The following is a 144179-nucleotide window of genomic DNA, read 5'->3' on the forward strand; positions in this document are numbered from 1 at the left end:
ATGGCAAAAATAAATGTACCATGTAAAAATAATTTTCTACAGCTTCCAAGCACTGGTACATTTAAGGTAATTTGATGAAATATGAACTAAAACTGAGATGGCTTTTTTTCTTATTTGACCTATCATTAAGTAATTCAGCTCATATATTTTAAACTGGGAAATGGATCGAGAAGAGTGGGTAAATTATAATATCAGTAACCATAAGAAAAGAATATTACTGTGTTCTGAGTAAGGTGTTGAAGAGGAATTATAGGTCAATAAATAATAAAGTGCAGGGTCCTCTAAGTTCATTAAAAAGGTACAGATTAATTTATTTTGTTTTATTTTATTGTATTCATTTTTTTTTGATTCCTTAGGACGTGCCTGTCTATTTTCTAAGAAGAAACAGAAAGGATACGGATCTGGATGTAAGTGGAAAGTTGCAGGATAAAGGAGAGACAAAACCATAATGAGAATATAATTTATGAGAAAAATCTATTTTCAAAAAATAAAAATTTAAAACTATAGATTGAGGATTTAATATCCTTAAATTTTTAAATTTAAGGTTTGTCGTTCATTTATTTATTTTGTATTGGAGGAACACACATGCCATGATACATGTGTGAAGGTCAGAGGGCAACTTTATGGAGTTGGTGATCTCCTTACACTATGAAAGTCCTGAGGATCAAATTTAGTTCTTCAGTCTTACAGTGAAAACCTTTATCCTTTGAGGTATCTGACAAGTTTGACTATTTCTAGCTATCCTGTAGGGAATTTCTATAATTTTCACATCTAGTTGACTAGAATCAACTAGATCTAGTTGACTTCACCTTCCCAGTATTTGCTTTTTTCCCCATGTAAAGTTTTAGTAGATGCAGGAGGTTCTCTGTGAGTTTGAGGCCAGCCTGGTCTTCAGAGCTTGCTCCAGGACAGCTGTGGCTACACAAAGAACCCTATTGCAAACTCCTGGCTCCTCCCACAATCAAGGAAATAAAAATAGTGATACACACCCTCCCTCATTGTAAGTGTATAACTGAAAAATTTGAAGTGGGAAGATTGATGTGAATTTTGGATTAGCCTAAACTGCATAGTACAGGTGTATTTCAAAATGTTGTCTGTGTATATGTTTTGGGAGGGAGTTCCCCAACTGTGTTTGTAAGTTAGCTAGAATTTTCTAGAAATACATAACTTCATTGAATGAATGGTTTTTCTTTAGTCTTTAGATTTATTTCTATAGTTTTGAGAATTTTATACATAAATTCTCTGTATTTGCATGATTTCTTCACATCTCTTTCCCATCTCAACTCCTCTTAGATCTTTGTGAGTTATTTCTTAAAACACATGGACACACACACACACACACACACACACACACACACACACACCCTACTGTGCTCAATTATTGCTTCCTATTTGTGCATGTGTTTAAGGCTGGCCACTTAGGAGTGAGTGACCCAAAATGAAACTGTATCATCCTTCCTCAGCTGCCATTCACTCATTCACTGCCTTTAGCTTTTTATCTAGGGAAAGCACCTTGAGAAATGTTCTTCCATTCATGTTTGGGATATTGGTTGGTATGGATTATGTAGTTTTATGCAGGGAACCATACTGAAAGTTCATGGGTACAGCATTCTAGTCATGTCCAGAAGACATGATCTTGCAGCAGTTCTTCAGGTCCTCAGGCTCAAACAATCTCTCCACCCTTTCTTCCATGATATTCCCTGAGCGTTGGGTATAAAGGTTGTGTTATAGACATCTAAGTGTTTTCTTTGTTTGTTTTGGTTTAGGTTTTTGTTTTTGTTTTTAGATAAAAAGGTTTCTATGGATGGTGTCTTCTTTTCTTGTTGCATATGACAGTCACTGACGTTTTACCAAATTGATGTTGTGGATGAATAAACAATAATCACTCTTTTCCAAGACGATAATTTAGCAAGATAGAGTGATCACGCCTTATGTCCTTATTTTATTTCCTGCACCCTTTTCCTTTCAATGGACCACCAATCAGTGATTCTAGATAAAATTTCACAACTCTAGACTTTGGGAGAATTTTCTTTCATTTTGTGGTTCTGCTATTATTCATGACTTAGAATTTTTCATCAAATGCACATTTCAACCATGGAACTATTCATTAGCAATTTGTAAATTACATGTTCATATTTCTTCTCCTTAAAGCACATTGTTTGGCTGATCTCAGATATGTTAATACATGGGGAGCATATAGAAGGTGAAAATATTGTTCTGTAGCATTTTCTATGTATGGTGGAAGTTCTTGGCCTACCTTCATAAAACATAAAGGGCCACCTGACAAGGAAGGTATTTTAACATCCTTACATTTGCTAAGAATACTGCAAAAAGTAGCATGCAAATGTATGTACATACATACATTAAATGTGCACACATATGTATAGTCATGTATACTTAAAGACTTGCTTTAGGTGTTTTATACACATACATGTACTTCTGTGTAATATAGGCTCATATATATATATACATATATATATACATATATATATATATGTCTGTATATGTCTGTGTGTGTGTGCGTGTGTGTGTGTGTGTGTGTGTGTGTGTGTGTGTGTATAATGCCTAACTGTGTGTATGTGGAGCAGAGCCAAAGAGTTATTGCCAGTTTTGCCTAGTCATCCATAGTTTTTGGAGGCATCATGGAAGCATCATGGCAATTGATTTGGTGACTCTGGTACAGCAGGCAAAAATAATTTAATAAAATTACATTAATTAAAAGAGTATTTGAAAAAGTGAGGCAAATGCATGTCAGCAGAAAATAATACTAGGACATTGTTTTGTCAAAGAAAATGTTATGAGTTTTTCTTAGGAGTGAGCCTGGAATAGACTTGGAATAGTCAGCCAATTCAGTTTGTGATAGCACTCTTAGACAAAGTTGTTTCTAGATCCCAACAACTATATAGCCCTTGGGCTTCATATTAGATGCTACAAAGTGGAACTAGTATTCCTTCACCTTAGAAGACTTACCTTACAATGGCTTGGCAAAGAGTGTTATAAGTGACAGAGATGGTTTTTTGGTGATTTATGTTCAAAGAAGGTGAACCTCTAATTCTCTCAACCTTACCTTAGGTAAACACAGAAGGGTTCCATATGATTAACATTTATGCTAAAGTAAGTACAACCATCAGGTGCTTCCTCAGTCAAACTATACAATGTCTAGCTTCTGCTTAGTAGTCAAGAGAATTAGACTTTTATTTGCTTATGTATGCAAGGACACTGTCTCTGAATGTCCTCGTCTGTCCATGGTAATAATTTATTTTCCATCATCATTGTTATCAAGATGATCAAGATTCTTTTTCCCATTATTGTTGTCAGGTCAGCCACCACAAGTATGTACAAAAGAGCTTGGTGTACACAGTTTGAGATAGGGATCACTTGGAAGCAGGATATTCCAGAGATGTAATATGTTGTTGCCAAGGAGTATGTAACCAAATAACCTGGAAATATGGTGTTCTTTTTCTAGTTATTTGACAGGGTACATTTCTTCCTGTAGGCTTTATCAGTTTCCTAGTCTGCGTATATCAATGGATTATGTTTTTTATAATTTTGAGGCTACATAGACAAGTGGTTCTCAACTTGTGGGTTGCAATTCTTGTGGCTATCTAACCACACTTCTACAAGGAAGGGGTTGCCTAGGTCTATCAGAAAACACAGATTTGTACATTACAATTCATAATGATAGCAAAACTGCTGTTATGAATAGCACCAAAAATAATTTTTTTTTTGGTTCTTTTTTTCGGAGCTGGGGACCGAACCCAGGGCCTTGTGCTTCCTAGGTAAGCGCTCTACCACTGAGCTAAATCCCCAGCCCAAATAATTTTATGGTTAGGGATCACCAGGACATGAGGAACTTTATTAAAGGGTCACAGCATTAGCAAGGTTGAGACCCGCTTATATAGACTTTGGCATAGCAGTGAAAGTATTCTAGTACCTTGGTGTTCCTTTTGGCAACAAGGGCACAATGTAGAGAAATTCTCTCTTGGTCCTTCATCATGAGCTATGTTTTTACATAAATTAACAGTGGAAATGTTTACAGGATAAAAAATAAATGAAAAAGTGAATGAAGAATAAATGAATAGAAGTAGGTACTAGGCTTGACATTAAGACACCAATATTTGGAAGCATCATGAACTCCTTTGAGAAAAATGAGAAGTCCTTGACTGGCCAGTAGCCAAAATAAGGACACCAGAATAACTCTCCCACTGAGGTCTTTATTACTTTAGGACAGTGCAGTAGGTCATAGAGAACTCTTTTAGAATCTGATGACAATTATGAATCCTTTCTTAAGTAAAATGTACATTCTGAACATACACATGTTTTTCTGCTTGTAATTTAATATTAGGGAAGTCGAGAGTTCTTCTCTTCCCCAGTTCATTCATGGTCCCTGTGTTGAGAACCCATAAGTTAGATACCTGGTATTTGGCAGTAAAGTGGCAGAATGAAAAATAAATTGACGCTAGAAACTATATTTCAATTATAGTCCTGTGTCAGCTTCCAACTATTCCAAATCTGTGAATACCTTCGCTAAGTCTCAGGTTTTTTTTTTCCCATGTATACAGGCTTTCTTTGTAGTCTGAAAAGAAACCCCTGTTCTCTATTAAGTAGGCTTCTTGGAAGCCGTGTGGTACTAATTTTATTCTAACTCAAAACTCTATGTGGAGGCTACAGCTTTCTGGCTTCTCATTTCCTTTTTCTTGCATGGCATACTCATAAGATATCAAAGAGGATTTCAAATAGATCACCTGGGCAACGGGACAGGGCACATGAGAGGCAGGCTGGGGAGAACATATTGATGCTGCCTGTTCAGGTGAGCTGATTCTAGTTCATATGGTTCCCTTTTTGTTTTCTCCCAGACTGGCATGGAACAAAAATAAACAGTTGTAGTCTCCACAGGGAGGGACTCGGCCATGTGTTGACTCTATCATTCACAGGTTTTTTTTTTTTTGCCATTGTAGTACCAATATAATATTTTCCTTTACCTTCCACATGCTTGTAAAAGAAGAGGAACTTGATTTTCTAACACCTGGTGCTTTTTATTTAGCACAAACTTAAAAGCAAATCTCCCCAAAGGAATGTTCAAATGTCACCAGACAAACCAGAAATAACCAGTAAGAAGTGATGCTCTCCAGATACTCATCAGATATCTATATCCCATTTTAAGGTTTGTAGTCCAACCCTAACATCCAGGTTTGCACCTTCTTTACACTCATTCCCACCACATGGTGATCCAGATTACTTTTAATGTGAGCTCATAAAATCAAGAATCAACAGCCTTCTGTGGTGACCCATTGTATTTTACATAGATATAGTCTGAGGACTAGATATAGTTTTTAAGTTTGTATCCTGAGCCCTACTGCTATTGGGGAAAGTCGGCAAATTAAAGATAATAACTTCTTGAATTCTCTCTTTTTTTTGACCCAAATGCTTCCCAAACACCATCTAACTCCCCATAGCCAACCCTTCATCACTCAAACTTAAGTCTCCAAGACAAAATAATGCTGTATCTCATTTTTTTTTCTTGTGTGTTCCCAGTCTTTAGAACAATGTATAGGTAATATTAGGCACTCAAAATTGGCTGAATTTAAAGATATTTACTGATTTTTTTATCCCCAATGTACAGATGAAGAAACAGAGATTCACAGAGGTCAAACACTGGTACAAGCTGCAGGGAAACTTTAATAGGATCCAAAGGAATAAAGCCATTATGAAGAGGGTACCATTTGTGTTCAAGAGGCTTTGCCTCATAGCGTACAACACCCCGAAGATGGCTCTCCATTCGACCTTTTCTCATGAGGGACACAGCCAAGGTCTGTTGCTGGGGTTGGAGGAAGGTAGTGTCATAGTCTTAGAATGCCACAGACAATTGGGCAGTGGTTATTCAAAATAAACAGTTTCTCAAGGGTCTTTTTAGAGCAATAGATGGCATTAGTAGCTGCATCCATGGAGGAGACCTCTAATTATTTCACTTCTAACTGAAAATATAGAGGTGAGAGTGGGAACAGAAGCAGAAGCTACATGAACAAAAATCACGAACTAAATAAAAGCAAATTGAAGACAACCCCTTCCCCAATAAAAATTAAACCCAGCCAATCCATTAAACAAACAAGCAAAATGAACCTGACCCAAAACAAACAAACACACCACACACACACACACACACACACACACACACACACACACACACACACACACACACCTCATAGTTATTAGCAGGAACAATGGACAGATATTTTCATGAAGGTTTGTTTTCCATTTTCTCTGGAACGAAATGTACTTTTAGCCTGTGTATCCCTCATGGTACTTGTTGGAACATTACTGCATGTCAGAATAACAACATTCAATTTCAATTATCATTTTCTTTCTTGTAAACACCAATTCCCTTGTGAATTTACATCGTCTGCTGAATTCCACCAAAGGACAGAATATCATTCCTCTTATGAGAGAATATTGTTCCTCTTACCTTGGCTTTTCTTACTTTCCTCCGGAAGGCCCAAGCATCACAGTATTTTAATTGACCAGGAAAAATCATTTTGATGATGGAACATTTTCTTTGGTAAATGGACACCAAACACTAACTTGAAACCAACCAAATAAGTTTCTTTGGTAAAGTGGACATTAATGTCTTGGTTGGAATTAATTAAAAGAAAATAATTAATTTTGCTGAGATCATTCATTCCCTTTCAGCAATTTAAAAAGCAAAATTTTATGAAGACTTAAAATTTTTTGAGATATTTCTACAGTGTCATCTCCATGGTGAAGTTAGACTGATGCTGTCAGATCACAATCAATAATCAATAATAAATATGAACAAATACATAATAATTGCTCAACAATAAATAACTTTTGGCATGCAGTCTTCCAATAGAAAAATTCATTTCACAGTCAGAATTTCATAAACCTTAATTTCAAGTGCTGAAAAGAGAAGGTGACAAGTTTGGAGAAGGTGACAAGTTTGAAAATACCCTCCATTTAAAAATACAACATCTTAAGATACACAGAGACAATCAAGTTGGAAAACTACTATTTGTCATAAAACAAAGTTCCACAGTAAGTCATTCCGGTTGATCAAATTGATGATTAAATTCTCAACAAAATCCATTTAATTGGTGCATGTGTTGCATCAGTTTTGTGAATTCACTAAGCCGAGGTGTTTCACGTGGCTGACACTAAATCAATAGCAGATTTAGAACAGACTATTAGAAAAATGGTTTAGCAGCATATAATTTAAGAATAAAACCAATCCCTTCTTCACCTGTCTTTTATAAATAATAGCCTGGTTGCAGGCCCAAAAGAGAGAGAGAGAACTGATTGAACATCTAGTATGCAAACTTGCCCTTTTGTGAAGAATATACTTGTCTTTAGATTCAAAACTCCTCCTCTTCTTGTTCAGTGAACAACACAGGATGACTGCTTAGTGTGTCTGCAGGGGAAACTGAGCAAGTAGCATATTTGTTAGAACTTTTTGGACAAAAGCACATGAGAGCAAAAGCACAGATTATCACTTGCTGTGATTACATCACAATCATTTGGGCATTTTTGCTGTTTAAAAGGATAGTAGCCAGCCTAAATCCAAAGTGTTTTCATTCCAGACATTAAAAACATATTTGTTCCATGGCCAATGAAGCCTTATGTTCCCAGCTTATGTATGAATTTTAAGTGGTAGTAGCTACCCACAGGAAAATATGCGATCGTCCTGCTGTGTCTTTGCCATGTTGAAATGATGGAACGCCTCTAGAAGTGTAAACCGTGTCAGTTATTTCATTCTTCAAGGTTTGTTTTTCCCTTTGTAGCGAATGAGGAAGTAGTACAATATGTCTGCTAAAGTCCTGAAAGGTAATATACCTTTTGGAAATGCTTACCACTATAGGTGACTAAAGAAGCTACATCTTTAAAATGGAAAGACATTATAGTTGTTTGTCTCAAATGTAACTCAGGGTTTGGCTTCACTTTTATGGATTTAAAGAAATATAGGGGTCTGAGGGCAGCATACATATCCCCTCCAGATCAAACTGTCCTTGTTTAGATTGATGAATCATTGCCCTTGTAGGTACAACTGTTCAACTGCATAAATATCTGTGCATGTTAATGTACAGAGGGCCTTATAATGAAGTAGAGATATAGCAAAAAGGCATTTTAGGGGAGGGGAGGTACAGCCAGTTTAGCAGGGAAGTTTGGCTGCTGTTATGGATTGGTTTGTACTGGTAATTACTCTTGTCCAGGAAATGCCATCAATTTTCCTTTGAGCCCTTTATCTCCAAGCACTTTTATAAAGTTGTTCATTGCCAAATCTTAGTCTTATCAAAGGTCTTCCTTTTCTCCACTAAGTCAAGAAGAACTCATCACGTAGCCAAACATTCTGGCACTTGTTGGCCAATAACCATTTTTGTTTTTATTTTCTTTTCATCATATATGTGGGCAGATGTTGTTTGTGGACATATGTTGTTTCTGGGCATCCATGCAAAAGTGCATATAGGGCCAAACCACAAACATCTATACCAGCTGGCTTTTCTTTTTTCGTTAATGCAAAAATATTCTTTAGGTTCAAATAGACACCTGCTTTTCTTCCAACATGCCAGATATTTAGGCTTGACTCTGTGGCTTTGCACCCTCAGAGGTTTCTGCCAAAAAAGCTGTAACTAATAAAAGTAGACCCTTTTCATGACAGGTGACAAGATATTCTGAAATAGAATTGCCCCAATTCTGTAATGCTGGAGCTGTCATGGATTTCTGGGTGCATTAACTAAACCATACAGGTGTTAAAAGGTGCATCATTGGAGGAATATGACAAGTTCATTCAAGAAAAAAATAAACTTGGCTCACCTAAGAGAATTTGGGTGACAATTTCAATTTGTGGATGGTATTCAGTCTACCATATCTACTTCAAAGGTTCTGGCTTCCTCTTGCTTATAAGAATTTCCACAGAATCTCCTTGAGTGCTGAGGTGCTAAATCAAACAATGAAGACCTCAGATGACAGAACCTAATTAGTGATACTTCTCTGTGGAAGTTTAGGAAACCTTGTTTGAACAATGCTTAAACCTATTTTTGTAATCACAGCTGACCTTGCAATCAGTTGTGTTTCATTACAATACCAGTAACTTGTGCAGTGTAGGCAAAATAGGATCCTGCTTATTAATAAGCATTCCTTTGTTTGATCTTACTTAAAATACTACAAGTCATGTGTGCATTTGTGTGTATGTGTGTAAGTAAATTATCACAGAAACCCTTTGCTTTAATAATTTTAAAGATGCCACACCTATTATCCTCACCTTTTACTTTTTCTTGTGTCTGTTTCTTATGTTTTTTTTTAAACAGAGCAACTTTGACTTTATTTGTTTCAGCAACATAAGCTTTTAGTTCTTGGTAAGACCTAGGGTGAAAATATATGAAGCAGATACTATCACACTGTGGTAATTTGGTCAACCACTCGAGTACTGTCAATATCCAACATTTCTACACACTCAATTTCCTCCCGGTTTTCAGGATTTTTCTTCTCTTTCCTTTTTTTCTTAGAGGGTGGCAGGAAAGTCAGTATCACAGGTAAAATGGCAAAGCAGTGAAAGAAGGTGACAAATGCTATTAAAAACAAGCACCTGAACAGTGTACAGGTCAGATTTGAAGGCACAGCTGCGAGAGGAAATAGACCAACAATATAACAGAGGTAACTCTGTAAAATAGCTACCCCATGCACTTCCAGGGCATTTTTTACCCATTTAGTTCTTGTAAAATCCTTGCCTAGGACAAATGTGGATAACAGTGGAGCACAGTTATCAATTGTGTAGTTAATTCCATAAATTAAGCATAGCACAGAAATACAATCCAGTTCGACCTTCCATAATGTCATGAAGCCTATCACTCCGAACTCCACAGACACAACCGTTAGAGTGATCCAGACATTAATCAGCGAATCTGCTACCAGGAATGCCGAGAAGAAGAGCAGGAACAAAGCACTGATGCAGGAGTTGTGCAGGGGGGCTCCCAGAGAGGAGGCATATCGATCCATGTACACAAAAGACGGATTAAAGACAATGAACTTCACCTTGGAGGTGACTGAAAGCCTCCTCAGGGTCTCCAAGAGATCATAAAGTTCTTCTCTGTTTGTTTCCATAGTCTTGGCCACCAAAAACATTCTAGAGGCCACTACGTCAACCTCATCATTGTACTTTTTAGAGAAGATGATGTCCTCTTGAAAATGTGAAAATTGAGGAGCTTTCAGGAAGGAATTTCTCAACATGTCTGTGAAATTTTTCTTAGGCAAGTCAGTGGACACATTGAGTTTCCGAAGATAATTTAAATAGCTTTCGAACCAGGATATCCGCACAAAACCCTTAGTGTACTCTAGAACATCTTCTTGGACACTAGAGTTCCAATATTCTATGGACTCATATATGTAAAACCCAATAACAGGACTGTAGTTGTTAAAGTACTTTTGGTGGGCAGTAGTGTACTCAATGGTTTGTGTTGCAGTTGCTACGATGTTACTAAGGTCTGACCCTTCACTGACCTGCAGATAGCCCATTAAGGCAAAGGAAATATAAATAAGGTAAAAGAGGACTACAAAAGGCTTGACATAGGTGTTGGTTATCCAGTCACAGTAATAACGTTTGAGGAAACATACCAATAAATGACTCTCATAAGTGTTTGCTTCCTCACCTTCAGCTGTGTCCTCACTGAATCTAGCTGTCAGAAGAAACCTATACCATGCTGGCTTCTCCTGTAATACCTCAGGCTTTGGAACTTTTCTACAGAATATACTATGCTGGTAATTGTTTTCTATGTAGCCAGTGAACACAAGGCTGGAACCGTAAAATGAGAGTACATAGAGGTAGTTGAAGAGGATTGCAATACAGGAATTGCAGCAGAAAATCCTGGCTGCCTCAATGTTCGTGAAAGGGCTGGCCCCTATGCCAAAGGTGACCAAGTACATGGCAGTGGTGAGAGAGAAGGAGAGCATGGAGTCTGCATAGACTTCTGCAGTTCGCTCTTTAACATGTTGGTCCTCTCTAGTTTTTCTCCACGAGGATAACATTTCAAAAGTCCCGTATAATCCATGACCTGAAAAGGCAGAAAAAAAAGATGAGAGCAAAAGTTTTAAGGAACTAATCTTTATAAAGAGGGGTATTGATTTGATCATGGAGACTTAATGGATCTTGGTAAATATAACCAGCTTTAGTGGTAGCAAGTTTAGAAATGCCAGGGATTTTTCCTGTTGGAAAGTAGACCTGTGTTTTGGAGAATCATAAATGCCCATCGATAGTATCTTCTAGGATAGATAGAGGAGCATAAGTCTTCACAGTCCCTACTAGCCTGAGAAAGCTAAGTGAACTTTTGTGAGCAGAAATCTGCGTAGATCTGGACCTATACTCTTTAGGAGTTATAAACATCAATAGCTTAGGAATGTTAATACACTTTGGCTCCAGAGAATATTGCAGATACTGATCATTTTGTTTTATATTTCACAGGTATGATGGAAGGGGTCAGCATAGAGGAGAGCAGAGTATTCTCATTCAATGTGGACACTTTCTGTTAAAATTGGTCAGGTAGACCTATAACATTTATTGAAGATGCTTTCTTTTTTCCATTGTATGATTTTGGCTTCATTGTCAAAAATCAAGTGTCAGCATCCTTCCCCTGGGCTGTCTTATCTCGTTTCAGTGGGAGGACGCTCTTTGTTCTGCAGTGACTTGATGTGTGCCAGGGTATGTTGGTACCCATGGGGAGCTTATGGAGAAGGGGAGAGGGTGAGGAGAAGGATATGTGAGGTGGGACTGGGAGGAGAGGAGGAAGGGGGTTGCTAATAGGGTATAAAGTAAATAAATAAATCCTATATACAACAACGACAACAAAATTGGTCATGTAGTGTGGGTTTCAGTGGTAAAGAGACACTTTAGTTTGAGTATTAATAGAAAATTAAATCAAAGCCTCTCTTTTCTTCACTAAGCATAAGGGCCTGAAGCAATAAATCTGAGAAACAGGAAATCAAAATAACTAGGAACAACTTTGAGTGTAGAATAAAACAAGGAGTAAAATATAGAACAAACAAAGAAGATTGATGTGAACCTGCATTGCTATTATTGAAAATGACAATCAGATATTCAAGGTTTATGACTTGTACTTGTCTTGAGGAATTTATTTCACCAGTCCTAGTTGTTCAAAGATAACATGTCAAGTATACAGTGACTCTGCCAACTCCTTGATTCTATTTGTCAGTGGCCTTTCTGAGAGAAGACCAAGTTAGGAACATTTTTTTAACTGCTTAGGGCTCTTGGCTCTCTGTTTAGGATTCCAGCAAAATTGGGGTGACACAGATACGGTGGCTACCCAAGCTGTAACTGCAATCCACTTCTTGGAAATTTGAGCATGCCTTCTGTACCACTCATGGTTGGAATAAGGCACTTCCTTGCAGCACATTCCTGAATGTCCAAGCTATTCTGTCATTGAAAACCCCATCAAAATGACCCATCATTGTTTCTGATAACCCCTGTCGTGGCACTGTGATTAGAAAATCTGTCTGAAATGCTCCACTATGTTCATTGCAGCCTCATTTATAATAGCCAGAGGCTGGAAAGAACCCAGATGCCCTTCAACAGAGGAATGGATAAAGAAAATGTGGTACATCTACACAATGGAATATTACTCAGCTATCAAAAACAATGACTTTATGAAATTCGTAGGCAAATGGATGGAACTGGAAAATATCATCCTGAGTGTGGTACCCAATCACAGAAGAACACACATGGTATGCACTCATTGATAAGTGGCTATTAGCCCAAATGCTTGAATTACCCTAGATGCACAGAACACATGAAACTCAAGAAGGATGACCACAATGCGAATGGTTCACTCCTTCTTTAAAAGGGGAACAAGAATACTCTTGGGAGGGAATAGAAGGCAAAGTTTAGAACAGAAGCTGAAGGAACACCCATTCAGAGCCTGGCCCACATGTGGCCCATACATATACAGTCACCAAACTAGATAAGATGAATGAAGCAAAGAAGTGCAGGTTGACAGGAACCGGATGTAGATCTCTCCTGAGAGACACAGCCAGAATATGGCAAATACATGTGCGAATGCCAGCAGCAAACCGCTGAACTGAGAACGGGACCCCAGTTGAAGGAATCTTAGAAAGGACTGAAAGAGCTTGAAGGGGCTTGAGACCCCATATGAACAACAATGCCAAACCAACCAGAGCTTCCAGGGACTAAGCCACTACCCAAAGACTATACATGGACTGACCCTGGACTCCAACTCATAGGTAGCAATGAATAGCCTAGTAAGAGCACCAGTGGAAGGGGAAGCCCTGGGTCCTGCTAAGACTGAACCCCCAGTGAATGTGATTGTTGGGGGGAGGGTGGTAATGGGGGGAGGATGGGGAGGGGAACACACATAAAGAAGGGGAGGGGGAGGGGTTAGGGGGATGTTGGCCCAGAAACTGGGGAAGGGAATAACAACTGAAATGTAAATAAGAAATACTCAAGTTAATAAAAATGAAAAAAAAAAAAGAAGATCTGTCTGCTTCTACACCTTTGCAAATTCAGTTCTATTATTAAAGATAATTCTGTACTCCGGTATGATAGTCTTGTTTTGAAAAAAAGTAATTTAATATATTCAGCCACATATAATGTGAGTGGAGTGAGTGACAATTATCTTCTATGCAAAATAACTGAGCATATGTCTGACCTTACACCCTGGCTGGTATTTGTATCCTTATTTGTAAAGTACTGAGCTCAAACCTGAGTATCCATTTACAAAGTAATAATAACACAGTCCTGTTTCCTCAGAGGGATTCATCATTCATCTTAATTTATTAAACATCATTTTACAGCTACTTTTAGAGGTCAGGCCAAGACTGTAGATTTGATTACTAGTACCATGGCCTCTATTAAATTGGAGCACCTAAATTCCCCAGCTATGAAGTAAAAAGTGTATTTGTTGACTGGTATTCTGCAATTATGTTTTAGGTACTTAAGAATGCCCAGTTTCAAAAGGAAAAACTAGTTATTAAATTTGTTTCCAGTTTTCTCTGAATGGATAGAATAACCTTTGATTAAAAGAAAAACCAATCTTTGTCAATGAGTAAGAAAACTAATACCTCTAAAACAGCAGTGCCCTTGGGAAATAATACTGACCATTTAATCTGGGAACATGAGTAACAATAAAACTTTGGAAGGTAAATACACTTGAAGAAGTCACTAAAAAGTCCAAATAGCTTTCAGAGTATTTACTTGTTAGAAAAAAAAATACTTCAAACCGAGGCACTGATACTGAGTATTTAAATATGGTAAGAAAATAAAGATCATATAGCAGAATTAGTTAATCCTATGGTAGAATTTTAGATAAAATTAAATATAAATTAAAAAGAAAATTAATGTGATAATTTATAGTGGTATTATCTGACACTGATACTTTCTGGACAATATAATAGGACTCCATTTCTTAATGTACTGTTGATAATCTTAGGAGCTGAATGAGAAAAACATTTGATTTAACAGAACAAAAGAGTAATAAGGTTCCAGGATAAAAATAATTACAGTCAAGGAAAGATAAAATAAACATTGTTAGCTTGTCTCTATTTCTGTTGCTATCATTTAAATGCCAATTGTATATAGCTTGATCATTTTCATTGAGTCCTGAGTCTTTTTGCATGTTTTTGGTTCAAAGGGTACTTCCAAAGAAACTTTGAATTTTATTTTCGGGGGCTCTTGGAAACAACCCCTCATCTTTCCTCCCCTGCCCTCCTCTTTCCTCCCTTCTACACCTCAGTCAGTCAAGGGGGAAATGAATGCCAAGACAGTTTCAGATGCCTCTTAGGGATTTGTTAGCAGCCTGGAGTGCCTGCCTGGCACTAGTTTCAGGTTACAGTTGCATGTTTATGCTTAAGAGGTTGGCCTCCTATTATCTTAAAGGAAAGATAAATTGTGGAAACCCTGTTTCCTGGCTTGGACTCAAGAGTAAAAACACTCTAAGAACCCATAAATGTCCCTGCCCCCATCAAATTCCTTCTCTGTCCAGAATTACTGTCAAATTTCCTTTAGTTTTGGCCTATAAAGGTATAGTTTTAATTGAAAACTGCTTTGGGAGAATGGTGTACCAAAGCAGCTTTCCTTATTGGGGGGAAACTGGGACAGAAAATGGGGCTGCCTGAAGAGTAATTAGGAACATTTCAGCACACAGTAACATCTTTTCTTTCCCTCGCCAGCCAGCCCTGACTTATCTTCTCCTGCTACTCTAGAAACTGGGCAAGTTAGAGTCACACAGGGGACTCCTAGAACCACCTCATGCACATGGGTGTGTGTCACTTCTTTAGCTCTCAATTTACAATTGGAATACAGCAGGCAGGATTTGGAGGCCAAATCTTACAGGGTGTAATCTAATGTACTGCCTGTAGACTGAAGACATTTTTCTGAGGTTTGAATATTATTTTCTTCATTAAAAAAGAGGTACTTTAAATGTATTGTTGTTTGCTTTGTGTTTAATTTAAATCATTATTTGGAGCTGGCAAGATAGCTAGTTGGAAAAGGTGTCTGATAACCCAATTTCAAAACTCATGTGGTAGAGAGAACTGACTGGCACAAGTCATTTTCAGACTTCAACACGCTTGCTATAGCTGCCTAGGTAGACTATAAACAACACTGAAGGCTTTGGCTATATCTCAGAAAAGAGCTTTGGTAGAAGTGAGATTTAATTTGTGAGTATGCCTCAAAGTCACCTGGGAGGGTGTGTGTGTGTGTGTGTGTGTGTGTGTGTGTGTGTGTGTGTGTGTGACAAATACATGTGGTTTTAAAGGTCTCTGAAGTAGGAGCTTTATAGCGAAGACTCTGGTAGAAAAATTCACTTGGATAACCACTAGAATGCTATCTAAACATGAGGTTCATAGTGCATCATGACTTGGGTGACCAGGGGTTTATAGAGGTAATGGGAGTCATGGCTTATAACTAAAGTGACAGGTCATAATCTCAGACTTTTACTGTATCTTTTACTGAAAGAATGTCAAGGATCCATTTCATATAGTCCTAGCAGAAATCAAAAGACTCACCAAGGGGAACTATTAAATGGTCCAACTTATTCTATCAAATTTTTGAAAAACAAAGGTTTTGAAGCATTTTCTTTTCAAAGCATATTCAAGGTACATTTCTGTTACATTGCATGTCTACTGTTACACACACAAACACACACACACACTCTTCCAAACTGTAATTATTCATAAGCAATTACTTTGAGGTGGCATAGGATTTTAGTTAAGCCCTGGGCTAAGGAAAGTAACACTCTTGAGCACTCACACATACAATTTGTGCCAGGTGTGTGAATCTGAAAGGGAATCTGCTTTTATTAATTGTATTAGCAACGGACTATGGGACTATCTGTTCTCTAGTAAAGTAAAATACTAAAGGATTTAAACTAATAATTTTCCATCTTTTCCAAACATTATTTTTGGGATATGTATATGTAGTGAACTTCTACTGTTTAGAACTAATGAAGAGAAAAAGCAGTGGAGATGATAAATAACACTAATGGTAGAAGAAACTCAGCTGCCTAATCCTACAGTCACTTAGGATGACTTTCAGGCATACTCAACAGATTAAATCTCACTTTCACCCAAGCTCTTTTCTGGGGTATAGCCAAAGCTTTCAGGTTGTTTATAATCTACCAAGGCAGGAATTCACTAGCAAATAGCTGAGAGTTAACTCTAACCAGTAGATATGCTTCTAGAAATCTGCTCATAAAGTGACTCATGTTTTAAATTTATTTAATGGTTTTTTTATGAGAACTTCTAGGAGATTTGTTTTTGTTTGCTTGTCCCTGTCAATGGCTAATTTTAAGAATTAACCTAGTCTGTACTTCTGGAATTTTGTGCTTAGGTTTTCCTTGGTTGCAGATTTCCTTATCTTCCCCAAAGTTCACAGACACAGCATGGAAACTGACTTCTGCCTTTAGCTGCTCCCCAGGTTTTCTTCAGGTTTTAATGCCTTCCCTCTTAGCAGGATTTCTTCAGCTTGGGTTTTGTGAGAAATTGTTGAGGAAAGTTATAGTAAGATGGCTTATTGGTGGATCATCTTTGTTTTACTATGAAAATGTGTAATATGAAGAGAAATTTAAGTCACCTATAGCACACCTATAACAAGTTTTATATGTGGAAACAAATAAGTATATTCATTTAAGAAACTCTATAGATTAGATTACAAACTCTACTTATAAAATAATTTACTCTGATATGAGTTTCATGATGTAGCCTCTGTTTATAAAATGCTTTTCCTCAATAACATCTGCATAAATTCATGATGTTTGTTGTACAAGGAAAGAGATGACAAGAAGAGATATTTCTGGATTGAGTAACATCTATTATTAGGAAGAAGTTCATTAATGGGGTTACATTTAAACTTTGTCAGTTATAAACATTTACTTTGAAATATGAATTGTTTGGCTTATCCCAGACTCTTGTGTCTTACAGTTAAGAATAAAAATATATTCTACTTGAGTAAAGACAGATGCTTATATCTGGGAAGGATATACACATCTTAGTCTTTCTACTATAGACTTTACATATACTAAATACACATACACATTCTACTATAGACTTTACATACGCTAAATACACACACATATTCTAATAACATAGGGTTTGAAACTGAGAAATGGTTTTTCTTTGCTAGACAATTGCATTTAAAAATCCAATGATTTACTTTGCTAATAAAGTTTTATTGAAAGATATCTAAGTTTTACATGTAAGTATATTAGAATGTTTAAGGGGTTGGGGATTTAGCTCAGTGGTAGAGCGCTTGCCTAGCAAGCACAAGGCCCTGAGTTCGGTCCCCAGCTCCGAAAAAAAAGAAAAAAAAAAAGAATGTTTAGATAGTATATATAAATTCATTTCATAAAACTAGTATATATACATAGGGTTCAAAATATATCGTATGGCCATTGTGTAATATCTTTTCACATGAATATATATATATATTAACAGGATATCATATTCAGGCATATTCTATATAATTATATGTAAAATATTTTAATATAAAGAGCTAGATCTTCATTTCACATTCAAAAATATGCACTTTTAAATAATATGAATTAATGTTAGTTCTAATATATATAAAATGAAATAATTTTATACTATATATGATATCTGTTATAGCTAATGCTGTCTATAATATATTATGCACACAAATTAAACATTCATACATATGTAGGTAAACAGGAGGCTGATGAGGAATTTATTTACCAATGATACAGAGAAATGTTAGTGCTACTGCATTGGTCACAGAAAAGATCCTAAAAAGCTAGCTACAGTTTGATGTTCATTAATAATGTCATAAACGGTAAGTAAACCACAAGATTTCTTTCACAAGGACTGTGAAACTACAAGGTCTGATTAGATGAGTCATATAAGAGTTGCGTGCTCCACTGGTTAGATTGTTCAGAAGAGGGCACCATGGACTTGACATTTGATCTCTTCAAAATTGAAGAGTATTTTTCATCTCATTTTATCCCCAGTGCTGTGGAATATCAACAAAGGCAAAGTGATTCTTGTAAGTTAAAACGCCACACAGAACCTGATATCCAAACTATCTTTCACAATGACTTCAAGTGTCCCTTTTATGTGTATGAAATATATATGGGAATCAAGCTTCCCACATACACAAGGAATAAAACATTCCTTCTGCTCTTTCTATGTTTTACAATGTTCTATTGCTTTTTTGACTTATGTGTGATAAGCAGAGCTATATAAATAAATAAAACAGCTGTAAGGAGACTTTCCACATAAAAAACAGATGCTAATTTCTTAAATCATACTCAACTAGACAAAAATGATATGAGCCCTCATTCTTTAGATGACATGCTATAATAAATAAAAAAGATGCTTATAAACATCAATACGTCACTACCCGACATTAATATAGGCAAGTAAATTCTTCTTTAAATTCTGGCAACTAAAAATGACAATAAACATTTATAATACTGTAGACCTTTGAGGATTTCAGCTCTAGATAAACTACTCTGACTCATCTGGATAGAGGTTTTGGCAGAATTGAAAGTGTCTAATATGCAAGCACTGATGAAAAACATTCTAAATCATGAGGTATTTATGCTTACATCATTGCCAAGCTGATTCATCTGTGTACGATATATTCTTTTTGCCAGAGATATCATGTATCATCTTAGCTAGAAACACAAAATCAAATTCCATTATGATGACTTCTCAGGGTTTATTCAAATACTTTCCTCCTGTGGAATTCCATCAAGTTAATAGTGCTTACCACATGCAGTCTTAAAATTTTTTCATTGTAATCAATTCTCATTTTGGCATCTTGCTGTATCTGGACTTAAGTGACTAGGGTCACACTAAGAATGTTGAATTTGAGGTTTAAAGTACTTGTCACATTATGAATATGATTATTATTGATAACCAAAGAGATTTATTATATATATATATATATATCTCAATTTGATATAGTTTTACATGGCAAACTAAATCATGAAGCACATTTTCCACTGTGTTCATAGTGGCCTTATTTATGATAGCCAGAAGCTGGAAACAACCCAGATGTCCCACAACAGAAAATGGATACAAAAAATGTGATTCATTTACACAATGGAATACTACTCAACTACTAAGAACAAGGACATCTTGAGTTTTGCAGGCCAATGGATGGAACTAGAAAATATCATCCTGAGGGAGGTAACTCAGACCCTTAAAGACATACATGGTATGTTCTCACTAATAAGTGGATATAGCCAAAAAAAAGGGGGGGGACAGAATACCCAAGATACAGTCCACAGAACTCAAAAAGGTCAACAAACTGAGCACACCTCAGTCACAATAGGGAAGGAGAAGAAAGCAACCACAAGGGGGTAGGGAGGGATAGGGAAGGGAAAGGGGATGGATGTGTGGGGAGAGGAGCATGATCTGGTATTGGCTAGGGGAAAAGGACTGAAGCCCCGAGGGTCAGCAGAAAGAATGGAAACAGGTGACCTCAGGAGGAAGGAGGTTGAGAGGACCCTCTAGAATGTTCCAGAGACCTGGGAAGTGAAATAGTCTCAGGACTCAAAGGAGTGGGGTGGTAGATGAAATACCCAATAGTGGGGAGAGGGAGCTTGTAGAGCCCACCTCCAACAGAAAGACAGGGCATCAAGTGAGGGATGGGGTTGCTATCCTTCAATCAAAGCTCTGACCCAGAATTGTTCTGGACTGAAAGAACTGTAGGGATGGAAATGGAGAAGAGCATGAGAATGTCCAGTGTCAGGCCCAAAGTGGGATCCAGTTCAAGGGGAGACCCCAAGACCTGACACCATTACTGAGGCTCTGGGGCATTCACAAAAAGGGACCCACCATGATTGCTCTCTAAAAACCCAACAAGCAGCCGAGTCAGATGCAGATATCTGCACATAATCAATGAACAGAAGCTGCTGACCTCTCTGGTTGAATTAGGGAAAAGCTGGAGGAAGCTGAGGAGGAGGGCAACCCTGTAGAAGGACCAGCAGTCTCAATTAACCTGGAACCCTGAGATTTCTCAGACACTGGATCACCAACCAGGCAGCATACACCAGCTGAGATGAGACCCCCAACACATAAACAGCAGAGAACTTCCAGGTCTGGGTTCAATCAGAGAAGATGCACCTAACCCTCAAGAGACTGGAGGCCCCAGGAAGTTTAGAGGTCTGGTGGGGTGGGTATGGTGAAGACATCCTTGTGGAGACCCGGGTTGGGGTGGGGGTGGGGGCGGGGAGGCAGTCTAGGATGTAGAACTGTCAGGGGAGGGGGTGTTATGGACCAGGAAGGGAATAAAATTTGGAGTGTAAAAATAAATAAAAATATATAAAAAAATAAAATAAAATAACCTGATTAGGTTAAGCTTAAATGAGCATTTAATATTATGGACAACAAGTTATCAGACACCTAATGGATATGTAGCATAAACCCTCAGCACTGCATTTCCTATTGGTCTTTTGAAATATTTACTCGTAACAGAACTAAACGTTGATTTTGAATACATTCATGAATCTACTCTTGCTTATATTTCTTTTTACAGTCCTACTCTAAGTATTTTCTGAGAAATCCAGAAGGACAAGCATCCTAAATCCAAGCATTGTTAGTTTTATGAGCATGTTAAACACCAATTACATCATGCAAAGTCTTTATTGCAAATGAACCTTAGCCACTAAAATATTTAGCTTCTGGTCATGTTGTGATTAAGTAATGTGAGAACCGTAGAGGCTGATGATGTATATAGAAAGATCGCATGCTGACTGTAAGCAGGAAAAGCCTCCACCAAACCAATGCGTGATAATATGCCTTTACAAATCCCAAAGAAGTCTGAGAGTACCTGCCTGGTGTGCTTATTCTCTTGGACTGCAAGTACCTGCTTGTTTACTTGTGTGGTTATTGTTTTGTTTTCTGAATTAAATACTGAGGTAAATTTCAGTGACGTTTAGTCTCTGGTGAGTTCTGGAGCTACATAATAATTTCTGGACTCACTTTTTAAACACAGTCCTCTTGAATGGCACTGTCCTACCGTAACATCAGTCACATCCATCCTGTTCCAATACTGTCTGACATATTACTTTTTGGTGTTTTTAAATATATATATATATTTATATTTATATATATTTATATATATATTCATTATATATATATTCATTATATATATATATTCATTATATTTACTTAGAATGCACATTTAAACTACATTTAAACTACCTTTAAAATACAAGGTAGGTTTGATGAAACAATTAAAGATTTTAATTAATTTTATTTGGTACAATCAGTTTCAAGACGTTTTGAATATTTTCAGTTCATTGTACTTAGTAAAATCAGGTTTGCATATTGTTCCCTGAAGATTAATTCTAAGCAGCTTTAAATCTCTAATTTTATGTTCCTTATTTATCATTAATTTTAAGAAGCTTTGAGTATTGTGTGTGATCTCTTTGTGATCATTGGTATTAAGCTGCAGTACCGGAAAGCCATACTTTTCAGTTGTTTTTTCCAAGCTCTCACATCTCTTTTATCCTCACCTTAAGAATCTTTCTATCTCAATTCAGTTCCCAAACAATTTATTATTCTTGTTTATCTTCTTCTTGCAAAAACAACAACAGAGACACTATTTTAAAATGAAAAGTTAAAAAAAAAAAGAATCCAAGTAGTCCAGCATGTGACTAATCATGAGCAACACATCTTAATTTAAACTTTGACTCAACTCTCCGAGGAAGTTACTAATACTCAGCTGTCCCCACTCTTTGAGGAACTGCCTTGGATTCCACAATCGACCTACAGTATCTTGGAGTCAGCTTAAAGGGAGAGATCGTGTTGCCTTCTCATCAGACTGGATGCAAAAGGTTAGTACAGCAGCTTCCTTCTCTACTGTTTCCAACACTGACAACTAAATTGATCCAGCAGATTCTCAGACTTCTTAGTGCCCTGCTTTGCATAAAAGCTACTGGCATATGTTTATTGACTGGGTCTCAAGTCCCACAAGTCACAAAGCATTGAAGGCAGAATGTAGCTCCACCAGCCCTGCTTAGCATTTAACTGTGTAATTCAGCTGAGATATCCTAAGAAAATTCTGGCTTTCTTTAACTGATAATCTAAAACATGGCACACAGCATACTAATAAAATAAACCATGATGATGTCCCAGTCAACAGCAACAACAACCACCTCACAACTGTCTTGTAACATTGGTATCTGGTTCCAAGTGACCTTTTAATTTCCCTAGAGAAATTGATGAGAAGTTGTGGCAGAAAGTAGGTGGATGGAAAACTACCTAACTTCATTGGAATGGTTGGCCACAGAACATTTACCACCTAGTGGCCTCAGACATGTTATCTTCAATAGCAGGCAGGGAGAGCAGCTAATGCTATGAATATTGTGACTTTTTTTTTAAGCATCATCTCTCTTGAGGAATCACTGCTGTTCTTCCCTAGTTAAAAACTTGGGAAAAACCCCATGGCCACTGAGATTAACATAAAATACTTTCCTACTGATATTTCATGGGAGACTCTCCAAGTTTTTGTTTACTTATCACACCCTTTTGTGTGGAGCTCACATCTACTTTAGTCATTAATAGTGAAACCAAGTAAGGTAGCCTAACCCACTTGCCCTTCCATTTGCAATTCCAAAACTCCCCAGGTTTTTCCAACTGCAGAAGGAAAGTGCTGAGGAGTTAGCTACACAGGGGAGCAGCCCTCAGTGAATTTACACAGGTCTTGAGTGTAAATATCACAGTTTCCTCACCCTTCACACTGGACCCTTCTGAGTGATCTATCCAGTCTTCTAAAAGTCTCCAGGGGAAGTGGAGAACCAACTAGCAATACCCTAACATACTCTGAGCTGTCTGCTTTCCTGTTTCTCCTCTACAATCCCATACTGGTACTACTAGAGTTCTCCTAAATAAACTACTTGGATATACATCCCCTACTTAGGTCTACTTTTGAGGGAATATATCCTAAGACAGTGGGAGACAGACAAAATTAATATCTGCCAATATCACTACAGAGCTACTAAATGTGGAAATACAACTGGAGCCAAAGGCTTTGGCTTTCTGACTTATGTACTAGGTTAGGTTGATCCTTGGTTGAACCAGTACTGGATAGAACTGGTTCCACACTTTCTTACTACAGTGAAACAAAATTCTCAAATGGCTGTCTGAGAAAAATAGTTGCTATCATCAACAAAAACCAAACAAATAATCAAACCAAGGAAAATGGAAGGCAGTACTTACCTAGCATGACGAAAGGGACTCCCAGGAAGGTGGAATTGTATTTTCCACCAGTAAGATTGATGATTCCAGCTGCAGTGAGAGTGGCTAGGCTTATGGTCACCAACCCAAGTAGGCCTAACCAGGGTTTGCTGCGGACACAGTCCTGCATAGAGCAACACAGAATGGCCATGGTGACTACAAGGATCAGACTGGTGACCAGGTAACGTTCTGACACACGGCTGGTCTTCTGGAAATCTTCCCCAGTGATGAGGATGTGTAAAATGGGTATATTTTGACTTTTGTTGTTGGATTTCTGAATAATTTGACAGTGTCGCAGAAGCTGGACTCCCATCTCTCAGCTACCATGTCATTGAGACTGTTGATTGATTGCAGATAGTAGGTGAGCTGAATGGCCTCCGCAGATTTCACCCGATCCTTGCTGTGCACAGTGACACCTCCAAGTTGGTGCCCATTATAGACAGCCCTTCCATCCTTTAAGTGAGTGATCGGATATGTGATAGCAAAATTGGTCCGATTGGTGGCCCGAGCATTCTTTAGCTCTTCCAGGACGTGTACTATGTCATCCACAATGCAAGTCTTATCATTATTCAGGACACATATGTGGGCAAATGTATAGTTAAAGCCAGGCCTTGGAACCTGGATCTTGGTTACAGCAGTGTGCAACTATGGGGAAGAAAAACAACAGTTAATTTTTTTTTAAAAAACTGGACAAGTAGATATTAATAAGTAATATTTTTGCTTGAAATGAAAAAATAATTCTTTTTGGGGAAAGGGAAAGTCACTGATTCCATTTTTAAGGCAAAGAGTTTAAATAAAATGTTTTGCCCATAGTCCACAAATGAGTAGGAGGGATGTAAGACATACATTGGATCAGTTATTTCACAGTGTGTGGCACCTAGGTTAAGCATCAAAGCAAATAGCTAGGAGAAATGAAACACTTAGGCCCATTTCAATCTGGAGAAATCAGACCTCTGTAGTACAACCTATAGACCTTCTTGGTGGGGGTTCAACAGTGCTAACAGCTTATCAATCTTATCTAATTACTCTCTACTGTAAAAGCCAAGGAGTTTACCCTGATAGCTGTGCTGGATAGTTTTATGTCAACTTGACATAAATAAGGGTTACCAGTGAGGGAAGAGTCCTCAACTGAGAGACTGACTCCATAAGATGGTACTGTAGGCAAGTCTGTAGGGCATTTTCTTAATTAGTGACTGATGTTGGGGCTCCCAGCACAATGTAGGTGGTACCATGCCTGGGTTGGTGGCCCAGGGTTCTATAAGAAAGCAGGCTGAGCAGGCCATAAGGAGCAAGCTAGTAAGCAGTATCTCTCCAAAGTCTGCATCAGCTCCAGCTCAAGATTCCAGGCCTACTTGAGTTACTATCCTTTTCTCTTGATGAACAGTGAAATTGAAGTATAAACTAAATAAACCTTCGTTACACCAAGTTGCTTTAGTCATGACGTTTCATCCCTGCAATAGTGAATCCTAACCTTTGTCTTCTCTGCTGTTCTTTGCATAGATGGGAAGTTCACTAAATGGTTAAGACTCTAGCTGATAGAAATTGAAATTGTACTAAGGGATAACAGTGGAACTCCTATACACTTTAAGGACTAGAGAGTTCTCAGTGGTAGAGTACTTTCCTACTTTGTGCAAGATGCTCTGTCTCTAACCCCAGTACTACAAGAATTATTCTACACACCTTGGCTATCGTCAGACTGTAATTGGGTCAGCAAAATTTACACTTGCCATCAAAGTGCACATGAGAAGATAATACCTACTTCTCCATACCAAGTAGAGTTCTAGGCATTGGCATAGATTAGCTGATCTAGAACTTACAACAGATCCCAAAGTCCATATGAACACTACCTTTATCTAGGTGTGACAGCTGAGACACTGAGAACTTAAAACATTTGTCCAAGATCACATGCATCGTAAAAGGAGGAATTGTGTTATGCCTAGCAATCTGAACAGGCCCTGTATGTTTAGGCTTTTATCATATATTCCTCTAGGTGCCAGAACTCCAATGAGGGTTCCTGCCAAGTGATTTCTGATTTGCTGCTTTTATTACCCTGCTGCTAAAACTCACATGTGTTTATAGAATCCAGTATCTGAAATGAGAAAATAGGTAATATGTTTGTAAAGGGGGGTAAGAGGTTTAAAAGAACTACTACCATGTACCAGGGGATCACACTTTACCTCCTCCCAACAATTCCATTTATAATGAGAATACCAAAGCTCATTAAAGGCTTGAAAATAGGGCTAATCGGTATCTTAGAAGGGTATCATCTTATTGTTTTAACTATAGCTATATAGGCCTCTAGTTAACTGTTTCAAATCTACAGCCAGTTATTATCATGGTAGCTTTGTCTTACCTCTATAAATGTGGCTGGTCTGCAAAATGAGGCCAGTGGGAGACATGTGTTGGGGTGTTAAATAAACAAGTGTATCTATGGCTGTGCCTAACAAAGAGTGAACTCTCCCACGAGTGTTGGTATGATCCTGCTATATCTTCTCTCAATCTGTTCTAATTGGGTTATTGGTTAAGACGTTTTGCTGTGCATGCGTGTGTCTAAGTGAGTGGGATAGTAGGCTTTTCTGAAAATGTCTGAGAAGCACCAGCTGTTAAAGTACTTTACTTAGCCCAGAGATGGAGTTGTTCATCCTAACTTCCAGTGTCCTCTTCCCCTACATCTCTTCATGAACACCAGCCTTTAGGTTCAGAAAATATGTTGCTGTATTATGTCTAGCTAAAATATTTTCATTATTTTCACATACACATACAGTCTTTCAGATATACCTAGGAGGCTATTTTTATAATTTAAACCATATGGTAAATTTTCATCTTAGCATTTTGAAATTAGTTGCCAGAAGAAAATGTCTTTCAGTGGTTTTTTTTTTTTTTCATCTTTTATTAACTTGGTATTCTTTTTAGCATTTCGATTGTTATTTCCTCAGTTTCCGCCAACATCCCCTAACCCCCTCCCCTTCCTTTTATGGGTGTTCCTCCCCATCCTCCCCATTACTGCCCTCTCGCCAACAATCACATTCACTAGGGGTTCAGTCTTGGCAGGACCAAGGGCTTCCCCTTCCACTGGTGCTCTTACGAGGCTACGTGTTTCAGTGGTTTTAAGTTTGCTAGTATCTCTCTCTCTCCACTCTTGTCTAAGCACAAGCTAGCAAGTCTTGATTAGTATCATTCCTAGACACCAAAAGTTTCCAAATTTAAAAGGTCATTTTGGAAGAAGAAAAAATAAAGAATGTAACGATGAGAGAATTTTGATAAGAGGTAAAGACTTTAGGGGAAAGAGTCAGAATAGACTAGGGGAGTGATATTGAAAGCATTTATATATGTAATATTTCATGCATTGTTTCTTCCCATATGCAGTGTAAAAAGCCTCTCTCAGAATGATTAGTAAAAATGTCAGGAGTAAAAGATTTCCAAAAAGATGGTATTAAGCCACATGATTGAACCCAATTACAGTAGGGGATGTTTTTCCATCCATTTTTTACAATGACCAGCCTTGCTTGTTAAGGAGGTATAAACCATTTAGCAATCTGCCAACTTTGCAGTTCTATTGCTAAGACATTTTGGACTACATATGGAAGGAGTCAGACAATATATTAACCATTGTTCTATCGGACAATTGCTGAAAGTCTTAGAAAATGGAAAGGAACCTTACTGAAGTTTGAAATGTAAGATTTCTTAATTTAGCAGTAGAGATGCTGTAAGACATAGTTGCCTTGAATTTCTGATGAGGTGGTGGATAGCACATGTGTCACTCTTGTTTCTTAGTAGTAGGGTGATACAGAGGTGATAAGAGTAGTAGGGTGCCAGGCCACCCACCTGGTATGGAGAATTGTAACTTGGAATAAAAGATGAGAAGACAGAATGGAAACTGAAAGTTAAAACTCCTCTTTGTGACTTTTAAAACAACTCGGGTCTTATCATTGTTTCTAATAAGTACATACCAATTATAAACACATCTCACCCTTGGACACTCACAGAGTCATGATCAGATATCTTGTAAATAATACTGAGATATATACATATATATGTGGCCTTAGGACGTTTTGATTTACTTTCCTGAAGGAGCCTCAATGAGAGAAGTAGAACCCTGACCTTCTAAGTTGTGGTAGAATGTATATTTGCAGGGTTTTGTGAAAGAGAAAAAGTCAAAGAAAAAGCTAAAGAATGGAAGCCATGGCTCAGCTCTTCTATAATACAAACAGCTGTGGGATCATGACAGGTAGCCTGGTTCCTGTTTGAGCTAAGGCTAGAAGCCTCAGAGACCCTGAAGGGATGGTAGGCGCTTCACCTGTTCCTGGGCACCAGGCCCCTGCCTAGCTGCAGCCTCCCATAGATTTGTGGCTATCAATCTCATAAAGTCAACACCCCAATCCCCTCCACAGTTAGGGAGGATAGGGACCCAGGTCACTTAGGCCCAAGACAGATTCCATTTTATCGAGGTGGCTAAAGGCCTGAGGGCTTAGCTATTAGTAAGCTTCCCTTCCCGGACACTCCTCCCTGAAAAGGTATTTAATCTTAGGCCTACCATGAGAAGTGGGGTATGGTTCTACACATCCATTTTCTGCCATGGCAATAAATGTCTTAAAACCATGTCTTTTCATAGGGATCTGCCGTGGGAAGCCATAGAGAAGGATTTCGCCTACAAAGCCTCCACCTAATCTCCAGTAGAAGGCCTCTCTCCGCTCCCAGCCATGACTGCAGCCAAACCAATCATCAAGCCTATAGCAGTCAAACCAAAGACTCTCCCTGAAGGACCAGCTAGAGATCCTCTTTTTCACCATAGGCCTGGGCTAGATCCTGCCCACAGGCCCCAGTACGTTCTCAGCTCTTCTGCAGCTTCCAGAGGCTCCTGGATGTCCAAGAGACTAAGAACCAGCCGACTCTGGCCTTGTCACAGGCCTGGGGATCCCCAAGCCATTTCCAGCTGTCCCGAGCCTCGTACTGTGCTTCTCCACCCCTGGAGCAGTGTCCTGGTGCTTCTCTTCAGCCCAACACCTATTTGCTGACTACATGGGGCAAGTGCAGTCAACTCCAGAGTCCTGTCTCCCTGAGCAACCCACACGAGTGTGGTAATAAATTAGTTTAGATGCTTTCAAAGAAGAAAAGGGAGAGAAAAATCAAGACAAATTAGTAGCCTTGACCCTTAACATAGTCTGAATCTGTCACATAGGTTAGTGGAAAATCTGTGTTTGTATGACCATTATACACCTAAGTATAGATGCCATTAAGCCAACAGATACTCAATAAGTATTCATAAAAAGTACTCATCAAATATACTGTGTTATTAGTAGTATAATTGTCATGGATTTAGTGCATATGCAAAATCACATGGAATACAGCACACAAAGCAATGAGAAGATTTTAACAATAAACATACCATGTGCTTTGTACTAGCAAAGCCCAAGCCTCTATAAATCTTAACAGGAAGTTGAACTTCATATTTAGACTTCAATATCACATGAAATTATGAACAAATAATAAAGAGGTGGGTTCAGAGTTCATACCTTTTCTAGTCTTCCTATAGTGTCTGAAGTGGCCAGATAAAGGTTTGCAGGCTTACTTACAATTTCTGTTTATCTAGTTAGAAGATGTATGGGCTTTCAGCATGGCTTCACTGCTTACCATAGGTATGCTGGAGAGCCTAGAAATGTCATTCTACTTCTTTAAATACAAGACTTCAGATAGCACAGTTTCAGTAATAAAAAGGGTGTTGACCTAGAGGATTCTATTTTTGTTGTTATAATTATTGTTATTGAACATAAATTCTTCTCTCATACAATACATACCGACCACAGTTTTCCTCTCTCACTGCTTCAAGCTCCCACCCTTGTATCCTCTCCTCAGACCCACTCCCTCTCTGCCTGGCTCCCGGAGACAGTAACCGAGCACAACAAAACAATGTCCAATAAGACAAGGCAAAAGCCTTCTTGCCTGGACAAGGACAAATCAACCCAATAAGAGGAAAGAGTCCCAAGAGCAAGCAAAAGAGTCAGAGATACACCTGTTCCCACTGTTAGGAGTCTCACAAAACATGAAGCCAATAGTCATAACACATGCAGAGGATCTGGTGTAGAACCCACCATTGTATTTATAATGTTATATTATTCTAAGATAAATGGTATCTGTAAACTGTACAATCAGATGTTAGGTGAGAGGAGGTTATCATTATAAATGACAATTTTAGATTTATTAGAGCTTCTTGAGGCACTATTTCCAACACTTTGTTGTTCCTTTTAAGGTAATGACAGATCTGAAACTAGATGAAATGCAGAAAGAAAACAGGGAAAGAAAATGGATATACTTAAAGGTTCTCTTCTCTGAGTGATTTTTCATTCCAAGGAAGCAGTGGCCTTTCTAATCCCCTTCTGCCAGAGCCTGGGACAAAGCCAGGATGGACTGCCGGTCACCACAGGCCAGTGTCTAATTTCCTTTCCGCTTTTCCTTGGCACACTTGCATTTTCCTCAGAAGACAGCAGGGACACCTTGTAGAGGAGGGTAGAGAAGGGATGTGGAAGGAACGGACTGTCTTCTCCTAACTGCTGGTTACCATAGGAAAAATACCTGTGCAATACAATATCTGATGCAATATATTTTATCTCTTTAGTTTATTTGGGGGGGGGGTGACGGTGTAAACGGGGTTAGGGAAGAGGACAGGATGTTGACACTGACCACACAGAGCCTTTATGTGCTTTGGGAACACCTTCAAACACAGCATCTCAACTATGAGGAAAGACCTGGAGGATATGTGTATTCTCTGGTCTCTGGCAGGATGTGGTTCAAGTTACCTCTTCATTGGGACTTTGCACAGCATCCCTTTCTTAGCTTCCTTCTTTTCCTTGTCCCCACCCCATTTTTTGCTGCTATAGAAGAGTAAGCTACACAGTCTTAAAAAAAGATGAAGAGGGATATTTGGGGTTTTTTTCCCCCTTGCCCTCAAATATTGCCTTCCACATTACACTAAATCACATTTGCTTAGAAATACTTTCAAGGGATAGGTTGCTTTTTACCCCCTATATGGCTTCTGCACTGAATCCCTCTAAATTTCAGATCTCATATTTCTACAAGTATTGTTCCTGTTACAGCTATTAAACAATAATCATTACCAAATCCCCACCCCATGTCCTCTGTACTGAAACCTTCAAAATTTAGGTCCTAATTAGGTTCGATATTATGCTTCTGTAGGTGAACAGATGGTAACTGGTAAGATATCCTTATCTAGGTCCCATAAAAACACCTTTAAGTGGATAGATAAGGTCTCAGCAGTTCATAAATTACACTAACTTACTTTGTGTTACGTTCTGTCTTTGCATGATCTCACTCTCACCCACTCTCTTTCCTCTTCTTTTAATAGCCACACATTACATCAGAACACCAGAAGTCCAAAGTTGGGGACTGTTACCGTGATTCATTTGTAGAGCAGCCAAAAGCAAGTTAGTCATCCCTTAATAAGTGAACAGAAATAATCATCTGCCTTTGAAACATTACATTTTTCAGAGGACACCAAATTTAAGCTGTGGATGAAGCCAAACAAGTAACTATCTAGTCACACATTTCCCTTTGCACATGCATGCCTGGAATCATGCATATCAAACTGTTTATTGCCTCTATCTACTGCCATGGCTATATAGATCTGGAAGAGTGCATCATTCCTCTTTTGATCCTTACTTACATGGGTAAATTACCAGACCTTGGGTGTTGTACTGAAAACCCGAACAACCCCGTTTTGTAGTTTCCCAAATAAGCTAAGTTTGTCTTCCATGACTTAGCTGGAAAAACAGATCTGCTTTCAATGTGAAGTTACTGAAGCTGCGATTTGAGAAACAAAGCAAACAAAAGTTGTCTTGTTGAAGGGGAAAAACAATTGCAGTATACTGTTGCAGCTTTTGCCTGATTTCACATTGATCTGGATAAGAAAGATAACATAACGTAATTATTTCCATAATCTGGGGGAAATTTTCACTTAGTTAATTAAAAAAGAATCCTGATATCTGAAAATTCCTAGAAATATGTGAAGTTAAACTTTCTAATCAGAGCTATTCGTTCCCTGATGACCTCACTTCACTTTCACGGCCAAGCTTATACGCTTGCTGAGCAAGTTCGTGGGTAATGAATCTTGTTTAATAGCTTAAACAGGAGCAATACTCATAGAAATAGGAGAATGCTGAACCTGGTTGGTCAAATGGCAAAGAAGTCAAATGTACAGTACTGGCGATGATTGTTTTAAGATTTAGGAAGAAGATCACAGCCAATCATGCAAGAGAAATAAAATCAAGAAGCCAAGGACATTTAGGTCTAGAGAATGTTGATCCGAGTAAGAAGAACAGTGCATTAGCAGTCAGATGTCTTCTGTTCCTGCTTTTCTGGCTATTTAAAATGAAGAAAATTGGACCCTGTTCCTGATTTTTCTGGCTATTTAAAATAAAGAAAATTGAACCTATAAAATATGCCAACTTCTGTAGGGTTTTCTGTCATTTTCAGAACAAAACCCCAAGTTCTAACTGGGAAGAACTCCATGGAGCTTTACCCTTGCTGACTTTCCTAGATTTGTATTTTGCTCTTCTCCTACTGCTTATTCTTGGGTCTCACTGGGATGAACTTCTGGGACTTACTAGGCGTGTGGGCTCCTTTCCTTCACTTCCCTTTAATCATAAGCCCTGATAACACATTCAGTTAAAAAAAATCACCATCAACACCTTATTTTAACTTCATTCTGGCACCAATTACACTATGCCATTGTCTCTTTCTTTCAAAATTCTGCTATCCCCAAGGGAATACAAATTCTGCCATGCTAGAGTACCTGTATGTTGGGTTTACTACTACACTGTCTTTTCTCAGAATGGTGCCTGGAACATGTACTGCATAGATTTGAAAAAATATATGTGCGTGCATGTGTGTGTGCATGTGTTATGTGTATGTGTGTGTTTGTGTGTGTGTGTGTGTTTGTGTGTGTGTGTGTGTGTGTGTGGGCATGCACGCGCATATATAATGGCTTGTGTGGAAGCCAGAGGTTAAGCTCAGGTGTTATTCCTCAGCAGTCTTCTGCCTATTTTTTGAGATAGGGTCTCACTGTATACCTTTGACTGGCCTGGAACTCAAAGATCTGCCTGACTCTTCCTCTTAAGTACTAGGATTAAAGGTCATCTTTTCTTTTCAAACAAAATCTATTGCTCGATGTCCTGTGGTATACCTTTAATTCTAGCACTCACTCAGGAGGCAGAGTCAGGCAGATCTCTGTTAATTAGTATGAGGCCAGTCTCCTCTACACAGTAAGTTCCAATATACCCAGAGGTATATAGAAATACTATGTCCTAAAACAAAACAAAACTCCCACAAACAAACAAAAGAATATGTCTCTCATTGATCTGTAGCACACTGAGTAATCTAGACTGGCTCAAAGAATTGAACCTGAGTCCATAGGAAAACTGTCTCTGCTCTTAACCATCTCTCCAGCACAGAAAATACAATTTCTAAGAAGGATATTAGTACTATATTCTAGGCCAAGCACCTTTTATTTATTATTACAATGACCCTTTAAGGGAAGGATTATCTCTGTTTCAAATAATGAAGCTGAATTAAATTAGATGCCTAACATTATTGTCTTTGGGTTCCCAGTGAAGCTTGTTTGGAGGTCAGAGCACTATGCCTGTAAGACATTTGGAAGATGATCCTGGATGGCACTAGGGAAAGGATTTAAACGTGAAGCTGGGCTTACAGCAATGAATACTTGTGATTCCTCTCTCCTGTCTTTCCCTCTCTATCTATCAAGTTTATGATAATTTGTTTGTAGGAAACAGTATAGTGGTACTAAGTCAGGATTTTAGGGAAAAGGCAGATATATTAGGAATGATTTTACACACCCATTCATGTAATTGTTCCTTTTCTTCCCCAAACAAAAGCAAAGATGAATACATTCTGAGCATGAGCCTCTGCATTGCAGCAACATTCATACTTTTGGTAGTTTTGGCTTATGGAAAAAGATCACACCACTATATAACCCACAACCATAAACTATTTAAAATTGCGAGTAACAAACTAAAATTAAAGTTTATGGAAAAAAAGTGCCTATATCAGATAAGTTCTTTGTCATGTTCCATTTATCCTTAAATGGGCATTAAGGATGAGAACAAGGAAAATATGGCTGATGACTTAACCAACTCTGACAACAGAATGCTCTACTACCAGATGACATGCAAACCCCTCTCCAGGGTCATGGACCTTGAGACTTAGGATGAATATCTGATGCAAAGCATAACAGATAATTATATGAGATAATACATTTTCTTCTAGAAATAATTTTTCTCTCAAGGTCCTCACATAAAGCTAATATTCTTAAAACTTAAAAGATTATCTTAGCTGTTGCTTTCATTTTTTGACCTGGCAGCAAATGGCCAAGGCTAAGATTATTTCTTGTGACTCAGCCTGCAAAAAGATTTAGCTTCTGAGATGTGTTGATATTGGCAGTATAGTGTCTTGTGGAAAAACATGCTACCTGGCTTCAAATTTCATTATTGGCATTGGTGCATATATGCTCGCTTCTTCATCTGTAAATGGGATGATGATGGTGATAAACCTGTTTCATTAGTATTTTAGAGAATAAATTAAAAATTAAATGTCATTTTCAACAGTTGCTGAAACACGAGAGTGATTCAGAAAATGTCTGAGAGCAAAAACAAAATGAACAAGCAGAATACTCCATCTGTATCTTGTATTTTACCTTGCTGCTACCGTTTTTCCCTTTAAATGAAAGGGAAAAACCTTCAGTTGCTCTTGATAAGAATATTCAATGAGATGAAATTTCTGTCAGTAGATTCTGGGGCAAGCAGAATTATTGACATGTATCAATATAAAAAGAGAATAATTGGACAGCATATGTTTGAAAGCTGGCACTTGGGGCTGGTGAGGTGGCTTAGCAATTCAGATCACTGGCTACTCTTTTAGAGGTTCCAGTCACAGCACCCTTATGGAAGCTTGTAATACTGGTCCCAGGGAATCTGATATCTTCTTTTGGCCTCTGTGGGCTCTGAGTATGTACATAGTGCACAGATGTCTATGTGTGCAAATTACTCATATGCATAAAGCATTAAAGAAAAATGAAGTTGATACTTGCTAATTGCAGCACAGGCTTACAGCCTAAAATGACCCATATACTTTATAATAGCTCTTTACTGAGATAACTGGGCACATAAACTAAAGAAATATAGATCAGCCATGAGAAAGTAGTCGATGTAAAGGAGGCAATGCAAAGGATACCAATTTCCTATTGTGAGAGTATAAAGAATGTTACATTTATTACCTCATTTAATTACCATACTGAAGAAGTAGAGACTATAATCTCCATTTGCAGGCAAGGAAACTATGTTTCAAGGAATGTAAGCAGCTTGCTCCATATCACAAATTTAGTAAGTAGACCAGCCCAGATTTAAATCTTAGGCTCAGAAGATTGACCCCTAACAGGAGTTTCTTTGGTCAAGTAGACTATCTCTGTCTCAGCTTTGAACATTTGGATATTGATTAATTTTGCTTCTGCATTGGACTGAATTATAGTTCAGCAGAGAATAGAGGGCACAGGCATAGCAAAGTCAAAGGGTCAAATATGACAAAACAGCCCATGAAATCCAGTCCCGTTTTGTCCTGCTTTGAATCCCAAAGCCTGTAAACCCTAAATATCCCAATATAGAGAAGATATAACTCCATTACCAGTGACAAGCATGTTCAACCAACCAGACAGAAGAAAATGTGTGGGAAAAGTGCATACTTCCAATATTCTAAGAAGCATCCTTTGCATCATGCTTGTTTTTTACTGATAAATCAGCTTGCCTCCATCTTAGGCATGAATGCCATCTAATAGTAAAGACAAAGTAGGTTTACTCTTATTTAAGATTAAGCTCTCCTCACATATAACATTAATTGCAAATGGTTCTACGTTGCCTGTTCCTGGAAACAGCAGCCATGCCTTTGTTTCAAAAAGTTATGATCACCTTGTTATAAGCACCTTGCAATCATGCCTTTGTTTGGGAAGGATATTATGACCAATTTGTTTTATATTTGTTCTGCTTTTTTGACCCCTACTTATTTGCCTGCCATATCCCCCTCCCCCACTGGAAGCCCACTACTCATGAAATGTAAAAATCCTATCCTTTTTATGTTCAGTGCAGACCTTTTGAACTCTAACTTCGGGTAAGTACATAAATAAAGCTACTCTAATCCTCACATCTATGTGATTAACACTGTACACAACATCTGGTCGGGGGTAAGAGGGCAGATAAAACAAACAAAGAAGAAAATTTTATTGGTAACAAAAGATAGCAGCTTTAGATTTTCTGCAAAACATGAGATGGAAGACATTTGGGAACTCAATTATCATACCACTAGTATATATGTGCTCTCTGAGGCAGGGATTTTGGTTTATTTAGTCCTGTATATCCTAGGCACTGAGAATAGTGCTGTACATACAAGAGCCCAGCAAAGATGCATTTATTCAACCTTCAGAGTTTGTTCTTTTTGGCCGACTGAAATTTCCTTCGGTGACAGTGTATAACACCTCATTTGTGCCCATAGGCTCTTACTGTGCCATATCATTTACATCTTCAATAAACAGATGAAATTAAAATTGATCCTATTGTTTACATTCTGGAGACAAAGGTTGGTCTCCTTAGATGTTCATTTGTTTGCTTTACCACTTTAGTTGTTTATAGCCACAGCATTGTCAGAAACCTAAAATAATGCATGTGATGCTATGCTACATGCAACAAAGGCCTTAAGGAAGGCAATTAGGAGAAAAAAATCCTTCCATCTCTAACCATATTCATCCTTTTTTCTATTGGTACTCCCTTTCAGCATAAGGCTGTGATGTGGGAGATTCAGCAGGTCTGTTTTCCTTGCTACTTCAGAGGTGGTGGGCATCCATAGAATATTAAGCTCCTTTCCTTGAGCATACCAGCAACTGTTGTAATTGACAAGTGACTATCATTGAGCTATCTCACTGATGGAAGGCCTTTTGAGGTTGTTTACCTAGCCAGGAAAGAAAAGTTGCTTTAATAGCCATAGACATCACTTTAAATTATTCTATCTTTGATGCTGACAATGTTTGCTGATTTTCAGGCTCACAGATGTGCCTTCTGTGATGGGTTACTGATACTAGACAGGTGGTCAGGAAGGATCTTTTTGCTTTCTTGAGAAGTAGAGGTCATGCAGATAATGTATCTCATACTTTGTCAGTTATTTCTAAGAGTCATTTATTCAACAGGTATTATGTGACTCTACTATGTTGGGCTCTAGATAAACCCTGGGGAGATAAAGGACATTATAGCTTAACTTATTCTTGAACTTGTTGACATGGGTAAACCACAAAGTGAAGTGCCATGTTGCTATGGCAGGAGAATCTAAAACGGTAAAGTGGAATACAAAGAATAGATTACTGCATTGGTATGTAGGGAAGGGTGAAGGACATATAAGTGTGCATGTGTACAAACAAGCATATGGTAGTGTGTTGCCTGTGTTGCCATACAATACAGAATTGGACAAGAAATAGGACAGATGAGGGAAGATATTTCCATTTATGAAGTAAAAAAAACAGTCTTAGCAACTTTGAGTAAATCTTAACTTCGATAATGTGAGCATAGTGTACAGTTCTACCTTTCCAGAACATTCAGGAAAAAAAAGATGCATGACATACTCACAAGATATGTGTGGATTTCTAAGAAAACAGAGGTCTGAGGTATTAAGGTAAGAATTCTTGGAGGAAGTAAAATGCAAATTACAGTACAGTATGTGATAGAGTTCATCAGAGGCTTGGCCAGAGATTTAGAACTTTTGAGAGGAGCATAGCAGGTGGGAATTGTGATAATAAAGTTTGCATAAAAATGGTTTCTTGTTTTTTTACTTTGTTCTTCCTATTTTGTATTAAAGAGTAGCAGGGGATTAAAGAAAATCAAACTATTGGTTAAACCATAGTGGAAAATTAAAAAGCCAAGAAATGACCATGGGATCTTATCTGTTGAAGTTGAAAGATAAACTTTTACTGAAGACAACTGGATGTCAAGGAAAGGTCCTAAATAGGGACTAGCTGATCAGAAAAGTTTCCTGGCAGATTACTATGCCCAAAACATGGTATTTGGATTGTGAAAAGCTGGAGCCTTGAGACAAAGTATGAAACACTAGTGCAGGATCTACTGCACTACCGAAAGGTTGGAACCCTAATGATCATACCGGCTTGAAGATGGTGGAGGAATGTCCGTGTGATTTTACAACCTAGATAGCTTATGCCAGGAAGTAATCTAGGTAATAAAAATGGAAAATACCTTTCAGGCCCAACGTATTGATGAACTATTTTGGCTCCATTTCTTCAGTTTATGTCTTAACAGGGCCACCAATCAGAGATTTACAACTGTGCACATTTATTTGGTGTGGTCCTTAAATTTTCTGTATGCACACTCCCAAAAGGCAGACAGACATAGATCACACAAGCACAGAAATCCCTGGCCAATTGTTTAAATTTATTTGGTATCAGATGTATTTGGCACCATGTTTAAATCTTCTAGTCCTTATCACTTGAGAGCACACCTGCCCAACTTCAGATGCCAGCACATACACTCTTCTTTGTAAAAGAGCCAACATTGCCATCTGCTTGGCAAGCCAGAAGTGCTGGGAAATTAACATTCTTTGGGAGCAGTCTTCAACCAATGGCAGATGGGAGTTGATGTTGTAAAATCTAGCTCCCTTTCCATGGGTAGGATCATGCTGTGGTAGGCTTTAAATTTGCTTCCCAGAGCTTTCCTAGTGTTATGATCCAGATGCCTGCAGCACTTCACTCACCTGCTGAATTACCCACCCTTTTAGGCTTTGCCTCTTTTCTGGCTTACTTCTTTGTTCCACATCTAGTTATCCTTCAAATAAAGTGTCTATCTGATTTCTTGTTTTAGGATTGGTTTGTAGGGAAACATAAACTCAAACAATGTTCACTAATGCATAATGCCTTTGGAATGTGCTTTTCAGTGTCCTGAATACACTAAACTATTTCAAAACCACCGCCCCCATGTCTTGGATATTCAAATATGGTTATGTAGTAAAGATACTCATCACTGAGAATAAAGTTAGAATCACATGAGAGTCTCTTCATGCCCAATCTTTCCACATTTCCCCATGATGATACACATAGTAAGTATGCAATTCATATTTCTTCAAGTAGTCTTGAGAAGTTTATATATATATATATATGTATATATATATATATATATATGTGTGTGTGTGTGTGTGTGTGTGTGTGTGTGTGTATCACAATGCTACTAATTACATGTCTTATTCCTCTTTAGGGGAATAGCTCTACTATATTTCTTGAAAGATCAAAGTTAAGAATATGGTAGTTCTAGTATAGATGGCAAGGCTGTATTGTAACTTCTCAAGAAGGACTTAGGTCTGCATCCTACCAGGAAGTGAAAACTATAGAATGATATGATCACACATCTTTCTCTTGCTGATGATAATTGCAGCTATATCTTTATCTTTTACTTATTAAAAACAGAAATGAAAAGCAACAATCCCCTCCCCCCAAGCTTAGCAATATACTTAGAAGTTTCTTTGACTCCTTCTGGAACATCTCAGTAGGTCTCAGGCTTCAGTGTTCTCCGTTGACAGCAAGTGCTGGAGGGTTGCCTAAGTTGGATAAGAGTCCCTATCTTTACATTTCTGTATTTCTGCTGTTATGGCAGTAGGTGTGTGGGAGAGACAGCTATGTGTTCACTGGATTCTTTCCCAGGCAGTGATGAGTCTGGGGAGTATATGCTGGTGGAGACAAATTCTCCATGCATCATTTGTGCTGCCAGTACAGGTGTTGAAAGTCTCTATGGTGGCAGTGTGTTGGAGTTCAGTAAAACTGAGTGGATTTGTCTGCCAAAATTTGAGCTACCTTTCTTCTTGTTGGTATTCACCATTGTTGGATGCTTTGTACTCTTCCACCCAATTGACAGAGTCACTGAGTGAAGGCATGTACATGCTTATACTCTTTATTACTGAGGTATAGCTTGTATATGGTAAGGTATACATGTCTTGAAAGTACAGCTTATGTATTATCTACACAGATACCCATAAAAGTATCTTTCAGATCAAGATATAAAATATCTGTAGCACCAAAATGACTTTATGTACCTTTCCACTTAATACTGCTACCAATTCTAGAGAAAAATTGCTCTGAAATCTATTAGTATTGATTAGCTTTGTTTGTCTTGAGCTTTCCATAAATAAAATTGTGTAGTATTTACATGCCTGTGTAGTGTGTCTAACTCATTAAATAGCCTTCACATTCCATTTATCTTATGCTTTTAGGTAGTTTTTGTTTATATTAACATGTTAGTAGTCCATTGAATGAACATACTGCATTTTATTGTACCACTTTATGTTGGTGTAGCTTTTAGGTAATTTCTTTTTTTTTTTTTTGGTGTTTTTTCTAAATAAAATTCCATGCTCATAGCCTCTGAAGAACTTACATAAGTATTACTTTCAGGAATATGGTGATGTATTGGTAATTCCCTAATAAAAATAGCTCTGCCATAGATTTGTAAACATCTCTACAATCACCAGTTTCAAGTTTTCATAGCATGGAAAGTAGAAAAAGATATTTCCAACGAGAATTCAGGGACCAATGTCTGCATAGTACTGGGTATATAAATTTCGGGTAAAATATTAAAATCAGAGAGTGAACAAATATTTAGATTAAGTTTTCTAAAATGTTAGACCCTTTCATGCCAGCACCAGCAATATGTTAGAGTTACTTAATATTCTGTGCAATATTTATCATTTTAACTTTTACCATTCTAGTGGATGTCCACTCATATTTCATTTTTGGTTTGAACTTGCATCACCATGGTGTCGAAAGCTGACTTGACACCTCTCCACATGCTCACTCTCTATGCAGCTATTTTATAGTACAAAGTTCCTATTCTATTCAACACTTTTGCTCTTTGAGTTGTTGGGTTGTTCAGTTTTTTCTTTTACTCATTTGTAGGAGAAGAAGTTAAAGAGTGGTGAGTATTATCAGATACACTGAAAGAAAGGAAAGCTCCAGAGGCAGCATGACCTTCTGGAAACAATGACCCTACATAGGATTCACACAGACTTCTGTTCATAGCCAACTAAATAACTTCCTGATGACCTTGAGCAAATGATCATCCTCAGCCCTCAGCTTCCTTACTGTCAAAACAGGATTACTATAATACAGTGTTGTTGGTTCCCATCAGAAGTATCCATTAGGGGTGGCCAGTTATTCTTTTGTGTAGAGAAACCTTCCTTGATCTCAATCAGAAAATGAGCGCTGGCACCTCTGCCCAGGAGTGCTATGCATGAGGCAGATGATGGCCTAATCGAATGCCCAGAAATCTCATATTTTTGGCTGTCTAGTGATGTTATTGTCATAGAGCTACTACTGCGTTCTCATGGTGGGAGGGTTATATTATTTGTAAGGAAAAGAAATGTTCTTTTGTGGCAGAGTTTGAAACATGAGATTCTACAGGAACATCTTTGATATGGTTCAGAAAGTGTCCATATAGAATTTTTTAAAAGAGTTCCACATCTTCCACTTAGGGGAAGATGCTTCCATGAGTCAGCATTATTAAGAATCTGGGAATATTCTAGAAGGATGGCTCTGTAAATAGAAAAGCTGTAGTCTTCTCCTTGTCTTTCTTGTCTGGATTTGTGAGAAGGAATAGCCTCTGCTTAGATACCATCTCCTCCAGGAAGGTTGCATTGAAAATTAAGATTAGGACCTTCTTGAATACCTTGCATGTAGGAATGTCTATTAAATCAGTTGCCGTATTTTAATGGCAACACTCTCTTATCTGTCCAAGAAAGCCCTGAGTTTCAGTCTATTTCATTCATGCCCTCACCACACTGTGTACAAGAGAAAGCATATGATATTTAAGACTAGTATTCCAGGTAAATAGACAGTCTTATATGGTCTCCTTGGCATCATCAGCATCCATTAAGCAGCCTCTATTAAAATCTACTCAAATACTGAGAGGTTACTAAATAAAAAGTTCTGCCTCATTCTCATAGACCAAGGCAAAAAACAAAAGAAAACAAAAACAAAACCAAGCAAACAAGAACTAAAACATGAATAAAATTGAGTATATGTTCTTGTATGTATGTACAAGATACTATGGCAGTTTAAAAATAAATAAACAGGGTACTAATACTTTTCTAGCACAGTGCTCAAGAGTATATACAAGAAGATATTAATATATGCATTTGTAGAAGTAATAGCACACTGGAACAAAGAATAAAGGAGTTTAAACATTGTCATTTTTTCCTTTTATTGTAGAAATAATTTTCTCGGAATCTATATAAAGCAGCCTATAGACCCCGAACAAGCTTTCAGCTCATTTAAGAAGTGCATGAGCTTAGGTGTTACTCTGGTTAGTGCTGAGACATTGTGTAATAAAAGAACTGAGAATATAGCAAAATATCCCTAAAAATTGTTTTCCATGTCAAGTTAACCATTTAAAACAATAGTGAAGCTCTGAAATGTGTTTAGTACATGTTACAGAGTGCTTCTGTATTGTTACTGTAAGTAGTAGAAGACGTTGCAGATTTCTTTTTAAATAACAAGCTAGGAAACCTGACATGCTAAAGGGCAGACCATTCTGAAATGTAAACATTTTCACATGTTTTGATTATTACTTTAGAAAGGAAGACTTCCAATGAGAAGCAAGTAACTCAATGTGGGAAGCTCACGGTATCGTCTGGTAGCTTTGACAGATCACCCTGCAAAAGAATCCACTAGCCATCCACTATGCTTCATCTCTGTATTTGTCTACATAGAGTTTCAAAAAGTGATGAGAATAAGTTGCAAGGATTTTGACTATTCATTTTAAATTTTGATTTTTTGTGTGTATTTGTTGCATGGTGTTGGAATTTTTGTACATATGTGTGTATGTATGCATGTGAGGCTAAAGGAGAATGTCAGGGGTCCTGCTCTATCATTTCTCTGCCTTATTCCTTTGAGACAGGGTTTCTTACTGAACCTGGAACTAGAATGGCATGCAGAAGACCCAGTGATCCTCCTGTCCCTTCCCCTTACAGTACTGCAGTTTTAGGTGTGTGTATGTGGCCATAGTAAACATTTTACAAGGGTGCTGGGGACTTAACCTCAGGTATTCATGCTTATACAGCAAGTCCTGTTTGCTACCCATTGAGCCACCTTCTCAGACTAGTTCAAAGTTTAATTTTTTTCTGGGACTGGTTGTGCAGAACTGCAATAAAAACTAGTAGGGAAACTTATGCAGGAGGATCAGAAATTCAAGGACAACCTGGGCTACAAAGCAGTTTCAAGGCCAACCTGGGACAACATAATGAGACCATATCTCAAAATAAAAACTGAAAATAAAGCTGGAGTTCACTGAATAATCACTACAAAAAAGTTTTACTTATTTGATAAAAAAATGCAAGGGCAGTCTTCCTAACTTTTCTTGTTTGTACCTTATCGGGTAGGTTCTTGGAAGTGCTGAGAGCTTGGAGTCCTCCAATGGCTCCCTCTCAATGAATGATAGGGACTGTTCAGTTCTTAGATAATGATGAACAACAGTTTTTCTCATGCTAGACATGATCTCTCATCACTTAAAATGCTTTTATTTTTACTTTCAAACAACTGACAAGGATTCACAAACAAGAGTTCAGGGTTCTCACATATTCCCCATCCAGTTTCCTGTAAGGATAATATTTTGTATAACTAAGGTATAATACCAAAACCATCAAGGTCACTTTGGTATGATCGTATTAACTTCAAAAAATAAGTTATTCAGCCTTATTTTGATGCTAACAGTTTTTACATGTACTATTTATTTTTGATACACACACACACACACACACACACACACACACACACACACACATGGAATGATATGAACTTTAATCATGAGTTTAAGGAAATTTTAAAATGACCTTTTCTCTTTTTCAGGGATGGTTTCAACACTGATTGCACATTATAACGTCATAGTATGCATCAAAATAGTAGTCATGTGACTATGCTTCAGTCCAGCACTTTTCAGGCTTTAGTGTATGCACAAATCAATGTGTATTGAGCTTGTTAAAATGCCCCTCTGATTTAATAGTGGAAGTTGGGCCCAAATGCTGTCATTACTAATAAGGTCCCACTGGATGGACATGCTGCCAGTCTGTGAATCACATTTGGAGTAGGCCACCATACCTTTAGGTCACTGAGATGAAAATAAGGGAGTGTGGGTCTTGCACAATATATTTGAATTACTCTTATGATTCTAACATACATCCACACTTAGCAGCTAGTTAGACATTTGAAAGAATTGGAAGGTCACCATTCAACCTATTATTTACATCATTCTGTGTCATTGCAGTCTCTTCTGATAAGCAATTCAACTACAAAATAAATCTTGAAGAAATCCTTCTCTATTGTGTATATTGTATTTTCTTGACAACTAAACATATCTTGTGTGAAGTTTCTTAAGTTGCCCAGCTCCCACTTCAATTTCTTCTCTACATGTAAAAGCCCATCTTGAAACTAAACAAAGAGACACTGTACTATTGTTTTCATGCATAAACTCTATGAAAGAGATTGCTTCTGCTCTACTATTTAGTCTCTTCTCAGTCCTTTGTAATTAGGTTGCCAAGACCGCAAATACTAGAATGTTTTATCTTTAACATTTGACAAGGTTCACTTCAGCTCCTGTTCCTTTTTATCTTAAAAAGACAAAAACAAAAACAAAATAAAACGCAAACCATCAAATTACCTTCAATTTGCTGCTATCAAATACATAATGATATCTATATTTGCACCCATAATGTTCATTTGTGAAAATTAAAGCCATGACCTTCCCTCACTATAAGGACAATTTTGTTCACTAGTTTATACCATTGCTTCTTTTCTTTCCTTTTTTTAGTGTAATTTAGTCTCTATTCTAGTAAATTCTCAAACTCTATAAATTCCTTCTTGTGATCTTTGAAATGGGTTAATATTTTTCCCATGTAGAGAAACAGTCCTCAGTTACCCAATCTTCTTTCCTACTTCTGCCATTTATAAATAGCCCTTTATATTTCTTGTCCTAAAGTAACAGTTGGAAAAGTACCCCATGTTGGACCTGGTAGCACAAGTTTGTAATACTAGCCGTGAGGAAGTTGAGGCAGGAGGACTATGAGTTTGAAGCCAGTCTGCACTACAAAGAAAGTGGGATCCTATTTACTGTTAATGCATGCTACCTTCCCTTCTGCCTTGTTCCACTTTACAGGAGCCACTCCAAGGTAGACTCCTACACATGTACTTTAGATCAACCTCAACAATGACACCCAAAGGACACAATTCATAGCTAATGTTCAGTCTTCTCTTATTCTTAAGCTTGGCAGGTATCCATAGTTGAATATTATTAATTCAAAGTGAACAGAGGACTTCAATCATCTGAAATGGTTTAGCATATAGAGATTTATATGGAGTTTCAATAAGTTGTGCCAATGTCTCAGTTTGATTTATTCATTGTATATATCCTCCTATGACCTTGGCCAACAAATATAACCAGCAGACTGTCTGTGACGTCACTGAAACCATCCCTTACTTCTATAATGAATTTTGAGTCAATACTTTTCTCTCCTCTTACCTATCTACCTAGGGTTTTTGTTTGCTTGTTTCCCTCTAAGTAAATTTTCTAATTTTTTTATTTACAAATTTGATTTTATTTAAAATCAATGTTTCTATAACTTCTGATCTTATTATGACCCACTAAATCCTTCATGATAATAAATTTGATTTCCTTATTTTGACTTCTCACTTCAGGCTGACCAACCTCCAGTTAGCTTCACTTGTCTGCCAAATCCAGACCTAAATTAGTATCAATCTTCTGAAGATTTGTAGAGACAGGTTATGGGGTTACTTTAACTGGAACTTACCCAACAGCTGGAGATTTCCTACCAATCAATTGTGGCAACTCTTCCGTTGCTGTTAGTAATACAACCCTATTTCCCACTTTCGATTCACCCAAGCAGGATATTTGTAAACCCAAGTCAACCCTTTTCTCTTGATGTATTCCAAGGTTCAGTGGTCTGCAAGCCTCAAAGATTCTATATGAATATTATGGGCCTAGTATATTTAGTGTGTGTCTTGAAGTTTGTCAGTTCCCAGTGATGTCAATGGGGGTCACAAAAATAAGAAAATAAAACAAAACACAAAAACCAAAAACCCAAACCAAACCAAAACAACAATAGAGAGTGTCTACATTAAACAATTTTTAGGAATGTTCAACCAGGCAGATTTAAATGGCTTTGTTGCTGTTGTGGTTGAATTTTTTATTAAATCATGGCAACTTTAATATATCTATTGTTATAAATCAGAACTTATAAGGTGTAGAAATAGATGAAAAATTTAAAATTTTATTTTGTGATTATTAAAACAAATTTAGTACATTATAAAAATCATTTTTTAAAACTGTTGTTTTTATTTTTTTAACAGAAGAACTTTCTAGAGTCTTTGATATGGCACTGTGTATTCATTATGGGGGTTCCTCTTGTTATTTTCCAAAGTGACTGAGTTGGAACTTGATTTTATTACAATAGCAAAGAAAATTTTCCTAGACGACACTTTACAAAATGCTGGTTTAAGCTTATTCTTTCCTTCAACAGCTCTCTTAATCTAAGCCTCTTGGTTTATAGATTTACAATGGTTCTCTGGGTGGAGAATGGATCTCACCTTATTTCCAATATCTTTATTATCCAGTATAACCTGTATCCCTATATAAAGGCTGTCTCTATAAAAGTCTGATGATTTTTCTTCCCACAGCTGTAGGCATGCTGTCCCTTACTTTTGCTCAGGTCATTTATATCCATATTTTCTACTTGGTTATTTTATCTATCACTGAGAGAACAAAGTTGTGGTTTTTAAGTATAACAGTGAAATTTTCTACTTTACTCCCAAATCTACCAGTTTTTGCTTTATATATTTTTCTGCCCTGCTGTTAGGTGTGCAGGATTTTTGTATCCTTCTTGTATCTTTCTTGAAGAACTGATTCCATGATCATTATGTTACATATCTCTTTATTCTTGAAAATTTTTCTAGTTCTGAAGTTAATTTTGTTTGAAATTCGTATATCTACTTGAGCTGCCTTTAGTTTAGTACAAAAATGAAAAATGTTTTTCCATCTCTTTCTTTTTACCCTCTATGAGCCTTTATGTTTAAGGCAGGTATACTGTATGTAGACAACAAAGAACTGGTTCTTTTTTTTTGTAATTCACTGATAATTACTCTCTTCTGCTTGATTGATTTATATTTATATAAATTATATATATTATATATTTATATTATACATATATGTTTGTGCTTATTATTGATACAGTTGTATTAATATCTACTGTAATTTCAATTTTTCTATTACATTTCACTTTCCTTTTTTCTACCTTATTTGGATTTAACTGAGCATATTATCTTTTCTCTTGGTTTGTAAACTATACTTCCTTTTAAAAATTAGTGGTTGCTCTAAAAATTGCAATACACATTTACACCTGACTTATGCTCACCTTTAAGTACTATACTTACATGTCTTGCAGTTAAAATAGAGTGTTCCTCTTTCCTCTAACTGTCTTGTGGCACAGTTGCCATTCATTGCACTTCTCTGTTATAATCACTCAAACCTTGTTATTGCTTTAAATGAAGAGTTTTTAAACAATTCATAATAGCAAAGACTGAAATATTTTGATTAATCTCACTTACTCCTTAATATTTTTCTATACGTAGATCTGAGTTTCTGAACTACATTATTTTCTTTCAATATGAGTAACCTTTAACTTCTTGTAGGTCAGATCTTCAGAAAATGAAATATCTCATGTTTTCTCTGAGAAAGTTTCTATATTTCTTTCACCTTGAAGCATGATTTTGATAGACATATAATTTTAAGTAGGCAGAATGAATTTTAAATGTCAGGCTTTTTATTTTTCCTTCAGTACTTACATGTTTCATTCTGTTTTCCCATTGTTGTTTTTTTTTTTCTGATAATTAGTGACATTATTTTTGTTTCTTTGTTTAAGCCACCTCTACCCAAAGTATCTTTAAGGTTCTTCTTTTCTTTTGTTTTTCTGTAATTTGAATATGTTTTATGCGTAAGTGCATTTTGATGGCTTATTCCTTTTGGTATTCTCTGATTTATATGGATCATGGTTTGCTGTGTATGACTCTAAATTTTGGAGGGGTTTTTGGTCATGGCTACTTCATTATGGTTACTGCTTCATTTTGCTACTGTTCTGCAATAGATATTCTGCATGGGATATTTAACTCTTTATGTTTCTGTTTGTGATATTTCTACTGAGCTACATTATAGCTAATTGATTCTTTGCTGTTATATCTATTGAGGATTTCATGTCTGCGATTCTGCTCTCATTCATATATATATATATATATATATATATATATATATATATATATATATATATATAACTTCTCTAGCATTTCTTTTTTATTGATTGAGAGTCCAAACTAGCATTTTTTGATTCACTCGCGCATTTTTGATTTTCTGATAATATTACCTATATGTTCTTGAGTTTGCCTACTTTTCCTATTAGAGTCCTTAAATATTAATTGTAGTTATTTTAAACTTTTTGTCTGATAAATCTAACATATGTCATTATCAGTTCAGTTTTGATGTTTCCTTTCTTTCCTCAGAGTAAAAAAAATTTACACTGCTGGACATTGTCAATTACTATGATTTGATATAAAGGCCTATATAGTGAGACTATATTAAACTAGTTGCTGGGATTTGTTTTTACTGTTCTCTGTTGTTTGGGTCCCCAACATTTCAAATTCCCTGATTGTTTCTGTCTTGTTGTTGACTACTATCTCCCTTACATACATGTCCCAATTCCATTTGTATCTTGTTGATATTTTAATTACAATATATTGCTATTATCCTGGGGCCCTGTTATACTGGTAAAACATGAGAAGGGGAAACAATTTATATTCTTCTAAGGACATCTCAGTTTTTGAGTGTACTGTGCCTGTGGCCATAACAAGTATCTGTTCAGTGGTATACTCTACTGTATGAATCCTTGACTCATGTTGATTTTCGCCACTCTGTTAAGCAGGCTAGCAGAAGACTTTGAGGGGGCTCTAAGAACCTAGGATAAAGTTTCAGATATGTGCATTCTCAATATTCACTATGGACAGGAGGTTTTTGCTAAGGCCAAGAATAAATGTTTGTCTCTATCCAATTTTATAGGAAACAAAATGGAAACTCCTAGAAAGATTGACCATGAACCCTTAAACAGGTCACAGTCTTACAACACAGAACTGTTGGGTTCTGAAGCATTTCCTATTTCATTAGACCCAATTTGGAGCTTACTAAACTCCATGTTTTAAGCACTAAACTCCTATGTATTACACTAGGCACATGACCAAAATTTTTACTTTTCTGAATCCCCAGGTAATATCTAATTACTCTGGTCTGCCTCCATGTAGAATCATGTCAAGTTGATGTAGCCAAAATCTCCCTCTTCATCCCTAATGTTTCTTAATAATGTTCCAACCAATCCCCACACTGCTTCTTTCTTTTATTTTTTTTTAATTTTTTCCCATACTGCTTCTTGACTGTAAATTACCACACTTCCTTGAATTAATAATGGATCATGATCTCTCTCCCCTCTCATAGAATATATCTAATCCTATACCTATTTCAATGGTTCTGACTGAGTAAGTTCTTTCTTATCATTCATTTAAATTTGCAAATGTCTTCTTTTGGTTTGCATAAAATGACTAGTTTCATTATGACATTTTCATATATATATATATGATATACAAATGAATTTTAGTCATATTCTGCATAACCCTCATGTTACTCCCATCTTCTCACTATCTCCTTTCTTTCCATCAAATGATAGTCACCAGTCTAGGTTCAAGTCATTTATATATAAAGCCTAGATTCAGTATATGAATGAAAATATGGAATGTTATCTTTTCAAGTTTGTTTTATTTTATTTAACATGATTATTTCCACTTCTATCCACTTTCCTGCAAGTGATATAATTTCCTTTGTATTTATCTGCATTAATATTCTTTAACATAACTATTATAGCTTTAACACAGCTACAGAGCTGGGGTCCCATCTCAGAAATATAGCATGCAGGTATTATTATTTGTGATCTGATTTGCTCTGATTGAACTTTCTATAAAGTCAAAGAAAGGTCTAGCAAGCTTTTATTAATTGTAAATCTGATGCAGGTAGTAATATTTCTCTCTCTCTCTCTCTCTCTCTCTCTCTCTCTCTGTGTGTGTGAGTGTGTGTGTGTGTGTGTGTGTGTGTGTGTGTGTGTGTAATTTCTTGCTATCTTGGTCTTTTCTTTATGTAGTTCAGAATCTTGAGTCAACTACACCACATGGAGCTGGGAAAATGTATTACTTTATGCTGAAAATATCAAATGTTTAGATTTAGGCAGTATTTTGTACAATAGTTAAAATTTCATTCAGAATTCACCACTGAACATTCTCTCTCTCTTTCTCTCTCTCTCTCTTTCTCTCTCTCTCTCTCTCTCTCACACACACACACACACACACACGCACACACACACACACACACAAAAGAAGACACAGCAGTAAGGTGCCTCTGAGCCACATATCCACTATTCTCCTCTAAGTGTACTCAACACATCAGGACCAGCATCTAGTGGAGTTTACAAAAGTACAGATTCCCAAGGACTTTAGAAGCACATTGAAATGTGAAGAGTACCATTAACCTACACTGTGAAGATGGTTTTGTTTGAGGACAATAGACAGAAAAAAAGGTAAACAGAGGAATCTTCCCTGGTGAATTTGTTTGAACCTAATTATTACTTTTTAAAAAATGCCAAAAACAAAATTTTAAAAAGGACTGACCTAAATGATAAAAAATCCAGTCAGCAAAAACAACATTTTCAATTTCAAAAGAATTTTCCAATTATCTTTGTGACTTTTTGGATCTAGGCGATTCTGACAACATTCTTTGAAGTGTTTGCAGACCCTACTTTTTTTGTGGACAGGATTTTAGGAAATTAATTATAGTCATGTAAATTAAGTAAGAGAGAAGAGTTTACTAAAAAGTACTGGGGAATCCCTTTTCCTGGCAGGCTACTCAGAATTGGAAAGAGCAGCACGTAAACAGATCCACTGCCCCTGGTGGCACCTCCTTGGGTAGGAACTGAATGCTTCTTTTGTATGCAAATCTCCTTCCAAGCATGAAGAGGAGGAGTTCCAGGTCCAGAGAAAATATCTTGATGAACTGGAATTCCAAGCACTTAACCCCATCTACCTCTCTGTCTGCTTAAAAGCTTTGTGCAAAAGTTGCGGCCTCCTCAGAAATAGGATGAATTCAACCATCTATAGTGACCTAAGTGAAGTCATCAAAAACCAACACACTGCCAGTCTGAGTATTGAGGATGTAGATGGAGCACCGATTGCTGCCTGTTGTATCCAAGATAAACTATGCAACGTGTATTTAGTCAACAGACAATAATCATGTGTCAATGAACTGGCACATATGCCTAAATACCGCTTATTTTCAAAGCAAATAGTAATAAAATCACACAACCTACGGAAACATGGGTCACAATGCTTTCACATATGTATCTCAGTATAGCTTTACTTCAAATGGGCAAAAACTGATGATGTCATTGCACCCAGTGCAATCCAGAGAGAGTTCAGTGGCTCCTTGGAAGAATGGGAGCTCGAAGTTGGCCTTCTTGACTCAAAATCATTCTATTTACAATGGAATCTAAGCCTTTTTTCTCAAAATGCCATCTGCTGACAAACAGTACCAGCATTTCCTGAGAACTTGATGGAGATGCAGACCAAGCTGGATACAGTGTCTCAGACTTCTAATAGCAGTATTTGTGAGCCTAAGGTAGAATCACTGCATAGGGTTTAAAGTAACCTGGGCTAAAATGAGAGCCTAGAAAATGTCTAAAGAATCCCCCAGAAGAAAGAAAATAACCTACAGATTAGTAGGTCCTACTCTGGAAGTCACTGACTCAGAATCTATAGTTTAGACTGATAGTTAAGCGATAGTTTTATATGATGTGTATAGGCCAGTTAAAAAGTCTAAGTGTGATCAAGTAAACACTACTCAGTGGATTACTTACTTTTATACAATAAAATCACAATAACAAAACCAAAGCCAACAGCTAAAACCTTGCAAAATTAAGGTATTAAATGTCAGTGTGTTTGAGCACTTAAATTGATAATTGTAGACTAGTAAAGGACCTTATTTCCTGAGACATTCAGAAAGATTTCACAAAGTTCGGCAGTAGTGATGGCAAGAAAACATCATGGGACAGGCAAAATGTATTAACTTTCAAAGCTGAAAAATTGAAAGTTCTACAGATTTTATTAAATCCACAGAAATATGATTTTGTACTGGTATCATTTCTTTCACATTCATTTCTGTGATTAGCATTTTTAGTTATGATTTCTCTCTTATAAGGTGTAGGAAAAAATAACATAGGAATAGAGATCTCTATAAAATGATGTTATAACTTGTCCCAGATTTTGAAAAACAAAAAAGTAGTTCATCTTTGCATTTAAGTATGGGTGTGGTCAATATTTTGAGGCTTACTCCAAGCAAAAAGAGGACATGTGTAGAGGCAAGAGTTACTTCCAGGATACTTGCTGAGAATTGCAGAGCATTCTATCTTCTCCATAGAAATGAACTCTTCACCGTGAAAGTTTATATATTCCCAAACTGTACACAAACTGGGGTGGGGATGGTGGGAAGGAGTTGGTTAATTGTTTGGTTTTCTAAGGATTTCCCTTATGGATGCTTATCAAGGAATTATGTCAAAGATAAAAAACAAAGAGACACCTAAAGAAATCATGTGAAAAAAATTATTTGACCTGACTAAATCAAAAGGGAAGAAGAGTACATTTTCCAACCTCTAAATCAACAACTGCCAATAATTTAATTATTAAGTGTCTGCTTCACATTGCATATTTTTGCTAGGATCTAGAGATATTTAACAGCATCCAGCATTGTTCCTATTCTAGAGAAAGTATCAGGAATATATAGAAAATTAACTAATGCTCTTTACTTAGCATTGATGAAATGTGGATGCTGGTCTAAGTCATTTGGATTTAAGGACAAGAAAGAGCCATGATCTGAGAAAGCCTACAATGAGAAGTCATGAGAATTGGATCTTAAAGGAAAAGGGACCTTTCTAGTGAGAACAATAGTAAATATGTTAAGATGATGGATATGACATGGGGACCTCAGATTTTGAGTTCATAATGAGTGGCTAGACATGAGCCATTTAGATGTGGAGTTTCATCAACTAACACATTATCTTGTTTTGTCTAAGACCTGTTTGGAATAATCTATTCAGAATCTGGTGGTTCTTGAAAAACAGAAGAATAAACAGATATGCTGTATCACAATTTTAAGCTTCTCGAGGATGAGGTCATTATCATCTAGTTGAATGAAAGGATGAGTATCATCTAGAAACTGGACCCTAAGCCTAGAAATGCATAACTCTGGTTAAGTCTAAAACCTCAGGAAAGATGCTCTTAGGACCCCACCCATAGTCTCTCAAATTACATGTGCCTCTACAAGTCAAAGGTACTTAGTAAAATCACCTGTGTTACTTTCATTTCCCAAATAACTTTAAATTAAAATAATCCTCATCTTGACTGTTCTTAGAGTCCATGGTTTCAACCTAAAATGGAAGACCAAACAATTAGAATTTTATTTTGTTTTGTTTTGAGACAGGTTCTCTTTATATAGGCCTGACTGGCCTTGAAATCTCAGAGATGCACTTGCTTCTGCCTCCAAGTGTTGGGGTTAAAGGTTTAGGTCACCATGTCCAGATGAACAATTAGATCTTCTAAAATACCAGAAACAACCTTCTCTGGAAGATTTCTTGGAGAACACATATACACAAATTAGTTTCTCTAGTCCCTCATTGCCCCCTTTTGTTCAAAATATGAATTGTGAACTCAAAGGTACAATATATTATGATATATTATTTAGTGCATCCAATATGAAATAACAACTGGTGTTGATTTCCATTTTTCCCCACTGTTTAAAGGTTAGAGATTACTCACCTCCCCTGCTGGTCATTAAATCAGTCTGGCAGGATACCTCATGATTCTGTGGCCTTTTCCGTATGTGGCAGAGACACAGAGTGCGCTACAGACAGGCCTGTTTGCTGTGATACACTTCCAAGCAGGTGACTTAAAGGTCTGCTTTAAGCCTATCTCAGGTATCAGTTGGGGCTCATATATAGCCCCTAAATCAGGTACCAGATGGCACATCCCACCAAGTCAAAGTTATCAGCTCAGACTTTCCTAGCTTCCATTCTAAGGGATGCTGCAACCTCAAGAGGAGAATATTGCTTCTTTTGACTCCCTTATTATTCTAAAAGCTTACCAGTTAAATGCTTAATAGTTCTATGAAGTTTCTAATTCTGTCTGGTGAATCCTTAGAGCTTCAGTTTGGGGTTTATTAAAAAATATATTTACCTTTCCTTATGGAATATACTAAGACCTAGAATTAATCAAAAACTAGGTTTCTCTTACGGATTTATATCAAAATATCAATTTAGGTTCGTATAATAAATGAAGTTTGTTCAAAATTCTTACCTGCATGAAGAGAGTAAATGATTGTTCTCTTGTTTTCTTGAAACAGAATATCATGTACAATGAACTGGCCTCAGACTAACTCACTGTGAGGCTAAGAATGAACTTGACTTCCTTAACCTCCAGTCCGCACCTCAAAAGTATTAGAATAAAAGGCATGCAGTTCCATGTCTTCTAATGTTCCTCAAATTTAAATGAGAAAAGTTGGGTGGGTACTTGAGATACTAACTATTCAAATGCTGTATACTAAAAAATCAGTTAACACAGAAAGAGATTTTACTGAAATTATTTGAGTTTACCTCCATGATATGAGAGTCAAGTGTCTTCAGTCTCTTAATTTTCCCTAGTACAATTTAACACGTAGAAGGCCATTTACTGACTTGGCAAATGCAAAAATGCTACTCTTTCGGGCTTGGGATCAATCTTTTCTTAGAGTATGTGCCATCTGGATAAATCACAAAAGCAACTGCACTGCTCAGGGTGTCATAGCACCTGTCACCAAACAAGACACCCAGAGATGTTTAAGAGCAGATCCCTGCATCAGAGTCTATTGAGATGACCTTTACAGTGCTTTCCAAACTCAAGGTCTTTGATTCTATGTTCTTTAGCTGAAGCTCTGCTTTTGTAGTTTTTTGCAGAACAGCTGGAATAGGCAGCAAAGCGCTGCCTGCTTCTTCTTGACAGATTAACACTCACAGTGGGGTCTTATACACAGTCAGAAAAATCCTGTTCTAAGTGGGCAAGTGCTATAGATTGAAGCTTCAGGCACACCGATAATGGGCACTTTAATGTCTGCCGAGTCTCAAAGGCTAGTATAGGGTTAGCAGCTTTGTCATTCAAGAAGTTAGACTACATTCAGTTTCTCAGGTTCCTCTTCAGCAGATACCTTTAGACTATAATGGATAAAGTTATGGAGAGGGCAGGATAACCACGTCTTAGGAAGATTAGACTGAGAAATCTGGTGTGAGCTCAATTGCCAAAGCTAGCACCATCTCACAGTTTAGAACATTTGCCCCTGAAGTTCAATCAGACGTTTGGGTGTGAACTTTTCTTTCACATTTTTCCCCATTAATTAGTAGAGCTGAAAAAAAAATCCCAATAAATACAATCCCAATAAACACAAAAGAGAGAGTTTCTCTAAGTTGACATAATTGTCATCTGGAGCCAAATAATGCCTTGTTTAGAGGCCTATTACATGATATATGGTAGAATTCTCAACAGTGTCTCTGTTCTCTACTCACTAAATATCATTAGTACAATTTCTTCACCATCATTATGAGAAGAATAAGAAGAAAAAGAACAACAGCGACAGCAGCAGCAGCAACAACAATAACAACAACAAAAATGGTGATGATATCACTAGATTTTGCTATTCTCTGGGTACAGGCACAGTCATTCTCAATTCAGATTTATTGCTTTATGGGTAAACTTTATTTTAGTAGCACTGGCATCCTGAAATGACCTCAGTACTAGACTTTTAGAATACAGTGTAGGAACTTTAGGTGTATAGTAACAGTAAAATAAAAATATTTTAGGCATAATGTGCTCCACACAGTTCCTGGCATACACACATTTTCTGGCATATGTTTTTGTTTGTTTTATTTAAAACATTTTAAATATAAAACTATTTGGCTAAAAATAGATTATACTTTCTTATGGCAATTTCCATAAGCTAGAATTTTCATCTAGTGATCAGGGTCTCTATTACCCTAAGCTAGCAGATGTTCAGCTAGTTGTTTAGCTGTCTTCTTGGAATGTCTGAATCAAATAATTCTAAATTAAATTCTATTAATCTTTTTCACAATTTATTTCTATCAAAAGTAGTTAGACATAAACAATTTAAATAAAATAGAAACTCAATATTTGAACCAAGTGAATCTCCCTAGTAAATGAAAAAAAAATCTTTAGTGAAACTATGTCCTTTCTCTGGGATGGAACTAAATATTCTGTGGGAGTTTCTTTGAAGATGCAGACATACTACATAATACAAAGGAACTTGTCATAATCAATTTAAAAGCCAAAACACATTTTGATTTGACTCCAGAGGTTATCAAGGAAGGAAGCATGCTGTTTGCTTGAGAACTGCCAGTAAAGTTATAAAAAATGAAACGTAATTTAGAAGATACCTTTCAACGTAGCTTCTATGGATTTTTCTTTACCTATTGCATGAATACTTTAGAAGGTGAGAAAAATATCTATTCAAGTGTTTATTGAATATCAAATATTTGCCAAGCACTGTAGGTGACCTAGGCTAGACTATACCTGGACCCTGCCAGAGAACAAGAACTTCACCAGGAAAACAGCCATGTTCAGTTAACCAGTAAATTTCAGTTTAGAGTTTTGTCTTCAGTTTTTTATATATTCATAATTAAAAATAATGTTTTGCTTTGGGTATTTGGACTATATCCATATGTACATATATCTATATATGCACATATATACATGGTTAAGTTAATAAATATATGTGTATAAATATAAATATATAAATTATGTAATGTATGTATATGTTCATTGATATGAGAGAAAATTGGCCATGAAAATAACCTTATTATCCAATTAAACCAACAGTATAAGAGGGCATATAAATAAGACTTTGATCAAATATACCTCATTTCAATATTTTAAAAGGCCCATTTAAAATCATTCAAGTAATTTATAATATGAAAGACAGTTGAAGGTAAAGCAATATTGTGAAAAATCACACTAGGATATGAATCCAAATCTATGTTCTAGTTCTACCTCTGTACTTTTTCATGGAATATGTCAGTTAACTTCTAAAGAGTATCATGTGCGGTTGGGGGATTTAGCTCAGTGGTAGAGCGCTTGGGCTAGGAAAGTGCAAGGCCCTGGCTTGGTCCCTCAGTGAAAAAAAAAAAAAGAAAAAAAAAAGAGTATCATGTGCACCTGTAAGGATGGGGTAACAGTACTTTTTTCAATAAACAGGACATAGGATGTACTTTTAACTTGTAAGTAGCCCAAAGAGGATCAGAATACCCTGAGGTCTCTCCAATGCCAATTGTTCTCTCCACATGGATGGTTGCATGATAAATCCAGTATTTTCTTGGCCATAGCCTAGAATAATTAACAGTGGGAATTTCTTAAATGTCTTCTTATATAATCATGAAAATATTTATCAATATAGACCCTTCTTTGAAAGTTGCCATGATGAACATCTATGTTTTTATATTGTCAATATATGAAACTAAGTTTAATTTTGTAGTGAAATAAAAACTTGGAGATCAGTATTTACTTAAAGGGGTTCAAACTGTTGAGGTCTTCTAGCATCATTAAAGTCCATCTACTTCTGCCTAAAATCACAACCTTTCTTTTGCATTTCTTCAGAGGAAACTTATTGCTGGAGAATGTCACCTCCCACACAGTATGAGGTCAAATTATTTACTACAGGGTCAGAGTGAAAGAACCACATCACTTTCACAAATTTGAGAAAGCACCTTTGAACCAGGATCAATTATTTTCAAGCAGACATTTCCCTGTTATTCTTTTAACTACATTTTAAAAAGTCAATCTTTTTGTCATAACTACCTTTAGTCTGTATTTTTTGTCAGCAAGTAGCTGTCCTAATATATGAAGAACAGTATCCTTCATTGAATAGTATTATATGAAGAAAAGCATTACACTTAAAGTGCCTTATGCTGTCCTACAAGTTGCATCCTCCAGTTTGGCAGCACCCAGAAAACTCAAGCCCTGCTTAAGCTCTGCCCACTCATTTAGCGTCAAATGAGATGCTATAAAATACCCAGGGGTTGTTAGGTAGTGTGTGCAATGTTAAATATCTGTGGTGTTGTCCTTGATGCTAATAACAAAAGTATTGGAATCACACTAGTAGTGGCAGTGACCATAACACTTTTATTCCCAATATCTTTTGCGAAGGACAAGTCATATGTCTCTAAATGGAAAAAAAGGGGGGAATGCTCACTCCCACACTTTGCATTGCCATGACTACAGAAGAACCATTTTTTTCTATCCCCCTGCTCCTTATCTAACAAAACTAGGGGGTGAGTTGAGTGTATAAATAATAAAATGGATATTCAATCTAAAGACCAAAAGCATTCCCTTTGTTTCATAAGTATTTGTTGCTATAAACTATACACACTGATTGACTAGAGAGCTGTCATCTGGAAATGAGTTTCTGACCACTATTTGACTTTGCTTTGTTTTTACCCATATACCTAAACCATGAAAAATCATCCCATTTTTATTTGAAACAGTCCACTGACTTCAAGACTGTCCTTTGACATGTAGGCAAAGCCAGCTTCTTTCTCTCCAGTCCCAGTCCTTTTATAATATGCCTTTTTTTTTTGGTCTTGAACTGATTAAAACCAAGCAGAAAGAACATAATTGCAAAAATATCTGATTTGCCTGTTGATGTCTCATTAACCTTGACAGTGAATGTAACTAGTGACTGCCTGTCACAATGGCATGATGGTTTGTTAGAGAGGGAGAAAAAAAGCCAATGGAAACATATCAGAGGGAAAAAAAAATCCAAGGAGAAACAACTTAGTAGATCATCTACAAAGCATGAAGCATTTCCAAATGCCCAGATTTTTTCCTGAAGCCTGTGACAGTTCAATTACCCACATCCTTGATAAAGCATCCCTAACAATATCTGTTTCTCAATAGATGCTCTAAAATATTGTGGGGAATACCCACCTTGATGTTGAAAAACAATCTGTGGCGGGGGGGGGGTGCGGCATCTTGAGACTAATGTTGATAAGGTTCTACAATAAGTGAATATGTCTAGTGATTTGTGTGCCGTTAAAAAATACCACAAGTCACTCAATGTGAGAATGTTTTAATTCCAGTCAGTGCCCAGCCAGATTCCCTCTTTACTAATTGCTGGTGGATAGCATGTCAACAAACAGAGAGGGAAACAATAGAGGAAAATGAGCTTCTGTCTAGGGACACGGGGTTACCTGGAGAGGAAGAGACAGAGTTCCCTAGATTCACTAGTATACTCCCTTTGGGAAAAGGAGGAATCTAACCTTCCACTAGACCCAGAGACCCCACAGGAAATCAGCACTTTCCATTTCTTCAGCATCTCAGCTGGGACTGGGTCCTGCCCCGCCTCCCCCCTCACAGGCAGAAGCTGAAGTAAACAAACCCCATAGTCTCCATCTAGATTCAGACAGAACACTCTCGCTTTTAATTTATTTTTTTCAATCTCCTATGATCTCTACTTTTCCATTTCTAGTCCTCACTCCTTGGCTTTTCTTAGGAACTTCTTGAAAGTTATCACCGTTAACCTCACTTTTCACAGCAAATTCCCACCTCAAGCTGATGGCGCAAGCGGTTTCTGTTCTGTGTTCCTGTGATCTTCTCGGGGTCACATCCTGGCTCCCAATCTCCGGGCTTTGTATCTGCCCCTCACCCACGCGTTCAAATAAACCAAATGAAAGTATATCAACCTGTTCTGTCTTTCCCCCAAAGAAGTTGCATTTACGTGGATTAAAAGTATTGTGAAAGATGAAATAACTGTGACTTACAAGCACCATTTCCTACTCTCGAATACAGACATGGCCACCTTGCTCCGGGAAGAGTAGGCTGGTGGCTGCCCTGGTCCTCACCAGGAACCGCACCTTGGTTGGGTGTGGGTGGGTGTTAATTTCTTCACCATGCCAACTCACACTCCTCTGTCCCTTACCTACTACCCACAGCAACCTATCCAAAAACAGTTCGGGTGCAGCGACTAGAGGAAGAGAGAAGAAAAACGAGGACAGAGAATGGTTTCTTTGAACCTCACCTCCCTCCTCCTGAACACTATTTTATTCTTAAGTAGCGGGACTTTCTTAAATGTATTCTCTTGTTCCGCTTCTTCTTGGCCCAGTTAACCCAAAGCCTCCCTGCCCCCAAGCCCACTGCGACCAAAACAAGCGCACTAAAGCACCGTGGCCGCCGCCGCCGCCCCAACTGTTGCAGCAGCTGCGGGGGTACAGCAGAGGTGGGGAGGGCAGGGCTGAGCCAGGACCCGGACCCGAACATTTCCTGCCTCGGAGCCTCTGAGACTCCAGGCTGCTGCCCAGGGGGCGCGCAGTACAGAGGAGCCCCGCGGGAGCCACTGCCTGGGACAGCAGAGGTGGCTTTCTGAGCCGGGACCCCGCGCGGAACCAGCCCAGCCACAGCAGCCGAGCCTCCAGGGGCTGCCAGAACCCGCCCTGGTCTCACCTTTAAGATCAGGTCCGTGTGATGCTGGTCTAGCATGTTGGCTTTCTGGTAGGAGGTGACAATGACCCGGCCGTAGCGCCCAGGGGTCTGCAGGTCCGAGTAGAGCCGGTGCTTGGAGCGGTTGACCGGGAATAGGCTGTTGACTAGGTTGCGCTCGATCTTGGCTAGCTGTGCTGGGGCGCCAGCAGGCCCACGCTCTCTTCCACCTGGTAGCGGCTGAAGCTGGCGCCGAGCAGGATGGAGATGAGCACCGGCGCCGAAGCGAAGAAGACCGGGTGACTGGCAATGAAGTGGCCAAGCCGGGAGAAACACGTCCTCAAGCCCCTGTGCAGAACCTGCCGCAGCATCCTAGAGCAGAGTGGGCGCGGGAGGAGGGCGAGGCGCACGCTCGGCGCGGGCTCGGGCGACGGCGGCGGCGGCGGCGGCGGTGGTGGTGGTGGCGCCTGCAGCGAAAGCGGCGACGGCGGCGGCGGCGGAGGTGAGACTGAGCTCTCCTGGGCCGCGGCACACCATCGGGAGTCCTGCGCCGCGCCTCGAGGGACCCCTCCGGCTGGAGACACGCCTCTGCCGGCTGCCGCGCCTGCCGGAGAGCCCCCTCAGCTGGCGGCCTCGCCCCACCCCCGCCCTACCCGGGACGACCTCTCCCACCCCCCTGCCGCCTCCGGGCCCAGGGGGGCGACACGCGACACTGCCGCGTTCCCGCTCAGCGCAGGCGGGGCTGGGAGCGGCCCCCGCGGCGCGTCATGACCCCACTCACCGGATCCCCGAAGCCAACGACGGGATGGCGCGGGGAGCGGTGGTGGTGGTGGCGCTAGCGCCAGGAGACTCTGCGCGCCAGCCTGGAACACGAGGACGGATAATTCCAGGCTACACCCAGTCCCCTCCTCTCAGTGTACTCCCCCTTCCTCAGCTTGGCGGGCCAAGCGGGCTCTCCCCCTTACCCTACCCCTGGCCTCCTCTGGGGAGACTCAGAGATAAATAAAGAGATGGCCCGGATTTTCAAACAAAATAAAGTATAGGAGTTCTCCCGTTAAGGGGTAGGGTGGGGGCGTCCGGAGACCCGCTTTGGGCCAAGTCTCTTCAGACGCGGAAAGAAGCAGGCTGAGGACTGCGTGCGCCCCAGCTCTTGCCAGGCTCAGGTGGTGGCGCGCACTGGCTGTTGCCGAGAGGGGGTGGGGAACCGAGACGCTCGAGCGTGGAAATCACGCCTCCTCCCAAGTAAGAGCCATTTAAGATCTCCCCAACACTGCAGCTCAAGGGGCACCCCAGGGGACCTGTGTGCATCTGGAGCCCGTCTACCCCAAATGTGTCCTAGGACAATCTTTCTCTTGAGTCCCAATTTTAGGGTCGCTCCAGAGTGGATTGAACTGGGCAGTTGTGCAATCCTTCTATCACTCTAGCCACCCTGTTCCCCAATAATAAAAGTGCTGATAATGACACTCGGTCAGTCCATGGAACTGTCTGTCTCCAGGCTTCTCTTTCTCCACCCTGCCTTTTTTCCATCCTCCTTCTCCTCCTCCTCTCTCTGTCGTCATTGGCAGGTCTGGGGGATCTGGTGCGGCCGAGCTGGTGCGGGCACCCCTGCGGGTGTAAACTGGGAAAGGCTGGCTCGGGATTCAGTACTTAACCCCCTTCTCTCACTCCACCTGGTTCTCCTCCACGCGCGACAGTGTGCGGGTAGGGGGACCCTTATATCAGAACAAGAGATGTACTGGTCTCTGAGTATGTTGAGCCGCAGGGGGCGCGGGGGAGCCAGAGGGGCTCTGAAGGCTTGACAAAGTTGGGCTTGTGCGTGTGTGCGCCAGCCATAGCTAGCAGGCAGCCACTGTGGTTCCCTTCGCACTTCCCCTCGGGAGATTTCCCGAGAAGGCGGACGCTGGCTTCGGCCTGGGACAGACCTGCGGCGGCGGCGGGAACGGCCACGCACAGGTACAATTTAGCGCGTTTCTTTGCGCGCTCTGAGCCCCCGGGTCGGTCCATTGGAATGCAGACAGAGTGGGATCCACGGAGTCTGGGTCACTGACGCTCCCTGTCCTTCCAGGCTTGGGTGGGAACCAGAGCACAAAGAAGGGTCCTCAGGTTCCCAGCCCCAACAGCTTAGTTAGTCCACTCCACACCTCTGGCCGGTCTGCTCGACCTCTAAGTACCCAGGGTCAAATGGGAAGTGGCTGTGACAGGAGGAGCTGTCCCTCGAGTGGCCCACACAACTGAGCATGGACATGCATAATAATCAAAGCAGAAAGAAGAGGGAATAGTGGAGGGGGAGGGGGAGGGGGAGGAGGAGGAGGGGAGGAGGAGGAGGAGGAGGGAGGAGGAGGGAGGAGGGGGAGGAGGAGGAGGGGGGAAGGAGGAGGGGGAGGAGGGGAGGAGGAGGAGGAGGAGGAGGAGGAGGAGGAGGAGGAGGAGGAGGAGAGATTCAGACTGAGCCAAAGCCAGAGAGAGCCTGAGCCAGAGACAGAACCTTAGAGAGCTCAGCAGGGTGGGAAAGGCGACTGAAAGAGGCATTTTCCTAAAATTCCCGTCCTCCTAGACTCCCCAACACCCTCTACTTCTCAAACTGAACTTGAGAACTTGCGCATTGGAGATAAAAAGTCGTGGACCTTGAAATCCCTTTTCTCTCTTGCTCCTTTTCCTATGTCACATCTACGTTCCTTCAGCAATTCCTACAACTGCTGATCTGTCCACCTTGGGAACACACTTGTCCAGTTCATCCCGAGATTGCTTCCTAGGTCCTTCCACCTGTCTCTTGCTGATTTTCTTTCTGCTCATCCCCGCTTTTTGCCACTCAGTTCTCTTTCCCAAGGCTCCTCGGAACACCCAAGCCCCAAAGCTTCCAGCCTACATCCCCTTTCACTCTATATTGCCCTTCTTAGGAAGGATTTACGGAGCTGGCTAGAAATTCCCCTGCCACATTCTATTTGTGCCCTTCCCCCAGCATCTTAATTTCAGCTCCCTGAAATGCTGCTGCTCTGCAGCGCTTTGCTGATTCACGATGATCGCGGAGGGAAAAGCCTCATTGACTTGTGCCCCTGCAAGCGCTGAGGTAGCACAAGTTGCTGCAAGGGCATGGGTGTTGGGAAACCCCCCAACCCCCTCACACTGCTGAGGTGCTAAAAGGTCGGATGGCTGACTTGAGTAGCTCTTAGTCCTTCGAAAATGAGAGAAGGGTGCACTAGGTGGGGGTGGCAGCAGGAATATTAGGAACCCAGCTCATCTCCACTACGCTAATCCCAGTTGGTGGGTGGGCACCTGTCAAGAGACCTAACATCTGTTTCATATACCCTGCTGCCATACAGCACTGGGACAAAAGTAAGAGAACAGAAATCAACACACAGTTCTACTTGGGAACCTTTAACATTTGGGAGAAGCTCTTCTCCTTTGAAATCTTTTTTTCTTTCTAAATAGTTCCCTCACAACCTTGCTTAGCTCTCATGTCATTGGTCTTTGTTATTTTTTTTTAATGTCAGCCTTTATGCAGAGTAAAGAATGGATGCTCTCTTTCCGGTGCCTAGGCTGAATATTAGAGCAGGAGACACTACATTGCCCAGCTGTCCTGGGTGGGATAGATCAGTTTCTTTGAGACCAAAGCATCGCCTTCTCATTCTTCCAACTCTTATCCTTGTCTATCTCAAGGAGAATTTCTACCTTACCTGCTTTGATGCAGAGACAAAACCTTCTGATACTAAATCTTCAGCAATATTTTATTATATACAATACAGTCAGTATTGACTAAATCAAGCTAAAAGAGATGCATGAGGGAAAGAGGAAGGGAGAGAAGGAGAGGAGAAAAGTGTGCCTCTCCGTGTATGTGTGTGTGTGTGTCTGTGTGTGTGTGTGTGTGTGTGTGTGTGTCTGTGCGCGCGCGCGCATGCGCTCATGTGTTGCCCACTATTTATCTACATTTAGACTTCTAGGGAAGCATTGCCATTCTAACGATTTTGATTTGCATTTTGGACAGTAACACTGGGAACAGAGCTTCCATCAGTCTATTCATAGGTGATTTCTTTATCTGATTAAGTATTAATGCATATTAATGTTGTACAATTTAGAAAATAAGAAAAGAAGGAAGACACCTTTTTCCCCACTGCCTTTGAAATGTAACCTCTGTTAGAAATTACTTGCACACATAAACACAACAGTGAAGTATGTCTGTAGCATTTTTAGCTATGGAGCTGAACCCTGCTCCACTCCTTACTACTGACCATTTATTGTGTGACTAAACTAATCTTTTTATTTCAGTTCTCTTTTCTGGGAAATGGGAATAATAGAATATACTCCATGGAGTTGCTGCAATGATTTTACTAGTTTAGAAGGATAGAAAACATTTAAAATAGTACTTAAAATCTCACAAACACCCACAAAATGACAACAATTATAATTATTCTCTCTCTCTCTCTCTCTCTCTCTCTCTCTCTCTCTCTGTGTGTGTGTGTGTGTGTGTGTGTGTGTGTGTTTGCGTGCGCGTGCGCGTCTGGCTATGTGGCTATGCATGTACATATGTGCATGAAAAGAAAATCAGTCTCTGATTCCAAGAACTGTCCTAGTGCTGTGATCTGGCCTTGACATTGCTAGGAGATGGCCTGGCCTGGTACTATCATTTAAACTTTTGTGTTCTCTTTGTGAACATAAACCATTTCCCAAAACACTAATGTCAAATAAGAGCATTGTGTAACTGTAATAGAGTAAGACCAAATGAGGACAGCTCCATAATCATGTCTGAACACAGACAAAACACAAATCTTGTTCAGCCCACAATAAGTGACCAGAAAGGACATTATTCTAGCTAATCAAATGGACTATTGTGGTTTTTTAAAAACAAATCAGTTAAACTATTATCCTAAACCCCCTCCAAATAAAGGCTAATTAAAACACCCACTCAAAAAACTATTACTGTGTGCTGACTGACCCAAACTGTCAAACCATAGAATACACATTTATTTTCTATGCAAAAATTTCTTATTGAAATGTCCCCTTAGATCTCCATAATAAAATGCAGCTTGTTGTAGTGTAGTTTTGGTAGTGTTTGGCATTGAAATATATGCATATTGTTTATGTGTTCCTTTCAAAGATTGAGGCTAGCAAGTATGAGTCACTATTTTTTTTCACTAAAAGCATGAACATTTTCTCATGTCAATTAATATTGCTAAAGAAGATCTGAATAATGCTATAGAATTCCTTCATGTGACTAAACTTTATCAGATAAGTTTAAAACAATTCTATTATAAGTAACACTGAACTGAAGATCTGAAGATCATGCACATAATTTATAATCTATGACTGTTCCTTTATTTTTTCCAAGTCTTGATTTTTATTACTTAAATAAGCTGCATATTTATTTTGCTTTCTGACTCTGTGCTTGTGCCTTCAACACTTTCACAATGATTTGATTTTCTGCTCCTCAATAAGGAAAGCTCATTTGATCCTGTCAAGGACACACTTGGCACACATGGAGCCACCAAAGGCCCTGCTGGCCTGCTTCTTTGTCTTAGACAATCTCATAAGGACTTTGGGTTTCACAGCATGAACCCCTCACAGTCTGCCTGGGCACATGGCACATGCAGATTTAGGTGCTTTCCCAACCTTCTTGGTATAAAGGTAGACAATTCTTTTGTCAGGGGTTCGAGATAGCCTAGTTTTGTCAGAGGCTGTATTGTAGGAAAGCCTATGGTATGTTAAATGCTGGACCATCCTGAGAATCTCTGAGCACCATCCCAGGAAGAGCTTTTCTATTTATTTTTAAGATCAAATATCCACCACTACATTTTAAGTAGAATGTTTCTAAGAAATATCTGTCTTTCTGTTTGTCTGTCCTGTCCTGTCCTGTCCTGTCTGTCCTTTCCTTTCCTTTCCTTTCCTTTCCTTTCCTTTCCTTTCCTTTCCTTTCCTTTCCTTTCCTTTCCTTTCCTTTCCTTTCCTTTCCTTTCCTTTCCTTTCCTTTAATTTGGCTGGCTTACAGGTACAGAGGTTCAGTCCATTATCATCATGGCAGCATCCAGGCAGGCATGGTGCAGGCAAAGCTGAGAGTTCTACATCTTCATCTGAAGGCTGTTAGCAGAAGACTGGCTCCCAAGCAGCTAGGACAAGGGTATTAAAGCCCAAACCCACAAGCCCACACCTACTCCAACAAGGCCATACCTCCCAACAGTGCCACTCCCTGAGCCAAGCATATACGAAATATCAAAATCATCAAATGAAATTAGGGGGGCAACTCAACAGGTCAGAGACCTGGAGGCAGGGCCAGACATAGAAGCCATGGATGTGTGCTGCTTGTTGACTTACTCCTTATGGCTTATACAGCTTGCTTTTTATAGCACCCAGAACAATAAGCCCAAAGGTGGCACCACCCATAGTAAGCTAGGTCCTCCCACATTAGGCATCAGTCAAGAAAATGAACTGTAGACACATGCTTGCCAATAGTCCAATCTATTTGGGGGACGTTTTCTCAATTGATGTTCTTCTCTTTACACAAGTTTACAGAAAACTAAAGAGCATAACTTCTAAGGACAATTTAAACTTGTAAATGAAAGGAGAGCATGGAAACTCTGTCTATTTAAGATGAAAACACATATAATTTTTTAGCCATATTTATGTACATTTTATTATAGAATATTGTTCTTATTGTTTTAATTCATCATTCATTATTTTCACATTTTTTATTGATCCTAACTTGTAATTTAAACTCTACCATGGTTATCTATGCATAGGAAAAAGAAAGGTTTGGTAGTATCCATGATTCATATTTCCTTAGGGGATTCTTAGATCTCATCTTCCATTAGTGAGACAGAACTTCAGGACTTCCATTTTTGTTTTTACTGTTTATTAAATATATAATATATTAAATATATAACAAAATATATATTTTAGTTGGGAATAATTTTTCATGAATATCTTCTGATGATTTCCCTTCCCCCATCTTCTCCTAGATCTACTTCTATTCCCCACACCTGTCTTTCTCTTCCCTTCCCTCTCTCTTTGGAAAACAGAACAGGCAAACAGCAGCAAAAACAATGAAACAAAAACAAAGAAAAAGCACAAGAAACACACACAAAGATGCACACAAATGTAAAACCTATAAAAATCCAAAATGAGAGACCATAATACATAAGCAGAAGACAAATAAGAAAAAAATAATGACCAAAAGAATCAGTAAGAGACAAAGAATCTCCAAGAACATCATAGACTTCACTTGGTCTTGCTGGGCATGGGGTCTGCCCTTAAGTGTGGTTAATGAACCCAGCGAGACAACTTTGGAGAAAACATATTTCCTTTGCAAGAGGTTGTCAATTTGAGTTAACTACTTATTTAGGAAAGGTAGCTTATGCCTACTTCCATCTCAGTGTTGGGTCTTTGTTGGGCTTGAACCTATACAGGTCATGTACATGCTGCAGCAATTTCTGTGAATTGATATCACATGAGGCCTGTTGTGTCTGGAAGATACTGTTTCCTTGACATCACCTCTGTTTCTTATAATCTTACTGCCTCCCATTTCACATACATCTCTGACCCCTCAGAGAAGGAATTTGATGGAGACATCCTATTTAGGGCTGAGAACTTCAAAATCTCTCGCTTTGCCCACTGTCCAGTTATGGGTGTACTGTAAAAGGAAGTTTTTTAATGATGGCTGAGTGGAGCATTGATGTAAGGGTATAGCAGAAGTGACACATTCTTATATGTATATGATCTTTGTGCAAATGTTTGCTGATTAAACATCTAGGTTTTTAAAGATGTTCTGACTGCTTAGCAGGATCTCAGTGTCATCATGAGTCCTTTAGAGTGATCCATTATGACATAAGAAAAAAATTTATACAATATAATTTTCCTTGATAAACACAGGACTCTGAGTTAAGAGGGAGCTCCTTCCAGTATCAGTTTATTGATAAGAATATTTTGATGCACATCATTTGTGTATCTGTGCTTAAAATGTGATTAGTGGTTTCAGATGACTAGGCTAAAACCTTTTAGCTTTTATCTCCTAATAGAATGCGTAGCTTTACATGATCCCCACATTTCAAACTCCTTTATTTCTTCAAGGTTCTCCTAATATCAAGGCTCATATCTCTAATAAGCCTTCTCAGAGCACCACACCAAGATCAAATAGTTTAACTCTTGAATAATTTTATGTAAATTATGTCTGTAAGAAAGGCAGTGCTATGGTTGGCAATTAGAAGAACAGACAGAACTTTTCTCTTGGCAAATTTGTAGTCTAATTAGGTTAAATGAATATAAATAATTAAAATATAAATTAATATAAAATAATGACAGAGAATAAGTTCCATGCCACTAGTGTGCATGGACTCAAAACAGGCATAGATGGGACTGAAGATATAGCCCAGAACAATTGCACACACAGAGGCATATATAATATTTGGGTTGTTTCTGGCATTAGAGTACCCTTAACACAGAGTTAGCATCTTCTTCATTATTTTGTGCTTCTTGCATACCTAATGTGACATAATATTTTAACATAATATTTCTATTCTCTTAACATAGTTTTAATTTCCTTATAGCCTAGGACCTTGCCTTGAAATTTAAAATTCTACATTCATATCCTCAGTGGCAGGACTTGTAACAGAGAAGTCTTAAGTAAATACATGTTGATGGTATATTAAAGTAAACTATATGAATTGGCCATGTTATTTGTGCATATTGATACATTTAGACAAAAGATCTCTGAAGTTTCTTCACTTGATTCAGTAATAGATGAGTTTTAAAAGGGAGAATTTAACAATTCTAACTTTACATGTTTAAAACATGTGTTAATCTGCATGAGAAGCTTGGGCTACAACATGAATAGGGTGCTCATTCTAACAAACCCCCTTAAATCGGGTGAGCATACTTTAATATGCAAATAAATGGGGTAAGTAATCATTGAGCATCTTTCCATTAAACTAGGGGTGAGTGAGACAATGATGTAGACATATTTTACAAAGAAAAGTTTGAAGCAATGAGTATATTGAAAGCAGAAAAGTGTACATGCATTTCAAAACTCTTCTTGAAGTCATGTGAGTGGGCAGAAAATTGAATTTTAGTGCACATCTGCTTTTGATAGCCTTTTGGTCATAAGATTGAGCTATTTGAGGTCTACTCTGTTCTCATTTTTACAATAATTCTAGAATTTTGAGCCTGGTCAAAGGAAGACCATTTCTTATTTTGGGGGTACCTGAATAACATCGATTTTTAAATTAAATTTATTTATTTATTCCCTTTACAACCTAATATCTGCCCTTTCTCTCTTCTCAGTACCACCTCATATAAGTTCTCCCTGATTCCACCTTCCCTTTTGAGGAGGTGAAGCCTTCCCTCTGGGTATATTTCACCCCACATTGCATCTCATTCCCCACCCACATCACTTTCTTAGTAGCAGACAAAATTGAATTCAGGCTTTTTATTAAGTCAACCTTGTTTCCTTTCATTAAACCTAAGTGAGGAACATCTCACTTTCAGAAACAGGGACTGATCTGACTACCCTCTACCTCTGTCAGCTTTCATCATTTCCAGGTTTTAGCTTTGAAGGTATCTTGTAAACTACTGGAATTCAGGAGTTGGTAATCTTTTGTAAGCTAGGTCAATTAAATTGAAAATGAATTTAAATTAATACACCACAAATCTTATACCTGATTTCAAATTATGCCTTATACTTTATGCTTTGGGGATGCATTTGGCTTAGAAAGAAAATATTTAAAGAGGAACTTTTGAACCAACTAATCTCCTTTTGTGTTTTGTGAATAATTGTGCTGAAAATTTATGAGAGCAATAGAAATGGGCCAAAGGGATATTTTATGAACTAAGTTTAGCCTACATGCTTTCAAGCATCTTCTTAGCCCATATAATTTTCAAAAACATTCTATGGATTATTAATAATTTTAAAATGCATTTTAAGGAGGAAATTGGGGGTTAAAAAGATTAACTATTTTGTCCAGGGTTATGCAATAATTTAACAGAACCGAGGACTATATAGATATTAAAGTTCATATATCTTTCTCTGTTCAGTAGTTTTGTGTTTAAAAGGGTAATTTTTGACTTCTTTTCTAAAATGCTTTAATTGGCTATCATAATGTGTCAAAAATATCTTAGTTAGATAACATAATGTGCTATAAATATCATAAAGAATTTAATGTTATTTCTGTATTTAGTAATCAGTTTAGCCATTGTAAAGTGGCCGTATTGTGACCTTTCCATTAATTTTTCAGTATTTGGATTCATTTATGATGTTGCTATTTCATAGAGGAGATTTGTGGGCCAACAAAAATATTGTTGTGGATCTTAAACTGTTGCAGATGGCCAAACTTCTGTAGTTCTTGTCTGTCTTTTACCAAGAAAAATCCAGTAAAATGGCAAAATGGAAAACTGTTAAGTAGTTCTAAAATGCATAACAGAAAAGCAACCAAATCGACTTTGACCTTATGCATATCGAAGTGCTTCCTTTTTCTTGCAGATTCACTATATTGTTTCTTTAATTCTTTTCCTTTGCTTTATTGCACAAAGTAAACAGAGATCATTCCAATCACCAAATCCATTTTTTTTAGGTTTCAACATAAGGGGCATAAAAGAGCATGGGGTTTTCTAATACAACTCTTAGCTTCAGGGCAGTCTTTCTTTGATGTTTATATATTTAATCCTTTCAAAAATTGTACTCTAGAGCATAACCTAAGAACAAAGCACTTCATCCCTTCTGTTACAGAATTGTGTTATGTTATTTCTTGCTTTAACTTAAAAAAATGAAAAAGTTACCATGCATCCTGTTACCAGTGGCTGTTCACGTCCTTATAGTGAGTAGCCTTGTAGCAGTGAATTAATTAATGGTAAATTCTTATTTGCATATTACAAATATAATTGTAGAAAAGTTAAATCAGGAAGCAGCCACAAGGAGTGGTGAAGTTAGGGAAGAAAAAAAATAGATGAAAAGTTCCTATTTCTGACAAAGAACAAGACTCTCGGCACTCTGATTCTACTTTGCTTCTATCTTCAGGCATCCTCTGAACATTGTGAAGGGGATTATTCTAGATGTGGAAAATTTTGACCTTCTATAAATTGAAAGGTTTATCCTCAGGTGAATGCCATTATATTCACACCCTATAGTGTACCAATCTGCAGTAAATATATTAGACTGAGTACTGGCCTACCCTTATATTTGGTTCTTCTAGTAGTCTCATGACAATATTTTAGACTTGTGATATTAAATTGATAATTGTATTTGTAGGTCTTATACGTACAAGTTAGTATGTTACATATGAAAAATGAAAGAGATGCAAGGACTTTGCCCTTCAGTTGTCCATTCACTACTGAAGTGAAGCCAAGTGAAACAAGAAAAATTTTGGGCATAGAAAGCTTTGACTTCGGTGTGCTTTGGTGCTCATGAGAGCATTCTTTTAATCCTACCTGGAAAACAAGAAATGGGCCTTGAGAAAACTTTAAAGAGGGTGTACACAGATGCTTTCTAGTTTCCTATATTATTTTCTTTGACTACCATTGGAAGTTCACTTAAGGTAACCCATATACGTTAATGGATTCCTGCCTCTCTCACAGGCAGAAAATGCCAGACACCTATCATCCCTAGGGCTAATTCTCAATGAAAGATGGGAAAAGTCAGATAAACATTCAGGATTCATCGCCTCTCTGTGCAACAACCTAAAGGTGCATTTCATGTATGTCTTCAAAGAATTCTCAGTTGCGTGAATCTCTCTCTAGTTTCCCACATCATTCAGACACTAATGTTTATCACACCATCCCTTTATTGACTTTTCTGTTTTCTTTATCATTCTTTTTTCTGGGAACTACACTATATCTCAAAGAAAAAAAGAAAAAAAAGGAGAAAAACACACCTGCATCCTCATCTCTGTTCTGTGACCTGTTTTGGGGATACACAGCTAAAAATAGGAGATGACATCAAAATAGAATTTCAAATGTTAGTGGTTAGTCAACACTAGTGAAGTTAATAAAATGTAAGTTATACCTAAGTAAACTAGTTTATAAAACAAATTAATTCCAGGGACTAAGCCACTACCCAAAGACTATACATGGACTGACCCTGGGCTCCAACCTCATAGGTAGCAATGAATATCCTAGTAAGGGCACCAGTGGAAGGGAAAGCCCTTGGTCCTGCCAAGACTGAACCCCCAGTGAACGTGATTGTTGGGAGGAGGGGTCATGGGGGAGGATGGGAGGAAACATATATAGAAGGGAGGGGAAGGTGTAGGGGGATGTTGGCCGGAAACCAGGAAGGGGAAAAACAATCAAAATGTAAATGAGAAATACTCAAGTTAATAAAGATAAAAAAATGGTGTACATAGTTAAACAGTGTTTTTCAAACGAAGAAATAAAAATGTCTGAAAAACACTAAAAAATGTTCAATATATGTAGCCATCATGTAAATGCAAATTAAAAAAAAACCTTGAGATTCCATTGTATACTTATGAGAATAATTATGATAAAAAATAAACCAAATTAATTATGACAGGAAGAGATCTTAATTATATCAAGGTAGTAGGATGGGGAGAAAGGTTAAATACATATGTTTTTTAGGAACATGGACTTAGATGGTAGGACTTCGATGATTGCAAAATGAAAGCAAAGAAATACATTGCACTTTTCGAAGACACATTACTATTTCAGACATGTATGTCACACGATACCCAACCTCAGAGGTAATAGTTTATTCTTACAATGTTTCTCTAGAGTTTCTTGTCAAGATGAGGATGCAAGACTTCTGTCAACCTATATGACACATGGGATTTCAATGAAATGATATGGGCATGAGAACTAGTCATAAGGGCTAGTGGCTTGATGGATCACACACAGAGGTGCTGCTACCATTCATCAGGTCAAATCAATAATGTGGAGATTTGTATGGATTAATACATGTCTTTTCTCTGAAAAGAATTTCATTAGATTTTATGTCTAGTTGCCTGGGTGAGTCAACTTCATTTAAATACATAATGTAAACAGATGAAGAAGACAAAGCAAAAAAAGTGGGAGAATGGGGATTTGCGTATGATTTTAGTGGGCAAGATTTTCTGGAAAACATCTTTTTGATTAATTTCATCTTCCTTTGTATCTGGTAATATTCATTCGTTGACTTAAAAGGATCTAGTCCTAAAATGAATAAAGACTGTATACTCTATTCAAAACCCACAAAACTACATACCTCAGTGGAAGCTCTTATTTCTGTTGGGACACACACACACACACACACACACACACACACACACACACACTCTTCAATTTACCCATCAATGAAATTGATGAAAATAAAAGCAACAATTTACAGTGTGAGCAGTTTCATTGACACCTGTATGAGGACTTGTAAAATTAAGGCATATTAATGAAGTACTTTTATTCCTGTTAGAAAGTCCCACTGTTACTCTTTTCATACTGGTTTTGTAGCCTAGGACATCCTGTAACTAATGATACAATCTAGGATGTCACAGAATGTATGATCATCTCCCCTTAACTTCCTAAGTACTGGGATTACAGGAACATGGTACCAGGCCTGGCTGTTGTTTGATCCTTTAGTTTTTCCCCAAGATGAAGTATTTCTATGTAGTTCAGGCTGAGCCGGAAATCATAAGAGAAATCTGCATCTCTCAGCCTTCCAAGTACTGAGATTTTGGGCATGAGCACCATGCCTAGCTAACAGTCTGATTCTTGATTTGTCCTTTTTTTAAAAAAAATTCTCTTTAGTGATGAAAAGGTGTTTTTTAGTATCTTAAAATATTACCTGAAAATCTCACAATATAAATGAGATGATGGCATTAATTTTTTTTTACCAATCTATTACCTATATAGATATATGAAGACCATTGTCTAGGAATCCTGAATTTCAATTGCTGTGTCCATATCAGACTGTGGCAGCACAAACCTTCTACAAAACCTCCAATTTGGAAAGATTCTTTTAGGCCACAGGGCATCAATGATGGAATGTAGAGACCGTGATGATAATCTCTCATTTTACACCAAAAAGGGAAAAATGGCCAGAAGAAAATGAAAGAATCAGAGAAATCTGTGAGAAGGCTGAAACCATTACTTACAAAGTTTGATGGAATCCCCAAATCCTGTGCTTTAGTAACAGCAGTAAGTTTTATTTGTACTCAGTTTGAAGCCTGCCCAATGCTGTATTTTGGATGATGATTGCCCTTAAAAATCTATGCATTAAAGATTTGGTCCTGGGACTGGAGAGATGGCTTAGCAGTTAGGAGCACTGGCTGGTTTTCCATAGGACCTGAGTTTGATCCCCAGCACTTACACCCTGACTCACAACCATCTCTAACTTTAGTTCCAGAAGGATCAGATACTCTTTGTTAGTCACTGGTCTATTGCTATGAAGAGGCACCATGACTAAGGCAACTCTCATGAAAGAAAACATTTAATTGGGAGTTGGCTTACAGTTTTAGAGGCTTAGTCCATTATCAACATGGCAGAGATGCTGGTGCTGGAGCAGGAGCTGAGAGCTACATCCTAATTGGCTGGTGGCAGGAAAAGAGAAAACTGAGCCTAGTATGAGTTTTGGAAAGCTCAAAGCCCACTGCTGGTAACACAGTTCCTCAAACAAGGCCATATCACCTAATACTTCTGAAAGAGTGCAATTTCTTGATGACTAAAATGTTTAAATATGTGAACCTATGGGGGACATTCTTATTCAAATCACCACAGCCTTTTCTGGCTTCCTTGGGAAGCCAGGCACAAAAGCAGTCAAAACACCCATGAACACAAAATAAAATTAAAATTACAAAGAAAAATATTTGGTCTTCAACATGGATCTCTAGAAGATGGTGTACCTGTAAGAGGTCTGACCTAAGGCACCCTATCCTCTTTATTACTATCTTTTGCTATCTTTTCATGAGGTGGGCAGGATGGTCTTCTCTAAATTCCATGTTGTTACTATCTAGCACACATACTAGAGGCTCCAAAGCAGTAGATTTAAGAAAAGTTGTAATGCAACCTCCTAAGTGGTGAGCCCAGATAAGCTTTTTCTCTTGTAACTTAATCACTTCACATATTTCATTATAAAGACAGCTAATAAACAGACCAAATTCACATCCTCCTTTTTCTCCAGTTCAAACTATCCTCTTCATTTTCTTTCATCTATTTCTACCCTAAGTCTCTACATTTAGTCACCACCATTATTGAGCGGTATCTGTAAACAAAATTAGGAAATGGGAAAAAGTGGAAAGTAAGATTATACACATATGTTCATTCCCCTTCCCCTATTTTTTGCTTGTTCCCCCCTACTTCTTTTCAGTCCCATAGGCTTATTTTTAGTGTGATTCACCTAAAATAGTAACACTTTGATCTCTTTAAAACAGCATCACCTAAGCCACAGTAATGACCTTCCCAATAGAACAATAAAGATAAAATAAGGTGGTGCCAAAATCCCACAGGAAGGACTATTAACTAATATTATTAAGTGATACTTCCTAAATGGAACATTTCCGGCACTATAATATTTTATTATTAATAAGCCATGAGAGCTTAAAGAAAAGAAATACCTTTTTATTTCTCTGGCTTGCTCTCCTGATAATCGTAAAGGAATCTAAGCTATGCTTTATGACACCAAAATTCAGTGGTCAATCTAGTCAGTCAGCAAATAGAACAATAATAAACCACACTAATTATTATCACATCAACAAAACAGAGAGTTGTTAGAAACATTCACATCCAAATCAGTTATTTTGACATTATATGGTCATCATCCAAGTCAACATGTAAACAGTAATTTAAGAAGTCATTAATTGGAACCATGTTTGCTGATTATCTCATATATGCGGGAATATTTTTCATTGAACAGATGGCTTTACATCAATACCATCTTAGAAATTAGTAAACACAGATTTTTCTAACTGTGGGAAGGAAGTAAATACATAAGAAGTAACCAATGGCAAAAGGCAACCTATATAAGAAACGCTGAAAACTGAGACAGTGGTAATTCATTTGTGGTGTTAAAACTATCCAGGGAAGAGAATGCACTTGAAAATATATGGATCAGAGGTTTTGCTTATTCATCTAGTGTGCTAAAAATCTAGGGCTTATATAACAAAGCTCAAAACCAGGCAGCTTAAAAATCCCCAGCTTGACAGGTCTGAAATGTGAGGGGGACCATGGGAAGGGTCAGTAGCTTCTTGTACAGGCTCTCAAAGGGTATCTCTTTCTGGGCTTTGAACTACAATCTTTGACTTTCTTTGACTTATAGGTATGTCATGCTGAACTCAGCTTTGATGTTTACATTATGTTTTGTTTCCAAATGTGCACATATGTGTGTATATCAATGTTCAAATTTTCCCTTTAAAGACAACAGTCATACTGTTTTAGGGCCTGCAGAACAACTCTATGACCTTAGCTAGTTGTTTCAAAGATGAGCCTATTTCCAAATTCTGAAATATAGATTAAGTCTTTAACATACGAATGTTATGGGGATACAATTCAACCTATGAAATCTATTAAGAGACCTCTATGACCTAGATAGAAGCCAAACAGTCTGGAAGCTGTGACAAAAAGCATTTTAGACTGGGTGTTTGTGGGTGGAGGTACATCAAAGGGAAAGAGTAATCCAGTTTTCATAAATTTGCTGCCAACTGGATGCTCGGAACATATAATCCTATTTTTTTAAAGTTAATACTTTTTGATTCATGCTTCTTTTGCATTAACATTTTGGAGGACAGATGTTAAAAATTGCTTTACAATTAGGAACTTGAAGAGTCAAAGAGGAACTCGAGTTGTTGCAAAATCTCTCTCAGGTATGGGGTCTTAATATGAAGCCCAAGTAGGCATCTTTCAGTCACTGTTGTCATATTTGCAGCCTCCAGAGTGCTTGAGTTACAAGTGTGCACCTGCATCCCCATTCCTGGATGAACACACACACACACACACACACACACACACACACACACACACACACACACACGATGCTTGGGTCTGTTCTAGGCTTAAAAGATTGTAATGTCCTTCTTTAGATGTTTCATATGATTCCTAGTCCAACTTGGTCTTTTTGGTAGAATATCCACTTGTTTGTTCTCTCTCTCTTCTTTTTTCTTGTCCTCCTCCTCTACCTCCTGTCCTCTTCCTCTTCCCTCTCCTCCTTGGCCCCCTCTCCTTCTACTACTACCATCACTTCTGCTGCCGCTGCCACCACCTCCACCACCATCACCACCACCAACACCACAATGCTTTTCTACATGCAGTATGCCAATCATTTCTAGAACTTTACAGAAGCCCTTTCAGGATCATTGTAGATGATATGTCATATCTAGTTCCTCCTCCCAACCCTGTGCGTCCAGAAATAAGATACAGATTAAAATTTATTTACAAATATGTTGGCCATATAGCTAGGCTCTTCTTTGACTGGGAATCATAACTTAAGATAACACATCTATTTCAATCTACATTTTGCCACATGGCTGTCTACCTCTACTCAGGTACTGTACATGTACTGTCTCCTTACAGCTTCCCAGGCAGAACTTCCTGAGCCTGGCTCCATCCCAGAAATCTCTTTTCCTCCAGAATTCCAACCTCCTATTTTCTGCTTAACCATAGGCCATAATTTTTTTTAATTGACAGGTGATGCATCCATATAATACACAAAGCTATTCTCTACGGATCATCCTTTCTGATTTGCTTGAAGTACATGCTTTAGTTGTCTGGCTTATTTTCTGTATAGCTACAGTCATCTGGGCGCCACAGCTTTAACAGTACATGACTTCCTGCTTGGAATTTACAGTTTTATGTGGCTACCATATTTTACCTGAATGAAAGAAAACTGATGTCCTCATTTTAATGATATTTTCAATACTTGGATTAAAACCATCCTCTTGTTGTAAATAATGAACTGTTCTTTAGAAACTTATTCCGTCTCTTTTAAAAATATTTTTACTTGATGTATATGGATATTTTGACTGCATGTATGTATGTATGTATGTATGTATGTATGTATGTATGTATGTATATTCATTCATGCAGTACCCATAAGGGCCAGAAGAGGGAAACAGATTTTCCACACATGGAGATACAAATAGTTGTGAGCTACCTTATGGATGCCGAGAACTGGAGTTAAGTCCTCTGCAGGAGTAGCCAGTGCTCCTAATCACTGAGCGATCTCTTTAGTCCCCTTACACCTGTCTTGAGCATCAGTGCTAGCAATGTCTTGCTGGCCATAAGCTTTTTGTGCACAATGCTGTAAGATCTGTTTGTCTGAATGTACCCGGCCTAAGAGGTCTTGCCATTTTTTCTGTGATTTAACTGATAGTTTCTTTAGAAGTGGCTTCTTTCAAAAATATTCCCCCACCACGCACGCGCGCGCGCGTGCGTGCGTGTGTGTGTGTGTGTGTGTGTGTGTGTGTGTGTGTGCATGTGCGCTCACATGTGCATGCACATGCACTAACCTTGGCAAATGAATGGAAGTCACAGGACAACTTTACGAAGTTGGTTATCTCTTTTTGCTTTTATTAGGGTTCGGGAAGTAAACTCAGGTCACCTATCTTGCAGGGAAAATGACCTTACATGCTGAGCCATCTTGCCAGCCTGACTTCTTTTCTTAGTTTATTTCTTAAGTTGATTAATTTTAATTCTGTGTGTATGGGTATTTTATCTGTATGTACGTCTGTGCACCATGTCTATGCAGTATCTGTGGAAGCTAGAAGAGGGAATTAGATACTCTGGTACTGAAGATAAGGATCATTGTGAACTGCCATGTGGATGCTGGAAAAGAACCCAGGTCCTCTATTAGAGCAGACAGTTTTTTAACTGCTGAGTCATCTCTTCTGACCCACTTTTAATTGCCAATAATCTCTTTCTAGAGAATGCTAGTTGAAAAATAATTAAAAGTATATCTGCATGATTCAGGAACAATCAGAGGTCTGAATTTCTACCTGGCAGTTTGATGAGAAAATTTTGTCAGGGTAAGCTGTTATTTAACGTCACTTGGTTTAATATTGTATGTATTTATACATGGGTATTCCATCTTATGATTTGGTATATATATATATATATATATATATATGAAAATCATTTTCTTGAACTTGAGAGAGAGAGAGAGAGAGAGAGAGAGACAGAGACAGAGACAGAGACAGAGACAGAGACAGAGAGAGAGTTAGTTTGGAGTTTGTTCAATCAACAGATATTCAAGCAACTAATATGTATTTGACCCAGTTTGATACCTGAATAAGTGACACATAAGCCATCTTTGCTATCCCAAGAAGGTTCATCAAAAAGAACAGCAATTGCCAGCACATGATTAAAATATGATGAAGTCTTCACTGGCATTTTAACAACTGATATTAAATGTATCAAGCCAAGACTGAGAGTCAGAGAGTCATCCTGGTGATAGAAGACTACTAATGGCAATGAATGTCAATGCCATAAGTGTTCAACACTAACACAGAAGTACAGCAGAAGTGAAATTCATGGATGGAGGGAAGAGCCACTTAGTGTTGGTTAAAAGAAGGAGATTGTAATTTGGAAAGTTTATGTTCAAAGCTGTGCAGATCAGATGATTTGCATCATGCAAGCTTTTTGTAATGAGTAAGAGTGAGGAAACAAACCTATGATCCAGTATTAGCAGAACTAGATACTGTTAATCAGAAGAGAATGAAGGCCAGAGGTTGATATCAAGTGTCTTCAACTCTGTGCTCTAACTTGCTTTTTGATACAGGGTCTCTTATTGACCTAATAGCTTATCAATTCAGCTAGAGAGGCTGGCCATGGAGCTCCAGACATCTGTTCTTGCAAGGATTACTAGAACACATTACCACATATTACTTTTTTATGTTGGTACTGGGGATCAGAATTCACATCCTGGTACTTGCACTGCTAGCATTTTACTGACATAGCCATCTCCCCAGCTCTCCTTTCATTATTTTTTTGAGGGGTGAATGCAAGAAGAGCTCGGAGGAGGGTAGAAGTAAGAGTAGGGAGGGCCAGGAAGGAGCTAGGTTGTCTATCTGTTGGAAATGTTGGGATTAGTTGTGGTCAAGTTTTAGGGATAGATGCAGTACCAAATATAGCCTCAAGGGGGAAGCAAAGAGAAGGCCACTCAGCTGGGAGATACACAAATACTCATTTTCTGACTGTTGGAACAATTCCTTTCCACCATTTCTTTTCTGTCCACTACTGCCCACTCTATATTCTTTTCCTGCATCTCGAAATCAATGCCTTCTCTGGGATTCTGCCATCGGCCTCTCCTCATTTTGCTCACACCTGGAAGAAACTCAGCAAGCTGACATTGATAGAACCTTAAACGCCTACCAGATCCCACCTCTGCGGTAACCATTAGCTTTTTTCTGGGTAGGGTTAAGAGTTACCAGTCTCATGCCCTTGCCAGACAAAGAGGAGAAATGCAACAATAGTATCAGGTGATCAGTCCCAGACCAGCCAGTGCAAAACCAGACAGGAGTAGTTCTAGGATAAAAACTGTATTTTTTGGCAAAGAGCTTGAGGAGGGAGCAACAGGAGGAGCCATGGGAGGAATTGAAAGGAGGACAGGGAAGGGGAGGACGATGTAATTACATTTTAATTAAAAATATTAAAAATATATCTTTGAAGGCAAATAATGCTGGACTTCTGCATTTCTACATATTTTCTGCCTTTCCCTTTAGTGCCCTGGTGAAACTTGTTTTCCAGAAACCTCAGAGCTAAAGTAGAAAAAAAGATCTTGTCTATACCATATCAATGAGACCTTCTTCCTTACCTCTAACACAAGGAGAAGCCAATATGACTAAGTTTGAGATTCTCCTAGGAACAGGAGATTAGTAAGTGAAATGGTGAAATATATGGTGAGGATGTGGAGTGGAAGAAGAGCCAAGATCAAGGGCAATTTCTAGTTTCTTCTGCTAGGGCATGTATTCTTTGCCTCAGCTGCTGGTGAAACTGAAGAGAGGGGCACAAAAAGCTGACAAGTGGATACTATAACTTAAAGAATTATTTTGTCCCAAGGAGCAGTTTTATACCAGTATTTATTTTGCATATGAGAAAGTATTAAAGGTGTGTATGAGTGCTTATTAGAGAGATGGTAGCGTTGACTCCTAAAAGATGACAAACACTGGTAGCTATGATAACAAAGGTCAGATGGGCTATTTTGGGAAGATGGTCAAGTATCATCTGTTTGTAAAGTTACGTAGGCTAGAAACTTCTCTGATTTTCCAGTAAGTTTTTCTATTTTAATGTATGATCTCCTGCCATGGACAGTTTTGCCAGGCCATTAAAGTCTGTAAATTCTTTCCCAGAAATGTTTTAAATATACAAAATAAAATACATAGGAGAACATATGAAATACATTACACTGAAATACAACTATCAACATATATTTGTAAAAGCTATGCTTGGGGTAGAGTAATATGAATACTTCTTTATTAATGTACTATGGAACAAGATCTAGCGATGAGTCTAATAAATGTTATAACTTGGAAGGAGTGATGACTTTTAACAGGATTTCATTTTGTGATCTCTAATAGCTGAAGTGTGATAGGGAAATAACGGGATTTTGTTGGTTACAAAGTCACAGACATTGCTGTATAGCCTGACACCCATGCTGAATCAAAGCAAACACCAAATTGTTGGTAGAGACTGAACAAATAGAAACCTAAAAATTTCCCATTCAAGTTATACAGTCCTTGAATTCTACCCATAAATCTTTTTGATAGAGGGTTAAATAGAGCCATACTATGGTGCAATCAAGGAAGATGAGCAAAACACTAAACATCAAACATGGGGTCAGCTCTGTCCTTGGTCCCAGGAAATATCTGCCATTTCATAGAGAATATGACATAAGCAGCTAGACTTACATCACATTTTCTAGGTCTAAGTTTCATTGCTTGGATAATGGCAATTTCAGAATGATGTTGACATCTCTTTGCATATTCATGGTATTGCATTGTGTATGTGTAGGATCTGAGATTGACATAGGTTTTCTTTCCTTCTAACTGAAGTTCATTGATATATGTTGGCTAGCTGTCCAATGAATTCCAGGGACCTGCTTGTCTCTATTTCCTCCCTCTACACTCCCAATGCTGGGGCTACAGGTAAATGTCAGCACATCAAGATTTTTGCATGTGTTTTTGATCCTATTCTTAGCTCCTTATGCTTGCAAAGCAGACAATTTACTGACTGAGGCATCTCCCAAAGCCCCCAGTGTTAGCAACTTTTTATTGCAATAGACGTTACTATCTTGCAGGAGATGACATGACTTATAGTCTAGTCTGAACCTGTGACACTTAATCATGCTAATTTGCTTCAACAATTCTTGACTTGATCAACATCTAGTGACTATTTACAGAATGTCAGGAAGTGTAATATGTATTTGTTTCTTACCTCAATGTGCTAAATGCAAATGAAAAGCCAGCATCAAATATAAAGGAAAAGGTACAAGGGAAGATCTTGGCTCTGAGTCCTCTGTCTTTCTGAAAATGGCACCTGGTATCCAATTACTGGTCTATTTTGAATCATTATTCTTGTTTTGAGAACCAAGGAATGAGAACTGGTGGAGAGTTTATGGCTGAAGAGCATGTCAAGCAATATGGTGAATAAAATTTCCAATTGAAGAATCACAATCTTTCTGGCTTTAGGCTTAGTTTGACTTCCTGAAAGCATATCTACTTGTCACCAAATAATTACTGAATGTGTAGCCAATGATCAGCAAGGTGGGGACAAGGGCATTCCTTAGTTGTGACAGTTAGGTAAAGTCTTTCTGTGGAAGGGAAGTTAGACTTGAGAGCTAAATAAGAAACAGGTTGCTGGGCAAAGATCTGGGTAAATGCACTCCAGAAAGAAGGACTGAAAAATAAAGATGCCCGGAACTGGCAGCGAATAATGAGGAAGAAGGCAAGATCAGCATGGAACAGAGCAGGAAATAGGACTGGAAGAATAGGTGGATTCAAATCTCAGGAGTTTGGGAGCTGTAGTAAGGAGTGAAATATTTAGTCTGGATGAAGTTGAAAGTTACTTCAGAGTTTAATAAAGGGGCAAGCTACCTCATCAACAGTGACTGCCCTCCCGACCTACTGTTCCCTCTGGATGCTGTGTGAAGAAAGTCTGTAGAGTATGAAAAGCTTGAAGTAGGTTGCTTTGGGTGGGCTGTGGAGACTTGGACTACTGTAGTCTTGATTTCCATAATGGAATACCAAAACATGGATGGGTTAAAGAACACACACTTTGCATAGGTCTAAAGACCATAAATCCAAGAGCAAGGTAATGGCAAGTTCAGTTCAAGGTGTCCTTGCTGTGCCCTCACCTGGAAGAAAGAAGATGAACTTCTGGAGCCTCTTTACTTTTTATAAGGACACTATTCTAACACTGTGATTTCTACTTTCATGAGCTCATAAAAACCTAATCAATTCCAAAAGGTCCTGTCTCCAAATACTATCACATGGGAAGTCAGAGCTTCCACATAGGAATTTTTGAGGGAAGCATGAATAAGCTTTAATCCATGAGACGGGATATAATTTTTCAGGTACATGTTGTGGATAGAGCCTAGAGATAATTTGCATGCACATCCAATAATATGTTTAAATGAATTAGATGTGGGATATGAGAAGGAAAAAAACATAAACATTTCTTTACAAAATGGGCAGGCAGAAGGTTTTAAGTGAAGGATGGCTACTGGAGTCTGCTGTGTTTGGTAGCACTGATCTTGGAAAGATGGTGAGTTATGTGGACCTGTCTATGAACTCTAATACTTTCTCTGTATGACATTTCTCTATTCCATTGTCTAAGAACTAAATCTCTTCCTTAGAAAGCAGTCCGAGAGTATGATGAAGGTAGACTTTGGCACACACAGAACTGGTGCTTGAGTCCTGATTCTATTTGTATGATTTGTGAAACGCGCTACTCTACATAGGGATTGCTTTTTAACTTTGAGATGAGATGGGAGGATTTATCTCGAGATATTACAGATCAAAGAACAAAATGAAGTAGAAATGACTACACAGAGCTCTTGCTGAACCCACCCTCATGTCAGGTTCACTTCACCTCTTATAGTTCATGTTACAGCCTGGCTTGGTGACAGACTGACCTGTTGTTTAGTAATGAACTAAATCATGTGAGTTGAGTGCCAACAACTATTTTACCAAAGGTCTCTCTCCCTGCTACCTCTTTCCCTCTCTCCCTCCTTCCTTCCCCCCCTTCGTCCCTCTCTCTGTCTCTGTTTCTCTATAACTGTTTCTCTCTGTGGTTGTGTACACGTGCACGTGTGTGTCTGTGGTCTCTGTCTCTGTCTTTGTAGGTGTGTACATGTTTGTGTGTGTGTGTGTGTGTGTGTGTTTGTGTGTGTGAGGTGTGTTTGTGTGTGTGTGAAAAGAGAGAGAGAGAGAAAGAGAGAGAGAGAGAGAGAGAGAGAGAGAGAGAGAGAGAGAACTTTGTGAACAACCTCTAATGGTTGAAGATTATAATTTTAGGATAATTAAGACAGATCTACCAGAACTTATATAATAAACTTCCAGGATATGCCTATATTCAAGTACAAACAAGTAGATAAAGGAATTCACTCTCTATGCAAATTGTTAGGTTATATAGATCAACACTAGTCCCTTTTCTAGTCTACTTTAAAACCTTCAGTATGTATGGGGCAGGTATAACACATGTTAAAGATGTCACCACACAACCATTGACAACACAAATATGAAAATATTTAAATTAAAAGTTTTGACTGGCTTCCCGGTTGCTGCCACCGCAGAGAGCCCGTGGGCAGCACCCCGCGAGCGAACTTGAGCCTCGGGACCACTGGTAAGACCAACTTTCCTGCTGCAAGAAAGCGGCCTGGTGATCTCAGGACACATGGAGGCAGAATTCCTCTAGGACCGGGCACGTCCCGTGTTTACCGGAAGTCCCACAGCCGTGGATCCCGGCCCGCAGCAGCTCTCTGCTCCCAAAACCCGTGGGAGAGAGACCTCACCGCCTGGTCAGGTGGGCACTCCTGAGGCTGCAGAGCGGAAGAGACCACCAACACTGCCCACCCCTGCCCACATCCCTGGCCCAAGAGGAAACTGTATAAGGCCTCTGGGCTCCTGTGGGAGAGGGCCCAGGAGAGGCAGGAGCCCTGCCTGAGACACCGCTGGAACCTGAAGGAAACAGACCGGATAAACAGTTCTCTGCACCCAAATCCCGTGGGAGGGAGAGCTAAACCTTCAGAGAGGCAGACACGCCTGCGAAACCAGAAGAGACTGCTCTCTGCACACATTACTGATTCCAGAGGAAAACACCGGAGGCCATCTGGAACCCTGGTGCACGGAGGCTCCCGGAAGAGGCGGCGCAGATCTTCCCGGTTGCTGCCACCGCAGAGAACCCGTGGGCAGCACCCCACGAGGGAACTTGAGCCTCGGGACCACAGGTAAGACCAACCTTTCTGCTGCGAGTGACCTGCCTGGTGAACTCAAGACACAGGCCCACAGGAACAGCTGAAGACCTGTAGAGGGGCAAAACTACACACACGAAAGCAGAACACTCTGTCCCCCATAACTGGCTGAAAGAAAACAGGAAAACAGGTCTACAGCACTCCTGACACACAGGCTTATAGGACAGTCTAGCCACTGTCAGAAATAGCAGAACAAAGTAACACTAGAGATAATCTGATGGCGAGAGGCAAGCGCAGGAACACAAGCAACAGAAACCAAGACTACATGGCATCATCGGAGCCCAATTCTCCCACCAAAACAAGCATGGAATATCCAAACACACCAGAAAAGCAAGATCTAGTTTCAAAATCATATTTGATCATGATGCTGGAGGACTTCAAGAAAAGGCGTGAAAGAAGAACTCCCTTAGAGAACAAGTAGAAGCCTACAGAGAGGAATGCAAAAAATCCCTGAAAAATTCCAGGAAAACACAATCAAACAGTTGAAGGAATTAAAATGGAAATAGAAGCAATCAAGAAAAAGAACACATGGAAATAACCCTGGATATAGAAAACCAAAAGAAGAGACAAGGAGCTGTAGATACAAGCTTCACCAACAGAATACAAGAGATGGAAGAGAGAATCTCAGGAGCAGAAGATTCCATAGAAATCATTGACTCAACTGTCAAAGATAATGTAAAGCGGAAAAAGCTACTGGTCCAAAACATACAGGAAATCCAGGACTCAATGAGAAGATCAAACCTAAGGATAATAGGTATAGAAGAGAGTGAAGACTCCCAGCTCAAAGGACCAGTAAATATCTTCAACAAAATCATAGAAGAAAACTTCCCTAACCTAAAAAAAGAGATACCCATAGGCATACAAGAAGCCTACAGAACTCCAAATAGATTGGACCAGAAAAGAAACACCTCCCGTCACATAATAGTCAAAACACTAAACGCACAAAATAAAGAAAGAATATTAAAAGCAGTAAGGGAAAAAGGTCAAGTAACATATAAAGGCAGACCTATCAGAATCACACCAGACTTCTCGCCAGAAACTATGAAGGCCAGAAGATCCTGGACTGATGTCATACAGACCCTAAGAGAACACAAATGCCAGCCCAGGCTACTGTATCCTGCAAACTCTCAATTAACATAGATGGAGGAAACCAAGATATTCCATGACAAAACCAAATTTACAATATCTTTCTACAAGCCCAGCACTACAAAGGATAATAAATGGTCAAAAGCCCAACATAAGGGAGCAAGCTATACCCAAGAAGAGGGAAAAGAAACTAATCCCTTGGCAACAAAACAAATAGAGAAGAAAAGCACACAAACACAACCTCACATCCAAATATGAATATAACAGGAAGCAATAATCACTATTCCTTAATATCTCTCAACATCAATGGCCTCAACTCCCCAATAAAAAGACATAGATTAACAAACTGGATACGCAACGAGGACCCTGCATTCTGCTGCCTACAGGAAACACACCTCAGAGACAAAGACAGACACTACCTAAGAGTGAAAGGCTGGGAAACAACTTTCCAAGCAAATGGTCGGAAGAAGCAAGCAGGAGTAGCCATTCTAATATCAAATAAAAATCAATTTTCAACTAAAGTCATCAAAAGATAAGGAAGGACATATATTCATCAAGGAAAAATCCTAACCAAGATGAGATAGGCCGCCTCAGCCCCTCAAGCCCCCAGAGCTCAAATCAGCCTCCGGGACCAGCCTGGCGCCATGGATCCCACATAATAAGTCCACCCGCCCAACCCCTGGGAAAAGGCCATTAAAAGCTGTCAGCCTCAGCCAAGTAACGCCCTAAGGCGACCTATCGCTGAGGAGCCGCCCTCCGCCCTACAGAAATTAGGGCGGGAGGAGACGGTCTGATTCAACCTGAACCCGTGAGAACTTTTTTATGCTGCAGCCAGGCTACTATATCCCAAAAGGTCCATTGATCTCAACAAGCCCATCGACAAGAGGATCTACAAAACCAACCTGCCACGACTCTACAAGTTCCAGCTGCCACAGGACCATTTAAGCCCTGCTGGGAGGCTTCTCTGCCTAGCCAGGTGCAGTATCTGGACCTCATCAAGAAAGACACCAGCAAGCTATTCAATGAAGAGGTGATTGAGGACTTGAACTGTTTCCTTTCTCATTATCTATCCTGCAACTAAACTGCCTGGAAAAAAGTAGGCTTGAGAGGGGCAGGATGAAGGGAAAGGAATGAATGACTGACAGCCATGACAGCCATTGATGTCACCATTGTGTACAATCTCCCAGTTTTCTGCTGAGCCAGCCCTATGTCTGAAAGAATGCTTTAGCCACTGCTTGGGTTCTTATCTTCTGATGCATGAAAAATATGGTGCCCATCTCAAGATTAGAAGACTGAGGCTCATCAAAAAAAAAAAAAAAAAAGAACTCTCAATCCTAAATATCTATGCCCCAAATACAAGGGCACCTACATACGTAAAAGAAACCTTACTAAAGCTCAACACACATTGCACCTCACACAATAATAGTAGGAGATTTCAACACCCCACTCTCATCAATGGACAGATCATGGAAACAGAAATTAAACAGAGACGTAGACAGACTAAGAGAAGTCATGAGCCAAATGGACTTAACGGTTATTTATAGAACGTTCTACCCTAAAGCAAAAGCATATACCTTCTTCTCAGCTCCTCATGGTACTTTCTCCAAAATTGACCATATAATTGGTCAAAAAACAGGCCTCAACAGATACAGAAAGATAGAAATAATCCCATGCGTGCTGTCAGACCACCACGGCCTAAAGCTGGTCTTCAATAACAATAAAGGAAGAATGCCCACATATACGTGGAAATTGAACAATGCTCTACTCAATGATAACCTGGTCAAGGAAGAAATAAAGAAAGAAATTAAAAACTTTTTAGAATTTAATGAAAATGAAGATACAACATACCCAAACTTATGAGACACAATGAAAGCTGTGCTAAGAGGAAAACTCATAGCGCTGAGTGCCTGCAGAAAGAAACAGGAAAGAGCATATGTCAGCAGCTTGACAGCACACCTAAAAGCTCTAGAACAAAAGAAGCAAATACACCCAGGAGGAGTAGAAGGCAGGAAATAATCAAACTCAGAGCTGAAATCAACCAAGTAGAAACAAAAAGGACCATAGAAAGAATCAACAGAACCAAAAGTTGGTTCTTTGAGAAAATCAACAAGATAGATAAACCCTTAGCCAGACTAACGAGAGGACACAGAGAGTGTGTCCAAATTAACAAAATCAGAAATGAAAAGGGAGACATAACTACAGATTCAGAGGAAATTCAAAAAATCATCAGATCTTACTATAAAAGCCTATATTCAACAAAACTTGAAAATCTGCAGGAAATGGATAACTTCCTAGACAGATACCAAGTACCGAAGTTAAATCAGGAACAGATAAACCAGTTAAACAACCCCATAACTCCTAAGGAAATAGAAGCAGTCATTAAAGGTCTCCCAACCAAAAAGAGCCCAGGTCAAGACGGGTTTAGTGCAGAATTCTATCAGACCTTCATAGAAGACCTCATACCAATATTATCAAACTATTCCACAAAATTGAAACAGATGGAGCACTACCAAATTCCTTCTATGAAGCCACAATTACTCTTATACCTAAACCACACAAAGACCCAACAAGAAAGAGAACTTCAGACCAATTTCCTTATGAACATCGGCCTTAAAAATACTCAACAAAAATTCTGGCAAACCAATCCAAGAGCACATCAAAACAATCATCCACCATGATCAAGTAGGCTTCATCCCAGGCATGCAGGGATGGTTTAATATCTGGAAAACCATCAACGTGATCCATTATATAAACAAACTGAAAGAACAAAACCACATGATCATTTCATTAGATGCTGAGAAAGCATTTGACAAAATTCAACACCCCTTCATGATAAAAGTCCTGGAAAGAATAGGAATTCAAGGCCCATACCTAAACATAGTAAAAGCCATATACAGCAAACCAGTGGCTAACATTAAACTAAATGGAGAGAAACTTGAAGCAATCCCACTAAAATCAGGGACTAGACAAGGCTGCCCACTCTCTCCCTACTTATTCAATATAGTTCTTGAAGTTCTAGCCAGAGCAATCAGACAACAAAAGGAGGTCAAGGGATACAGATGGAAAAGAAAAAGTCAAAATATCACTATTTGCAGATGATATGATAGTATATTTAAGTGATCCCAAAAAAGTTCCACCAGAGAACTACTAAAGCTGATAAACAACTTCAGCAAAGTGGCTGGGTATAAAATTAACTCAAATAAATCAGTAGCCTTCCTCTACAAAGAAACAAGCGAGAAAGAAATTAGGGAAATGACACCCTTCATAATAGACCCAAATAATATAAAGTACCTCGGTGTGACTTTAACCAAGCAAGTAAAAGATCTGTACAATAAGAACTTCAAGACACTGAAGAAAGAAATTGAAGAAGACCTCAGAAGGTGGAAAAGATCTCCCATGCTCATGGATTGGCAGGATTAATATAGTAAAAATGGCCATTTTACCAAAAAGCGATCTACAGATTCAATGCAATCCCCATCAAAATACCAATCCAATTCTTCAAAAGAGTTAGACAGAACAATTTGCAAATTCATCTGGAATAACAAAAAACCCAGGATAGCTAAAACTATCCTCAACAATAAAAAAAAAGGACTTCAGGGAATCACTATCCCTGAACTCAAGCAGTATTACAGAGCAATAGTGATAAAAACTGCATGGTATTAGTACAGAGACAGACAGATAGACCAATGGAATAGAATTGAAGACCCAGAAATGAACCCACACACCTATGGTCACTTGATTTTTGACAAAGGAGCCAAATCCATCCAATGGAAAAAAGATAGCATTTTCAGCAAATGGTGCTGGTTCAACTGGAGGTCAACATGTAGAAGAATGCAGATCGATCCATGCTTATCACCCTGTACAAAGCTTAAGTCCAAGTGGATCAAGGACCTCCACATCAAACCAGACACACTCAAACTAATAGAAGAAAAACTAGGGAAGCATTTGGAACACATGGGCACTGGAAAAAATTTCCTGAACAAAACACCAATGGCTTATGCTCTAAGATCAAGAATCGACAAATGGGATCTCATAAAACTACAAAGCTTCTGTAAAGGCAAAGGACACTGTGGTTAGGACAAAGCGGCAACCAACAGATTGGGAAAAAGATCTTTACCAATCCTACAACAGATAGAGGCCTTATATCCAAAATATAGAAAGAACTCAAAAAGTTAGACCGCAGGGAGACAAATAACCCTATTAAAAAATGGGGTTCAAAGCTAAACAAAGAATTCACAGCTGAGGAATGCCAAATGGCTGAGAAACACCTAAAGAAATGTTCAACATCTTTAGTCATCAGGGAAATGCAAATCAAAACAACCCTGAGATTTCACCTACACCAGTGAGAATGGCTAAGATCAAAAACTCAGGTGACAGCAAATGCTGGCGAGGATGTGGAGAAAAAGGAACACTCCTCCATTGTTGGTGGGATTGCAGACTGGTACAACCATTCTGGAAATCAGTCTGGAGGTTCCTCAGAAAATTGGACATTGAACTGCCTGAGGATCCAGCTATATACCTCTCTTGGGCATATACCCAAAAGATGCCCCAACATATAAAAAAAGACCGTGCTCCACTATGTTCATAGCAGCCTTATTTATAATAGCCAGAAGCTGGAAAGAACCCAGATGCCCTTCAACAGAGGAATGGATACAGAAAATGTGGTACATCTACACAATGGAATATTACTCAGCTATCAAAAAACAACGACTTTATGAAATTAAAGCCCAGGCAAATGGTTGGAACTGGAAAATATCATCCTGAGTGAGCTAACCCAATCACAGAAAAGACATACATGGTATGCACTCATTGATAAGTGGCTATTAGCCCAAATGCCTGAATTACCCTAGATGCCTAGAACAAATGAAACTCAAGACGGATGATCAAAATGTGAATGCTTCACTCCTTCTTTAAAAGGGGAACAAGAATACCCTTGGCAGGGAATAGAGAGGCAAAGATTAAAACAGAGACTGAAGGAACACCCATTCAGAGCCTGCCCCACATGTGGCCCATACATATACAGCCACCCAATTAGACAAGATGGATGAAGCAAAGAAGTGCAGAAGTGTAGATCGCTCCTGAGAGACACAGCCAGAATACAGCAAATACAGAGGCGAATGTCAGCAGCAAACCACTGAACTGAGAATAGGACCCCCGTTGAAGGAATCAGAGAAAGAACTGGAAGAGCTTGAAGGGGCTCGAGACCCCCATATGTACAACAATGCCAAGCAACCAGAGCTTCCAGGGACTAAGCCACTACCTAAAAGACTATACATGGACTGACCCTGGACTCTGACCTCATAGAGTAACAATGAATATCCTAGTAGAGCACCAGTGGAAGGAAGCCCTGGGTCCTGCTAAGACTGAACCCCCAGTGAACTAGACAGTTGGGGGAGGGCGGCAATAGGGAGGATGGGGAGGGAACACCCATAAGGAAGGGGAGGGGGGAGGGGATGTTTGCCCAGAAACCAGGAAAGGGAATAACACTCGAAATGTATATAAGAAATATTCAAGTTAATAATAAAAACAAAAGTTTTGACTGTGTAGCAGTAGAGTGTTTGCCTAGCACATATGAAGCCCTGAGTTCAATTACCAGTAATCCCCCCATACATGCACTCACATTCACACCCAATAATATATTCCCCAATTTCTAATTTTTTTAGATATAATTGAAGAGTGGCTATAATAAATGTAAGTTGCCCTATAAATTAGGGGTTATGGGGTCAAACCTAGTTAAAAGTCTTATGACAAATTAGAGTTTAAAATAGTGGTAACTAATGGAACAAGTACAAAAGTGCAGAGTTGTAGATGTGGGCAGGTTGTGCACTGTGTGCAGTAGAGCCAGGCTGGGTGGGGAGGCAGCATTTAAAATAAGCCAACAGCCTGCTTGTAGAATTGGTAAATAAAAGAGATCCACTGTGAAACATTTGTCTTATGCTCCATTTCCTTTATATGATTTCATGCTTTTTTCCCCCCACTAAAAGGTAAACTAATGCAGGGGCTGTTAACTTAAAAATATTATTTATCATGGTAGGCCTTATCCTGCCACACAAATGTCAACTGGAAGCATAAGAAAGGAAATATTTGCTTTGGCTGGCTTGTATTTTGCTTTGGTTTTGACTGAACACCATTATTAGCATTTATTCCCAACTTTCCTTACTGCCCGGAAATCACTGAACTAAAAACTGCCTTCATTTTCTCGAGGTCATATTAGCTCTGGGCATGAGGGGCTTAGAGATGCTCAGAAAAGGGAGCTAAAGCTACACTCCATACCTGCCCAAGCTTAGTTTTCCAGTGCTCACCTTGATTCATTACATTAATAATTTTATAAGGTAACTTAAAAAAAAACTAAAAATATTTACTTAGGGGATCATCTGCGTACATTTCTTGAAATATTCATTGGTTAATATTTAATCAAAATAGAGTATAACCAACACACTAGAGAAATAAAGATACCCTACAGATATAACAACATAATTATGGAATTCCTGTGTAAAAGCCAATATGAATGTGTTTTCCAGCTTTCTAAATGACTTTTAAAAGACACTTGAATTAATTTCTGGACAATGATCTATGTTGGAATGAGTTGTGTCTAGAATTGCTTTCTTATTATTTTTAAACGTCTTTTTTCATATGTGTTATATGCATGCACGTGTGTGTGTGTGTGTGTGTGTGTGCGCGCGCGCGTGCGCGTGAGCACACACGTGCACACATGGAGAACCTAAAGGTAGCTTGCTTGACCAAATTACAATGAACTTGCAGCTTTCTGATGGGCTAGATTGAAGAGCTGATGATCTATTTAGACAAGCCTTTCTTAGTTACCCAGTGCTGAGGTTATTAGTAGGTATGTTGCCATGTACACTCTTTTTACTTGGAAGTTGGAGCTCTCAACTCATGCATAGGAGCCATCTCCTTAGCCTTGTAGTTGAAATTTAAGGGTTCTTTGGAAACTCAGTTGTGTTGGATGGAGTTTTGCTGGGGCAAAAGTATGAAGGAGTGTTTCCCTGAAGTGGAAACAGGTAAAAGACTAAAGTAGTCTTGTGAAGGAATATTTCACTGAAGCAGACACAGGAGAAAGGATGTTCTCCTCAAGAAAGCACATGAAAGGAGAGATGATGAGGGGTTCTTTGCTAATGACATGCATGTATTGGTCTGCCTTACATTGCATAGTTGAGCTACATTTGTCATTTGTCAGGACTCCATAAAGAAAAATACACCAATAAACTTCTGGTGGTATGTCAAAATTTCTTGTTGCTTCAGTGTACTTGAGGTGATTGGCAGAGTAATGTCAGTACATACAGATGTATGTACTGTACAAGACCTGTTGAGGACATGTGATGTTTGGAGGGATATAAATAGAACTATACAGACAGTAATGGAGGTTGAGATAGGCTTGCTTATAGAGCTAGCTGTGCAAGTTTGTTGGTCTCAAGGCTTAATAGATTTTCACTTCACTGAGGGAGATACAGCCAAGAACTTTACAAGGCTTTTCTGTTCTCCATGGTCCCTCCTACTGACTTGTAAGGCTGAGGCCTGGCTGCTTCTGCTAGGTAGTGCCACTAAAGTTGATTCATGCTTGCCATCGGCTCTGCTGAACCAGACTGCTGGTATATCCATGAATTGTTTGCAAGTGGATCAGGCTGCCACTGCTGACTCCTGTGAACTGAAGTGCTGATTTCCAGACAAGACAAGGCCAGGGAGTTGCTCTAAAGAAACTTTTTAAACAGCCCACTCCCCACATCTTTTCTTTTCACCTACCTCTAGTGGGTGGTGGGGTAAAAAGGATGTTAAAGACTTTAAGAACAATTTTTATAAATAGGCTTTAAATACACTAAAGTTACCATGATTCCTCAGCTTCAGTTTTTGGAGGGAGCATCCAAAATCTAGCTTTACTTGAAGTTCTCATCATGTAGTACTTTTATTTGATTGATCAGAGTTACATCAAGATATTTTATATTATCCATGGTTATTGTAAAGGGTGTTGATTTCTTAATTTCTTTTTCAGCCTATTTATCATTTGTATAAAGGAGGGCAACTTATTTGAGTTAATTTTATATCCACTTTGCTGAAGTTCTTTATCAGCTGCAAGAGTTCTCCAGCTTAATTGTTGGGATCGTTTATGTATCCTATCATGTCATATAAAAATAATGATACTTTGACTTTTTCTTTTCCAACTTTTATCCCCTTGACCACCTTTAGTTGTCTTATTGTTCTACCTAGAACTTCAAGTACTATATTGTAGAGATAGAGAGAGAGGGCAGTCTGTCCCTAATTTTAGTGGAATTGCTTTAGTTTAACATTGGCTATTGTCTTGCTATATATTGCTTTTATTATGTTTAGGTATGTGCCTTGTATTTCTTATCTTTCTAAGACTTTAACATGAAGCAGTGTTGGATTTTTGTTTTTGATGTGTTCTTGGATTTGGTTTGTGAGTATTGTAGTGAGTATTTTTCCATCAATTTGTACATTTACTAGAGATTTGTTTGCTGTTGTTAGGTTTTTTTTTAAAGAATTATTTTATTAGATACATTTATTTACATTTCAAATGATATTCCCTTTCCCGGTTTCCTGTCCGTAAGCCCGCATCCCCACCCCGTTCCGCATACGGGTGTTCTCCCTATTCTCCTCCCTTACCGCCTCCTACCCCCGACGTTCCCCTGCACTGAGGGTCCAACCTTGGCAGGACCAAGGGCTTCTCCTTCCACTGGTGCCCCAACAAGGCTATTCTCTACTACATAAGCAGTTGGAGCCCCAAGTCAGTCCATGTATAGTCTTCGGTAGTGGTTTAGTCCTGGAAGCTCTGGTTGGTTGGCATTGTTGATTTTATGGGGGTTGCAAGCCCCTTCAGTTCTTTCAATCCTTCCTTTAATTCCCCTAAACAGGATCCTGATCTCAGTTCAGTGATTTGCTGCTAGCATTGACCTCTGTATTGGACATGCTCTGGATGTGTCTCTCAGGAGACATCTATATCTGGTCCCTTTCAGCATGCACTTTTTAGCTTCATCAATTTTATCTAGTTTTGGTGGCTGTATATGTATGGGCCACATGGGGTACAGGCTCTGAATGGCCGTTCCTTCAGTCGCTGCTCTAAACTTTGCTTCCATATCTCCTCCTGTGGATATTTTTTCCCCTTTCGACAAGGAGTGGGAGCATCTGTATTTTGGTCATCATTCTTTCTGAGCTTCCTATGATCTGTGGATTTCATCTTGGGTAATTCGAGCTTTTGGGCTAATATCCACTGGTCAATGAGTGCATACAAGTGTGTTTTTCTGTGGATTGGATTACCTCCTCAGGATGATATTTTCTAGTTCATTCCATTTGCCTATGAATTTCATGAAGTCATTGTTTTGATATTGAGTAGAACTACCACATTTTCCTGTATCCATTCCTCTGTTGAAGGACATCTGGATGCTTTCCAGCTTCTGGCTATTATAAATAAGGCTGCGATGAACACAGTAGAGCATGTGTCTTTGCTGTTTGTTGGAGCATCTTTTGGGTATATGTCCAAGAGAGGTATAGCTGGGTCCTCAGGTAGTGGAATGCCTAATTTTCTGAGGAACTTCCAGAATGATTTCCAGAGTGGTTGTACCAGTTTGCAATCCCACCAACAATGGAGGAGTGTTCCTCTTTCTCTTTATTTCTCTTAAGTTTTTTTTAACATTGTTTTTAGATAAAATACAAGAAGTGATTCTAGTCTTTTTGAATCATAAATATGTGGTTTGTGTTTTGGTATGTAGCTCATTTTAGAAAAACTTCCTTATACTGTTAAGAAGAATATGCATTTTTTGGCTTTTTTTTGTAGAGAATTATTTAGATATATGATGTCAATTAATTCTGATTATTTCTCTGCTTACATTTTTGTCTAGTTAACCTGACGATTAGATTAAGTGGGGTACTGAAATTACTTACTCTTATTGAATTGATATTTATCTGAATATTTAAATATAGTAGTAGAAATTTTATGAAGTCTGAAGGTGCCCCAGAATTTGGTGCTTATATGTTTAGAATAGTAATGTCTTCTTGCTTAAATGTTCCATTGATTAGAATAAAGTGACCCTTTTTATCTCTTCTGATTAGTTTTAGTTTTAACTCTATTTTATTAAATATTGGAATACTGATATCTACTTGCTTCCCAGTCATATTTGATTATCATACTTTTGTCTATTCCTTTACTATAAAGTGGCACCTAACTTTAAAATTGAAATGTGCTTCTTGTAGACAACAGATAGATGGTTTTTGTTTCTTGATCCACTGACCGTTTGTGTCTTTCAATTACATAATTGAGATCACTAATGTTTAAAGTTATTATTGAAGTGTGTATGTTAATTGTGGTCATCATTTTGTTGAATTGGGGTGTTATTATTTTTGTTCCCAGTGGTAATTTTGTTTCAATAATTATGGCTTTGTATTTCTTCCCGTATTTTCTTGATTGCACTTATTTTCACTCAGCCTGAAATAATGTTTCCTGTAATTTTTTTAGATATTGTTTAGTTGAACATATTTTGGGGGGTTGCTACTATGTTTTTAGAAAAATCCTCCTTTTATTATGGAAGATAACTTTACTGAGTATTTTAGTCTAGGTTGGCCTTAATAGTCTTTTAGGATTTGAAACTCATTGCTGTGTGCTCTTCTGATTTTCAAGGTGTCATTTGAAAAATCGTGTTATTCTGATGGGTGTTCCTTTATATGTCTCTTGTATTTTTCTCTTTCAATACAGTGCCTTTGTTTTGTATACCTAGTATATTAACTATGCTATATTGTGGGGAATTTATTTTTCATTATTGTCCATTTTGTGTTCTGTGTGCTTTTTGCACTGGTAAGTTTTAGAGAGTATATATTGGCTTGAATTTTGAAATTATTTTTATTTTTGACTGAGATCTTGGCATGTGAGTTTCTTTTGTTAGTTATGATTTTTTTTTTTTTTACACCCAGAGCAGGTTGGGGAAGAAGAGAGACTTTCAACCAGGTTAGTCCTAGAATTAAAAATGGCTTGAGTGAATGAAATTAGAGGCTGAGATGATACACAGTATGTAATTCCTTGCTCAAGTCTTGAGTATGGTGATAGATATGGCTGGGTGGAATGGTTGAATATGTCATGGGAGGGTCCTTTGGGCTGCAGATAGTCTAATAGAATTCTTAGAGATTTTTTGAGGTACAGTCGGGGAGGCCAGACTATTCAGGGCACTGAATATAGGATCAACACAAGATCTGTCAGGTTAGCAGAAGGTCAGGGTGGAAAGGTCAGGGAGATTCACCAAATTAGACCTTTGCTATGGACATGGGAAGTTTGAGTGGGTGAGTTACTTGGAAGTAGTTCAGAAGGGAGCTGTACATTCTGACAACCTTGTGGATTCCTTGTTTGTCTTCTGTATGGGAAAAGAGTTTTGTATAAAATGCCAATAAGAAGACTATAGGACAGTTCTGTCTCTGAGAGCTATAGTCCTGGTCTGGGCCCTGTGCAAGCTTCTGCTGGAGTGTTTCAGACCTAGGGGTGGAAAAAGGCCTGGTGAGGGACCTGCCATGTCACTTATCCCATACACAGCAGCACAATTCAGCAGGATAATCCAGGATGATCTTTCATCTGAGGTCATTCTCTCATGCCCAAGAGAGAAGGGTAAGAGATTCCAAAGGCCCACAGGCCTGCATATTTTCTCAGCTTTTTTTTTTTTTTTTTTTTTTTATCTTTATTAACTTGAGTATTTCTTATTTACATTTCGATTGTTATTCCCTTTCCTGGTTTCAGGGCAAACATCCCCCTAACCCCTCTCCCTCCCCTTCTATATGGGCTTCTCCTCCCCACCCTCCCCCCATTACCACCCTCCCCCCTGCAGCTCTCAGAGACAGAACTGTCCACCAGGAGCACTGAGGGTGCAAAGATTGACACCACCTTTCACATCTCAGTCCTTGTAACCATACCAATCTTGGGCTGCATTTGAAAGGCCTTGAGATATCCCATGGAACATGCCTCATGTTTAACCTTTTGACGACTTGTCCGTCAACAAACAACCACCCCGAATGAGGCATGTCTACATTCCTCTTGAAGAGATTTTTACCATCTTACCTGCCGTTTTACAATGTTTACAAGGCCAGCAACAGGCTGGAGTTACATGTTGAAAAATCTGCAGCAATTGAATGCTGACTAATTTATCTCCTCTATTTGGTTTTGTGTTTGAAGTGTTGTTGTTTTATGCATTTGGTTTTCTTTGTATACGTTTGAAATTTTGTTATTTATTTGTTAACTTTAGTTTTTTAAATTAATATGCTATATTCCTATGGCTATATACATTGAACTCATTGACTCCCCATTTTAAGATGTTGTTGAATAAATTAATGTTTGCCTATAAATAAAAAAAAGAAGGCTATAGGAAGTACTTAATGTCAGGGACAATTTTTCCATCTTGCATTTCTGGAAGACATTTTGCATGTTAAATTAAATGGACTCATATAATTTTGATTTGTCTTTAAATATACCATTAATTGTAACAGGGTTCCGGAATATAATGGTTTGAGAGAGACAAAGAGTTAATATAAAGCATAAGGGAAAATTTCAGTTCAAGCAACAGATGACTACTTTCCCCTCATAATCCCTTATAAAATACTTGACTGTTTAGTAGTCAAAACATTTTTATTCTGATTAATTTGAGAAATTTAATTAGGTCTTAAACCCTTAGTTCACTTTAAAATTAATTAACATGCTGGAAGGCTTTGTATGATCCACACACATAAATTTATCTTTGAAGCTGCTGCAGATGACAATGAATTTTCCAGTTGCATAGCAATATTTGCTTCATTATACATGTTATTGTGAGAGACATCCATTTTTCTTGGGATTAAGAAAGTTTTATAATTTTGGCAATGCCATTTAATGAAAGCAATACTGAGATTGTGGCATTGATATTCCCAGTAGCATCTCTAATCACCAGGGTTGGGCTTCTTGGTGTTTATAATTTGTGATAAATAACTCCTTTCATGTCTGAGGGTATGTGCTTTATTAAAACCATTTTATATCTCTCAGTGAAAGTTTTGGATATAATAAGCAGATTTAGTAGCTGATATCATCATGTACCTTCTGACAACCAACATGCTTTATTTAAGATCTTTATGGATGAAACAAAAATAGAGGAACAGAAAATTTTGAATGGAGAAGAGCAAAAACCTTTAGGTGGGTCGTTTGTTTAAACAATTATTCAAAAGGACCAAAGCTGATAAACAAACTCCTGTTTGTAACTAGAATTCACAGGCATTGATTTCCTATCAAACAAGTTAGAGGTGATGCCCAGGGAAGGTCACTCTGTGCTTCATGTCTAATTTTTTAGGTGATGCTCTAGGTCCCTTCAATAAATTGGTTTTCTATTTTTTCCTTATCTTCTTATCACTGTACTGGGCCCATATACTCTTTCAGTCTTCCCTTGAATCTTCAAAGTTTGTAATTTATCTGCTGGGCTGGCAAACAAAATCATGTTTTTCTCCTTTTGAATCATATTTTTCCTCAGAAAGTGGAAACAGTGATGGCATATGGTTTTGGAATCAGGGTATTCCTCCCTCCACTTCAAATTATCTCAGCACTACAGATTTTCTTCTAGATAAATTAGGCACTTCTGAAAACAGGATGAGTTCTTTGAGACCTACAGTTCTGCTTAATTATAATACCTTACATTTGCATAATATTTTAAAGTATACTGTCTTCTGTAAAGGCACTTATCTCATTATATTTTAATTGTATTGTTTACAAGTCTGTCTCTCAAAATAGAATGTAAGCATTGGAGAGCCAGAAATGTGTGTATTTCCTTTCTGGCAGCCCCAGTGCCTAGCATATTTACTACTTTTTAAATAATTGCTTCTTGAATATGGGCTAAATCTTTTATTAGTTTTTCTCAAAGATTATCATGAGTAGATGTGTCTTAGATGGAGAATCATTTCAAAAGCCTGATACATAGGTGTGTCTCTACGAAACTTTTTGAGTTAGGTAGTGTCTTACAATACCAATAGAAGTGATAACAAGATGCTTGTAAGGGACAGAGCAATAGATTGAAGACCTTTGCTACTTAGATGTGAATTTCTTTCTGATACTTACACTGACAATTAGTGAAAAAAGCAAGGGGTACAATTCTTTTGGTTTTTGTTTATTGATTTTCTCATACTATGAAATCGTATCAGTTGATCTTTCTTTTTTTTTGAAAATTTTTCATCTTTATTAATTGGTATTTCTTATTTACATTGGATTGTTATTCCTTCGGTTTCCAAGACCCAACATCTCTCTAATTTTCCTCCCTTTCTCGACATGGGTGTTCCCCTCCCCATCCTCCCCCCATTAACACCGTTCCACAACAATCATGTTCTGGGGTTTAGTCTTGGTAGAACCAAGGGCTTCCCTCTTCCACTGGTGCTCTTACTAGGCTATTCATTTGCTACCTATGAGGTTGAAGCCCAAGTGCGTCCATATAGTCTTTGGTAGGGCTTAGTCCCTGGAAGCTCTGGTTGGTTGGCATTGTTGTTCATATGGGGTCTTGAGCCCTTTCAAGCTCTTTCAGTCCTTTCTAAGATTACTTCAACGGGGATCCCATTCTCAGTTCAGTGGTTTGCTGCTGGCATTCGCTTATGTATTTGCTGTATTCTGGCTGTGTCTATCAGTAGACATCTACACCCGGTTCCTGACAGCCTGCACTTCTTTGCTTCATCTATCTTATCTAGTTTGGTGGCTATACATGTATGGGCCACATGTGGGGCAGGCTCTGAATGGGTGTTCCTTCTGCTTCTGTTCTAAACTTTGCCTCCCTATTCCATTCCAAGGGTATTCTTGTTCCCCTTTTAAAGAAGGAGTGAAGCATTCACATTTTGGTCATCCTTCTTGAATTTCATGTGTTCTTGCATCTAGGGTAATTCAAACATTTGGGGTAATAGCCACTTATCAATGAGTACAATGTGTTTTTCTGTGATTGGGTTACCTCACTCAGGGTGATATTTTCTAGTTCCATCCATTTGCCTATGAATTTCATAAAGTCATTGTTTTTGATAGCTGAGTAATATTCCATTGTGTAGATGTACCACATTTTCTGTATCCATTCCTCTATTGAAGGGCATCTGGGTTCTTTCCAGCTTCTGGCTATTATAAATAAGGCTGCTATGAACATAGTGGAGCATGTGTCTTTGTTATATGTTGGGGCTTGGGAGTCCAAAATGATCACTCAAAGAACATATTCCTCACAGAAATGTATGGTAAGAACCATTGATTTACCTCCATTAATACCTTTTAATTGCAGTTGTACCAGGCTTTAGTGAAATTCATATGTCTAGTTATCAATTTTCATTGTAGGCTCCAGGAGTTTAGCATCTGCCATGTTTGACAGTGTCTCCCTAGTGTGCCTAATATGCCTAAAGTGTTTGGCACATTACTTGGGAAATTGTGGCAGTTGTAGTAAGTTACATTAATAGGCCCCATTCTTTGTTCACATCCTTTGACAACTGAATCTAAAGTTAGTACTATAAGAAAAAGAGAGTCTATGTTTCTTTTCCTTGTTTTTAAATTGTCTGTGTTTTGTCAAAGGTGGTGTCAGTAGGTCAGTAGTTTGAAGGGGAGAACACAAGATCAAAAGGTGCTTGTAAGAAGAACTTGTTACCTTGTGCCTCAGCTATGGCTATGAGAGAGATACATTACTAGACACATATTTTGGTAATGGTTCTATTACAAAAAGTCATGCATTTATTATTATACTTCCTTCATCTTTGTTTTCCCCATTTCTCCAGTCCCTGCTTCTACTAGTTTCTTCTCTCCCCAAGCAGTCTGCTTTAATGTTGAATTCTCTTATTTCCTGCTCCCTATCCCTTTAGCATTAGGCCACTTCTTTCATATTGTGCTTCTCAATTTTATGTCACACATGTGTGCACATGTGTACACATGCCAACATACACACATGCGTACATAAAGTCTAAATTCCACATATATTAGAAAACAAGTGATAGCTATCTTTCTGTTTCTGGTATACTTGCTAATCCTAAAATGAGTATGAGAGACATTAGGAACAGAACTAAGATAGGGCAGATTGGACTACCTCCTGTGGGATCAGCAGAGTTGCATAGCCGAGTCTTTATTAATTACTAATTACCTTATTTAACATGGACATTTGAGGGTACAATGAATGTGACTTCATGTGTTTCATACAGCATTTTTATAGCAATATCTGCTTCAAATTCTTTTATTTCTCTTGAGGGAGATCTGGGTTGTTTCAAGCTTCTGGCTATTACAAAATAAGGCTGCTATAAACATATTGGAGCATGTGTCCATGTTATATATTATAATACTTTGGGTATATCCTCAGGGGTGGTATAACTAGGTCTTCAGAAAATTATGTCTAATTTTGTGAGGAACCACTGGACTGATTTCCAAAGTGTTTGTAACAGCTTGCAATCCCAACAACAATGAAGGAGTGCTCCTCTTTCTCCACATCCTGGCCAGCATCTACTGTCACCAGAGTTTGGGATCTTATACATTCTGACTGGTGTGAGGTGGAATCACGGGGTTGCTTTGATTTGTATTTTCCTGATGACTAAAGATATCGAACATTTCTTTAGGTGCTTCTTGACCATTCAATATTCTTCAGTTGAGAGTTGTATGTTGATGTCATTATGCAGGTGAAGGCAGGCACAGGAGAGAAAGAGGCTGTCATTGGATGAGAAGGAATGCTGGGTAAAATAAATGTTTTAGAGAGGCAGAGGAAGCCTGAGCAAGGAGAAGGCAGCCAAGAGAAATTGTGTGAATGTTAAGATTTCTCTCTGCACATATTACAGGTTGCTATGACTATTCTTTTTTATTATTATCTTTATTAACTTGAGTATTTCTTATATACATTTCAGTGTTATTCCTTTTCCCTGTTTCCGGCAACATCCCCTAATCCCTCCCTTCCCTTCCTTATGGGTGTTCCCCTCCCCACCCCCCCCCCATTTCCCCCCTCCCCCCCCCAGTCTAGTTCACTGGGGGTTCAGTATTAGCAGGACCCAGGGCTTCCCCTTCCACTGGTGCTCTTACTAGGATATTCATTGCTACCTATGAGGTCAGAGTCCAGGGTCAGTCCATGTATAGTCTTTAGGTAGTGGCTTAGTCCCTGGAAGCTCTGGTTGCTTGGCATTGTTGTACATATGGGGTCTCAAGCCCCTTCAAGCTCTTCCAGTTCTTTCTCTGATTCCTTCAACAGGGGTCCTATTCTCAGTTCAGTGGTTTGCTGCTGGCATTCGCCTCTGTATTTGCTGTATTCTGGCTGTGTCTCTCAGGAGCGATCTACATCCGGCTCCTGTCGGTCTGCACTTCTTTGCTTCATCCATCTTGTCTAATTGGGTGGCTGTGTATGTATGGGCCACATGTGGGGCAGGCTCTGAATGGGTGTTCCTTCAGTCTCTGTTTTAATCTTTGCCTCTCTCTTCCCTGCCAAGGGTATTCTTGTTCCCCTTTTAAGGAAGGAGTGAGTCTGCTTCAAATTCTTAATGAATATTTGTTGAATGTGTGCATAAATGATGCCACATAACCAGCTATTCTTAGTTACCAAGTTCACTTCCATTATTAGCTGCTTTCTCAAAAGAAACTGTCAAATGGTAAAGCACAGAAGAAAATAGCCAGAGTCATTCATTTGGAGACCCCAATATTAATGATAGTTCTGTTAAACTCAACCATTGCTGAGGCAAATAAAGCAATAAGATAGTATGAATTATGCATCCTGAAAATTTTGTAGGAAGTGTGAAGTTGAAAAGAAATAGTAGATTTTGAAACAGTTGAACGTCACCCAATAATATCATTCTCAGGTTTTATCACAATGACTCATATATCTGACCTCATCAAAGAGCAAATTATTTCAGAAAAAAAATGTTTCTCAGAAACCAGGAGCTTGTGTGCATAAATGCTATTACATTTATTTTTGTAGTCTCATAAGCATAGTATCTTATATCAACATTATTTCTTCTCAAAATGGTGTTTATGAGGAACAATAGTTTTTTTTTTTTTGGCTTGCATTGTGGTACTTAGTTATGAATTAGGAAGGCATTAGGTGATTACCAATTACCTCCCTATTTCTTTCTTGTGATAATTCTTCTCTCCTGTGTCATATTGTCCTGTAGTATTCTGTAATACACTGACACTATTTTATTAGGGACTGCTGAAACATGAAGGAGCTACATGGGTCTATCTCTTGTCCAACTTTTCTTCCTATATACTTCTTTTGCCTGCCAAGTGATCACTGTTTCCTCAGATCTGATAGACTCTCTTTCTCTCTTTTTTTCTCTTCTCTTCTTTTTTTTTTTCTTTTCTTTCTTTCTGTCTGTCTTCTTTTTTATATAGTTTTTCATTTTTGATATTGTAACATAAATACAATATTTCTCCTTTCCAATTTCCACCTTCAAACCCTCACATATAACTTTCCCTACTTTCCTTCTAATTTGTGGACCCATTTTACCATAATTATTATTGTACATGTGCACATGCGCGCACACATGCACACACACACACACACACACACTCCTAAGTTTGGTCATATAATGCTATTTGCATATATGTTTGTTGTGTTCTTCCCTGGGGAAGGCTAACTTTTTTGTGTAGGTTAGAAGAACCTTTGGCTTTTCCTGATAGAATTTTCTTAACTGTCAGTGTCTTGCTCTTTGTAACTCACTGCTGCTTTTTATGAACACTCTGATTTGAAGGATATCAGAAATTTCTTGTATATCTAATATGATTAACGTTTAAATTTTTGGAGTATCTTTAGAAAAGGCCTTTAAAGTAAATTTGGGGTGATCTTGGCTACAACCAATATAGGAAGTTTCAAAGTCTAACCTATGTAAGTGAGGTTTTCATAAATCAATGACCTTCAGTTGACAGCTATTCTCTCAGTACAGTCTCCAGTATATATCCAGATTATTCCTCTTTATTTATTCTACCATGATTTCTACTATATTGTAGGGGTAATAAAGCCAATATTACAGTCACTGTCTCTTCATCTCTTTTTCCTGTTTCTAGTTCTGCCTTAAAATGGAGTGTATATTTCCTTCCATTTTATCCCACTTCATAAGACTAAAACTCCTGAATGTGTGGTTTATTATTGAACCATTTGTGATCTGTGGTTCCTCTAATTTCTTTTCACATCAGTTGTGCAATTAGATGGCACAATGGAAAGAAAACAAACATGGAGTAAGACAGGTCCAGAGTCATGACTGGGCTTTACCATCAGTTAGTCATTCTACTTTTTCAGCAGTACAATGGAAACTCTCGTCTATAAAGTGAAGACAAATCATAGTTTCAACTTTATTGTTTGATTTAAAAAAAGTTAAGTGATACACACACAGATACACACACATACACACACATGCATGCACATGTTTACCCTAACATTTGTCAGATGTATGAAATCAACATATCTATTCACTGTTCATCTTATTATCAATACACATAAAGTAGATATTTGTAAAACACAAATGTTACAAAGAAAAAATGAACTAAAACTTACAGAGTTCTATCAGTAAAAAAGCTGTTATATATACACATGCACATAAATGTATGCACATATGATTATATGTGGTATATATATGAAAAATGCACAAATAAACATGTATATTAAATACATATCATATATGTAATTTTATATATTAATAGACATTTACAATATAGATTTTGGCCCTGTTTACATTTTCCCCAGATATGCTTCCATAGTAAAATATTAAAATATTTTAAAATATATCTTTCTATTATTAGTGTATACTCATGATATAAAATTATCAGTTTCATTTTACCACTTTCATACATGTAAAATACATTTTATTATATCTTCCCATTACTCTCATTTGTTTATCCTTCCCCTGCTGAGCAGTATCCAAAGTTCTTCCCACAGTGCTCTGTGGATGGTTCATTATCACTGCAACTAAAACTCTTTCCTTGTTAATAATTTGATTCAGTTCCATGACATTTTTTAAGTATGTGTCTCATGGATGACACATCCCTGATTTTTTTGTTTATCTTAGATTAAAAAAAATCAAAAGTAAAAGTGCTCTAAATTCAGCTTTGTATGCTCAAAGGTCAGCTACTTTCCAAGACTGAATGGTAAGAATTATCTGTACAGAATAGTCACATTTTTGATAAGGTACTGTTATCATTCCCTTGGAGATACCCCATAGATTAGACAGCCAAAAATCAAATTCAGTGCTCCAAAATGTCAAAGCTTCAGGTGACAAAGAAATCCTTTCAGAGTCAAGGTGTGAAGTGCAAAGTAGGCTTTTCCCTGGAATTTTGACTAGAATTCACAAGTGAGAACAAAAAGCAGAAGTCCTCAGTGTTTTTAGTTCAGAGAATTACTAGTCCCTAGGAATAGCGTTTAAGGGCTGCCTACTGAGAACGCTGTTTCAGTGGATCAGGTGCCAACATTTCTTTCCTATTTTCTCGCCTTACCCTTAAAGTAAAATATGACTATGGGGCATAAAGCCAGTATGGAAGAATTAGAGATTGGAAAGTGACAAGCTTTTCTTTCTTCTCCCCTTTCCATAGCACATTCAACTCATATCCTTCCAACAAGTCTACAGTGAGCAGAGTTAGCACAATTAGAAGATAATATAATCGTTCATGTATCTATCTGAGGGGCAAAGTGTCACGTGCAGTTAGCATTTTCATTCTTTACCATGGCAAAATGCTTAGGAGTCTCCTGTGCCAAAGAAAACTAAAAGGTACTTCACTACCACCCTAAAGAGGGTTGCCAACTTTGTGACAGAGTACCACTATCAAGTCCCCAAGGGGAAGATGCTGAGGAGGAGTGGGAAAGAGGCCAATTTCAGCAGGCTTTTCTGTTATAAGACCTTACCCTCTGAAGAATCTGTGCTCTCTTACTTCACAGAGCCAATATTTGAATTTGTACCTCACAAGGGACACTCAGGTCAGGTAGATTTAGACAAAAACAACAGAGACACTGATAAAGAAAAGATAATGACCCTATCATAATTACTAAGTAACTCTCAAAAGTAAAGTGAGGGGAATGCAAGAAAAAGTTCTTTTTCATTTCTCTCCTCATGGTAGGGGTGGAGGAATCCATGAAAAGACTGTAGTATATGAGATCACATTCTTCCATTATCTTTGTTTAACTCTCATTCTAGATCCATCAATAGACACTAGACACTTAAGTTTATACAAAGATTGAATAAAATGTGACATTGGAAATTGTGTGTGTGTGTGTGTGTGTGTGTGTGTGTGTGTGTGTGTAGCATGTACAAGTATATGTACATACATGGAGGCAAAATGAGGATGTTGGGTGTATTTCTCTATCATTTCTCTACCAAAGGAAAGATCAGGGTCTCTCCAATTAGATCCACATAGCCACCCATCTCTACCCTACAAAGCACTGGAGTAGTAAATATGAACATAATCATACTGACATTATCTTTAATGTTGTTGCTAGGGATTTGAATTTGGACCCAGATGTTTGCAGAGAAAGCAAATCCCCATGCTGAGCCATCTCCCCAACCAGAGATTGGAATTTGACAATAGGCAATGGTGTTTTATATTGCCTTAGTATTAAAATAACATTAATGAAATAGTATATCTAATATACAAAATTATATGAAATAATATGCAATGAAATATCAAATGATTCACCTTCTGTATCACAACATTCATCCAGCACTTTTTACTGAAAACGTATTGTTTTACTATTTTTCATTTTTCTTTGATTTTATTGAATATTTTCTTTATTTACATTTCAAATGTTATACCCTTTCTCAGAATCCCCCATCCCATTCTCCCAGCCCCTGCCTCATGATGATGCTCCCCTACCCACTCATCCACTCCCCCCCAACTCCCCACCCTGCCATTCACCTACACTAGGGCATTGGACATTCAGAGGACAAAGGGCCTCTCCTCCCATTGATGTTCATCAAGGCCCATCCTATGCTACATATGCAGCTGGAGCCACAGTTCACTCCATGTGTGCTTCTTGGTTCATGGTTTAGTCCCTGAGCGCTCTGGGTTGTCTGGTTGGTTAATATTGTTGTTCTTGCTATGGGGTTGCAAAACCCCTCAGTTACCTCAGTCCTTTCTCTAACTCTTCCATTGGGGATCCCATTCTCAGTCCAATAGTTGACTGTAGACATCCACTTCAGTATTTGTCAGGCTCTGACAGAGCCTCTCAGGAGACAGCTATATCAAGCTCTTGTTAGCATGCAAGTCTTGGAAAACACAATAGAGACTGGGTTTGGTGACTGCACGTGTGATGTGTGATGGATCTCCATGTGTGGCACTATCAAGATGGCCTTTCCTTCAGCATATGCACCACATTTTGTCTCTGTATTTCCTCCTGTGAGTATTTTGTTCTCCATTCTGAGAATTACTGAAGCATCCACATTTTTGTCTTTTTGCTTCTTGAGTTTCAAGTGGTCTGTAAATTGTATCTTGGGCAATTAGAGCTTTTGGGCTAATATTCACTTATCAGTGAGTGTGTGTAATTTTGTGATTGGGTTACCTCACTCAGGATGATATTTCTAGTTCCATCCATTTGCCTAGGAATTTCAGGAAGCCATTGTTTTTAATGGCTGAGTAGTATTCCATTGTGTAGATGTACCACATTTTCTGTATCCTTTCCTCTGTTGAAGGGCATCTGGGTTCTTTCCAGCTTCTGGCTATTATAAATAAGGCTGCTATGAACACAGTGGAGCATGTGTCTTTGTTATATGTTGGGGCATCTTTTGGGTATATGCCCATGAGAGGTATAGCTGGATCCTCAGGCAATTCAATGTCCAATTTTCTGAGGAACCTCCAGACTGATTTCCAGAATGGTTGTACCAGTCTGCATCCCCACCAACAATGGAGGAGTGTTCCTCTTTCTCCGCATCCTCGCCAGCATTTGCTGTCACCTGAGTTTTTGATCTTAGCCATTCTCACTGGTGTGAGGTGAAATCTCAGGGTTGTTTTGATTTGCATTCCTTATGACTAAAGATGTTGAACATTTCTTTTTTAGGTGTTTCTCACCATTAGGCATTCCTCAGCTATGTGAATTCTTTGTTTAGCTCTGAACCCCATTTTTAATAGGTTTGTTGTCTCCTATGGTCTAACTTCTTGAGTTCTTTGTATATTTTGGATATAAGGCCTCTATCTGTTGTAGGATTGGTAAAGATCTTTTCCCAATCTGTTGGTTGCCGTTTTCTCCTAACAGTGTCCTTTGCCTTACAGAAGCTTTGTAGTTTTATGAGATCCCACGTGTTGATTCTTGATCTTAGAGCATAAACCATTGGTGCTCTCTTCAGGAAGTTTTCTCAAGTGCCCATGTGTTTGAGTTTCTTCCCCAATTTTTCTTCTATTACTTTAAGTGTATCTGGTTTGATGTGGAGGCCCTTGATCCACTTGGACTTAAGCTTTACACAGGGTGAGAAGAATGGATCGATCTGCATTCATCTACATGCTGACCTCCAGCTGAACCAGCACCATTTGCTGAAAATGCCATCTTTTTTCCATTGGATGGTTTTGGCTCCTTTGTCAAAAATCAAATGACCATAGGTGTGTGGGTTCATTTCTGGGTCTTCAGTTCTATTCCACTGGTCTATCTGCCTTTCTCTGTACCAATACCATACAGTTTTAATCACTATTAGTCTGTAATACTGCTTGAGTGCAGGGATAGTGATTCCCCTGGAAGTCCTTTTATTGTTGAGGATAGTTTTAGCTATCCTGGGTTTTTTTTTCCAGATGAATTTGCAAATTGTTCTGTCTAACTCTATGAAGAATTGGATTGGTATTTTGATGGAGATTGCATTGAATCTGTAGATCGCTTTTGGTAAAATGCCCATTTTTTACTATATTAATCCTGCCAATCCATGAGCATTGGAGATCTTTCCATCTTCTGAGATCTTCAATTTCTTTCTTCAGAGGCTTGAACTTCTTATCATATAGATCTTTCACTTGCTTGGTTAAAATCACACCTAAGTATTTTATATTATTTGGAACTATTATGAAGGGTGTCATTTCCCTAATTTCTTTCTCAGCTTGTTTTGATTTTGTGTAGAGGAAGGGTACTAATTTATTTGAGTTAATTTTATACCCAGCCACTTTGTTGAAGGTGTTTATCAGGTTTAGTAGTTGTCTGGTGGAACTTTTGGGATCACCTAAATATACTATCATATCATCTGCAAGTAGTGATATTTTGACTTCTTATTTTCCTATCTGTTTCCCTTCGATCTCATTTTGTTGTCTGATTGCTTTGGCTAGGACTTCAAGAACTATATTGAATAAGTAGGGAGAGAGTGGGCTGCCTTGTCTAGTCTGTGATTTTAATGAGATTGCTTCAAGTTTCTCTCCATTTAGTTTGATTTTGGCTACTAATTTGCTGTATATGGCTTTGCTATGATTTGGTATGTGCCCTGAGTTCCTGTTCTTTCCAGGACTTTTATCATGAAAGGGTGCTTCAAATGCTTTCTCAGCGTCTAGTGAAATGATCATGTGGTTTTTATCTTTCAGTTTGTTTATATAGTGGTTTACATTGATGGTTTTCCATATATGAAACCATCCCTGCATTCCTGGAATGAAGCCTAATTTATCATGATGGATGATTGTTTTGATGTGCTCTTGGATTCAGTTTGCAAGACTTATATTGAGTATTTTTGTGATGATATTCATAATGGAAATTGGTCTGAAGTTCTCTTTCTTTGTTGGGTCTTTATGTGGTTTAGGTATAAGAGTAATTGTGGCTTCATAGAAGGAATTCGGTAGTGCTTCATCTGTTTCAATTTTGTGGAATAGTTTGGATAGTATTGGTATGAGGTTTTCTATGAAGGTCTGATAGAATTCTCCACTGAACCCATCTGGACCTGGGCTCTTTTTGGCTGGGAGACCTTTAATGACTGCTTCTATTTCTTTAGGAGTTATGGGTTTGTTTAAATGGTTTATCTGTTTCTGAATCAACTTTGGTACCTGGTATCTGTCTATGAAATTGTCCATTTCCTCCAGATTTTCAAGTTTTGTTGAATACAGGCTTATGTAGTAGGAACTGATGATTTTTTGAATTTCCTCTGAGTCTTTAGTTATGTCTCCCTTTTCATTTCTGATTTTGTTAATTTGGACACCCTCTCTGTGTCCTCTGGTTAGTCTGTGTAAGGGTTTATCTATTTTGTTGATTTTCTCAAAGAACCAGGTTTTGGTTCTGTTGAATCTTTTTACAGTCCTTTTTTTTTTTGTTTCTGCTTGGTTGATTTCAGCTCTGAGTTTGATTATTTCCTGCTTTGTACTCCTCCTGCGTGTGTTTGCTTCATTTTGTTCTAGAGCTTTTTGGTGTGCTGTCAAGCTGCTGATATATGCTCTCTCCTGTTTCTTTCTGCAGCCACTCAGAGCTAGGAGTTTTCCTCTTAGCACAGCTTTCATTGTGTCCCATAAGTTTGGGTATGTTGTACCTTCATTTTCATTAAATTTTAAGAAGGCTTTAAATTCTTTCTTTATTTCTTCCTTGACCAGGTTATCTTTGAGTAGAGCATTGTTCAACTTCCATGTATATGTGGGTGTTCTTTCCTTATTGTAATTGAAGACCAGCTTTTGCCTGTGATGGTCTGATAGAATAATTTTTGTAGGGATTGCTTTAAAATAATGGATTATCAAACCCCATGCCTCATAAATGCTAATCAAGTACTCTACCACTGAGTATTATCCAACTCTTTTTGCTATTTCCATGGCAGGGCCACAGTATGGAGTTCAGACTAGTTTGAACCTCTGATATTCCTATCTTTATCTCCCAAGTGTTATGGAGACTGTCATACATGACTCGTATTGGTACCTAAATACCTCACCATTCCCACCTTATAGATGTTTTTCTAGAATGTTCCTTCTGACATAACTGGGGGAAGGGCGGTAATGGGGTGAGGATGGCGAGTGGAACACCCATATGTAAGGGGGGAGGGGGAAGCAGTAGGGGGATGTTGGCCTGGAAACCGGGAAAGGGAATAACAATTAAAATGTAAATAAGAAACACCCAATTTAATAAAGATGGAGAAAAAAATAAAGTCTATTCATGGAGTACCAGTAGCGTAATTGGTTAGCACGTGGTACTTATAAAGTTTATTCATCATCATTCTTTGAACATCCATAAGGTAGATTTAAAATCTCTCAAGCAGGTTCCAAGAAACACAATTCAGTTGTTAGAAGCACATCATTAGCAAAGAGTGGCATGCTGCCCTTGGGTAACACTATTTACACTGACTCAGTAGCTAATTTAGAAAATATGCTTACACATGTAAATCCATGGATTGAGTTTTGAGATATTTAAAGATTATGGTCTTACAAGCAATAAATCACTGTCCTGTATTATGCCATATGATATGATGTGATCAAGACCTCTAGAGCTTATCAAGCCTCAGTCTTCCTAAATCTAATTTGAGGTGCATAGGCATGTACCTATTTACTTTAACACAATTTCCCTGACTTAAATAGTAACATCTATTTGAAGATACAATGCAGAAAATCCCAGACCTTTGATAGATTATTTCAATTGGAAATGGGGGATGATATTATAGAGATAACTACATTCTAGATTATTATTTTCTTTTACTTTTGGTCATATTGTTAGATTACACCTATAAAGGGTCATATTATGGATTATAAGTAAAGAAATGAATGTGTAGAAAGTATCAGAACCAGATGATCAAAGAATTAAGATGTTTGACTCAGTGGACTAGAATTACCTTTATTATGTACTAAGTTCAATCGTGGCATGTGTGATAAGGAAATCTTCATTGTATCAAGCCCTTAAGATGTTTGAGATTGTTATAGTGCTCATACTACTCAGAATTATATACAAGAGATAAAGACAGACTGCATGCTAATAAAATGATGCTAAATTTTCAAAGAAAAATTATTTGACTACTACAATTTTAGTCTTTTGGGGTTTGTGGTGGATCGAGGTGAATTGAATATGCTTGGCCCAGGGAGTGTCACTATGAAGAAGTGTGGCCTTGTAGGAGGAAGTATGTCACTGTGGGTGTGGACAATGAGACACTCATCCTAGATGTCTGTGAGACAGTCCTTTCCTGGAGGCAGTTGGATCAAGGTATAGAACGCTTGGCTCTGTCTCCAACACCATGTCTGTTTGGATGCTGCCATGCTTCCAGCCTTGATGATAATGGACTGATCCTCTGAACTTGTAAGGCAGCTCCAATTAAATGTTGTCCTTTTTAAGAGTTGCCTATATAGAGTCTTTTCAGAGCAGTAAAACCCAAACTAAGACAGAGTTGTTACAAATGATGTAGTTTTAACATCAGTAGCAGACTAGAAAAAAGCTACCAGATTCTTAGATGACATAAACATACTGTATTTGCTTTTCAAGTACTGGAAATGACTCTAACTAGAACATGAGGAAAATATTTTAACAGGCTCACTTGGGGAAATAGCTCAGCATGAAGACACCAAAATATTTTTCATAAACAAAACAACTCAATATGCTCCCAAAGCCCTGCTCAGGTTTTAATCAAGGAATATCTAAAGTGAATGGAGTTCCAGACTTCCTCTTAAATTTATTTTGCTGTGCATAATAAGTCATTTAATTTTCATTGAAGTGATATATATATTACCTATGGGCCAAGTTTCTGTACTGTCACTAACCTATCTTTTCCTACAATCCTTCTTTCTTTTGTTTGGCATTCCTTGAACTCAGCCTAATGTTTGGCTGTGGATCACTATATCTACATCTGCTCTTAGAAGTTGCTGGATGAAATCTCTCAAGTTGCAATCATGCTAGGCTCTGGTCTACAAGTATAGCAGAATATCATTAGGAATCACTTCTTTGACTTTGTCAATTGAGTTTGGTTCTATCCAGACTCTGTGCTTTCCAGCCTCTGGTTTCTGGCCCTCCAGACAATGTCATGCATGGGCTCCAGGTCTCATGGCATGGGTCCCAAGTTGGATCAGTCATTAGGTGGCCACTCCCATAAGTTCTGTGCTGCCTTTACCTCAGCACAACTTGTAGGGAGGAAAAATTTTAATTTGGCGTTCATGTTCCAATCCATACACTGGAAGCCTTGCCTGGTTACAGGAGATGCTCTGTATGAACCTAAATCCATTAATATTAGGCTTCTTTGCTGAGGACATCCTTGTAGACTCTTGGGAGTTTTAATTGCACTAGGTTTCTATATTGCCCCCAAAATGTTCTTCAATATCTGTAGTCTTTCCTAGTACCTGCTACCTCCTTCTTTCTCCCACTTGAACTCTCCTGGTCCTATCCCCATCTCCCCCCAGTCCATACAGTGAACCTACTTTTATTCCCCCTTCCCTAGGGGAACCATGTACCCACCTCAACACCTTGAGCCCTTCTTGCTGTCACTAAGCCTCTCTGCGTTTGTGGATTGTAGATTGGATAATCCTTTACAGCTAATATCTACTTATAAGTTAGAACATAGCATGTTTGTCTTTCTGTCCTGGGTTACCTCACTCAGGATATTTTTTCTCTTTAGTTCTATCCATTTGCCTTCCAAGTCCATGTTATTTATTCTAACAGCTAAGTAATACTTCATTGTGTGAATGTATCACATTTTTATCCATTCAGTTGATGAACTCTTGATATTTTTTCAGGTTCTGATTTGTTACAAATAAAAGCCACTATGAACATAGTTGAGCAAATGCCCTTGTGGTAGGATGAGGCATCCTTTGGGTATATGCCCAAGAGAGGTATAGCTGAGTCTTGAAGTAGATCAATTCCCAATTTTCTGAGAAATCACCATATTGTCTTCTAAAGTGGCTGTACAATTTTGCACTCCCACTAGTAATGGAGGAGTTTTTCCCTTGCTCCTACCCTTGCCAGCTTGAGCTGTCACTTTTATTTTTTACCTTAGCCATTCTGACAGCTGTAAGATGAAATCTCAGATTCGTTTTGATTTACATTTCCCTGATGGCTAACAATGTTGAACATTTCTTGAGGTGTTTCTGAGTCATTTGAGATTCTTCTGTTGAGAATTCTCTGTTTAAATCTCTATCCTATTTTTAGTTGGATTATTTGGTTTTCTAATGTTTAGTTTCTTAAGTCCTATATGTATTTTGAATATTGGCCTTCTTCCAGATGTGGAGTTGTTGAAGATCGTTGCCTATTCTGTAGGCTGCTGTTTTGTCCCTTTGATGTTTTCCTTTGCCTTACAAAAGCTTTTCAGTTTAACGAAGTCCCATTTATTAAATGTTGATCTTAGTACCTGAGCTATTGCTGATCTGTTCAGGAAGCTGTCTCCTGTGCCAATGCGTTCTACGCTATCCCCTACTTTCTATTCTGACTGCTTTTTTGTTGAGGTGTTTGATCCACTTGGACTTAAATTTTGTGTAGGTTGATAGGTTGATAGATGTGGATATATTTTCATTCCTCTAAATGTCATCATCCATTTATACCAACACCATTCGTTGAAGAGTATGTCTTTTTTTTTTTTCATTGTATATTTCTGGCTTTTTTATGAAAGACCAGGTGTCCCTGGGTACTTAGATTTACATCTTTGTCTTCAATTCAACTCCATTAATCAACCTGTCTGCTTTTATGCCAAAAACATGGCATTTTTGTTATTATTAGTCTGTACAGCTCAAAATCAAGGATGGTGTACATCTTATTGTACTGGGATTGTTTTAGATATCCTGGATTTTTTATCTTTCCATGTGGAGTAAGTATTGTTCTTTCAATTCTATAAACTGTGCTGCCATTTTGATGGAGATTGTGTTGAATCTGCAGATTGCCTTTGGTATGGTGGTCATTTTTATTGTATTAGTTCTACCCATCCATAAACATGGGAGATCTTTCATCTGTTATCCTCTTCAATTTCTTTCTTCAAAGACTTGAAGTAATTGTCATATAGGTATTTCACTTGCTTGAATAGGGTTAAAGCCCCAACATATTTTATATTATTTGTGATTATTGTGAAGGTTTGTTTCCCTGATTTATCAACCCTTTAATCACTTGCATAAAAGAGGGCTACTATTTTTTGAGTTAATTTTGTATGCATTCACTTTGCTAAAGGTGTTCATTAGCCATAGGAGTTCTTTGGTTTAATTTTTGGGGTTTGTGCATATTATTATGTCATCTACAAATAGCCATACTTTTATTTCCTCCTTTCCAAATTGTAGGCCCTTGATCTCCTTTAGTTGCTTTAATGATCTAGCTATAACTTCAAGTACTACACTGAATAAATATGGAGAGAGTGGACAGGTGTCCATCCAATTTCATGTTGGCTTTTAACTTGTTGTATATTTCCTTTATTATGTTTAAGTATGTCCCTTGTATCCCTGATCTCTCAATGTAAAGCTTCTTGGATATTGTCAATGGCTTTTCCAGTATCTAATGAGATGATTTTTTTCTTTCAATTTATTTATATTGTGGATTATATTGACAGATTTTTATATGCTGAAACATCCCTATATCTCTGGGATGAAGCCCACTTGATAATGCTGAATGATGTTTTTGATGTGTTTTTGGATTCTATTTATGAGTATTGTATTGAGATTTTTGCATCAATATTTATAAAAGAAATTGCTCTAAAATTCACTTTCTTTGTTGAGTCTTTGTGTGGCTTGATTATAAGAGTGACTTTGTTGCCTCAGAAAATGAAATTGGCAATATTTCTTGTTTCTATTTTGTAGACTAATTTGAGGAATAATAGTATAGTGCTACTTTGAAAGTCTGAAAATATTCACAGGAGTAAATACAGAGACAAAATGTAGAGCAGAGACTGAAGGAAAGGCCATCTAGAGACTGCTCCACCTGGGGATCCATCCCATATACAGCAACCAAACCCAGACAATATTGCAGATTCCAAGAATTGCATCCTGACAGGAGCCTGATATAGCTGTCTCCTGAGAGGCTGTACCAGAGCCTGACAAATACAGAGGCAAATTCTCAGTGCCAACCATTGAACTGAGAACAGGGTCCCCAATTGAGGAATTAGAGGAAGGACTGAAGGAGCTGAACGGGTTTGCAACCCTGTCTGAACAACAATATCAAGCAACCAGATTCCTCAGAGCTCCCAAGGACTAAACCACCAACCAAAGAGTACACAGGGACAGACTCTTGTCTAGTATTAATCGGAAGAGAGGCCCTTGGACCTGTAAAGGCTTGATAACCGTGTGTAGAGGAATGCCAGGACAGGAAAGCAAGTGGGAATGTGTTGGAGGATGGCAGTGCACCCTCATAGAGGCAGAGGGAAGGTGAATGGGATAGAAGGTTTCTGGAGGGGAAACCAGGAAAGAGGATAACATTTGAAATATAAATAAAGAAATATCCAATAAAAGAAAAAAAAAAAGAAAATTAAAATTAAAAAAGAAAACCTGGAGCAGAAGGGACTTGCAAACCCATAAGAACAACAATACCAACCAGAGCTCCCAGGGACTAAACCAGTACCCAAAGAGTACACATAGACAGACCCATGGCTCCAGCTGCATATGTATCCAGAGGATGGCCTTATTGGGCACCAATGGGAAGAGAAGCCCTTGGTCCTGTCAGGGCTGGACCCCCTCAGTGCAGGGAAATGTCAGGGCAAGAAGAGGGGGGTAGTTGTGGAGGGAGAACACCCTCACAGAAGAAGGGGGAGAGTAGATAGGATAGGGGGCTTATGGATGGGAAACCGTGAAAGGGAATAACAATTGAAATGTAATAAGAAGTATCCAATTAAAAAATTAATTCTGATAGAATTTTGTATTAAAACCATCTGGTCCTGGCCCTTTTTAGTTGGGAGAATATTAATGACTGCTTTTATTTCCTTAGCCTTTTAGATCTATTTAAATTGTCTACTTAATCTTGATCTAAATTTGGTGGGTGGTATCTATCAAGAAAATTGTTCATTGCTTTTTGATTTTCCAATTTTCTTCAATATAGGTATTTGAAGCATGACTAACAATTCTTTGGATTTTCTCAGTATCTTTTGTTATGTTCCTCTATTCGATTCTCATTCCATTAATTTGGGTGTTCTCTCTGTGTTTTTCAGTTAGTTTGGATAAGGGCTTTTCTGTCTTGTTGATATTTTCAAATGACCAACTCTTTTGTTTCCTTCATTATTTGTATTGCTCTCTTGTTTCTATTTTATTGATTTCAGTCCTCAGTTTGATTATTCCCTGCTATCTACTCCTTTTGTATGTGTTTTCTTCTTTTTTATCTAGAGGTTTGATGTGTACTGCTAAATTGATAGTTTAAAATCTTCCCGGGGTTGGGGATTTAACTCAGTGGTAGAGTGCTTGCCTAGGAAGCGCAAGGCCCTGGGTTCGGTCCCCAGCTCCGAAAAAAAGAACCAAAAAAAAAATCTTCCCAATTTCAATATGAAAGTACTTGGTGCTGTGAACTTTCCTACTAGAGCCACTTTCATTGTGTTCCAAAAATTTGGGTATGCTGTGTATTCATTTTCATTCAATTCTAGGAGTCTTTAATTTCTTTTTATTTCCACTTTGACCTAGTAGTCAATCAACAAAGAGATGCTCAGTTCCCAGTAGTCATTCAGGAGAAAGTTGTTCAGTTTTCATAGTTTATAGGCTTTCTCTTGCTTCTGTTGTTGAAATCCAGCTTTAACCTGTGATATTCTGATAGGATTCAGGGGGTTATTTCAATTTTCTTGTATTAATTGAAACTTGGTTTATGACTGAATATGTTTTCAATTTTGAAGAAAGTTCTGAAGTGCTGAAGAAAGCTTTATTCTTTTATGTTTGGGTGAAATGTTCTGTAGATATCTATTAGGTCAATTTGAGTCATAATATCTCTTAGCTCCATTATTACTCTGTTTAGTTTCTGTCTTGATGACCTGTCCATTCTTGAGAAAGGGGTGGTGAAGTCTCCCACTATTATTGTGTGACGTTTTATATGTGGTTTTAGCTTCAGTGGTGTATCTTTTTTAAATTATCATTATTATTTTTTATGATCCACTCGTTAATTCACTCCTGGTCCGCCCTCCAACTGTACCTCATCCCACTTCTCCTCCTCCATCTCCAAGAAGATGTCCCTAACACACACACACACACACACACACACACACACACACACACACACACACACACACACACACACCACCAGGTCTTCCCATTCCCTGGGCCGCAAGTCTCTTAAGGGTTAGGTGCATCTTCTTTCACTGAGGCCAGACAAGGCAGTCATCTGCTGTATATGTATCAGGGACCTCTTATCAGTGAGTGTATGCTACCTGGTTGATGTCTCAGTGTCTGAGAAATCACAGAGGTCCAGGTTAGTTGAGATTGCTGGTCTTCCTATGGGTCTCCCTCCTCAGATTCATCCAGACTTCCTCTAATTCAACCACAGTGGTCCCTGTCTTATGTCCATTGGTTGGGTGCAAGTATCTGCATCTGACTCTTTCAGTTGCTTGTTAGGACTCTCAGAGGGCAGACATGCTAGGCTCTTATCTATAAGCACACCGTAGCATCAGTAATAGTGGCAGGCCTTGGAGCCTCCCCTTGAGCTAGATCCTAATTTAGGTTGGTCACTAGAACTCCTTTCCCTCAGTCTCTTCTACATTTTTGTCCCTGCAGTTCTTTCAGACAGGAACAATTCTAGGTCAGATATACAGCAAACCAACAGTCAATATCAAATTAAATTGAGAGATTTTTTTGAAGCAATCCCATAAAAATGAGGAACAAATGCCCGTTCTCCTCATATCTATTATATATAGGACTCGAATTTCTAACTAGAACAATAAGACAATAAAAAGAGATCAAGGGGTTACAACTTGGTCAAAGAAGAAGTCAATGTATCACTATTTGCAGATGATAAAATAGTATACATAATTGACCCCAAAAATTCTACCAGAGAACTTCTACAGCTGACAAACAACTTCAGCAAAGTGTCCAGATATAATATTAACTCAAACAAATCAGTAGCCTTCCTGTATACAAATGATAAATACACTGAGAAAGAAAATAGTGAAACAGAATTCTTCACAATAGTCATAATAATATAAAATACCTTGGGGGTAATTCTAACAAATGAAAGAACTGTGTGCAAGAACCTCAAGTTTCTCAAGAAAGGAATTGAAAAAGTATTCAGAAAATGGAGGAGTCTCCCATGCTTTTCAATTGGTAGGATTAACATAGTAAAAATGGACATCCTACCAAAATCAATCTACAATGGTATTTCTTTTACAAATGTGGATGCCTTCAACTACCATACGCTAGTAATATGCCAGAGTTTAGGTATATTATCATTTCTTATTAATAGAACATTTATGCAGTTCTGCCATAATAAAATCATTAACTCTAATTAACAAAATTTAAATTTCCATTTTGTAAAAAAAAACAAACATCAAATTTCTATAAACATTTTTAAATTTTTTCGTTTCATTTCTCACTTTGCATATTTCCATTTGTTTATGACGTAGTATCAGCCTCAGATTTGGAATCCATACTAAAAATATTTTAAACACTGGAGAACCATTAAAAATGTTACAAAAATATAGACAAGAAGGTTCTCTCTAGGTGATATATTTGTTTTCTGACATGTTCTTGCTTGCTTTCCCAACATGTAGCCCTAAGTATACAATCATTATAAATGAGTTCTTTATTAAGCATATTTAGATTTAGTCACATTTTTTATTTATTTTGTGTGGGTATGGATGGTTCTTCCATCACATGGGTTCCCAGGATTGATCTCTCAGGTTACCAGGCTTGGCAGTAAGCACCTTTACCTATTGAGTCATCTTGCTGGCCTACATAGAATTAATTTTTTAAGTAGGAAAAAGTAAGTAAATATTTAAAAATAAATATTTTCCTTCTTTTGGTCATCATTTTTAAAATGTCTAATTCTTTGCATTTAAAACATAATTACAGTATTTCTGTCCCTTTCCTCTTTCCAAATGCTCCCATATACTACTCCTTGTTCTCATTTAAATTCATGCCTCTTTCCATCAACTGTTATCACATACATATTTACATGTGTATATACATATATATTACTAAACATATAAATACAGTCTGCTCAGTTTCTACACTGCCACATGTAGAAATGATTTCTGGGCTGATCATTTAATATATACTTATATCTAAATCTGGATTTTGATTCATTTGGGCTTAATGGTCTCTTGTTCTTAAGTTTATTTTGAAAAGGAACGATAGAGAAAATGCAGTGTATCAAGCATAATTCTTCCTCCTTCTCCAAAGAGGACTCTTTAGAAATGAACCTCATTGGAAGCACCTGTTTTTTACAATGGGGCTGACAGAGAGAGTTTGATGGAGGAAAATGCCAATCATGTCATGAGGCAATTGATTAACTTTCTAATGTTTCTCTCCCAACTGTAAATTTCAAGTTTTACTTCTATACTTCAGAAATTATTTTTAGAAATATTGTTTGTTCAATAGAGATAATGCATTTTACTACTTCTCAGAGCAAACCACTGATCCCTATCACTGAAACATTAGGTAGGTTTCACAAATCATCCAGTCATCTGCCTCTAGCTTCAAATAAATCACTAACAGAACAGCAAAGCCAAGCAAAATGCCAATCAGAACTAAAGAATCAAAAAGAAAAGATTTATACTATTACCCTTCATGGTATTTCATCAGAAACCTTGGTTATTCTAATTTCATTTGCAATTTATTCTTGGGAATGTCTCTCATATAATATCAAATTTATCAATGGATATTTTTGAGTTGATGAAAATTCTGTAATGACATATGATAAATCTAGACTGGATATTAAAGTAGTAGTTTAAATAATGATAAATAAGATGTCTAAACATATGTGTGTGTGTGATTATTTAATTATTTTATTGTAAGGGTCCTATATTTCAAATTATGATAATTCTCTAACTTAAAAATATTTTTTATATAAAAGGGAGGATTTATTTGGAGGATTATCTACAATTATGGAGGGAGAGGCCATTGTTATCATGGTGGGAAGCAGACAAGCATAGTACTGCTGTAGTACTATGTATTGGTTTCTCCTTCTATGTTAACTGAGAGTTTTGCTGGATTTAGTAACCTGGGCTGGTATTTGTGTTCTCTTAGGGTCTGTATGACATCTGTCCAGGATCTTATGGCTTTCATAGTCTCTGGTGAGAAGTCTGGTGTGATTCTGATAGGTCTGCCTTTATATGTTACTTGACATTTTTCCCTTAATGCTTTTAATATTCTTTCTTTGTTTTGTGCATTTGGTGTTTTGACTATTATGTGACAGGAGGAGTTTCTTTTCTGGTCCAATCTATTTGGAATTCTGTAGGCTTCCTGTATGTTTATGGGCATCTCTTTCTTTAGGTTAGGGAAGTTTTCTTCTATGATTTTGTTGAAGATATTTACTGGTCCTTTGAGCTGGGAGTCTTCACTCTCTTCTATACCTATTGTCCTTAGGTTTGATCTTCTCATTGAGTCCTGGATTTCCTATATGTTTTGGACCAGTAGCTTTTTCCATTTTCCATTATCTTTGACAGCTGTGTCAATGATTTCTATGGAATCTTCTGCTCCTGGGATTCTCTCTTCTATCTCTTGTATTCTGTTTGTGATGCTAGTATCTACGGTTCCTTGTCTCTTCCTTTCGTTTTCTATATCCAAAAGGTATCTTCTATATCCAAATATCTTTATTGCTTCTATTTCCATTTTTAATTCCTTCACCTGTTTGATTGTGTTTTCCTGGAATTTGTTCAGGGATTTTTGTGATTCCTCCTTATAGGCTTCTACCTGTTTATTTATGTTTTCCTGTGTTTTCTAAGGGAGTTCTTTATGTCTTTCTTGAAGTCCTCCATCATCATGATCAAAAGTGATTTTAAATCTAGATCTTGCTTTTCTGGTGTGTTTGGATATTTAGTGTTTGCTTTGGTGGGAGAATTGGTCTCCAATGATGCCATATAGTCTTGGTTTCTGTTGCTTGGGTTCCTGTGCTTGCCTCTCGCCCTAAGGTTGTTCTGCTATTTCTGACAGTGGCTAGACCGTCCTATAGCCCTTTGTGTTAGGAGTGCTGTAGACCTGTTTTCCTGTTTTCTTTCACCCATTTATGGGAACCGAGTGTTGTGCTTTCAGGCGTGTAGTCTTTCCTGTCTACTGGTCTTCAGCTTTTCCTGTGGGCCTGTGTTCTGAGTCAACCAGGCAGGTCGCTTGGAGCAGAAAAGTTGGTCTTACCTGTGGTCCTGTGGCTGAAGTTGCTCCTGGGGTGTTGCTTTTGAGCTCTCCCTGAGGGCGGCAACCAGGAGGGCCTGTGCCTCCTTTTCCTGGGGCCCCCTTGCACTGTGGTTCCAGATGGAGTTAGGTGTTTTCCTCTGGAGTCAGAAATGTGGGCAGAAACCAACCAGAGCTTCCAGGGACTAAGCCACTACCCAAAGACTATACATGGACTGACCCTGGGCTCCAACCTCATAGGTAGCAATGAATAGCCTAGTAAGAGCACAAGTGGAAGGGGAAGCCTTTGTTTCTGCCAAGACTGAAACCCCAGTGAACGTGATTGTTGGGGGGAGGGCGGTAATGGTGGGAGGATGGGGAGGGGAACACCAATATAGAAGGGGAGGGGTAAGGGTTGGGGGATGTTGGCCCGGAAACCGGGAAAGGGAATAACAATAGAAATGTAAATAAGAAATACTCAAGTTAATAAAGATAAAAAAAATAAAATAATAACAACAGGAAAAAAAAAAAAAAGAAATGTGGGCAGAATGTAGTCTCTTCTGGCTTTCCAGGTGCGTCTGCCCCTCTGAAGGTTTAGCTCTCCCTCCCACCTGATTTGGGTGCAGGGAGCTTTTGACCGGGTCCCTTCAGGTCCAGGAGGTGTCTGGACGGTAGGGGACCTGCTGCTTGAGTGCCCCTATCTTCCGGTTCCCAGAGGCCCTATACAGTTTCCTCTTGGGCCAGGGATGTGGGCAGGGGTGGGCAGTATTGGTGGTCTCTCCCACTCTGCAGTCTCAGTAGTGCCCACCTGTCCGGGCGGTGAGCTCTCTCCCTTTCTTTTTTTTAATTGGATATTTTTTATTTACATTTTAAATGTTATTCCCTTTTCTGGTTTCTGATTCATAAGCCCACTATTCCACAGGACTCCCCTTCTTCTATAACAGTGTTCCCACTCCCCAACCACCCCCTTCCCACCTCCCCGCCCTGACATGCTCCTACACTGGGGGTCCAGACTTGGCAGGACCAAAGGCTTTCCTCCTATTGGTGCCCAACAAGGCCATCCTCTGCTACATATGAAGCTGGAGCCATGGGTCTTTCCATGTCTTTGGGTAGTGGTTTAGTCCATGGTAGCTCTGGTTTTAGTTGGTATTGATGTTCTTATGGGGTTGCAAGCCTCTTCAGCTCCTTCAATCCTTTCTCTAACTCCTCCAATGGGGAGTCCATTCTCAGTTAGCCTCTGTATTTGTCATGCTTTGGCTGAGCCTCTCAGGAGACTGCTTTATCAGGTTCCTGTCAGCATGCACTTCCTTGCTTCATCAATATTGTCTAGTTTTGGTGGATATATATATATGTATATTGAATACCCATGTGGGGCAGAATGTGAGTGACCATTCTTTAAGTCTCTGCTACTGCAAATTTTGTCTCTATTGCTACTCCTATGAATATTTTTGTTCCCTCTTTTAAGAGGACTGAAGCATCCACACACAAGTTGTCCTTCTTGAACTTCATGTGGTCTGTGGATTGTTTCTTGGGTAATTTGAGTTTTGGGGCTAATATCCACTTATCACTGAGTGCATACCACTGATTTTTAATTCCATGATTTTAGTAGGATTTCTTTAAGTTTCTCTCCATTTAATTTGATGTTGTCTACTGGTTTGCTATATATTGCTTTTACTGTTTAGTTTGGGGCTTGAATTCCTGATCTTTCCAAGACTTTTAACATGAAGGTGTGTTATATTTTGTTAAATGCTTTCTCAGCTTCTAATGAATGAGATGACTATGTGGTTTTTTTCCTTTGAGTTTGTTTACCTAGTGGATTATATTGATGAATTTCCTTATATTGAACCATCCCTTCATCCCATGGATGACGCCTACTTGATCATGATGGATGATTGTTTTAATGTGTCCTTCAATTTGTTTTGTGGCAATTTTATTGAGAATTTTGGCATTGCTATTCATAAGGGAAATTTTTCTGAAGTTCACTTTCTTAGTTGAGTTCTCCTGTGTAGGTATAAGTGTAATTGTGCTTCCTACAATGGGCTAGCTAGTGTTGCTTCTGTGCCTATGTTGTAGAATTGTTTGAATACTACTAGTATTAGGTCTTCTTTGAAGGTCTGACAGAATTGTTCCCTAAACACATCTGTTCCTGGGCTTTTTGTCACTGGGGGAACTTGAATGATTGCTTCTATTGCTTCATGGTTTATGGGACTGTTTAAATGGTTTATCTGATCCTGATATATCTTTTGTATCTGGTGTTGGTCTAGAAAATTGTCCATTTCATTTAGATATTCCAGTTTTGTTGAATATAGGCTTTTGGAGTAGGACCTGATGAAATTTTAATTTCCTCAATTTATGTTATGTCTCCCTTTTCATTTCTGATTTTGTTCATTTGAATACTATATTTTTGCCCTCTGGTTAGTCTGGCTAAAGGTTTATCTATGTTGTTGATTTTCTCAAAGAACCAGCTCCTGGTTTTGTTGATTCTTTATATAGTTTTTTTTTTGTTTGTACTTGGTTGATTTCAGCCCTGAGTTTGATTATTTCATTCTATCTACTCCTTTTGGGTGTATTTGCTTCTATTTGTTCTAGAACTTTTAGATGTGCTGTCAAGATGGTAATGTATGCTCTTTCTGTTTCTTTTTGGAGGCACACAGAGATATGAGTTTTCCTCTTTAGCACTGCTTTCATTGTGTCCCACAAATTTGGGTATGTTGTGTTTTCATCATCAAAATATTCTAAATGTCTTTATTTTCTTTCTTCCTTCCTTTCTTCCTTCCTTCCTTCCTTCCTTCCTTTCTTTCTTTCTTTCTTTCTTTCTTTCTTTCTTTCTTTCTTTCTTTCTTTCTTTCTTTCTTTCTTTCTTTCTTCCTTGAACAACTTATCATTGAGTAGAACATTGTTCAACTTCCATGTATATGTGGGATTTCTGTCTTTTTTGTTTTTATTGAAGATCTCTATTAGTCTGTGGTGATCTGGTAGGATGCATGGGATTATTTTAATCTTGTGCATCTGTTGAGGCCTGTTTTGTGACTGATTACACAGTCCATTTTAGAGAAGGTACCATGAGGTGCTGAGAGGAAGGTATATTCTTTTGTTTTAGGATGAAATGTTCTATAGATATTTGCTAAATCCATTTGGTTTGTAACTTCTGGTAGTTTCTCTGTGTCTTTGTTTAGTTTCTGTGTCCATGATTTGCTCATTGGTGAGAGAGTGGTGTATTAATGTGTGAGGTACAATGTGTGGTTTGATATTTAGTAAAGTTTCTTTTATGAATGTAGGTGCCTTTGCATTTGGAACATAGACATTCAAGTTTGAGAGTTCATCTTGTTGGATTTTCCCTTTCATGAATATGGAGTATCCTTTCTTATCTTTTTTGATAACTTTTGATTGAAAGTTGATATTAGAATGGCTACTCCAGCTTGTTTCTTGGAACCATTTGCTTGGGAAATATTTTACAGCCTTTTACTCTGAGGTAATATCTGTCTTTGTTACTGAGGTGTGTTTCCTGTGTGTAGCAAAATGCTGGGTCCTCTTTACATACCAGTATGTCAGTGTATTTCTTTTTATTAGGGAATTGAATCCATTGATGTTAAGAGAATTAAGAAGTAGCTACTGTTGTTTCCTGTTTTTTGTTTGTTTGTTTGTTTTTTTGTTGTTGTTAGAGGTGGAATTATGTTTGTGTGGCTCTCTTCTTTTTGGGTTCCTTGAAAGGAGATTAATTTCTTGCTTTCTCTAGGGTGTAGTTTCCCTTCCTTGTGGTGAAGTTTTCCATCTATTATCCTTTGTAGGGCTGGATTTGTGGAAAGATATTGTGTAAATTTGTTTTTGTTATGGAATATCTTGGTTTCTCCATCTATGTTAATTGAGACTTTTGCTGGATATAGTAGCCTGGGTTCTCTTAGGGGCTGTATGATATCTGTCCTGGATCTTCTGGCTTTCATTGTCTCTGTAGAGAAGTCTTGTATATTTCTAATTGTTCAATCTTTATATGTTACTTGACCTTTCCCACTTTTTTCTGTTTAATATTCTTTCTTTGTTTTGTGCATTTGGTGTTTTCTCTATCATGTTACAGGAGGAATTTCTTTTATGACCCAATCTATTCGGAGTTCTGTAGGCTTCTTATATGTTCGTGGGCATCTCTTTCTTTAGGTTAGGGAAGTTTTCTTCTATAATCTTGTTGAAGATATTTACTGACCATTTAGGTTGGGAGTTTTCATTTTCTTCTATACCTATTATCCTTAGGTTTGATCTTCTTTTGTGTTCTGGATTTCCTGGATGTTTGAGTTAGGACCTTTTTGTATTTTACATTATCTTTGAAGGTTTTGTCAATATTTTGTGTATCTTCTCTTTCTTTCTTTCTCTTTTACTTTGTTTGTGATGTGTACATCTATGACTTCCTTCTACATTTCACTCATTCTTTTTTGAGGAAAGTTTCTAGTTACCTTTTCTTTTCCTTAGTAAGACAGAAATCAATTATGCCAAGGTAGTTTTACAAGAAGTTCCATTTTGGCTACCTGGCAGGCTAGATAAACTCCATGGTCATTTAGGGATAATCAATTAGATGCAAATGAAACATGTTGGGCATTATCTATAAGAAGGCTTTTATAGGGAGATACCCTTTAACACAGGTGTCATTTATCAGGCAAGCTTTGGAGCTTGCAGCTAATTTGGAAGATGGAGCCCTTGACTTCAAGAGGGAATAGTAACCTAAAAGGAACCCATGATTTGATAACAATAAGGAAACATCTTACATTTCTAGATGGCCTATGCCACTGCACATTTATGCAATTGAAAATTAAATTTTAACAATTATTTATTATAGTGAATATAGTATGAGTAAGGGTGCATGTACAGATGCCAGAAGATAACTTTGTGAAATTTGTTACCTCTTTTCATCTTTACATAGTTTCCAGGGATTGAATTCAGGGTGTGTGTGTGTGTGTGTGTGTGTGTGTGTGTGTGTGTGTGTGTGTGTGTATGTGTGCATGATTGCATGTGCATAGTGGCTTGAAAATTACCAAACAGTACAAACTAGCTGGCTAGCAATTTCTAGGATATCTACCTATATCCAATTCCTTAGCATGTAATTATCAACAAAACTCACCATTTCATTTTTTAAGTTTATTCATTTCTTTTTTATTTCCTCTACCTTCCTTTCTTCTCTCCAGCTCCTCCAAGGTCCCTTTAACGCCTTCCATGTTTCTCCCCACTCTTAAGCTAATAGCCTATTTTTCTTTGATATTATTGTTACATACATACATACACACATACATACATTTGTTGTTTATGTGTATATGGTTTCAAGGATGACAAATCTCCATTGGACAATCAATAAGAGAGCTCATTCCTGGTAGTGGCTAATTCTCTTCTCAGAAGTCATCAGTTGAGTGTAGTTCTTGTCTCGGAGTGTGACACTGAGGAGTTTCCTCCTTTCCACATTAATATTTCCATTGATATTGTCATTGTTCTGGCATTTTTGTGTAGCCATTTCTAGGAAAGACTGTTTCAGCAGCAAATTTCCTGCTATTCTCTCTCAGACAGTCTTTCTGCTATCTCTCCAGTGATGTTTCTTGACCCATAGTTGCAGGAGCTCTGATGTAGGTATATGTGTTGGAGCTGGGCTCCCTGCAGTCTGTTTATCTGTGCATTGTGCCCAATGTGATTTTTTTGTGATGATCTCCTATTTTTATCAAATAGGCTTCTTTGATGAAGGAAGGTAGCTATAATTATCAATAGGTATAAAGATAAGTTTTATAATGTAGTTAGGAATTACGATGGTCTAGGAACATGGCAGTAGTAGATCTCATTAATTCTGGAAAACTGACTAGGTTTTCAATGCTAGACATGATTACTCACCTGTTAAATGGGTCTTAAGTCCAATTAGAAAACTGTTGGTGCCACGAACATGTGAGTGCCACTTACTATACCTTTATAATATCTTGCCATATTGGTTGTTGTCATGGCGCGTAGGGTTTGCAGCTGTGTAGAACTATTTCATTCCCTCCTTTGTCAAATTGCATAGTATTTTGGGGAAGTATGGAAGAGGTATTTAGACCAGATCTAGCTTGAAGCATCTGGGTCCTGTGACCTAAGCATATGTTATCTCCAGGAATAGGAGGCCACCCTTAAACCCCCTGAAGCAACCAAGGCTTATATTGATATACTGTATTGTTTTGACAATCATAGGAACTACTGTAATCAACCATTGAAAAGGAGGTTTCTTGTGTCTGGTGCGGGGGATTTTTTCTTAGTTTATGATTCTTGTAGGGAACACTTTCAGCTTAAGTACATTATCTGCCATCTATATCTATAACTATATATCTCTGTCTGTCTCTATCTCCTTGTGTGTGTGTGTGTGTGTGTGTGTGTGTGTGTGTATGTGCACACATGTGCAACATGATTGATTCCTTGAGGATTTATCAAATGACATTGGTGTTATTTGTCCCTTGTCTTACCTTCTCTTGTATGGACCTCAATCCTCTCTCCCATGTTGAGTCACCTCTGTGTTATTCAATATGAGTGAATCCCCCTATTTCATATTACCTGTATTCTGCTATGCCATGCCCCTCTTAAGATTCCAATCTCCCTCACCTATGCTACCTTTATGCCTTCTTATTTTCTATAGTTACTCCATGTTGAGATACTTATACCTGAGGATTTCAAGCTAGAACCAAAGATGAAGGATAACAAACCACATAATCTTTTCTAGGTTCAAGATTACACAATTTCATTTTATTTACAGGTAAATAGTAACTCAGTATGCATATGTTTATATTTTCATTATTTATCAATTTGATGAAGAACAATAAGGCTGTTTACCTTACTTGGTTATTGAAAATTGAGAGACTATGAACACTGCTCAGCAAGTATCCTTGGAGAAGGATGTGACAAGAATTGGTATAGCTAGGTCATATGATAGGCTGATTTTTATTATTTTAAAGATTTTCAATATTGCTTTCCAGAGTAGCTGCACCAATTTGCTAATGAGGATTTCCCTTTTCCCACAATGTTTAGCATATTTTTAGAATTTTATAAGTGAATACTGTATTTACATCGCTTTTCACTTTTATGGGGGTATAAAGATAAGTGCTTCAAATACAGGTAGAGATTATATTGGCCTAGTGAACTGTTGTAAAATGATCTGCTTTAGGGTCTATACTCTTTCCAGCCATGAATAGTTGGCTAGGTTTACAGTACTAGGCATGAGTTCCCTTGTAATGAATAAGTTCTATTAGTGAGCTCTTGATTGCCCTCAAGATAAAGTGTCTCAATTTCACATTTGCAGATTGTTTGCCAAGCCAGTTATTGTTGTGGTTCAGAGATATTACAGTTGGGTGAGATTATTGATTACTATTATCCCTTGGTAGCTTTCATAGCATTTTATGACAATGTGTTAGTCTTCTTTATCAGTTCTAACTCTGTTTCCCCAAGCCCTGTGTCTGACTCAGTAGTGTCTTTGGCAATAAGCAACCAAGACAATCGCAATAGCCTATGTTGTTTTGGGAGTCTCTTAGACAATCCTACATTTTCATTACTAGAACCCAACTGAGATGCTTCTTCTATTGACTGAAGATACTTGTAAAACATTTACTAGTTTCTTTCAGATGCTCCATGACAAATAGTTTCATTTGTCAAATAAATTTGTTTATCCACCCACAGAACTTTTTTGATCACCACCTGATTTAAAAAATGTACCAATCAGCAGCCAATCTGTATTCCCTTTCCTCCATCTGCAGATGCCATTTATTACTTACACAGCACAAGATTTATGTTTACTATGCTTCCTATCTCACACCAGTTAAAAGTAAAATTGCATGACTTTAGTTTGTTCTGTATAACAGCTGTCTCTTATGGTATTCTGAATCTAGATCAACTGATGAGACAGTGACACATCATTTTTACTCTCCATCCACACACAAATACACATACATTATAAGTTGACATTCAGTCTCTTCAGACTGTGCTTTACAGGATTAAAATACACCCTAGAAATAAAGGTCAAGACTAATTGGCAAGGACAAGAGAGCACAGAGTTTCTGATGTTTCCCTGACCTCTGTGAAGATAGAAAATTTTGTGTGATGTGATGTTGTTGGGAGATGACCTTTTGTGATCCTGTAACAGACAGTAATAATGAATTTTGTAAATTGACTTGCTGGAGGCCAAATGAAGTTGGTTCTCTTTGGTACTTTCCTTAAAGGAGCTGGCAACAAGTATTGATGAGGTCTCTGGTTAAAAAGAGGAAGAGGAGGAGGAGGAAAAGAAAGAGGAAGGGGAGGAAGAGGAAGAGTATGAGTAGAAAGTAATCTGTTAGGATGTTGCAGCTCATGTTACTTTTCCTCGGGTCTTAGTTGACTTGGACACATTTTCAGGACTGATATTTATTCTGTTGCCTTTAGTGTACATGCAGTATAGTTCGGGAGAACATTGGGACTGATAGTACTGGGGTTACCTCCATAGAATGCAGGATCTCTGACAAGTATTTTGTGTGGTACTTCAGTTTATATGCACAGTGACAGTATACAAACACACACACACACACACACACACACACCTCAAAATTTGTGCACCAATGAGAGGTAAAAAAAATTAGACTGATGTATATAAATGTTATATTTATTCATTTGACTAATTTTAGCCCACAAATATAAAGATTGCTGTGTTCAGTCTTTTTTGTTTGGTTCTAGTTGTCATTCCTAGATAAAATTTCATTGTATTGAACATTCAAGGGAAATAGATATCAATGTTGGTAGTAGTGGAAATTCCATTACTCTTTGGCCATTCTATTTGAATCGATACCTCATGGATCATGTTGCCATAATTGTTCCCTAGAGCATTTGGCTTAATGCGGACTAATTTCTTTTTTTTTTTAATTTATTTATTTGTTTATTTATTTATTTATTTTAGAAATAATCATAATAATACAGGTCCAGCTTTTAAATGGTGGTGACAGTCATCTGATGGTCAAGGACTAGAGTATGAAGTAGCCCTCCCCATTGCATTTTCACTGGTTCTTGCACTGGGGCATGAGGTCATCTCTGTGTGAGACACACTCAGATGCTGGGAACTAAATGCTTTCCGTACCTGATGCCTTCTATTTCCTGATGGCATCGACTAACCAGGACAGCGGCAAAGCAAGGCTCTGCTGCTCACAGCCAGTGGGGTGGTGAGGGTTTACCATCGTCCTGACAATGCCAGGATCTTTCTAGTGTAGACCAGCCTTCTGCAATGGAGAAGCTGGACTGAGATATTCCAGGGGGGCCCATTTGATGTGACAGGGATGACCAAACTAGACAAGCTCAAATACCATACCTCTCTCTTTTTGTCTATGGAGAAGGGTGGGAAACCCCTGTCTTATCCTGGTTCATAGCATTTTTTTTTTTATTAACTTGAGTATTTCTTATGTACATTTGGCAAACATCCCCTTCCCCCCCCCTTCCTTATGGGTGTTCCTCCCCACCCCCCCCCCATTGCCGCCCTCCCCCCGACAGTCTAGTTCACTGGGGGTTCAGTCTTAGCAGGACCCAGGGCTTCCCCTTCCACTGGTGATCTTACTAGAATATTCATTGCTACCTATGAGGTCAGAGTCCAGGGTCAGTCCATGTATAGTCTTTAGGTAGTGGCTTAGTCCCTGGAAGCTCTGGTTGCTTGGCATTGTTGTACATAGGGGGTCTCGAGCCCCTTCAAGCTCTTCAGTTCTTTCTCTGATTCCTTCAACGGGGTCCTATTCTCAGTTCAGTGGTTTGCTGCTGGCATTCGCCTCTGTATTTGCTGTATTCTGGCTGTGTCTCTCAGGAGCGATCTACATCCGGCTCCTGTGGGGTCTGCCTTCTTTGCTTCATCCATCTTGTCTAATTGGGTGGCTCTATATGTATGGGCCACATGTGGGGCAGGCTCTGAATGGGTGTTCCTTCAGTCTCTGTTTTAATCTTTGCCTCTCTCTTCCCTGCCAAAGGGTATTCTTTTCCCTTTTAAAGAAGGGTGAACCTTCACATTTTGATCATCCGTCTGGAGTTTCATTTGTTCTAGGCCACTAGGGTAATTCAAGCATTTGGGCTAATAGCCACTTATCAGTGAGTGCATACCATGTATGTCTTTCTGTGATTGGGTTAGCTCACTCAGAATGATATTTTCAGTTCCAACCATTTGCCTCTTAATTTCATAAAGTCGTTGTTTTTGATAATGAGTAATATTCCATTGTGTAGATGTACCACATTTTCTGTATCCATTCCTCTGTTGAAGGGCATCTGGGTTCTTTCCAGCTTCTGGCTATTATAAATAAGGCTGCGATGAACATAGTGGAGCACGTGTCTTTTTTATATGTTGGGGCATCTTTTGGGTATATGCCCAAGAGAGGTATAGCTGGATCCTCAGGCAGTTCAATGTCCAATTTTCTGAGAAACCTCCAGACTGATCTCCAGAATGGTTGTACCAGTCTGCAATCCCACCAACAATGGAGGAGTGTTCCTCTTTCTCCACATCCTCGCCAGCATTTGCTGTCACCTGAGTTTTTGATCTTAGCCATTCTGACTGCTGTGAGGTGAAATCTCAGGGTTGTTTTGATTTGCATTTCCCTGATGACTAAAGATGTTGAACATTTCTTTAGGTGTTTCTCAGCCATTCGGCATTCCTCAGCTGTGAATTCTTTTGTTTAGCTCTGAACCCCATTTTTAATAGGGTTATTTGTCTCCCTCTTGGTCTAACTTTTGAGTTCTTTGTATATTTTGGATATAAGACCTCTATCTGTTGTAGGATTGGGCGGACTAATTTCTTACTCATAGTGTTGTGTCATCTGTTGTGCAGCCATGATTATTGCCTTCCAAAATGTCTGTCTCAGGGATTATTTGGCATGTTTTGTTGATGCTGTGCAAGCTTATCCAAAGAAGGCAGAAAATTGGAATGACATGTCATTTTTCTCATTATATTAAATTTACCATTAAAAGTTATACAATGCAAATTCATAAAGACATATCTTTCTACTGTGACATCACTTAAGGCTGTAATCACTGCATTTATAGAATGTGACTTTCAATGTTGATCAGTATCTTACATAACAGTATAAAGAATAGGAAGGGGTAAGAATATCTTGTCTGCTCCAATCCTGTAAACCAGATATGCAATGAGAATTTATGAGTTCCCAGGATGTCACTATAGTGTAGTGAGAGGGTTATAGAGGTAGCATTTTAAGTTAGCAAAGAGGGTATCGTTAGAAGAATTTGGCTCACTGAACTCTGAGCAGGGTATTTGTTTAGTTAGAATCTCTCCTGGGTAGCTTAGAATCATCAAACATGGAGGAAGAAAATAGTATAATTCATTTATTATTTACAATTAATTTTACCTTAGAAAAGGAGAAAAATGTTGTCTTATTAGCATTATAGCTGGCAGGTAAAATAGAATGCACCAAGTTAAATTTGAGTTTCAGATAATTAATTTTTAGTATAAGTATGTCCTAAAGGGCTATGTTTACTTAAATAAATATCTGCAACTCTCTGTATATATCATATGGATATTAGCTGTTTTATATACATATATATGCACATATACATATACATTGTGTACCAGTATTTTATTTTGGTTATATATAGCTAAATATAGAAAATGTATTTTATATTTGACAGTATTTTTCTTCTTAAAATTTATTTCTTTTATTCTTGAGATGATAGCAGTTTTTAACCAAATTTAAAAATAATTTTATATCTTCCATCTAGAAGTACATACTTTGTTTATTTTCTCCAACAGCAACAGCTTTCAAAATCAAGAATAAAATTAAATTAAATTGACATTAGCTGATCTTCGAACTAAAACAGGATAAAAACACAGGAATGGGATAGCTTGTCTTTATTTATTCTATTAAAATATTATCTTTCCCAATGAAAGTAAAAGTGATTTTGTGCTTCTAGTTTCTGCCTGCACACAGAACTAACCTGGTCCCACAACTCTCTGTACCCAAATCCTGTGGGGGGAAAGAACTGGACTCTCAGAAGTGAGGACAATCCTGAGAGTTCAGGGGAGACTGTTACTTCTGCTCACATTCCTGAACAAAGAAGACCCTACCTGGAGACTTCTGAATCCAGGAATCTAGGAGTAGTCAGGAAGAGGTTGCTTCTGGTCACTACCTATGCCCAGAGCTGAAAGTCTGGCTCCAGGTGCTTTTACATACCTGAGAGCAGAGATAAACTGCCACTTCTGCTCCAAGGGACTTGTCTGGAACCTCAGAACCCAGAAATTCATGAGTAGTATGGTTTTTACCTGTGCCTGGAGCTGAACCTGAGACACAGCTCTCTGTACCCACATAGTTTCCAGATGTGCTGACATACAGTCTTATAGGAGGGTCAAGTCAGTATTGTAAGACAGCAAGACCAGCTAACAGCAGAGACAATCTAATGGCAAGAGGCAAGCACAGGAACCTGAACAACAGAAACCAAGATTACTTGGCATCATCAGAGCCCAGTTCTCCCACCAAAGAAAATACTGGATACCCAAACACACTGGAAAAGCAAGATTTGGATTTAAAAGCTCATCTCATGATTATGATAGAGGACTTTAAGAAGGACATAAATAACTCACTTAAAAAAATACAAGACAACACAGGTAAACAAGTAGAAGCCCTTAAAGAGGAAACACAAAAATCTCTTAAATAATTATAGGAAAACACAAACAAGTGAAAGAATAGAAAAAATCATTCAGGATTTAAAAATGGAAGTAGAAACAATAAAGAAATCACAATGGGAGACAACCCTGGAGATAGAAAACCTAGGAAAGAGATCAAGAGTCATAGATGCAAGCATCAAAAACAAAATATAAGAGATAGAAAATAGAATCTCAGGGGCCAAACATACCATAGAAAACATTGACACAACCATCAAATAAAATGTAAAATCCTGAAAGGTCCTAACCCAAAACATCTAGGAAATCTAGAACACAATGAGAAGATGAAACCTAAGGATGATAGGAGTAAAAGAGAGAAAAGACTCCCAAATTAAAGGGCTAGTAAATGTCTTCAACAAAATTATAGAACAAAACTTCCCTAACCAAAAAAAAAAAAAAAATGCCCATAACACAGAAGAAACCTACAGAACTCCAAATAGATTGGGCCAGAAAAGAAATTCCTCTGGTAACATAATAGTGCAAACCCCAAATGCAGAAAACAGAGAAAGACTATTAAAAGTGTAAGGGAAAAAGGTCAAGTAACATATAAAGTGAGACCTATCAGAATTACACCAGACTTCTCCCCATTGACTATGAAAGCCAGAAGATCCTGGGCAGATGTGATACAGCCCCTAAGAGAACACAAATGCCAGCCCAGGATGGAGAAACCAGGATATTCCATGAGAAAACCAAATTTACACAATATCATTCCATAAATCTAGCCCTAAAAAGGAAAATAGATGGAAAATTCTACCACAAGGAGGGAAACTACACTCTAGAAAAACAAAAATGTAATTTCCTTTCAAGGAACTCAAAAGAAGAGAGCCACACAAACATAATTCTACCTCTAACAACAAAAATAACAGGAAACAACAATAACTATTCCTTAATATCTCTTAACATCAATGGACCCCATTAGCCAATAAAAGACATAGACTAACAGACTGGTACATAAAGAGGACCCAACATTTTGCTGCATACAGGAAACATACCTAAGTGACAAAAACAAATACTATCTCAGAGTAAAAGGCTGAAAAACAAATTTCAAATAAAATGGTCCTAAGAAACAAGCTGGAGTAGCCATTCTAATATCATCTAAAATTGACTTTCAACCAAATGTTATCAAATAAGATAAGGAAGGACACTATATATGTATGAAAGGAAAAATCCACCAAGATGAACCCTCAATCCTCAATATCTATGCTCCAAATGCAAGGGTACCAACATTCACAAAAGCAACATTAATAAAGCTTAAAGCACATATTGCCCCTCCTATATTATTAGTGGCAGATTTCAAAACCCCACTCTCACCAATGTACAAATCATGGACACAGAAACTAAACAAAGGCACAGAGAAACTAACAGAAATTATGAACCAAACGGATTTAACAGAATATTTCATCCTAAAACAAAAGAATATACCTTCTTCTCAGATTTCATGGTACATTCTCCAAAATAGACCATATAAAAGGTCACAAAACAGTCCTCAATATATACAAGAAGATTGAAATAATCCTATGCATCCTATCAAATCACCATGGACTAAGGCTAGTATACAATTACAACAAAAAAGATGGAAAGCCCACATATACAATGAAGTTGAACGACACGCTATTCAATGATAACTTGGTCAAGGAAAAAATGAAAAAGAAATTAAAGACATTTAGAATTTAATGATGATGAAGGCACAACATACTCAAACTTATGGGTGACAATGAAATCAGTGCTAAGAGGAAACCTCATAGCTCCAAGTGCCTCCAAAAAGAAACAGGAGAGAGCATATATTAGCAGCTTGACAGCAGAGCTAAAAGCTCTAGAACAAAAGGAAGCACATACACACAAAAGAGGAGATGGAAGGAAGCAATCAAACTCAGGGCAGAAATTGAACAAGCAGAAACAAAAAGAATTATACAATGAATCAAAACAAACAAACAAACAAACAAACAAACAAAAAACAGGAGCTGGTTCTTTGAGAAAATCAAGAAGAGTGATAAACCCTTAGCCAGACTAACCAGAGGTCACAGATTATCCAAATTAACAAAATAAGGAAGTAAAAGTGATACATAACAACAGAATCTGAGGAAATAAAAAAAAATTGACAGAGCCTACAGCAGCAACCAATACTCAACTGGAAAATCTGGATGAAATGGACAATTTTCTAGACAGATATAGGGCACCAAAGTTAAATCAGGTTCAGGTAAACCACCTAAATAATCCCACAACTACTAAAGAAATAGAAACAGTTTTAAATGTCTCCCAACACAAGAAAAAAGCCCAGACCAGATGGATTTAATGGAGAATTCTATCAGACATCCATAGAAGGCCTAATACCACTACTTTACAAACTATTCCACAAAATAGAAACAGAAGGAGCACTACCCAATTCCTTCTATGAAGCCACAACTATATTTATGCCTAAACCTCACAAAGTTCCAAAGAAGTAGAGTACCTCAAACCAATTTCCCTTATGAATATAGATGCAAAAATACTCAATAAAATTCTTGCAAACCGAATCCAAGAACACACTAAAACAATAATCCATCATAATCAAGTAGGCTTCATTCTAAGGATGCAGGGATGGTTCAATATATGGAAAGCAATCAACATAATCCAGTATGCAAACAAACTCAAAGAAAAAAACCCAAATGGTCATCTCACTAGATGCTGAGAAAACATTTAACAAAATTCAACACCTCTTCACATTAAAAGTCTTGGAAAGCTCGGGAAATCAAGGCCCATAACTAAACATAGTAAAAGAAATATACAGCAAACCAGTAGCCAACATCAAACTAAATGGAGAGAAACTTGAAGCTATCCCACTAAAATTAGGTACAATGCTGCCCACTTTCTTTCTACTTACACAATATAGCACTCCAAGTCCTAGCCAGAGCAATCAGACAAAAAAGGATGTCAATGTGATATAAATTGGGAAGAAATAAGTCAAAATATCATTATTTTCAGATGGTATGATAGTATACTTAAGGGACCCCAAAAGCTCCACCAGAGAACTACTAAGACTGAGAAACAAATTTAGCAAAGTGGCTAGGTATAAAATTAACTCAAACAAATCAGTAGCCTTCTTCTATTCAAAGGATAAACAGGCTGAGAAAGAAATTAGGGAAATGACACCTTTCACAATAGTCACAAATAATATAAAATACCTCAGTGTGACTTTAACCAAGCAAGCGAAAGATCTGTATGATAAGAACTTCAAGTCTCTGAAGAAAGAAATTGAAGATCACAGAAGATGAAAAGATATCCCATGCTCATGGATTGTCAGGATTAATATAGTAAAGATGGTCATTTTGCCATAGGCAATCTACACTTTCAATGCAATACCCACCAAAATTCCAATTCAATTATTCTCAGAGTTAGAAAGAAAAATTTGCAAATTCATTTGGAATAGCAAAAAACCCAGGGTAATCAAAACTACCGTCAACAATAAAAGAACTTCTGGTGGAATCACCATCCCTGACCTCAAGTAGTATTACAGAGCAATAATGATAAAACTATATAGTATTGGTACAGAGATAGGCAAGTAGATTAATGGAGAATTGAAGACTCAAAATTAACCCACATACCTATGGTCACTTGATCTTTGACAAAGGGGCTAAAATTATCCAGTGGAAAAAAGATAGCATTTTCAATAAATGGGGCTGGTTCAACTGGTCAGCATGTAGAATGAAAATCGACTCATTCTTATTGCCCCGTACAAAGCTTAAGCTCAAGTAGATCAAGGGCCTCCACATAAAACCAGATATACTAAAAGTAATAAATGAAGAAGTGGGGAAGAACATTGAACACATGGGCACTGGAGAAATTTTCCTGAGCAGAATACAGAAGGCTTATGCTCTAAGATCAAGAATCGATAAATGGGACTTCATAATATTGCAAAGATTCTGTAAGGCAAAGGACACCATCATTAGTATAAAACAGCAACTAATAGATTGGGAAAAGTTCTTTACCAATTCTATATCCGATAGAGGGATAATATCCAGTATGTATAATGAACTCAAGATGTTAGACTCCAGAAAATCAAGTAACCCTATTAAAATTGGGGTACAGAGCTAAACAAAGAAACCTCGACTGAAGAATATCAAATGGATGAGAATTACTTAAAGAAATGTTATATCCTTAATCATCAGGGAAACACAAATCAAAACAACACTTAGTTTCCACCTCACACCAGTAGGAATGGCTAAGTTGAAAACTTCAGGTGACAGGAAAAGTTGGTGAGTATGTGGAGAAAGAAGGACACTCCTACATTTTTGTTGGAAGTGCAAGCTGGGACAACCATGCCGGAAATCATTATGGAGATTCCTCAGAAAATTGGATATGGTACTAACGGAGGACCCAGCTATACCACTCCTGGGCATATAACCAAAAGATGCTCCAACATACAACAAGGACACATGCTCTACTTTGTTCACAGCAGCCTTATTTATAATAGCCAGAAGCTGGAAAGAACCCAGATGTCCTTCAACAGAGGAATGGATACAGAAAGTGTGGTACATTTATACAATAGTGTACTACTCAGCTATGAAGAACAATGACCTCATGAAAATCTTAGGCAAATGAATGGAATAGTAAATATCATCCTGAGTGAGGTAACCCAATCACAAAAAAACCACTCACTGATAAGTGTATGTTAACCTTAAAACTCAGATTACCCAAGACACAATCCACAGACCCCATGAAGCTCAAGAAGAAGGATGACCAAAGTGAGGATGCTTTTGTACTTCTCAAAAGAGGGAACAAAAATATTCATAGATGTAGATATAGAGGCAAAATTTGCAGCAGAGACTGAAGGAATGGGCATTCAGATCCTGCCCCACCTGAGGATGCAGCCCATATTAAAGCCACCAAACCCAGACAATATTGGTGAAGGCAAAAAGTGTATGCTGACAGGAGCCTGATGTAGCTGTCTCCTGAGAAGCTCAGTCAGAGTGTGACAAATACAGAGTCAAATTCTAGCAGCCCACCATTGAACTGAGAATGGGCTCCCAATTGGAGGAGTTAGAGAAAGGATTGAAGGAGCTGAAGTGGCTTGCAATCCCATAAAAACAACAATACCAACCAACCATTGCCCCCAAGGACTAAACCACCACCCAAAGTATACACATGGAAAGACCCATAGCTCCAGCTGCATATGTAACAGAGGATGGCCTTATTGGGCAGCAATGAGATGAGAAGCCCTTGGTCCTGCCAAGGCTGGACACCCAGGGTAGGGGAATATCACAGTGGAGAGGAGGGTGTGTGGTTGTTTGGGGGAACACCCTCATAGTAGAAGGTGTAGACAGATGGGATAAGGGGTTTATTGATGGGAACCAGGAAAGGGAATAGCATTAAAATGTAAGTGAATAAATATCCAATTAAAAAAGTATTAAAAACAATTTTGTAAAAGTGAATTGTACCTATTTATTAATATAACTTAATATATTTTTACAAACATAGAATATTTCATGAATTTTTTTTAAAAATTTCAATTTTGGAAGCATGGTTTGTGATGATATTAATACAATAGAAATTTATATATCAAGGTATACATATATTTTGTGATATATATATATATATATATTCCACATAACATAATATTTACATGGGGTGTGTACAGATGTTACATTAATAGGGTGCTTCATTTATAAGAATTGGTGTATTGCTATGACAAAATATCATGTAAGATTTTGAAACCTCAAAACTCATTCCAGTGACATGCTTTCTTCAAGGAGGTCACATATCCTAATCCTTCCCAAACAGCCCCATATACTTTCTCCAAGCATTCAAACATATAAACCTATGAGGGTCAGTGCTCTCATCAAACAACCACAATGGGATTTCTTCTAAGGAGCGACTTCAGGCCTGAGACCAGAGGTAAGACCAACTTTCTTGCTCCAAGTGACCTGCCTGGTGGACTCAGGACACAGGCCCACAGAACACCTCAAGACCAGTAGACAGGAACGACTACATGCCTGAAAGCAGAACACTCTGTTCCCATAACTGGCTGAAAGAGAACAGGAAAACAGGTCTACAGTACTCCTGACACACAGGCCTATAGGACGATCTAACCACTGTCAAAAATAGCAGAACAAAGTAACACCAGAGACAACGTGATGGCAAGACCCAAGCACAAGAACCCAAGCAACAGAAACCAAGAGTACATGGCATCACTGGAGATCAACTCTCCCACCAAAGCAAACAGTGAATATCCAAATGCACCAGAAAAGCAAGGTCTAGACTTAAAATCACATTTGATCATGATGATGGAGGACTTCATGCAAGACATAAAGAACTCCCTTAGAGAAATGCAGGAAAACACAAATAAACAAGCAGAAGCCTATAGAGAGGAAACACAAAAATCCCTTGGGAGGGGATAAGGAATCAAAGTTTAAAACAGAGACTGAAGGAACGCCCATTCAGAGCCTGCCCCACATGTGGCCCATATATCTAGAACCACCAAACTAGAAAAAAAGGATGAAGCAAAGAAGTACAGGCCGACAGGAACCTGGATGTAGATCTCTCCTGAGAGACACAGCCAGAATACAGCAAATACATAGGCAAATGCCAGCAGCAAATCACTGAACTGAGAACAGGATTCAGAGAAAGGACTGAAAGAGCTTGAGGGGGCTTGAGACCCTATATGAACAACAATGCCAACCAACCAGAGCTTGCAGGGACTAAGCCACTACCCAAAGAGTATACATGGACTGACCCTGTACTCCAACCTTATAGGTAGCAATGAATAGCCTAATAAGAGCACCAGTGGAAGGGGCAGCCCTTGTTCCTGCCAAGACTGAACCCCCAGTGTATGGGATTGTTGGTGGGAGGGTGCAGTAATGTGGGGAGGATGGGGTGGGGAACACCCATATAGAAGGGGATAGTGGGGAGCGGTTAGGGGCATGTTGGCCTGGAAACCTGGAAAGGGAATAACAATTGAAATGGGGGTAGGGGGGAGCGATTAGGGGGATGTTGGCCTGGAAGCCTGGAAAGGGAATAACAATTGAAATGTAAACAAGAAATACCCAATTTAATAAAGATGGAGAAAAAAATAAAATAAGCAGAAAAAAAAGAAAGAAAGAAAAGGAGTGTTTGTATTCATCTGAACAGAAACAGGGTCTTTAAGCATAATATCTTATTTTTAAGTGGCAATCAGTATTACTCTATTTTGTATGGAGTTTTTGCTGTGCCTTACCTAAGTTCTTTACTAATGATATACATGTAGCCCCCATAAGACTATTTTAATAGATTAAAAATTTTCACCAAATTTAAATTTAGATACTCAGAAAAGAAATATTTAGTCAGAAAGTGTGATTATATTGCTGGATGTCATTCAACCCCTTTTGTTGCAGTCTTGAAGGTTTCCATGAAGAAGACCTCATGCATTATATCATGGCTGATTCAAATACATAGGGAATTTGCCAAGTACACTGTGTCTCTCTACACATTAGAGATTTGGTGGCAAAGGGCAGATGTCATTAAAGTGTTAAAACAAGAGTCCTTTTCTAGAAAATCCTTCCTAGGTATGTTAGCATCCTATGTTCATGAGTGGAAGGCTTAGAAAGTATAGCTAAAGATGGAATCCGTGGCA

General features: G+C 38.2%; 1 protein-coding gene and 1 pseudogene across 1 annotated transcript; both read right to left on the reverse strand.

Moving 5' to 3' along the window:
- Positions 1 to 5579: 5579 nt before the first annotated feature.
- Positions 5580 to 60919, reverse strand: Ptchd1 (patched domain containing 1). The gene is given in 5 exon segments (XM_032889853.1): positions 5580 to 11057; positions 23719 to 23958; positions 23961 to 24381; positions 60518 to 60687; positions 60690 to 60919. Coding segments are annotated over 5 exon segments (2661 nt in total). The 5' UTR covers positions 60865 to 60919; the 3' UTR covers positions 5580 to 9402.
- Positions 60920 to 65849: 4930 nt separating this feature from the next.
- Positions 65850 to 66205, reverse strand: LOC116888839 (annotated as a pseudogene).
- Between the last annotated feature and the right edge of the window lie 77974 nt (positions 66206 to 144179).

The sequence above is a fragment of the Rattus rattus genome, chromosome X (assembly GCF_011064425.1).
Source record: "Rattus rattus isolate New Zealand chromosome X, Rrattus_CSIRO_v1, whole genome shotgun sequence".
In the NCBI taxonomy this organism is placed as follows: domain Eukaryota; kingdom Metazoa; phylum Chordata; class Mammalia; order Rodentia; family Muridae; genus Rattus; species Rattus rattus.